This window comes from Anabrus simplex, chromosome 6 (genome assembly GCF_040414725.1).
Source record: "Anabrus simplex isolate iqAnaSimp1 chromosome 6, ASM4041472v1, whole genome shotgun sequence".
Classification (NCBI taxonomy): Eukaryota; Metazoa; Arthropoda; class Insecta; order Orthoptera; family Tettigoniidae; genus Anabrus; species Anabrus simplex.
In genome coordinates, this window is record NC_090270.1 from 139,728,444 (window position 1) to 139,872,622 (window position 144,179).

A 144,179-nucleotide genomic window follows, 5' to 3' on the forward strand; every position below is an offset into this window, starting at 1 on the left:
ACCCCTGCCTGGATACCTCGCAATTGTTGTCGACAGGATAGTTCCTTGTGATGCAGTCTGGGCCGGAGTTGTGCTCTGTGAGATTCCCCTTCAGTGATATTACTTGTTTTTAAGTGCCGGATCATTCCAGAAGTATTTCTGCTGACGTGTTTCACTTCTTTTGAACAAACAACGCAGTGTGCTGTACTCTGTGGCATCTCTTCAAAATAATCACACGGCCACGATTTACGTTGCGTTTCGCACATCGTCTTAAAGTTGCAATTAACCTCTTGGTAACTGACATCAACCTCGCACACTGTTGGAAAGAATCCTTATTGGCTATCTTTTTTGATCTACGTGGAGTTTATGATAACGTTGACCTCCAAGTGCTATTCCAAGAATTGCTCATTATAACTTCCCGCCCCTTTTCGTTAATCTGCTTTCATTGAAAATGATTATAACTTCCCTTACAAGCTTAAGAATTGGTTTAACATCTGCAAGTGCCATCTACTGGTCCACTGTCATCTACTGGTCCAATGCTACCTTGTACAACGTGAGGGTGTCTTTAAGAGTAGATTTTCCACCTTTCCTAAATGCCATTTCAACTGGATTTTGAAGGGTAATTTGAAAGTGATTTTCGTTTACCCATTTTCTAGTTTCATCAATGTTCTTTGTAATTCTAGTTTGTTTGAGGACTCTAATAATTTGTCATCTGCAATGCTTTCATATGAATTACTCTATCAAATGAAAGACCACACACTTTCTCACTTTAAAGGAACAGTACAATGCTGGAATGAACACTATCCGTGAACAATATTCGTCTTTTTTCGGGGGTGGGGGAAGGCGAATAGTGGAGAGTCCCAGGGCAAAAACTATGCCCTTTTACTAATCTGTTTCCTAGGAGTACCCGATGAGTCGGGAAATCTCAATTCACTACACTGGCAACGGAAAAATCTATCTGAATTGGAGGCATTTTTTTCCACCAAGCCCCCTCTTCACTGCTAATTGCTAATTTGGAATTGCTAATTTGGAATGAAATGAATGTAGAGAAGCTTTTCTTAAGAAACGGCTCTTTTCAGGGTTGACTTTTGAGTTATTTAGTGAATGCGGTGCTATAATTTGAAATAGGCTTAAATTGTAATTCTAGGCCAGGTCATACTACTACTACTACTACTAAGCGAGCCTCTGCCGTAGGTGTGCATACAGCTCATTCAAAACAGCGCGTCAGAGTAGGGATCGAATAGCTGGATTACTATGATGAACCAGTGTGTTACGTTACTGCAGTATCAGAAAATGTATGAACCAGAGGAATGGCATGCTAAAATTTTCCAACTCCCCAGTTATTTCCCGCCAATGTTCAGCCAGGCTGTTAAACTCGGTACGCAGTAGTAATCCCATCTATCGGAGTTGAGCGGTACCATAAGAAACGAAGAACATCACAACAAACCTTGGTCAATGTAAAGTCATTGTTGATCAGTGTTATGCGCTTTCGATATTGTAGGCCTTCTGAAATATCACTCTTCTCATAGTCGGTACAGTAAAACTGAATGAAACATAAATGATCGAGAATTGTATTGTCTATGACTTTTGTAATGTAGTACATTTCGATAACACCAATAACATAGGTACCGGTATTTAAAAATTAAATTTTAGGCGCCTTCCCCTAAACTACCATTTCATTTCGAGCGAATAAAATTATTTACAGCCTAGACTGTAGTTTCTTATTTCCCGACTCTATATAGCGGTTTTCATTAAATTCTGCTAACCCATTTTCTGGTGGCTCGGCGTTAATATGGACTTAGCAACAAAAATACAAATTCATTAATATCTGTGTTATCAGAGCCGATACGGTAAAAATGTATAAGATATAATTGATTGGAAATTTAATTCTATATAACTTTAATTATATAGTATTTATCGATAGGACTGCTAATATAAATATTCGATAATTAAATTTAAGGCCTTCCCCTGAACTACCATTTCACTCAGCGTGAATAAAATTATTTATAGCATAGATTGTAGCGGCTCATTCCCCAACTTTACATACCGATTTTCATTAAATTCACTTCAGCCGTTTACTCGTGATGCGTGTACAGACAGACAGACAGACAGACAGACAGACAGACAGACAGACAGACAGACAGACAGACAGACAGACAGACAGACAGACAGACAGACAGACAGACATTACGGAAAAGTAAAAAGTACATTTTCTTGTTGATATGGACATGACCGATACAGAATTACCATTCTTTTCACATTCTGAGCAATGTACAGACAAAACTCTTATTATATATATATATATATAGATTTGTTGATCATGCATTCTGCCGTTCGCGTTCCTTCGCAGTTAACATTTGGCAGGTTCAGATCACCCGCTTCATTACGGATCGTTTCTAAGTCGCTCCCCACATAGCTGATTACCTTATCAAAAGAAATCCCCAAAAGCATCAAGTTGCCTTAGAGATGAGTTTTGCACCTAGAATTCCATGTTCCTCATCCTTCACTTTTTCGTATGTATCCTTCTTTCACCATTAAAAATACTTTATTATAATGTAGGGTCATTTTAAAAATTTATTTCGAGTATTGTATAGCAAATAATTACTATGGCATTAAGCCATTGTATTTATAATTTCACTTTTTAAGCTGAGAGGGTTAGGGTGATTTTCATTTTTTTAATCTTTGCTTACTTCTCTATTTTATCTTGTTTGGTTATGGGGCCGATGACGTAGATGTTAGGCCCCTTTAAACAACAAGTTTTTGGTTATAGAGGTGTATTGTACATCTCGGGTGTAAAGTAAATATAATGGGAAATAATTTTAGTAATACGCTTTATATTAAATTCATTAATTTATTCAGGAGAATTACGTCGATGTGATTAGAGGTTGGAAGTAGATCTAAATTTTGAAATACAAGAGAGAAAATAATCTAAAATAAACGGTAAACATGCAGTTAGATTTTACCACAGTTCGGCTTAAGCCACGAAGGAGAGCGGACGCATTGAGTGGAGGGGCCCGGGAGTGGGAGTAAGGAGTGAGTGCTGAGTGCAGGAAGGTTGTGAGGAGTTTGACGACAATGATTGGAGTGGATCAATACAGGGCGACTATAGGAGGATGGCAGAGGAGAATGAAGAAAGAAGAAGTAAAATCAGGTGGGTGTAAAGTGGATTTGGTGATTAAAGGAGAATTAGTGTTAACAGCGGCGGTGGTATAATGTTGCTATTGATTGGAGAGGTCGAGCCGAACCCAGGCCCGATATCTAGTGGAAATGAGGGATGGGAAGACATGGAAGAATTCAAAAGACTGGTAAAAAAGGTGGTGGAAGAAGTGTGCCCCTTTGAGCAAATTAAGAATATGATCCAAGAACAAACCACGGAGTTTGGAAAAATGAAGGTATTGTTACGAGAAAGGACTGACGATATAACATCACAAGTGAGAAAGAACGACGAAGAAGTGGCAATATTAAGAGAAAGAATAGGACGATTGGAAGAGGAGACGTTGAAATTGAAAGCAGAAGTGAATGCCAATACGTTAAATCGCTGGAAGAAGTGCCTATTTATATATGGGATGCCTGAGGAGTTGAGAGAAGACAAAGTACTTACAACTTATAAAGTAGTGGATTAATACAGGGGAAATTGAAACTTAACTTTAGCGAAGTGGACATAGACGATGTGCAGAGAGTGGGAAGAACTACGGGCAACGGGCCTATCAAAGTAGAACTGTTTTCTACGTTGATGGCTGATGCTGTGATAGGCAATGCGAGTAATGTGCAGAGAGAGAAAACATGGATCAAGAGAGACGTGGGATGGGAGGCGATTAGGAATGAGAAAATGCTCAAAAAACACAAGATACGTGCGATAAATCAAGGGCTGAGAGCAACTATCAAAGGACAAGAACTAGTGGTATCAGGCAGAAATTGGAAGAGAAACTGGTCTGTGAATAGATTGATGGACTTAGAAATGAAGATAAAAAAGACGAAGAAAAAGTGAGTAGTGCAACGAAAGATGGGGAAGTGAGGCGAGATAACAGTAACAGTGCACTGTGTGAAGAGGGTCAGGGAGAGGTGCCAAGCGAAAATGTGATCATAAACAGTGAAGCAGCTCAGGAAGAGGTGACAAGTGAAAAGGTGACCATAAGCAGTGAAGAAGGAAGGCAGGGGAGTGAAAGCAGTGAAGTAAGGGAAGTGCAGGGTAAAAAGGTGTCGTCAGAGGCCAGCGGGGGGTGTCTCAATCTGAGTTGGGAAAGAGGCAAAGGCAGAAGCTTAACGGAGATGATGGAAGCTGAAGTTGGAGGCAAAGGAACACAACAGAGTGAAGATAGTGATGAATTGGCGGCTAAGAGAGGTGGTAGAGAAGCAGGAAGGTATAGAAAACTGACAGACATGTGTGGTACAGGTAGAAATGAGAGGGGTGTAGTCACTAGAAGTTAAAAAAACCAATAGTGTAGTGAGTAGTGAAGATAAAGATAGTTAGATGTAAGAATGTAGTGTTGAGAAGTGGTGGTGGTGTTTGGATTTTGTAAATTTTGATTTGGTGGTGTAATGTGGAAGGTATATGAGGTGGAGCTGAAGTGGAAATTGTGGGTAAGAGGTGGTATATATTTTCGAAGATTGTTTGAGATCAGAATGTAGTGTTTTTTTGTAAATTTTGGTTTGGTGGCGTAATGTGGAAGATGGCTTGGTAGGTAAATCTGATCATTTAATTATGAATACTGGAGATTGTATTTAGAAGGTTTATTTATTGCTGAATTATTTTGGAGTTGAGAGGTGGTATTATAGCATTGGTGCTTGGTATGAGTAAGTTGATGTAATCTGATCTTTGATTACTGAATTCTGGAGATTGAGAGGTGGTATATGAGGTGATGTGTTGGTATTAAATTGTAGTTGTAATAACAGTGGTGTTTGGTATGAGATAGAGAGGTGGTATATGAGGTGATGTGTTGGTATTATATTGTGGATGCAATAGTATTTGTGTGTGGTATGAAGTTTATTTATTGTTATAATATGTGAAAGGTGGTGTTGGAGAGGCGATGGTATATGTGTGTTTGGTATTTGTAGGTGAAGATGAAATGGTATTTTGAAGGATGCGATGGTATATGAGTGTGTGGTAATTGTAGATGAAGCTGGCTTGATTGGTGAAATTTGGTGATAGAGAGGTGATATATGAGATGGGGCGGAAGTGGTATATGGGTGTATTAAGCGTGGATGGTAGATGTTTATTTATTGCTATAATATGTGAATGCTGAGAGGGAGCAGAATTATGAAGGTGGAGGTTGAAATGTGGTGAAGAAGAAGTGATGGTACGAGAGAGTTATTGGTATTTGTAAGTGAAGATGGTTTGGTTGTTAAATGGATTATTTATTGCTGAATTTTTGGAGTCGGAGAGGTGATTTTAATAGGGCTTGGTTCTTGGTGTTGAGAGAGGTCTATTGAAATGTGGTGGTGGGAGGGATTTCTGTAATGGCTGAAGGAGAGGTGGCATTTAAGGTAAGTGTTGAGAGAGATCAGTGTTGAGGTTCAAGTGTATTATTTTTCTTTTCCTTTTCTGTATAGTAGGTGGAGTTTGAAAGAGGAATGCAGGTTGGCAAACGTAGTGTTATGGCGGGTTGGTATGCAATTGTGGAATGTTGTTGCTGTAGTTTGATCGGGAGTAGGTCAGGGAACAATAAAAATGCTGAGTGCATAAGGTTACGTGATGAGTAGCGGACGTAAGAGCGAAAGCAAGGATAAAGTTGCAACACCAGGGAAATAATGTAAACATAGTCACAGAGGAGGCGGTAAGGTATGCTGGGCTCAGCAATACGGAATAGATTAAGAAATATTTATATATTAAATTATGTGCTAGGGCTAACGGTTCCTCGAGGGATTTAACCGTGGGCCAGTTGGTTGTTAGGACGTTTATTAATTTTATTAGTTATTGATGTTTTTTGTTGTTTTATTATTTTGGTTTGTAAATTTCTATTGGAGGAGTAGGGTGGCTTAAGTGTGAATTTAGAATTAGACAGGGGAGTCGCTGGACGTGGCATGAAGAGACGGGGGATGACTACCGTGGTGCCCTAACTTTTTGGGTCACGTTTCCGGAGTATTCGACGGGCTTCATGGCACGGCCAAGGAGTATATTAAGGGCATGTGCTTTTTTCTCACTATTTATGAAGAGTGAGAGCTGGTAAGGAATGATGGGAGGGGATAGTAGGACATACCCGTAAGAAGACATAGTGGGTATGGCCCACTCCAAATAAGCAAAAGAAGGGAGGATGTGAAAGGCGGGACGTGGGATGAGAGCGGCTTCAGTTTTCACGTGGACGACCGCAATGGAATGGTGAGAAAAAAGCGCATTGTCATCTGATGGGGCCGGTCGTGTCGTCATCGGGAGGGTGGCCTTCTTCTCACCAGGGGTGATGACACGGCCGGACAGTAGCAGTAGTTAGTATTTATTATTATTGTGAACATGTATTCGGGGCTGAACGCCTGTTATGTTCATTAATAAATAAACGAGTAAACGAGTTAGATTTTACCATGCATACATATGGGTGTGTGATAGATCCAGAAGCGGCGATTGGGAATTAAAAGTGCGGGGGCAAAAGAAAATACAGACAGCAAACAATACCCGGCTATGTGGGATATAGCGGTCGTGGGGGTGCGGGTATATACTGTACATTGAAACTAAAAAAGAGTACTGCAAAATGGTTTTTTTATGCTCTCTAAGTTTTTTTTGAGATTTTGATTCAATACTATAGAATAAAACTCTCACCAAAGAAACAATATTACGCAAGTATTACGTACAATTAAATAGATGTACGTCATGATTGTACAATTAAAAATGATTTTATATTTGAATACGCACTAAGAAACTAACACACTTAAGAGATTGCCAGACTGACGAATGTGCACGGCAAGCGGGAGAAACATATTTCAGTGTCCATGGCCTTGGCAAAAATATACCCCTGCTACCTTCTTCACAGCATATGCAAAGTCTCCACTACTTGGTATGGCGTTATACAAATCGGTTAGCCGGGACGAACGATATTTTGTGCGTATATCCGTTATAATTTTGTTCATAATTACAGAAAGTAAAGGAAAGAATTAGCTGATAAGACAACGGGGCTTGTACACAAATTGCTTTTTTTAATAATTCATATAATAATAAAACAGTAAACTTTCCTCCAAAAAGTGGGGAAGCCGCTTCCTCCCCCCCCCCCCAATCGCCACTACTGGATAGATCCGTGGGACCTTATGTTCGACGCCAGGTCAAGGCTGTCGAGATTTCTATAAATTTGTGTAAGAGTATCCATCTTTTTTTCGTGGAGATTCAAGATCCACAAATTGGCAGAGTCTTCACCCCAATTCCTATGATTAAATATGTATTTTGTATTGTCGTTTTGATGGTTTTGTCATAATTTTGAGTGGAGGAATAGTTTATGAATCCGCAGGATCTTAATTTCACAGTAAATGATTATTCAGATATTGGATATTTATTATTATTATTATTATTATTATTATTATTATTATTATTATTATTATTATTATTATTATTATTATTATTATTATTATTATTATTATTATTATTATTTGAATGTGTTCAGTAATGTACCTTGGTCCAGTAACGTTCTTGACTTAATATGACCTTTTTTGTTAACTACGGTTACGTTTTTAGTCATCAAGATTTAAATAAATCGAGGTAGATAAACGCGAGTATAATCTACATGAAATATTCAAAGATATGATTGGGAAAATTAGACGTTGTTGGGCGTCATGTGTTTGGTATCAAACGAATTAAGAACGTGGGATTATATGGTTCTGTGTTTAAGGGGAAAATTGTACTTCAATTAGAAGCCAGTGAAATGCACGGGTTTGTGTTTGAGGTAGACTTACCTTGGATAGTTATGATTTGTAGCATATTTTTGAAAGCCTGGGGAAGCCAATGCGTCATTTCTCATTTGGGGGATTGGAATCCCAGATTTATTTAGCTGCATTAGGAGCATGGATCTCCGAATTGTTATTTCGCCAAAGAATTGCCCTGTGATGGTGATATATTTGTACCAAAGTGGCTTTTTTGTTTTTAAGCGACCGATGTTATACTTGAAGCCCAGACAATTTAACGTTAAATCCGTGTGGCGGCGCAAAAAGAGCTTGATTTCAAGATGGACTTTATCTAGATATTGTTCGAAGGCTAAATTATTTTATGTAAATCTTATTGTTCTGGTCCAGTTTCATGGCATGTCTTAGTGCATAAATAATTTCATGAATCCCACGTCGTTTATGTTTGAGGATACATTAGTGTGGTATAATTTTTTCGTCCCAATTCATTGAGGATTCGAGTGTAGTGTATTACTTACGTGTCGTACCATTTATTTCAGGAAACAACTTTGAATTTAAGTCCACAGTATATTTTTGTGTCATGTCATTTCAGGAAACACCGTTGAAAGTTTAGTTGAATTGATGTCAAAACATCTTACACAACTCGAGTCATATGTATTTTATTACAGGGACCAACGTTGACAAGGATTGCAGGTTGTCTTGTCTTGTCTTGATAATTTGATGGGCTTCGCGTAATATGGTGTACCAAGGCACAGATCTGATAATGAAACACAAAGTATGGTGGAGGCGAAAACGCAAGGGCTAAAAATTAAAAAGGAGGATAAGAATTCAACTACTAATCTGCAACACACAGGAGTAACACAAGGACACAAGGCACTAAGCTTCACGACAGATCGATTTATACTTGGCGACTTGCTACCGCACGCACAAGACCGGGTCCACACATAGGGAAGTGACAAAGGGACAGAAATTAAAGGAAAGTGTTGGTGTCAGAAAGGAAATACGATAAAGCTACGACCGTAGTGGGCGTGGGATTGAGTATCCAACATGACAATTGGGTGGTTAACGCGAATTGTTTCCGGAAAAAGCGGCTGTAACCATTTTCGCCTACTAACTTCGAGCAACGGACACTGAAACAAAATATGATTAATTGTACCAACCGAAGTACGACATTTACAGAGGTTAGAATCAACCAACTTCATACGAAATAATTGATCAGGAGTACACATATGATTTAGCCGCAAACGGATAATATTAGTAATGTGACGTCTAGTATAATAATGTTTAGTAAATCACGGAAAGCGCGGGACGTTCGGAAGGATCGTAAACAAACTCCGGCCTGTAACGACACAAGGGGTGACTCCACTCATCCTGCCATAACTGTCTTATCTTCTCTCGACAACCGCTCCAATAATCAGTGACGGGTAGCGCGAAATGGTACCCATCACGCTGATCTTGAGCTGCCGCCTGGCTAAGGCATCCGCCTGTTCATTACCTGCAATATTTGAATGGCCCGGAACCCAAAGTAAGGTAATCCTTTTACCTAGTTGGTGTAGATCGAAACAGATTTTACGAACATTTTGAATATACCAACTGGACCGGAAACTGGGATTATGTAAGGCTTGGAGCACACTCAGGAAATCGGATGCAATGTAGGCACTATCGAGATGCGAATACTTGATGTATCATAAGGCTTGACGGATGGCAAAAGCCTCCACCGTAAAAACAGTTGTCTCCGATGGAAGTGAAAATTGTTTGGAAATGAGTAACTCGGGTGATAAAAAGGCCGCCCCCACACCTGGAGGGGTGTGAGGTTTGGACCCGTCAGTAAAGAATATTGGTGAAAGAGAATGAACATCCTGGGACAAAGCTAGACGGCCATATTTCCTAGCACCGTGTGTCCGGGCCGGGCCAGTGGGTTGAGAACCACCTAAGGCTGCTAAAATTAGAGCATGGACATAATAATTTGCTTGATAGGGAAGAATGTAATTAGTTGTTGACGGGGTATGAATAATAGAAGTGCGAAGGGAATTAAAGTAATAATATGCCCAGACAAGTGCTCGGTAACGGTGTAGAGGTGTACCTTTATCTTGATAGTATCGTACTAGTAATGATAATTTAGGGAGGATTGGGTGGGAGTTGAGAGACAGAGTCCTTAGTAGAAACTTGGAGGCAAGCAATTTTCTCCTCAGATTTAATGGGAATTCCGCAGCCTCGACCAATGTTGCCGTCATACGTGCCTGAATATGAGGAAAATGTTTTAATTGAAGCGTTCTGTGCGTCAACATGTTCAAGAGCAGATTAACGAAAAGGGGCAGGAAGTTATAATGGAGCAATTCTTGGAATAGCACTTGGAGGTCAACGTTATCATAAGCTCCACGTAGATCAAAAAAGATAGCCAATAAGGGTTCTTTCCGAGAGCGTGCGAGGTTGATGTCAGTTACCAAGAGGTTAATTGCATCAGTGGCAGAACGACCCGGGAGAAAGGCAAATTGATTTTTGGGCAGCAAATTATAAAACTCTAGAGACCATTGTAGTCGTTTGAGAAGAATTTTTTGGAAGATCTTTCGAATGCATTGTCCCAGGTATATGCCCCTATAACTGTCGGGAAGTAAAGGGTTTTTCCCTGGATTCAGCAGGGGGACCAAATAAAAGTCGTTCCAGGTGGAAGGGACTTGAGCCGACTCGTGGCACTGATTGAATATCTACAGTACGGTAATTTCTGGCGAGCCAAAAGGGGGAGTTGCTTTAGTACTGAATACGAGATATCATCCCGTCCAGGGGTTGAAGTATGGGGTGTATTAATTGCCAGATTTAATTATGTGATATCAACTGGGCTAATGAGCGAAGAAAATTTATTGGAGCTCGGAGGAAGTGCGAAACTATAATGTGGGGCTACAAAATCCGGGGTAAGTTGGTGAAAGAAGGTTAAAATAGCCTCCCTGTTGAAGTGTACAGTAGCAGGAGTACTAATAAGACGGTTGGATAGGCCGGCAACTGCTCGCCAAATATGTTTGGACGATGACTGTCTATTTAGAGAGGAAATGAAGGCTTTCCAAGCCGCGCGGCGTTTGTCGTTAAATAACGTTTTAGTTTGAGCAACCAGTACTTTATAGTGTAAGTACGCTTGGAACGTTCCAAAAAGGCGAAAGGAGCGAAGTGCTGCCTTCCGTTTTGCTATTAAAGCCGCACGCTCAGTATCCCACCAGCGAGCATAATGAATAGCTTTGGGTCGGAAATGTGGCAGTTTCGGATGGTATAGATCTAAATATTTCGTGAGAGTTGATGTGAAGGTAACATAGGACATCCGTTGACCTTCAAATGCAGATAACTTTTGAGACAAAAACTGTTGAAATTGGAGTGTATTGAAGGGGAACATGCGCCTACTCACTTTAAACGGGGGGGGGGGGGGGGTAGCGGCTGGTTGACTGTCCGGGAACCCAATAAAGATGGGGAAATGATCACTCGAATGAGTGTCCTTGACTACCTCCCATTCGATTCTGGATGCCAGATCGCTAGTACAGATGGTTAAATCGACAGCACTCTTATTTGCAAGAGGAGACGTCACTCGAGTAGGTGAGCCGTCATTCAAAATGTGTAAATTATATAAGGCCGCTATTTTAGCTATTTTGTTCCCGTTTGGACACGAGGCCTCGCATACCCAGGTCTGATGGTGCCCGTTAAGGTCGCCCCCGAGGATGAAGGGGTGCGGAAGTTGCGAGAAAAAATTCGGCCAGTTCGAATATGTGCCTTGGATTTTCGGTGGACAATAAATAGAAATAAAATGTATGTTATCCACCACAATGGCGACCACCTGTGTACCCGGTATTCTATAATGCAAAGGTGTTGAATAGAATTGTAGGTTGTTAGCTACCAAAATACAAGCCCCATCGTAACCGTAGTTGTCATGGCGAATACAAATATAGTTTGGTATGTGAAATTATTTGGCTGGAGCCAACCAAGTTTCACTAATCAAAATTACACGAGGAGGATATGAATCAATCAGTAAAAATAGTTCGTGTCTCTTATGTACGACACTACGTGCGTTCCACTGGAGAATTATCATGAGGGGAGACAGAGAGTGCTAATGAATTGAGCATACCCAGTACTTCCTCCTGCATAGTTAGGAGTAGTTTGGACCATTTAGAATCGTTTTCCGCAGCCCTAGCATAAGCAGATATTTTATCCGAAATAGCTGGAATCGTGGCAGATATTGGGGTCGAGTCCCGGACTCGTTCTTGGGACGAGTGATCAGTAGAATCAACCCGCCTGTATGCTCTTCCCAGAGACAGAAGACATGGGAGGTATTGCACTCGTGGAAGAGGAAGGCATGTATAAGATAGCACGAAGGCCCTGTACATCGTAACCTGGTATACGATCATGTCGAGACGGAGGCGATGTAACAACCGCCGTGAATTTTCTTTTCCGGGACGGCTGTGGTTGAAGAACTGGAGACGATCGCGAGAGAGGAGGAAACTGTTGGAGGAACAAGAGTGGTCCGAATCGATTTTCGACGGGTGTGAAAAAGGACTCAGAGTTTAAAGTAGGAGCTTCCATAGCCTGCTTTCTCTTCAATTCTTGTTGGCGTTTGTGTTCGAGGCAGTGAAGGGACCCTACTGAATGTTCCCCGGAACAGTTTATACATTGTCTACGAGAATCCGTACATTCTTGGGTTTCATGATTGAGGGCGCAATTGGCACATCCAGGAGTTTGGACTCTGCAATTTTTCCTTGTATGGCTATAGCGCTGACATTTTCGAAAAGTAGTAGGTTGCACAAAAGGTTCAACAGGGGTTCGAACCCTATAAATCGAAATGAAGGAAGGTTGCGTCTGGCCACGAAAAGTTAAGTTAATGGTACCTGTTGGAATATATGTGACCTTTCCGTCCTGCGTGGAGCGTCCGTTCATCCGCTTAGCTCCTACTATCGATACGGAAGTTTCAGCGAAATTGCAGATTTCATCTTCGGTCAAATCCCTATCAACCCCTCGGATCACGCCAACCTTAAAGAGAGACGCCGAGGGAATAAAAGCTTTTAGATGCTTTTCCTTTAAAATAAGGTTAGTTAGGAACTGATTGGCCCGGGTTCCGGTCTGAAACTCAATTTGTATTCGGTGTCTACCTCTACGAGAAATTAGGGAAACACCCTCAAATTTCCGGTCATAAAAATTTTTTCCAGGGGATATTGGAAGTATATTACCTAGTTTTCTGCTGTCGTCAACGGCTTCCACGAAAACTATATATGAACCTATATGACGGGCATCGTATGTCGGCACTTCAAGTTTTTGAACAGAGGAACCGGAATTAGTAGGGAGAGCAGAATTAGATTTCGGTAGGGTTTTATCATTAAGCACAATAGTGTCATCCATAGACATTTCTCGACTGTCTACTACCACAGGCTCCTCCTCCATACTATCTCCCCCACTTGACTCCTCCATAAGGCCAAAAGTGAAGCGGGAGCTCAACACATAAAACAATCACAAAACTCTCTCACCACTCCCAATAAGAGAGAGAAAGAATGAAACACCAAACCGAGTCCGATAACGACTTCCACACCACGCACAGTAACACGCTAGCGCCTAGGACCACACGTCTACTCACCACCGGTATCCAGCGCGAACTTGAGGATTGTAAATAGGTTAGTCTATTTCCTTCCTCGGTAATTTGAGATCATTGTTGATGTGAAAGATGCCTGTTCATTTGTGTGGAAAAATTTGACATGCATGTATTTATAAAACGGGGAATTTTCGAAGAACGTATGTTTAATTATACCGCTAGATCTCCCAATTTTAATCCCTCTGGAGGATGACGAAGGGAAGACTGTATATTAACAATTCTCACACAAGAGAAGAACTACATGAGAACATTGCAAAGGTTATTTCGAACATCACACGGGTTGAGATTCTTTCAGTTTGTTATTAGATAATCGCAGGCCATCAATAAATTAAAATTGGAAGTATAAAAACGTCTTCATGAAAGCATATTTAATTATAAAATATATTATGCCAGGTGTTTTCTTCAAACTTATACTGTGTGAAACCGATTAAAATTCGATTAATCGATAAATGGCATTCTGTTAGCCGATCAAAACTTTTAATCGATCTATAGCTCTAATTACACTATTGTCCAAAAGTTAAACATAAGTTACGAGTAAGCAGGGCAACAGGAAATATACCGCAAATCGCACGACATATGCACCTACCAACCTTACGTGTTCGCTCTGTATAGGAAAGGAGTGTTCCCTGCTTTGACTACCAGCGTAACCGCAAGATAAACACAACCAGTGCCTGCGCCCCCTATTCCCTCAGTCGTATTTGCCCTGTTATTGTGTACGGAGTGTAGCCTCATGGTGAACGTGACACCATAATAACACAACGACGCCATTTGGACCCCGTTTTGCAGGGTAGAATACTCGGCAGCCTGGAAGCAGGCCAGACACAGACCGAAGACGCCGTATCTTTGAATGTGCCGCCAAGTGTCATTTCCAGGCTATGGAGACGGTTTCGAGACACAGTAAAAGTTAGTCGTAGGCCAGTACTAGGTCGACCAAGGGTAACCACCCCACAGTAGGACCGATATCTGGCCTTAACCATCCGACGAAATCGGAGTGCACCTGCAAGACAATTGTCGGCGGAGCTTGCAGCCGTCTCAGGGGTTGCCGTTTCCCGGCAAACTGTGTACGGTACCGGAGGCTCAGAACAGCAGGGCTGTTTGCCCGACGTCCAGCGGTGTGCTTCCCGCACACTCCAACACAGATACGGGACCGTTTACTGTGGAGCCGTCAAAATCGAAACTGGACCACGAATGAATGCGGGCATGTGCTCTTCACAGATGAATCCCGCTTCAGTTTGCAGAACGATTCCCGACGCACATTAATCTGGAGAGAACCGGGTAGCCAATACAACAACATGAACAACGTGAAACGGGACCAGTATGGTGGTGGTGGCGACATGTTGTGGGGCTGCATCATGTTGAATGGCCGTACGGACCTGCACATCTTCATGGGTGGTCCGAGAAACACCGTTAACGCTCGAAGTTACAGCGATGAGGTACTGAGACCATATGTTCGACTATTCAGAGGTATGGTTTTTTGTTCAGACTTCCTCTTAATGGACGATAATATCCGACCGCACCGTGCTGCTCTGGTGGATGGATTTCTGGCTGGGGAAGACATTCATCGCATGGACTGGCCAGCGAGGGCTGCGGTTCTGAATCCTATAGAACATGCCTGGGATGCATTGGGGAGGCGAATCGCATCCCGTCAGCCTCCACCACGGACCCTCCAAGACCTCTGCATTGCCCTCTCGGAGGAATGGGATTGACTGCCACAAGAGCTCTTAGACCATCTGAATAGAGAGCATGCACGTCGCTGCGAAGCATGTTGTTAAAGGTGTACCTTAGCTATCAGAACCTTTCTGACACTATTTTTTGGACAAGTTGTGTTACATATGGTGTGTGAGTCAGCTTCCGTTTGTTCAGCAATCCGTCTGACATTCCTATCAGGTGGTATGGCCTCGTTTAGTGATTATGCTTAACTTTTGGACGCCAGCGTATTATCAGCGTACCGGTACAGCATTTTTTTATTAAGTTGAATTTTCCATCATTTCTTGAAGAAAATTTTGACTTTTTAATATTTGAAATAGCCCACTCACTTTTAATTTTATGCTTCAGTTGAAATATGCTTTCAATTATTTCTGGCAGATTACGTGCAAATTTATATCGTTCTAATTCGTCTATACACTGCATTGATTTTACATGTGTTATTATTTTTAACCTGAGAGGAAATGTATAGAATTCTGAGATGATGAAGCACAAGATATGTTCATCCTCGCATTTCCTTGACTTAGAATGCAGGGAGGGAAGATACAGTTACAGGGAAACTCCACCCTTTCAAGCTATTTCTCCAAGTCCATTGTATATAAAGTTCATTGCCACTGAACCCTTATAAATAATCTGATTACTTTCACTCAACGACTTCCCAACTCTGAATATGAGATAATTTTATGTGCAATTCTTCTCTAATATTCTAACAAGTGAGTGGACCTGTAATAGTGCTTAGAGAGCGCCGACAAACATTTTGAAACATCTGACTTTTTAAAATATTCACTGAATATGTAAAAACGTTTTGTATTGAAGGTTATCGTACTGTGCCTTTCTTTAGTTCACATAAATAATAAACACCGTAGCGGTATGTCTCCGTCCTGTTCTTGTCACAACCTCTCAAACGGCACAAGATGACGGACAGCTCCGGTACGGTATCATTAAACCGTTTGCGGGTAGTGAAGCGAAACGCTCTCGCTCGAGACTCTGGAGACTGTCGTCACGGATCTTGGGACCGATTCTCCTCTGCTGAGATCTGTACGTCGTCCCAGAAACTACTAGTATACGTTTGATAGTATACCATAAGCAGCCGCTGCGTGAAACAACGTTCTTATAAGGAAACATGTGAGTCGATAAATTTTGTTAAAATCCTGGAAATGTACTGCATGCTCAACTATGAACCCCGTAATACCAGTAATGAAAGTGAAAACAGAATGTCAGTATCCTAAACTGTTCACGACTTACTTGAGGTGGACATCTTACATGAATAATTCTCTATAAATTGTGAATAACTGTAGATAGGATGTACACCTACCTGTATACCAGACGCGTGCATTATTCTACACTTAAGAAAATGGAAGTTGCAACACCATTAAGGCATTGGTCGTTTGTATTGATTTTCAAGATATGGGACGATGCCATGTAGGTATGTAAACGATCAAAGTTTCAGACCCATTGGATTGTTGCTACAGGTCTCCCCACGTAATTGGTCGCGGAAGAATCAACTCCAGTATACGGACTCTGGTATAGCGTAGTTGACTTCCAGTCTGTGCAGTGAAGTGTTCCCCGTCAAACATGCCTTGACGACAGAGAAGAGCACGCTATCGACAACTGTCGCCGTTTAAGAGGCCTCGGATAATTGGGCGGTGAGGCTGGATTGTCGCTGCACGTGTTGGCCGACAGGCATCTACGGTACAACGTGTATGGCAGCAGTGGTCAAATGAAGGTACCCACACTCGTAGACCTGGCACAGGTCCAGCGCGACAGACAACTGTGAGAGAGGATCGCCGCATCATTCGGATGGCCCGGATGGAACCCCATGCAACAGCAGCGCAAATTCGAGCAGCTGTTGCACCCCACATTACACAACAATCAATTGGTAATCAGCTCCGTGCAGCTGGCTTACGAGCCCGTGTCCCTTCAGGTGTTCCATTGATCCCATAACAGCGACGTGTAAGGCTGGCCTGGTGTCGAGAAAGATTGATGTGGGTCGACGAATGGCATAGGGTCGTCTTTAGCGATGAATCGCGCTTCTGTCTTGCCCGCAGTGATCGCCGGAATCGTGTGCGCCGACGTACCGGGGAGAGGGGCCGCCCAGAACTTATTGTCGAGAGGCACACAGGGCCAACACCAAGCATTATTATCTGGGGAGCTATTGGCTTTAATGTGAAATCACAATTAGTGCTTGTTGAGGGCACTATGACTGCTCGACAGTACGTTGATGGGGTACTCAATCCAGTGGTTGTCCCTATGATGGGGAACATTGGTAATGGGATGTTTCATCAGGACAATGCCCGGGTTCACACTGCAGGCATCTCCAGAGAAGCTCTCCACGACATCACAACCTTAGATTGGCCGCCAGATCCCCGGACCTCAGTCCTATTGAGCATGTGTGGGACGTGATGGGTAGACAACTGGTCAACCGTCCTCAGCCACCCACAACTCTGGAACAACTAACCCTTGCAGTGCAGCAAGCATGGGCCACTATTCCTCAGGAAGCGATCCAGGGCCTTATTGACTCCATGCCTCGACGAATTCATCAATGTATTGCAGCTCGTGGTGGACGCATCCTGTATTGATTGTTGTCCAAACTTGCGGTCAGAGGGACCTGAAAGTGTAATCATCGAATCACAACCGAACACTCGTCCTGCATGTTCAATTGCAGCAATGTAGCACCACTCCTTCTGGGTGTTGCTGTTTCCATTATCTTCAGTGTAACTTGAGACGGGGCGAGATGTGCCTTGCTGCATATGCAACCACCATTACGCACGAGTGGAACGTGTAATATAAAATTCGTTCAAATTCTTTCGACAGAGGTAGGCAATGCTCCCGAAAACGAATCTTCCGTGCTGCGATCTGTGCGACGTCCCAGTATAACTAAGAGTGTAAGTTCCACCGCCTCTAGATCCTCCTATACTGCCTGCTCTATGCGAGTCTTTTTGTGACTACGCTGCGACATTTCTCTTATATGATCCTTGGCTGCGACAAAATTGCTCCACTAGATGCCAGACATGGACGCTCACAATTTATTCTAATGACGACAGCCTACAAAACACTATACAGTATGGTCACATGTTCACTGAAGCTCGTAAATTACATTAGTAATATTAAATATCGGCAATATTACCTGTATGAAGTCGCAGTTGGCCTCATCATGCACAATTTAAAGATTATCCTGGACGAAGGCTTGGGGTGGTACCGTACTTTTTGTGTTCTTGCCAACGCAATATCAAATACCCTAATGGAGGTCTTACGAACTTGGTTCGGATATCACTAGCAGTTTGCTGATGTTCTTTGACTTCACACTGTAACAAAACACATTCGGAAAGGTTTTTTTTACTATTTGTTTTACGTCGCACCGACACAGATAGGTCTTATGGCGTCGATGAGATAGGAAAGGCATAGGAATGGGAAGGAAGCGGCCGTGGCCGTAATTAAGGTACAGCCCCAGCATTTGCCTGGTGTGAAAATGGGAAACCACGGAAAACCATCTTCAGGGCTGCCGACAGTCGGGTTCGAACCCACTATCTCCCGGATGCAAGCTCACAGCTGCGCGCTCCTAACCGCACGACCAACTCGCCCGGCATTCTGAAAGGGAAGACGTCGCAAGTCCTTATATTACGCTCGTACGTTTGAAGGACTTCGACAATAGGGCACAGCAGCTTAAACGAACTCCTGCAGATGCTTCACCAGAGCAACAAAACAAGGTTATGGGTATCAAACTCCTCCTCTGTCCTGATGCATAATCAGTTCCATTTAGCGGTGTCGAAGTTCTAGGCAGCGAGATGTTGCTGACACAAATGTCACACTCCATCCTCTCTTCAACAACACGAACCTAGTACCCGCAAATTAGGATTTGATTTCCTGTTTCTAGTTTGATTGGAATATTATCGTCTGGATATCTGAGGTTGTCCAAAATGTCTAAAGATGAAGACGTTTGTTTTGTGATTGTCCATCACAATTCTTACCACAAGGATTCTACTATCCTCCACAGCTTTAATCACCTTCTGGGAAAAAAAATCGCAGCCTGTTTCCAGTCATTCGACAGGGTCAGGAATGGAATGAATGAAGCCCCCATCTAGCAGCAAGGATAGGAATTGTGCCGGCTGCCGAAGGCTGTCGCACTCCTCCGGGCCAATGATTAATGAATGACAGATGAAATGAAATGATAGTCGAGTTTTGCTGGAATGAAATATGACAGGGAAAACCGGAGTATTCGAAGAAAAACCTGTCCCGCATCCGCTTCGTCCAGCACAAATCTCACATGGAATGACCGCGATTCGAACCACAGAATCGAGCGGTGAGAGGCCGGCGCGCTGCCGCCTGAGCCGCGGAGGCTCCATCACCTTCTGAAATAAGGTGAAAAGGCACAGATGCGGGAGTAGTCTGAGGATATCCAATTACTTCCTTCATTAGGTCTTTGCCTAGATAAAGCCGACAGCCGCTTTTCTCTTAATTCCCATCTAGACGGTATTTCATGGAGTAGTATATTTTCTGGCTGCGAACCACCTAGCCAAGATTGGCAAAATGGTACACAACAGTTGAATATTTCGGGGAAAGCATCTGAAGTTTCAGTTCTACGAAAAATATACCTTGCACGAACGGAAAGAAACAAGTACCAACACCTTAAAATCACTTATGAAATATCTATAACCATAACATGATTAATTCATTTCACAGTTCTATACAAAATATCTGCTGTACGAACGGAAGTGACCAGACATGTTTACTCATTGTATGAAATAACTCAGGTTTTCACACATATTCATGCACCAATAACTCAGTGCTACACCCACACTGACAGCGAAGATTGTGCGTCTACTGCTCCACTCTTACGGCGACTTGGAGAAATATTGGTAGACGCGCCATCCTGTCCTAAACTAGTGGCATAGTGCCAACACCTCCTAGATAATAAGGCCTAACAACAGTGTGGTGACGTCACGCCAAGGAGGCGATGACAATGCAGAGAAACGCGGAGCATGATCAAACACAGACATGATTTTAATATCTTTTGCCAATGGAACAATTTATTTACTAACAAAGAGCGTTTTAATTTTAAAGGATATTGAATTATACCGTCGTTATTACCGTATTTTAGTAACTCTGTCATTAAAGATAAACAGCATACAGCTGTAAAACACGACAGCATTTTACAATGTTAACTTGCTTAGGTCGAATTGCTAACTGCACAACAGGAAGTTACAAACATATTTCAATCTAAATAGGCACTAAATAGGCATTACATGATCTTAAAAGAAAACTAGCACGTATAATACATATTTTTTTGCTAGAGGCTTTACGTCGCACCGACACAGATAGGTCTTATGGCGACGATTTGATAGGAAAGGCCTACTAGTTGGAAGGAAGCAGTCGTGGCCTTAATTAAGGTACAGCCCCAGCATTTGCCTGGTGTGAAAATGGGAAACCACGGAAAACCATCTTCAGGGCTGCCGACAGTCGGGTTCGAACCCACTATCTCCTGGATGCAAGCTCACAGCTGCATGCCCCTAACCGCATGGCTAACTCGCCTGGTACGTATAATATTAGCTTAGGCCTAACATCTAAGGTGATGTAACGTCACTGGCAGTATTTGCACATGAGCCTAAAATATTTCCTCCCTTGAAGTTCATGTATGGTTTAATGAGAATTTCATCTACTATCGATGCTATAAATTTGTCATTCTGTTCGAAACCTTGAACTGTATGTTTTCCAGAAAGTATGTAATATTAGACTACCATTCAGACTGGAGCCTACTCTTTTAAAAGTATTGACATGTGGCAAAATTAAATTGCTACTATGTCTCACAAGTTTGTTAAAACCGCACGGCGCAACAGGCCTGAAGAGTCTTGGCCCGCCAAGCAACCGCTACTGAGCCCGAAGACCTGCAGATTACGAGCTGTCTTGCGTTCGGCACGTCGAATCCTCTCGGCCGTTATTCTTGGCTTTTTAGACCAAAGCCGTTATCTGACCGTCAGACAGCTCGTCAAATGTAATCACGTAGGTGTGGGCCTCAAACCAGCCCTCAGATCTAGGTAAAAATCCCTGACTTGGCCATGAATCGAACCCGGGGCCTCTGGGTAAGAGCCAGGCACGATATCCCTTCACCAGGGGGCCGGCCATAAATGTGTAAGCATGAGGAGATATCAGACAGAAGTTTGAACAAATAACAAGAAAATAATTAACATACTCCTTTATGAAATAAGGAAAGTTTTAACTGTGACTATTAAATTAACTGTGGGGTCATCATCCTCGGTGTTCAATTTACCAACTCGGACTAGAATTATTTCTTGTATCATTATGCACATTGTTACACTCATTCCTTGTAATGCAGCTATGAAGTTTTGTAAGTAAAGAATATACCACATTTGTAGTACCGGTAGTAATTTTGTCCACATACACATTAGAAATATTTTATACTTTAATAAAACCCCTTTAGAATAAAGGTCATGTCCTATTCCAATGGTTGCCTTGATGTATCCACGTACAGAAAAATTACTTACGTTCCCTTCATCGCAGTACAACCACCATCAGGTAACATGTTTATCAATCAATCAATCAATCAATCAATCAATCAATCAATCAATCAATCAATCAATCAATCAATCAATCCTGATCTGCATTTAGGGCAGTCGCCCGGGTGGCAGATTCCCTATCTGTTGTTTTCCTAGCCTTTTCCTAAATGATTTCAAAGAAATTGGAAATTTATTGAACATCTCCCTTGGTAAGTTATTCCAATCCCTAACTCCCCTTCCTATAAATGAATATTCGCCCCAGTTTGTCCTCTTGAATTCCAACTTTATCTTCACATTGTGATCTTTCCTACTTTTATAAACACCACTCAAACTTATTCGTCTACTAATGGCATTCCACGCCATCTCTCCGCTGACAGCTCGGAACATACCACTTATATCTCAAATATTATTTTAATATTTATAGATCCACCTGTTCAATTCAATACATGTACATGTATGTATATATATATATACACATCAACTTCAATACGGAACCAAAATGAGAATAGTTACTTGTAACATACCACTTAGTCGAACAGCTCTTCTTCTTCTTTCTCTCAATTCTTCAAAGCCCAAACTTTGCAACACATTTGTAATGCTAATCTTTTGTCGGAAATCACCCAGAACAAATTGAGCTGCTTTTCTTTGGATTTTTTCCAGTTCTTGAATCAGGTAATCCTGGTGAGGGTCCCATACACTGGAACCATACTCTAGTTGGGGTCTTACCAGAGACTTATATGCCCTCTCCTTTACATCCTTACTACAACCCCTAAACGCCCTCATAACCATGTGCAGAGATCTGTACCCTTTATTTACAACCCCATTTATGTGATTACCCCAATAAAGATCTTTCCTTATATTAACACCTAGATACTTACAATGATCCCCAAAAGGAACTTCACCCCATCAACGCAGTAATTAAAACTGAGAGGACTTTTCCTATTTGTGAAACTCACAACCTGACTTTTAACCCCGTTTATCAACATACCATTGCCTGCTGTCCATCTCACAACATTTTTGAGGTCACGTTGCAGTTGCTCACAATCTTGTAACTTATTTATTACTCTATAGAGAATAACATCATCCGCAAAAAGTCTTACCTCTGATTCCACTCCTTTACTCATATCATTTATATATAAGAAAACATAAAGGTCCGATAATACTGCCTTGAGGAATTCCCCTCTTAATTATTACAGGGTCAGATAAAGCTTCACCTACTCTAATTCTCTGAGATCTATTTTCTAGAAATATACAGTAGCAACCCATTCAATCACTCTTTTGTCTAGTCCATTGCACTCATTTTTGCCAGTAGTCTACCATGATCCACCCTATCAAATACTTTAGACAGGTCAATCGCGATACAGTCCATTTCACCTCCTGAATCATCGTCGTCATAATACATACTGTCCCCTTCTCCGGGGTCGCTCAGTCGGCGTAGCGAGAGTCCCAAAAGGGTGGACCGTTCGCAGGGCCGATTATGCTATTAAGGGACAACTTCATAGAATTTATATTTTCAGGACCCTTGGTGACTGGATAGGTGACACAATATAAATGAAAATCAGGGCAAAATAACAACAATGTTTATTAAAAACATAATGGAAACTCAGTCTGGACAAATGCATGAAAGAAAAAAAAAAAAATTTATTAAATACAATGTGATTTTTGCAATAAAAGGAATATCTCAATCTTTAATGGCTTGTGAATAAATGAATACGACTGTACGTCCTCGCATGCTTCTAGAGTTAGGTTCCATTGCTCCTCCAATGAAACTCCACCTAAGATTTTACTCTGTAACATCGAATGAATCACTAAATTAGCAAAGCTGTCATTTCCCGTTATAACTCATGTTTAGTCATTTACAGGTAAAATAATTTCATACATTTTGAAGAACAATTACTATTAATTCAGCATATACTTGTTCAAGAAAATTCCTTGAACATTCATTTCACTCTATCTGTGAAAAATCCTCTAACTCATTTTGTCATCATAAAATTCCTTTACAATTTCATTTTAGTGTTGGGAAATATTTTTACAAATTCTTCATTTTAGCGTTTGGAAATATTTTTACAATTTCTTCATTTTAGCGTTTGGAAATATTTTTACAATTTCTTTGGCGTAACTCCCTCTCTCTCGTAGACTACGCTTGACTGTATTCTTTCCTTACTCTATTTACCCTTTCTAAATTACCTAGCCTTTCATGGATGGATAGAGCATCATGTGATCCTACACGGAATCAACAACAACAACAATGCATCACAGTCACAAAAAAATATACAAGATAAGTTTTCTTGGAATGATAAACGTAAATGACACCAAATAACCCAATTCTACCAACTGGTTATAAGTACATTTTTATCACACAATGAATCTGTAATATTTATTATTATTACTATTATCCAGTCATTTATCTCGTCTTCCTCTTGGGTTTTATTGAAGACCCTTATAATCATCTGACCAGAATAAAACTCGCTCATGACTATAGTTATGATGATACAGAAGGCCAAATTTCTCTCGAAGAATAACCATCACCATCATCATTGATAAGAGCTCAAGAGCCTCGAAAACATCTAATAACGATTAAGTCGTGTATTATTCATATAAGTGGTTGAGCCAGAAATAGACCTATTATAGTCCCTAAATCCGTACATCCTCACAAATCATTATCGCCATAATCATTCATTACAATCACTGTGACTCATAATACCGTTTAGGCCCGACATGCACCCTAGTAGTCCCATGTCGTCCATTAATGGCGAACTCCATTATCACAATGACCATACAAATTGAATCTCAACAACTCTTACATTATCCGACCTTTACTATTTTGATCATTATTATTATTACTATTATCCTATAATGGCTCCTAGATCGTTCTCTCGAAGAATACTTCTAACATTCGTCGTTTACTTTCCCTTCTACCATCAATCACTACACATGACCAACAAGGTTTTAAAACTACGATTTAATTATAATTTACTCCTACATTGAATCATATCTTCATTTACTATTTTTATGAGTTTAATTTATTCTTATTATTATTATTATTATTATTATGATTATTAGTAGACCTTACTCCCTTAAATCACTTTCGAAGATCATAATCATTCACTTTTGTCAACTCGAGAACAACTGGGATCATTCATCATCACGTCCAAAAATAAAATTTATCGTTATTCCAAGAAAATGCAAAGATAGAACAATATTAAAATTACAAATCAACGAAGTAAGGAATGCTCTCCCATCACCATTACATACAAAATTACTAAGGAAACTACTTTACTCTACGCAAGAATACAATCTAGTCATCTACTAAAAGAGAAGAAATTTTACAAGGGTACTCATATTTCCGGTGAAAATCCTTGGCGTCGGGATGCTGCTGCAGGCGACAACGTCTCTTGCCTTATCTATGGTGGTTTACGGATGTACAAAGTCATCGCGTTGGCGTGCACTCTGGAATTTAGTTCCTCATGACTGTAGCTATATTCAGCGTCTTCTTTTTACTCCAGCAAAGTCCCAGAAAATCTCTCGATTTCCCTCTTGATCGCCGCATGTCGACAACTTGGTTTCCTCGGAGATAGCTGAAACTAAAATATTCTATTAGCACAGGGATCCACACTAGCTATAACTCCCTAAGTTATGTACCACACTTAACTTGGCGCAACGATGTACTTTAGGTCCATTGTTACTATAAGCTTCCTCTTCTGAACACATTCGTTAAGTTACGATACGCCTTAGGCTGACAAATAATAGGGTTGACTATTATGATGATTAAATAAAGGTTAGATTTCCTCTCGTCTATCCACTTGAGATCGTGATTTCCTTTCATAATGTCCAATGGAACATTCCTAAAGCTTCTATGGCAAGAATCGGCTTTAATGAGCACGCTGACTGTCTGCGGTTTAACATTTTCCACCCGGGAGAATGTACAACTGTAATAAGCTCGCTGGATACTGCGTTGAGCTAACAATGAATTACACTGGCATTCAAGTAATGTAATGATCGTGCCCTACAAGGATTACACTAGTATTCACGTCGTCTGAACATATTCTTCTTTCCCGTAGAGAATACACGGTTCGACTTCTCGTAAGAAACAACTGTCCGACGTGCTCTTGAAAAACTGTTCTGGCCGTCGTCTCGTAAAATTTGTCCCTGAACTGTTCTGACGTTCTTACCCAAGAACTTCCCTCGACTTAGTTCCAGAACAATCCTAATATTTCCAGCACTTTCCTCAATTTCTATTGGCTGGTAATCGACCTGCGCCATAGCTCGTCCTTGACCGCTACGAGTGGATTTTATGAGAACATTTCTCCTCCCCTTTGTCGTCTGCCGGTGTCATGACGTAACTGCGCTCTGGTCGCCCTCGATCAGCTGTTGACCTAGTTTCGGCCGGCTCGCTCTCGCACAACTGTGTCACAGCTGGTACACGCGCACTCGTAAGCAATGCTCCGTAATAAATATTCCCAGCTTTCTCAAATTGACTGAGGTACCATTTAGACGGGTACATAATCCCCCTTGATTGATTTAGGATTTAATTAGCAGATTAAATCATAACAGCTCAGTTTACTTTCTAAATGTACACGGAAAATGTGCACCATTACAGCACCTTTTCAAGATTAATTTCTAGGATTTCTCCGGAACTGGTGATAGACGCGTAAATTCCCAGCATTATAAATAGCTCTAAAGTGTCCATCAAAGCTCTCTACCTGGTATGCATTGTTTCCCAAATCTTTAATTACTCTGTAAGGTCCAACATATAAAGGTGCGAACTTCGCGTAGAATTTTTCAACAGGACTTGAAATAGCGGGTTTACGGAGTAATACGTACTCTCCAACATTTTAGGGACGATGAAATCGTTTCTTACGTATTCTCCTCCGTCTTCTGTTGGCGTGATCTACAAGGTTTTCTCTCGCTTGGAGAATTACTTCCGCATGAGTAGGACGTCTTTGATCCAGGTGTGGAATTACATTGTCCCAAGTTCGGACGGGATATTGATTGAAATGAATGACTGAGGGAATTAATTTCGTCGCCTCATGCACTGTGTTATTTACCACGTCCATCATTATTGGTAACACTGCGATCCACCTTTCGTGTCTGTTTTTACAATAAATTCTGCAAAATTTTGAAATCTCTTGCATCACCCTCTCAGCGGGATTACTGGCTGGATTCCGGATCGAACTCATGGTGTGCTTGATCCCCATTTCAGATAAGCCTCGTCTGAACTCTTCAGCCGTGAATTGCGATCCGTGGTCAGTCAGCAAGACCTTGGGTTTCCCCATCATAGGAATTATGCTTTTCTTTAATCTCCATAGGATCGATTTTGTGTTCGCCTTCTGAATTGGAAAAAGAGTTAGAAATTTCGAAAACACATCTATGGTCACAATTACGAATTTATGCTTAAATCTACTGGCTGGAATCGGGCCAAATATGTCCATTGCGAATAAGCTTAGTGGTCTCTCTGGAATAATAGGAATAGGTTTTTGCTTAGCAAAGTGTGAGCTGTGAATCCACCTGAATTATCTCAAAGCAGTCCCCTTGACCATTCGCCAATATTTCGGGTATTTCTTCATTCAAAAATTGACGTTTTTTTTTTTCACCCCTTGACTCCTTCCGGGTTGGCAGACGGTCTCCTCCTCTCCTTTCCGTCTTTTTTTCTCTTCCTGAAATGCGAGGGATTCTGCGCCTGTTACGTCGGGATCTGTATTTTGATTCAAAATAGCTCTTCTCCATATTTCACCTCCGTCTGTTTTCTCCTTGAGTTCCCGGACATGTTCTTTGTTTTCATCAACTGTCCCCCTTGGTTGATAAAACCGATGATAATTTCTTCTTTTCTCGGCGGCATATTTTACTCCTCGAGAAGTTCGGCCAAAATATCGATTTCTTCCTCTTGATCCCATCGAATACGGTCGAAATCCATGGAAACCCCTCTGTAATCTCTGCTCATCCCTTGTTTCACTCCGTTCGGACCTCTCTTTAGTTTGTACCTCTTTATTTTTCTGTGGAACCACCGTCCTTTCTTTCTCAACGTAAGTCGAATTGATTTCCTGACTCAAGGCTCGAGTATTACGGGTATGATCCCTAGACGTCATATCTAGCTGTCTTAATACTCTTTCCAGCTCCATAGCTGTTCGGATGTTCGATGCTATTAATATTCTTTGTACGTCCGGCGGTAACTGTCGAATGATGACTCGGCATAATTCTTCCTCTGGAAGTGGGTCGTCCAATTCTCGAATTTTCCGGATCTGATTTGCGGCGAACTCGGAAAATTTCGTAGGCAGCGTCGAAGCATATCGACGAGCATACCATTCCGTCCTCAAATTGTGCTGAATATCTGTGTTCCAAAATTTGTCGAAAAATGCGGCTTTAAATCCTTCGAAATCATCGAAACTGTACCGGAATGCCATAAACCACGTGTGAGCTGACGAATCTAGGTATTTTTCCGTCACTCGTAATTGTCGTTCAGGAGGAATGTCATTATCTTTAAAATATTCTTGTAGGTCCTTAATAAAGGTTTTAGGTGTAGGTCCGTTTTGATTGTTGAACTTTCGGGGTTGATTGTCCTGTAGACGTATAATATTCACAATCTGCGGCCTGTTCCCTTTATCGTCCATTTGATTTAAAGATGCGGTATTATTCTTAGCTCGACCGGAAGTTTTTATCTCCTGTGCTGCATTAGGAGTCGAACAAATGAATCCTGTTCTAAACTGTTGCTCCATTTGTGATTGCCTTTCAATTACGGACGCAGTCACAACTCGTGTGCTGTCACTATGCAATCGCAACGTTTGTAGTTCCGTTGTCATATTTGATATTTCGTCTGACATCCCCTTTATTTTATCCTCCATTTGTCCTACTAACCCACGGGACGCAAGAAGTTCGTGTTCCACCTTGGATACAACTTCTCCGATAGCTTTCTTATTGTCATTTACAGCTGTTTTCAGACCTTCTACTTCATCAGTAATAAGTTCTTTGCTCATCCGAACTTCCTGTCTGACCCCCTTGTCGACCTGAATTATACTATCACATACTTCCTTAAATCGTTTAGTCCACCTCAATTGCGCATCGGTCGTATTTTCTTTATGCGATTGTATTTGGTTGCTAAGTTCAGAAATTTTCCTTTCCACCTCAGTCTTATGTGTGATCATATTATCCATAATTGATTTCTTGAGCGTGCCTAGCCTCTCAGTAAACTCCTGCGCTACGCTAGCTATCGAGTTTGTAACTGTTCGTTCGATCTCTTGTTTCAACTTCGCCTGACTATCTTTAAAATCCCGCGACATCACTTTAATTTCTTGGGTTAACCTAGTCTGGTTGTCTTTGAACTCACGTGACATCTGTGCTTGACTCTCCTTAAACTCAGTCCTAATAGAATTATCACTAGCCTTAGTTTCCGCTCTCATTTCTGATTGATTACGTTCAAGTCTTTCAATACTAGCTTTAGTTTCGGCTTTCATAGAATCAGCACTAGCCCTACACTCGGCCGACATTTGAGATTGCGCAAGTTCAAGTCTTTCAATACTAGCTTTAGTTTCGGCTTTCATAGAATCAACACTAGCCCTACACTCGGCCGACATTTGAGATTGCGCAAGTTCAAGTCTTTCAATACTAGCCTTATTCTCAGCTCCCAGTTTCTCAGCGCTGGCTTTCATCTCCGCTATCATCCGAGCTAAAGTATCCAAATCCATTACAATTCATAAGCATTGTGCTCGCCAACAACGATGAACCTGTACATCTTTGCCCCATTTGCCTAAATTTCACCGGAAATTGCCAAAGAATTTGTAAAATACAAAGTATGAACTCCACAAGCATGCTCTCCGTACTGTAACAAATAGACCTATACCAAAGCAATGTCCAGCTGTATTATGTCATTACCAACCTTGGTATCTCTACCCATTTAATTGTCACCATTTAACTGAATAAAAATTACCATCTCCTTGCTTTTGCGCCACAATAGTGTTCGCCGAAACAACAAGATCGTAAATATAACAACAACAAAAATATGCCCTGGAAATAACTCACCAAAACGATCAATGCCTAAGCAATGAGGGTTTGGGTTGGCCCTGAAAGTTGGGCGCCACAGAAATATGTCCCCTTCTCCGGGGTCGCTCAGTCGGCGTAGCGAGAGTCCCAAAAGGGTGGACCGTTCGCAGGGCCGATTATGCTATTAAGGGACAACTTCATAGAATTTATATTTTCAGGACCCTTGGTGACTGGATAGGTGACACAATATAAATGAAAATCAGGGCAAAATAACAACAATGTTTATTAAAAACATAATGGAAACTCAGTCTGGACAAATGCATGAAAGAAAAAAAAAAAAAAAAAATTATTAAATACAATGTGATTTTTGCAATAAAAGGAATATCTCAATCTTTAATGGCTTGTGAATAAATGAATACGACTGTACGTCCTCGCATGCTTCTAGAGTTAGGTTCCATTGCTCCTCCAATGAAACTCCACCTAAGATTTTACTCTGTAACATCGAATGAATCACTAAATTAGCAAAGCTGTCATTTCCCGTTATAACTCATGTTTAGTCATTTACAGGTAAAATAATTTCATACATTTTGAAGAACAATTACTATTAATTCAGCATATACTTGTTCAAGAAAATTCCTTGAACATTCATTTCACTCTATCTGTGAAAAATCCTCTAACTCATTTTGTCATCATAAAATTCCTTTACAATTTCATTTTAGTGTTGGGAAATATTTTTACAAATTCTTCATTTTAGCGTTTGGAAATATTTTTACAATTTCTTCATTTTAGCGTTTGGAAATATTTTTACAATTTCTTTGGCGTAACTCCCTCTCTCTCGTAGACTACGCTTGACTGTATTCTTTCCTTACTCTATTTACCCTTTCTAAATTACCTAGCCTTTCATGGATGGATAGAGCATCATGTGATCCTACACGGAATCAACAACAACAACAATGCATCACAGTCACAAAAAAATATACAAGATAAGTTTTCTTGGAATGATAAACGTAAATGACACCAAATAACCCAATTCTACCAACTGGTTATAAGTACATTTTTATCACACAATGAATCTGTAATATTTATTATTATTACTATTATCCAGTCATTTATCTCGTCTTCCTCTTGGGTTTTATTGAAGACCCTTATAATCATCTGACCAGAATAAAACTCGCTCATGACTATAGTTATGATGATACAGAAGGCCAAATTTCTCTCGAAGAATAACCATCACCATCATCATTGATAAGAGCTCAAGAGCCTCGAAAACATCTAATAACGATTAAGTCGTGTATTATTCATATAAGTGGTTGAGCCAGAAATAGACCTATTATAGTCCCTAAATCCGTACATCCTCACAAATCATTATCGCCATAATCATTCATTACAATCACTGTGACTCATAATACCGTTTAGGCCCGACATGCACCCTAGTAGTCCCATGTCGTCCATTAATGGCGAACTCCATTATCACAATGACCATACAAATTGAATCTCAACAACTCTTACATTATCCGACCTTTACTATTTTGATCATTATTATTATTACTATTATCCTATAATGGCTCCTAGATCGTTCTCTCGAAGAATATTTCTAACATTCGTCGTTTACTTTCCCTTCTACCATCAATCACTACACATGACCAACAAGGTTTTAAAACTACGATTTAATTATAATTTACTCCTACATTGAATCATATCTTCATTTACTATTTTTATGAGTTTAATTTATTCTTATTATTATTATTATTATTATGATTATTAGTAGACCTTACTCCCTTAAATCACTTTCGAAGATCATAATCATTCACTTTTGTCAACTCGAGAACAACTGGGATCATTCATCATCACGTCCAAAAATAAAATTTATCGTTATTCCAAGAAAATGCAAAGATAGAACAATATTAAAATTACAAATCAACGAAGTAAGGAATGCTCTCCCATCACCATTACATACAAAATTACTAAGGAAACTACTTTACTCTACGCAAGAATACAATCTAGTCATCTACTAAAAGAGAAGAAATTTTACAAGGGTACTCATATTTCCGGTGAAAATCCTTGGCGTCGGGATGCTGCTGCAGGCGACAACGTCTCTTGCCTTATCTATGGTGGTTTACGGATGTACAAAGTCATCGCGTTGGCGTGCACTCTGGAATTTAGTTCCTCATGACTGTAGCTATATTCAGCGTCTTCTTTTTACTCCAGCAAAGTCCCAGAAAATCTCTCGATTTCCCTCTTGATCGCCGCATGTCGACAACTTGGTTTCCTCGGAGATAGCTGAAACTAAAATATTCTATTAGCACAGGGATCCACACTAGCTATAACTCCCTAAGTTATGTACCACACTTAACTTGGCGCAACGATGTACTTTAGGTCCATTGTTACTATAAGCTTCCTCTTCTGAACACATTCGTTAAGTTACGATACGCCTTAGGCTGACAAATAATAGGGTTGACTATTATGATGATTAAATAAAGGTTAGATTTCCTCTCGTCTATCCACTTGAGATCGTGATTTCCTTTCATAATGTCCAATGGAACATTCCTAAAGCTTCTATGGCAAGAATCGGCTTTAATGAGCACGCTGACTGTCTGCGGTTTAACATTTTCCACCCGGGAGAATGTACAACTGTAATAAGCTCGCTGGATACTGCGTTGAGCTAACAATGAATTACACTGGCATTCAAGTAATGTAATGATCGTGCCCTACAAGGATTACACTAGTATTCACGTCGTCTGAACATATTCTTCTTTCCCGTAGAGAATACACGGTTCGACTTCTCGTAAGAAACAACTGTCCGACGTGCTCTTGAAAAACTGTTCTGGCCGTCGTCTCGTAAAATTTGTCCCTGAACTGTTCTGACGTTCTTACCCAAGAACTTCCCTCGACTTAGTTCCAGAACAATCCTAATATTTCCAGCACTTTCCTCAATTTCTATTGGCTGGTAATCGACCTGCGCCATAGCTCGTCCTTGACCGCTACGAGTGGATTTTATGAGAACATTTCTCCTCCCCTTTGTCGTCTGCCGGTGTCATGACGTAACTGCGCTCTGGTCGCCCTCGATCAGCTGTTGACCTAGTTTCGGCCGGCTCGCTCTCGCACAACTGTGTCACAGCTGGTACACGCGCACTCGTAAGCAATGCTCCGTAATAAATATTCCCAGCTTTCTCAAATTGACTGAGGTACCATTTAGACGGGTACAATACCTGTGTCGGTGCGACGTAGAGCAAAAAAAAAAAACACCTCCTGAATCCAAGATATCTGCTATATCTTGCTGGAATCCTACAAGTTGAGCTTCAGTGGAATAACCTTTCCTAAAATCGAACTGCCTTCTATCGAACCAGTTATTAATTTCACAAACATGTCTAATATAATCAGAAATAATGCCTTCCCAAAGCTTACATACAATGCATGTCAAACTTACTGGCCTGTAATTTTCAGCTTTATGTCTATCACCCTTTCCTTTATACACAGGGGCTACAATAGCAACTCTGCATTCATCTGGTATAGCTCCTCCAACCAAACAATAATCAAATAAGTACTTCATATATGGTACTATATCCCAACCCATTGTCTTTAGTATATCCCCAGAAATCTGATTAATTCCAGCCGCTTTTCTAGTTTTCAACTTTTGTGTCTTACTGTAAATGTCATTGTTATCATATGTAAATTTTATTACTTCTTTGGCCTTAGTCTCCTCCTCTATCTCGACATTATCCTTGTAACCAACAATCTTTACATACTGCTGACTGAATACTTCTGCCTTTTGAAGATCCTCACATACACACTCCCCCTGTTCATTAATTATTCCTGGAATGTCCTTCTTGGAACCTGTTTCTGCCTTAAAATACCTATACATACCCTTCCATTTTTCACTAAAATTTGTATGACCGCCAATTATGATTGCCATCATGTTATCCTTAGCTGCCTTCTTTGCTAGATTCAATTTTCTAGTAAGTTCCTTCAATTTCTCCTTACTTCCACAGCCATTTCTAACTCTATTTCTTTCCAGTCTACACCTCCTTCTTAGTCTCTTTATTTCCATATTATAATAAGGTGGGTCCTTACCACCCTTAAAGGTACAAACCTGCTTTCGCATTCCTCAACAATTTCTTTAAAACCATCCCAGAGTCTGTTTACATTTTTATTTAGAGTTTTCCACCCATCATAGTTACTTTTTAGAAACTGCCAAATGCCTGCTTTATCAGCCATATGGTACTGCCTAATAGTCCTACTTTTAAGACCTTTCTTTCTATCACATTTATTTTTCACTACGACAAAAACAGCTTCATGATCACTAATACCATACCATCTGTTACTTCAGTTTCTCTATAGAGCTCATCTGGTTTTATCAGCACCACATCCAGGATATTTTTCCCTCTGGTTGGTTCCATCACTTTCTGAATCAGCTGTCCTTCCCATATTAACTTATTTGCCATTTGTTGGTCATGCTTCCTGTCGTTCACATTTCCTTCCCAATTGACATCTGGTAAATTCAGATCTCCCGCTACAATCACATTTCTTTCCATGTCGTTTCCTACATAGCTGATTATCTTATCAAATAATTCTGAATCTGTGTCAGTGCTACCCTTTCCCAGTCTGTAAACTCCAAATATATCAAGTTGCCTATTAATTTATAAATGAGCCTTACACCTAGATTTTCATGTGTCTCATCTTTAACTTTTTCGTAGCTGACAAATTCTTCTTTCACCAGAATGAACACTCCCCCTCCCACCATTCCTATCCTATCTCTACGATACACACTCCAGTGCCGTGAGAAAATTTCTGCATCCATTATATCATTTCTCAGCCATGATTCAACTCCTATTACAATATCTGGTAAATATATATCTATTAAATTACTTAATTCTATTCCTTTCTTTACAATACTTCTACAGTTCAACACTAACAATTTTATGTCATCCCTACTTGATTTCCAGTTCCTGTTCCCTTATCACCGTTCCCTAGGCCACCCCGTTTCCCTGAATGTACCTCCCTATTACCCTTCCAAACAAATTTCCTAACTTATACATACCACTGCGGTTTAAGTGAAGGCCACCTGAGTGCAGATCCCTATCTCCTACCCACCCATTACGATCTAGAAATTTCACTCCCAGTTTCCCACATACCCACTCCATAGTCTCATTGAAATCCCCAATCACCCTCCAGTCAGTATCCCTCCTACACAGTATTCCACTAATAACAATCTCCGCTTTCTTGAACTTCACCCGTGCTGCATTTACCAGATCCCACACATCTCCAACTATGTTGGTACTTATATCAGCTTGCCTTACGTTGTTCGTACCAACGTGAAACACTACCACCTTCTCCTTCCCCTCCTCCCTCTCTTCTACTTTCCTCAACATCTGCCTCATCCTAATTCCTGGATAACATTCTACCCTAGTTCCCTTTCCTCCACACACTTTCCCCATGTGTCTAATGATGGAATCCCCCATGACCAGAGCCTCAACCCTACCCACCTCATTGATCCCCTCCCCTCCTGGTCCCTATCTTTCCTGATAGCTGCCGAAGCTACTTCCTCCTCCCTTTTCTCCTTTTATTGTACTTTTCAGCTGTGTATGATTGTTGATTGCAATTCTGTCTGTCTATAAGGTATGATTGCTAATACTATCTTCAATGGCTCTGTTTATTGCTTGTCTCTCTATTCTACTTCTTTGTCTGGATCTTCTCTTCACCTGCCAGAATGTGACGATAAATATGATGGGCAGTTGGGAAAGATACAAGGCACTGCATTCTCTGACAATCATGGTCTTGGAAGAGAAGTAGTTAAAAGTTTTTCCTGAGGATCAGTACCAGTTACTTCCCATAAAATATCACTGACTTCGAAATGTGTGTGGCATACCTGTAAAATAATGTATCACCGTGAGCGATATTCATGCATTTGCAGAGTGAATTGAACTGGCCTATACCAGCAGCTCTTGTAAGCCTATGTGGTGTGTTTTTTGTGAATAATAATAATAATTCTTCTTCTTCTTCTTTTCCTACCGCTTTTCCCACACCTGTGGGGTCGCGGGTGCGATCTGTGTCGCACAAGTGGATTTGGCCCTGTTTTACGGCCGGATGCCCTTCCTGACGCCAACCCTATATGGAGGGATGTAATCACTATTGCGTGTTTCTGTGGTGGTTGGTAGTGTAGTGTGTTGTGTGAATATGAGGAGGAGAGTGTTGGGACGGACACAAACACCCAGTCCCCAAGCCAGAAGAATTAAACAGAAGCGATTAAAATCCCCGACCCGGCCGGGAATCGAACCCGGGACCCTCTGAACCGAAGGTCAGTACGCTGACCATTCAGCCAATGAGTCGGACAATAATAATAATAATAATAATAATAATAATAATAATAATAATAATAATAATAATAATAATAATAATAATAATACCGTTGAAATAATGCATCCCAATGTTGTGAGCTAACATAACCTTATATCTTTGAAGAGTAAATATGCCTACATATCACCAGCTATTGCGTGTAGTTAAATACGTCATAGGCCTATGCTCACTATGATGGCATGAGAATGTAATAATAATAGTTACTCACTATTGAGTAATTAGTAAATCTGTAGTCTTGTCTTGGCATTGCAGATAAACATCTCTGCCGCATAACCTTGTCTTTCGGAACCTTAATGCAAGCACTTCTTTATCGCTATCGCAATTCTCCTTACAGTTGAGCCCACAACACACTAGTACCATTACATACAACGGTATTAGCAATTGGCACCATTAAACGAATTAAAACTCTTCTAATTTCAGCGTTACATGGCCAAACTCATTGCTGTCTCATTACTGAAGAGGTTCAAGCTTGCCTCCCTATGCTGATGTCACAGTATATTCCCAGAATGGTTGTGAGGCCTTATATCTAGGAGGTGTGATGTAGACCGGGCCGGAGGTGTTCTATGAAATTCTCCTTCATTTATGTTACCGGTATGTGTTTTTAAGTGCCGGATCATCCCGGAAGTATTTTACTTCTTTTGAAGAAACAATACAGTGGGTTGTGCTATGTGACATCTCTTCAAAATAACAGAAATCCATGACTTATGTTGCATTTCAGACATCGTCTTAAAGTTATCGCGTACAATTAGACACAATTACACATTGCACCATCATATATACGGTCCCGAAGTACCGGTAGCTAATTATGATGCAAATTCTCTATAACATTGAAGGAATTATCTCCTTCATCACCAAAATATCGGTAAACACAAGCAGTGGTCATATTATATTGAATGAGGGGTCTGATAACGATGTACACTTCCCTGTCGAAAGAATTGGAGCAAACTCAGGCATTTTAGATTGCATGTTCCACTCATTTGTAATGGTGGTTGCACATGCAGCAAGGCGCATCTTGTCCCGTCTCGAGTTCGAGTAACGCATGCCTTTAGTATCCAGGTAGGTGTACCTACAGTAGTCGTCAGTTTGTCTTTATTAGACTGCTCACTCGAGTACTTATCACTGCATACAATGCCAGAATGCGTATCCTTTATGTTATACTGAGTCAAAATAATGTAGGAATGAAAGAATGAACGCCCTAGTCGCTTGTGGACATGTATTTACGGAATGGATAAGACCCATGATTGGCTATTCGCATAGGCTACTCGACACAAACAACATTCATCTCCATCTACCTGTCACCCTACGACGACACACTGCTCGCCACACAATGTGGGGACAACACTCTCAAAATTTCTCGCGAGAAATAGCGCCTGCGCTAGTCTCATACTACCCATCACCATTTGCAGATAGCAGTAACAACACTTTCGGATATAGTACAGCAAATTGTGAGTTGCATTTCAAGATTATCACAGTAGCAGCTGACCAGTACCGAAGAGGCTTTTGGAACAGATTTCCCCCTGTGGGTGGGGACAGCAGAATAACATCCACGGTATCCCCCGCCTGTCGTAACAGGCAACTAAAAGGGGTCCCAAGGGCTCTTGACTTGGGAGCATGGTTTGGTGACCACAGGGACCTTAGCTGAGTCCTGGCATTGCTTCCACTTACTTGTGCCAGGCTCCTCACTTCCACCTATCCTATCCGACCTCCCTGGTCAAATCTTGTTCTTTTCTGACCCGATGGTATTAGGTGTTGAGGTCTAGGGAGACTATTTAATTTTTCATGCCCTTTGTAGCCCATGTCTTTCTTTGGCTGATACCTTCATTTATCAAAGTGTCAGTCCTCTTCCATTTTTCCCCTCTGATGAGTGTTAAGAGAAGATGGTTGCCTAGTTGTACTTCCTCTTAAAACAATAATTACTACCACCCCCTCCTGGGACAGTTCGTCATAGCTCCATTCTGAGAATTTGGCGACACTTACCGGTACACCAGTATCGACACACCTCTAGCATTTACTCTATGGAGCAAGCCAGGTGTAGATCTGTTGACAAATCTAACACGGTGTAGTGAACAAGAGGAAGACATTTTAACATTTTCATGGATTATTTAGATTACACTGATGATCTCAAGGAAGAAAACTTGAAAAGTAGTATTGTGCATAGTGCGTGAAAGGCAAGATTTGTACGCTATTTAAAGGCGAGAGAGTTTAGGGAACCAGTATGTTATGGAGTCTTATGAAAGAAAAGTCCTTTACTTTCCTTCAGAATTTTATGTGCAAACCCTTTACAACAAAATTCAGACAGGAATACAGCTGTATCTCCTAATTCACAATTTACTGTTGCATGCACTACGAGTGCTTCATACTGGAACATTTCAGTTTCTTGCAGCCGATCTTATTAGCATTCACTGTGTGACTGCTTGTTAATCTTTTCGCTAATATCTTAGTCGCACGAATACATCAATAATTTCTGATGTCACAAGGATAGAAGATAACTGGAGTGGTCTTCACTGAGTACAACCTCAGCATTTGCCTGGTATGAAAATGAGAAACCGCAAAAGCACAATAAACCATCTTCAAGCCTTCCGACGGTGGGATTTTAACTCACTATCTCCACAATGCAAGCTCAGAACTACACGACCTAAATGGGTTATATCTTTTATTGTATACTTAAAGTTAGAGCATTATTGATGTTAAGAGAAAGGTGTACAAATATGGACAGTTACCTATTAATTCTTCAATAATTACTGCACAATATGTTTTGTTTTTCATGCTGGCCAAGTTATATCCTGGACCTCCTTACTCTCTTCTTTGGAATTTTCAGAAATCACATCCCTGCACTTACATCTAACTTCCTCGTCCTTGAGATGCTCCACCCTTAGCAATCTGTAAATGGACTATTTTCTCCGTTCTAAGTCACGTGATGCTTACTTACTGCAGTGGTCTGCATTAACAAAAAAAATTCCCTGCGATATCTGTTCATTCCTCATAGATTTTTCCAAGGAAGTTTGCAGTTTTATACATCATAGCCATGGGACCTCTGGTTTATGTCGAATCCAAAACACAGGGATGTGACTTTTCATTTTTAAAACCTCAACATAATCGATTTTCTGAATTCAAAGTCAATTATTATGTAGTCTATTAGGATCTGATACTCCTTCCCTCCCATGTATAGTACTGAATAACCTGGTGCTTGTCTGGCTCCATGGCTAAATGGTTAGCATGCTGGCCTTTGGTGACAGGGGTTCCGGTTTCAATTCCTGGCAGGGTTGGGAATTTTAACCATCACTGGTTAATTTTGCTGGCATGGGGACTGGGTGTATGTGTCTTCTTCATCATAATTTAATTCTCATCACAACGCGCAGGTTGCCTACGGGTGTCAAATCAAAGACCTGCACCTGGCGAGCCGAACATGTCCTCGTACACTCCTGGCACTCAAGCCATACACCATTTCATTTTTTTACCTGATGCTTGAAGAATGAATGAGCAATTGCTACTGTGTAGAGATGAGAAGAATGCAAGAATGAGGAATGTGGCTTGCAAGCACGAACTTCCTGTTCTGCGCAGACGGATCGGCTCTTATCTGCTACACGAAAGCATTGACTCACACTTTGCAGTTTGCTGGATTACAACTGACAAGAGCGAAGAGCTGCCAATAGAAGATAGTATAAAGCCGCCTGGGTAGTAGCGCGGTTGCTATGGAAACCATTGCGTCACTGGCTCTGCTGGTGAAAACCCCTTCACCCCGTGCCTCACCGGGCATGTGCATTCTTCTGATCTCCCAACAATACTAAAACAGCAGTCCAGTAAATGCTTCCCATTTCAATTAGCCTTTCACATCTTCCTCACATTTATCGATCACCTTCTCATATTCTTCAGTTTTAAAAAGCACTTGGTGGGGTAAGTAGTTAGCTCTATGCTTGTCAGTCTTTGCCACCAGGAATTAACATAGTAATCATTTTTGGTGTAGGGTAATTGAACCTCAGGGCCATGTGATTCTTCAGTTCTTTTCCCAGCTTTTTACACTGAATACACCATAAACATTATACCAGTGCTATGCTTGTGGGTGTCTATTTCATCATTCAGTGCTTCATAAATCTTGTCTACCGGTACTTCATCCTCATTTGCACCTTCAGAAAGTGAATGCATTGAGACTATTCTATTGCAAGTGATAAATCTCATTCTATTCCTAATTCTTCAACCATAAAATACATCCATTATTATCATTATAGCCGTGCCTAACAGAATTCTGCGTGCTATGGTTCTCCACAGACCCTTCCTTTCCAGTCCTAGTCCTTTCCTACCCCGTCATCGCCACAAGACCTGGCTGTGTCAGTATGATGTAAAACAAATAGAAAGAAAATTCTGATTTGGTCAGTTCTACTTTCTTTTTCAAACTGACTGATGTTGATAGCACTCTATCAAGTTCCATTTTGTTCACTGAGTTGTTTCCAAGGAATCCCGGGTCTGTCAAATGGAAGCAGGGATCCATCACTTCCATAGGAGATAAAAGTTCAATTCTTCTGTCACTTTTCCCATACTCTGTTGGAATCGTGAAAGTAAATAGTGCCGTATATGTGAACGTGGCCCTGTTTAACGGCTGGGTGTCCTCCTTAGCCCAACTCTATGTGGCGGAATGTATTCAATACTGCATTTCTCTATGGTAGTTGGTAGCTTGATATGTTTTGCTTACACAAAGAAAAATGCATTTGAAAGAACAAAAAACACCCAGTCTCCAAGTCAGAGAATTAACCAAATGCAGTTAATCCTAACCTGCTTGGGAATCAAACCTTCTGACATGAAGGCCTCAATGCCAACCAATGAGCCAAGGAGTCAGTGTTAAAGTTCAAGTATAAAAATGTAATTCATTCACTCCACAGAACATAATCACAACAAGACTGATGACTTAGCAATATGAAAACAGCATAGTTCATATGAAACCCACAACATACTTGTCTAATTACCTAGCAATGCTTATGTTTTGGATCAGTAGTTATTTGGGATGAGCATATATTATACAGAGAAGTCATTAAACCAAAACAATAAGGCAAAAAATGTCTGTTTAATCACAGCAGTTCACATGAAAGATGATCTTTTAGTAAAACGTGGCAACATTTTGAAACATAAAAAGCAACAGAATAGCAGTACTATCAGGCATAAAATAAGAGAAGTATAAAGTAACCTATAACAGATATAGTCATCAATTCAGTATATTAATGGCAAAAACCTTTTCAAAGACATTGAGAAATGCTTGTTTAAGAGGAAGTATAGACAAAAGTAATTAAACAGAAAGAATTCTGAACATCCCAAAAACAACAAAACTCATCTTCATTATAGTATTTTAATGTCAGTGACAGCTGAAATAAAACTTCGGGAGTTATCAAAGTTTCTGTATTTTTCTCACTTTATCTTACTTAGAAATCACAGCCTTTTCTCTGTATAGATATTCTTACATTGTATCTTCAGTGCTTGTAAAGACAAACTATGTTGTTCTGAAATTAATTAGTATGATCTGTACCAGTCACATATGGCAAAAGAAGCTAACACATACCAAAGAGACTTTTTTCATTTAGGAAAAATATTAGTAAATAAGACAGGTCCTGTTGACATTGTTTGTGTCCCTCGATCCACATATACAACTTTCTTAATCCCTTTTGCTTTCTTAAGATTCTTAGCAAGTTGTTCTGATTTTCCAGAGTCCTCTGGAAGTGATAAATTCACATCTTCCTCCTGTAAAGACTCATCCAAACTAATGAAATGATTAGATGAACATTTAACTTTCTTGTATGACTCAATAAGATATTTGTTTGCTTCTTTCAGTAAATGTCCACTTAAACAATCCTTCACACCTAATTCAAGTAGTGTAAACATTTGATCTACTATTTCCAAATGTCCCTTATTATACATATCCTTACCGGAAATACCTAGCAAATTATCTATTAATATCTGTTTCGCACCTTCTGTTAACAAAGGCAAAGAAAACTGTAAAAGCTGCTGCTTCAAAGACTTTACTTGTGTGGAACATGCACCTGGAAATGCCAGTGGGTGTAATTTCATCTCGTTTGAATCTAAAATTTGGTTGTACGGAACTGTACTTGCATCTTGTTTGTCTAACAAGGATAAATAATCTTCATTAGGATTACATGTAAGGCTACCACTTAGAAAATGTTGATTAGGATTTAGATTTGCACTCTTAACTACACTGTGTTGATTAAAGGCTGGTATAAAATTCCATCTGGAATCAATTATCTGCTGATTAAAATCTGCATCTTTATCTTCTGTTTTACTGGGAAGCTGCTGTCGACAATCTTGAATGAGACATTCACGTCCATTCAAATCACATTCTTCTGAGGTAGTCTTTAAACATCCATTCAGTACCTTCTGATCCCAAGAAATTTGCTGATTTCCCAGCCGTTTAGCCTGAAACATAAGATATTGTTTGCCGTATTCAATTAAAACGAGCAGCAACTGCAAAACAGAAGAACTTTAAAGACAATTCAAAGAGCATAAATATCAGACCAGTTTCATCAAATAAGTGATGGTAATCTCAGGTAGTTCTAGATATCCTATAATTACCATTAAACATTAATGGCGTTCTCAGTGGAGTTGACAAGTTTCTAGGTATATCTACTTTCTTACTGTAAGCTACAGGCCCTGCTGTCTTCTCTATCAGTTACAATCTAGTCTACCATGGATCCAATATCTTTCTCAACTGCAAGGGCACAGAATTCATTTGCAATAATTAATCTAGCACAAATACAGGAACCCAACAAGCCATTCCAACTCCTGTAAATTATAAATCTTTATTGTACTTGCCTATTTCCTTCTCATACCTTTAAATCACTCATTGGCATTATGAAACTTTTCCTGTTGACAATACTATATCATTTAACAACTCAAATTACTTCCTATGTTACAAGAGAAGTTATGTGTACAGGGTGAGTCAGAAATACGGCTATATGTTTGATCGATTGCTTACTGTAATTATAACTCTTACAGATAAAAGAATGACTCCATTAGAAAGTCAAGGTCTGATACTATCAACACACAACAATGCAACACAAAACATCAACAATATAGTCAAACATTTTTCTTTTTACAATTTACTTTACATCGCACCAACACAGATAGGTCTTATGGTGACAATGGGATAGGATACGGCTAGGAGTGGGAAGAAAGTAGTTGTGGCCTTAATTAAGGTACAGCCCTAGCATTTGCCTGGTGTGAAAACGGGAAACCATGGAAAACCATCCTCAGGGCTGCCAACAGTGGGGCAAGCCGAATGAATGCTTACAGCTACGCAACCCTAACCGCACTGTCAACTCACTCGGTAGTCGCATAATTGCCTGAAACTGTTCGCCGTTAACATCACAGCATAGCGTTTCGGAAAATCACTCATTGCTTTCTGATACATGAACAAAAGTACAGCATAAATTTCTTCCTCAATTATTGTTTTCAGCATGTTGATGTTTTGTGGTTTTTGAGCATAAACTTTCTGCTTCAAATGCGAGCTGGCCATTCTGTCAGCCTTCTCCTTCCCACCTACCCGTCTGATAATTCGGCATTCATAATTCAAAATTTCCCTCACCACAATAGCGTAGTGAAGGGTGCACCATCCTGCTGGAATACCCAATGTTGGTGCTGAACACTTTGCATCACTGGCACTACAACTTCATCGAAACTTTCACAGTACCAGTCACCGTTAATTGTCTCTACAAAAATTTGCATGTCTAGCAATCCCTCCCATCTAATCATTGCCCAAACTGTCACTGATTTGCATTTCATATGCTTCTCTTCAATAATTTTAGGATTTTCTCTTGCATAATGATGACAGTTGTATTATCATTCCCATTCACCTGGACACAGTTACATCTGAAATACGCAAAAAAAACATTGTCAATTTCACATTCCCGTAACACAAATTCACACAGTTGCAACTGCCTGCCAGGGTCATTTTCACTCAGTTCGTGAACAGGAATCGGCTTGATAGTTCTGTACTTCTCACGTCTCAAAACATGAGACACACTGGACTGACTGATGTCAAGTTCACGTGCACCTTGGGCTATTCTTGAATGCTTGCACAATCCTTTCTGTTCTTGCTGCATCAGTGCTGTTGCAAGGTCTGAATGTTTCCCGATGTCGGCAGTTGTTTCCACTTTCCCACAGTAGCCAATGTTATGTTAAAATTACGTCTCGTGTGACTCACAGCCTCATGATCTTTCTGAAAAGCAATCGTCCACGCAGCTACGGTAACTTGCAGCTGCATATTCAGCACAATTTTGGTTAACAATGTAACAGATTTTATTGTTGCATTATCGTGTCAATAGTAAGGAACCTTAACTCTCCGATGGTGCCATTCTTTCATCTGTAAGAGTTATAATCAAACAACAGCAATCGATCAAACATATAGGCATATTTCTGACTCACCCTGAAGAATTCAGAGCACTGTATTGTTAATTGAGAGTGCATGAGACATTCAATGCTGAGCTTCCCAATAGGACACACAGAAGAACATACTATCAACAACTACTGCAATAGGAGAGGCTCATAATGCAGTAGAATCCTGCTAACTTGACTCCCGATTACTTGACATTCTATATAACCGATAAGTTGACAAGGACTAATTTTTTTTTTTTTTGCTGTTCTATGAAATAATCTGCTATACTGTAATACTGCAATTTCTAACATTGCCTAAACAACGGGATCAGTATAGGTACATTTTAAATGCAGTACTGTATTACTGTATAATATTGTACATATTTATGCATCTGAATATCTGCATGGTTTTGTGTTCTGTTCAGAGATTTATTATGGTATTCAATTTGCATACCTTTCCTCTTTGTGACATTATTTCATGGAACTGTCTAACAAAAGTGGTCACAGGTTCTGTTATTTTCATAGAAATTGCAATCTGCACCATTCCCCCTTTCAAAAGTTGCTGGTGAAAAGTAGGTAGCCACTGTCAATCAACACTCACAACACTTACAAGTGTTTGTTGTGTTGTATTGCCTGCACAATTGAAAAGGTTGAATGAGAAGAAAAAAAGCCAAATTAATGTGACAATGAAAATTAAATTGGATGCTTTACATAAACTGGACAAATGGGAAATTGTAAATAAAATTGCCATGGATTTAGGTGTTGGAAGAACTACTACGAGGCGTGTTTTTTAAGTAAGGACGGTTTTGTTGTAGACACTAGTAGTTTGCGCGCGCGTTGCAACGAGCGTGTGCGTTGTGTGCCGGCATGGCCCGGGAACAATGGTGTTCAGTTGCAGCTCTGTTGCTAACTTGTACGGTTCTGTTCTTTGCTTGTTCAAATGTTCAAGATTATAGATTCGCCCGCTCCGTGTGAGGTTCGGTCAGTGATATGGTTTTTGTCGGCAAGGAACCTGTCTGCTGCAGACATTCACCGACATATTTGCGAAGCATACGGTGCTAATGCTATGAGTGAAGGCAAAGTGCACAAGCGGGTGCGAGACTTCAAAGATGGGCGTGACAACATTCATGTTGAGGCCGCTCCGGTCGCCCATCTGTGACCACAGTTGAAGCGAAGATTCATGAGCACAGATGATTCACAATAACAGCTCTCTCAAACGCCTTTCCTGACATGTCTAGGTCATAATTGTTTCTGAAAACCTAAACTTTAGGAAACTGTGCTCCCATTGGGTCCCTAAACTCCTAACGGAGGATCACAAAAACAACAGATTTGAGTGTTCGATGACGTTTTTGACTCGTTATGCCGAAGAAGGTGATGACATGTTGAGCCAGATCGTAACGGGAGACGAAACATGGGTTTCGCATATCACGCCCGAATCGAAGAAAGAGCATGGAATGGAGACACACACATTCGTCCGTAAAGGTGAAGGCCAAATAGACTCTGTCCCAGTACAAGATCATGGTGTCCGTGTTTTGGGATAGGCACGGTGTTTTGTTGGTCGACTTCATGCAATGAGGAACCACTATCAATGCGGAAGCCTACTGCCAAACCTTGAGAAAGCTACGCAGAGCGATACAAAACAAAAGATGCGGCATGCTGACAAAGGGAATTGTCCTTCTCCATGGCAATGCAAGGCCTCACACTGCAGCTCAGACCGTTTATTGGACACATTTGACTGGGAAGTTTTAGACAACCCACACTATAGCCCTGACCTTGCGCCGAGCGATTACCATCTGTTCCGTCACATCAAACATCACCTCAGCGGCAACCACTACAATGATGTCGATGAAGTGAAAATGGCCATGAACTCTTGGTCATCGGAGCACGCGGCATGTTTCTCTGAAGAGGGTAAGGTATGACAAGTGTTTAAACAAACTTGGTGGCTATGTTGAAAAATAGAGTAAAGTATGTAGAATCTGCAAATAAATTTGCAGTTTATAAATCATCTTTCGTTCTGAAGTTATTTTCAAAAAACATGCCTCGTATAATAGGGTGAAAAATAGAAGAGGTCCAAAATCAAGTCTTGGTGTGTGGAAAGAGCATGTACTGATAGTTTAAATGAAAGAAGTATGAAAGGGAGCAAATACGAGAAAGTGAGTGAGGCTCTTGATTTGTGGTTTAGACAGCAAAGGGAAAAAGGAACACCCATTTCAGAACCTATTTTGCAAGAGAAAGCCCTCAAATTATATGATGACTTTTACAAAGGGGAGCCTGGATTTACAAGCTAGTGTTGGCTGGCTCAACAGGTGGAAGAAGCGTTTTGGCATCAGACAGTTGTTTGCAGCAAAAAACTATATGCTGACTTGGAAAATGTTAATAAATTCAAGGAAAGACTAAATGAATAGGAGAATCTACATGGGGATGAAATCTACAACTGTGATGAGCCTGGTCTGATTTTTTTTTTATGTCTGCCTTCAAAAACGCTTGCATCCAGGGAAGACAAATCGGCCCCAGGCTATAAAAGAAATAAGGAGTGTGTTATAATCTTGGCATACAGCAGTACAACAGGCATCCAAAAATTCAAACTATCAGTGAAAAATCAAAAAATCCTCAGGCATTTAAAAACATTAACAACACTAATGGGACTAACACCCACACCTTCTACGATCTGTCTGTCTGGTACAGAAATAAGTAAAATGCATGGATGGATGGAGCCATTTTTAAAGACTGGTTTTATAAGGAGTTTGTTCCTTTGGTAGAAAAGTTTTTTAACATCTAAAAACTGCCAAGGAAAGCACTTCTCATTCTCGACAATGCCTTGCCCCATCCTGATGCAGAACAGGTATGAGACAATGAAAAAAGACTATGTTTCTCCCTCCTATTGTGACTTGGTGTGTCAACCAATGGACTAGGGCATTTTGGAACCATTGAAGATGAGATACAGACGTAAACTTCTTTCTCTTCCTTTAGCCATGGAGGAAGGGTGTGACATGGTTAATAAACTAAAGAAAATAAACATGTTGGATGTAGTGAGGTGGAGATCTGAATCTTGGAATAAAATTGAAGATATAAGCCTTGTTTGTTCCTGGAGAAAGTTGCTTGACCATTTGAGAAACCACTTTCAAGAAAGCAGGAAAGAGACAGAAAATAGTGAAATAATGGATTTACTGGAGAAAATTTCAGGCTGTGAAGATGTTACTGGTGTTGATGTTAGAGAACAGATGGGGCAGGATAAAAACTGTGAACTTCTAGACAGTGAAATATTTGAACTAGTTGAAGAGAACAAAGATAAAAATAATAATGCATCACGAGGCGAAGAGATGAAAGTCAATGGAAAAGTTTAAAAGATGACTCAAAGTGAAGGACTAAGGGCCAATGAAGGAATGCTCTGCTATATGAAGGAGTAAGGTGCATCTGCTATGGATATTTTGTTGCTCTGTCACCTACGTGATGAAGCTGCATGAAGAAGAAGTGAGTACGAGACAGTCAAGCATCATTAGTTACGCCACTGGCTCTGATTCAAGAATATAAAAATATCTTACGAAATCTGGACCTGCCTATTCCCAAAGTCATCCCTGATCTCAATAGGAACCAGCTGAAATTCAAATACCAACCAATTAGTTATGCTCAGAAACCACAGAAAGCCATTTTGATGCAGATGTTCAGTGGAGAGAAGAATAGAGGTTGAACAACAGCCTTCAACTTTGATCCTGTTTAAAGAAAAACAGCCCTGCACTTACTGGTCTACTGAGGAAAACTTGGACTACTCGAAACCCTTTCTACTCGGGAGTAGGGTTTAGTCCGAGAGCATACATTTCCGATTCTGTTCACTCGTCAGCATAGCTTATGTTTGCATTTACATATCTCTTGCATACAATAGGAATGGCGTTTGTGTAAACACTCTAGTGCACAGTCATCTTATGAGAATACATATCACTGGGCGAGTTGGTCGTGCGGTAAGAGGCACGCGGCTGAGAGCTTGCGTCCGGGAGATAGTGGGTTCGAATCCCACTGTCAAAAGTGTCACCGGTGGTGAGTTGATAGTCGGCGGAATCATTTTTGACTTGACAAAAGAAACTAAGGAACTAACATTTTTTGAAGAATTCGACTAAATTTTTGTTGTAAAAATTATGTAAAAATTTGTGTGTTATATTTTTGATGAAGTTGTATTTTAAAGTATTTTCAGGACTCACTGAAGAGACAATTATTTTCTTAATCATTGACATTGATATTGGAGATCTCCAGTAATATGTTTTTTGTAACCCTTTTTTGGTATCACCCTGTAGTGCCACGTGGAGGCTTCGTCACGAAATCGCTGAGTTTCGCAATCGAAATCTCTAGAATAAATTTCCCACATTACCATATTTGGTGCTATAATTCTATTGGTGAAAATAACACTAATTGGTATTGGTCAAACTTCGGATCGAAACATAGGTAGCTTCCCTGATTGGCTGTTTGAGTATTTCCCAATTTCCGGCTTTTTGGCTCCTTAGCAAGAGCAAGGCTCTGTTCAGCGTCTTTGGTTTTCGTATGTCATAACGATTGGACGCCATCCCGGGGTAAGCATGTTTTCTATTTTCAAGTGTTAACTTAAACTGTAAATTCATTCGTTCGGAGTTTGCCTTAGACCCTGGTTTTCACCGCTTTTGATTTGTAATGCCGTAGTTTGTCAACTAGGCATACCCTTTATTTTGGAGGCAATTCATTTTATTAATCTTTTGTGAATATGTAAACTTTAATTTTTTTTCTTCCGAGTTGCCTCCAGTAATTCCGTATCAATTTAGTGCACACCTGTTGAGCTTTGCGTCCCTCACTGATGTGTATTAGGAGAGGAATGTTTCTCTATAGGCCTCTGCGCTAAATTTAATTTCTGTTGTTCCCTTCTCTTGTAACATTTTTCAACTTGCCTTATATGATGTTTGTAATTAGGTCATTGTTCCCTTTAAATTTTCATTGTAAATTTCAACATCGAAATTATGCTCACTTATTTAAATGTCATTGTAACTTTGTGTAAACATTCACTTTCCTGAGAGAAACATTGATAGGAACCTCGTGGTTCGATTTGATTTTTTTTATTAATAATGTTATCTAACCTTGTGCACTTCATACCTTGATTCAATTCTACATGTTAAATAAATTAGACAAAGGGTTAATGTTCTCACGTTTCTTTCCCTACAACGTCACGTAAGGTCTCGTCCTCTAGGGTTTCCCGGCCTGCTTCCCATACTTCCTTTCTCTAGTTGTCATGTTGGTTATCCTGCGAAGCCACGTGTTTGTAAAAGGTAAAAATGTTTTCCTGTTTGATCATCGGCTGATGTCGCTCTGTAAGGTTTATTATTTTGCATTATCAAATAATTACGTGTTTTAAATGTATCTTGTATTATGTGCTTCCTTCTGTTTAAAAGGGGGGGTTACATCTGGTAGCAGAGCATGGTTGTAGAAGAAAGAGATGCGAGAGCAATAACCCTTGTCTAACCTAAAATAACCGGGTATCATCTCCTAACATAATTTCTTGTTAACATGTCTCGTGTTGTCCCTGTTCCGTCCCATTTGAGGAAGGAAGAATTAGTTTACGAACTTCGTATTCGTAAATTGGATTCGACAGGAAAGGTTAGGGATGACGCGAGCTTGTTAAAGCAATCTCTTAACGAAACTATAGCAGTACCCAACCTATCAACAGACGAAGTGTGTGCATCTTTGACCCTTGTTAAAGGTAAATTTACTGAATTCAAAGCTATTCTTTTGTCCTTTTGTTCCTCTAAACCGTCTGATGCTCAGTTAACACGTGTGAAAGCCCAAGTCCAGCATTACGTGGATAGGATTCGGGACCTGTTAACTCTTAATTTATCCATAAATGAGCGACAGGAATGTAAGTTGTTATTAAAATTTTCCGGCATTTTCGATAAAATTGTAGACTTGATAGAAGGCAATGAGTCGTCTAGCTCCAGTTCTGTAGTTAATGTGTCTGCTCCACCTGAAACTTGTAACAGTGAAAATATCTTGGTATCTACTGCTTCACAATTAGTAATGTGGTAACTTGTAATAATGTTCCCCTGCAATCTTCTGTTATATTTACAAATGCTTCTCTGCCTGTGAATAATGCCTGTGATGGTTCCTTTACACAAGTTGGTACGTCTACCGTTCCTACGAGAAATGTTAATTCTGTGTCCTTACCTCAGCCTTCGGTTGCGACCCAAGTTGTTTCTTTTCCTGTTGTGCAAAGATATCCTCATGTCCAAGTGTCACCTGTAGTAAATACTTTGGTAGTGTCACAAATGTGCGAAAATGTTTCGCAGATGCTAATATCTGTGCCAGTTTCGATGCAATCTAGCTGTAGTCCTAACCTCACTCTTAGTACACCCACCCTTTCCCAGGGACGTTCAAGTCAGGATTTCTATACAACTGTGATGCCTTCTATTAATCAATCCAGTCCTGTTCAGGTACCTACTACGCCTGCTGTTTCTCAAATGGTTGCTAATTTTCCTCATCCGTTAACCGCTCTATTTAAGGGCTTATCTAAGTTCACCGCTAATTCAATCGAAGAGATTCTTACATTTCTGCGTTTCTTGGTTGAATTTAAAGATCAGTGTGTTGTATATGCTTTAAGTACCGTAGTGATAATTTCTTCCAAGTGTTATATCCTCATGTATCTGGAGCTCTTTCTGAACATATCGTAAGAGCTATTTCTGAAAAGTGGACAGTTGACCAATTTCACGCGCATGTGCTTGAGTTTTTTATTCCTTCCCGTGCATTGTCTTCCTTGGTGCAAAAGCACTATTTTTGTGTACAGCATTTGAATGAAACATTGTCTGAATACATTCAGGACATTAAATTCAATGCCAGGATTTTTATGCTCAACTATTCTGAGTCTCAGATGGTTGCTAACATTGTCAAAGGTCTTGCACCAAATTATCGATCGTATCTTGCTCTGTCACCACGACCCGCTACGTTCGCTCAGTTGGAAGCTATCACCGTTTCGGCTGAAGGCATTAGGTATGCCGACCAGTTAGGGTTGCGTTAGCCCCTCCTCCTATGAGCATGTCTTCTCAAGTAACTAGTACCATTTCTACTTCTTCCAAACCACGTCATTCACGTGCTTGCTATAGTTGCGGTTCCACTGATCATTTTCAGCGGAATTGTCCTAAGATTGGGGCCTTAGGTAATTCAAAACCTTCCATGAGTGGTCAGCTTCAAAATTTCCAAAGGAATTGTCCTAAGATTGAGCCCTTAGGCAATGCAAATCCTAATGTGAGTACAGTTTCTTCCTCCTCTAATTCTTGTAGTTACTGTGGGTCAAATAGACACTTTTTCTAGACAATGTCCTTGCAATTCTTCCGGTTCTGGGCGTTCTGGTAATGGCAATGCCAGATGACTAGCCACCAATTCTTGTGCCAAACCTTATAGTGTACCGGTACCTTCTTGTTTCGTCTGTTATCAGATGTAACCCCCCCTTTTAAACAGAAGGAAGCACATAATACAAGATACATTTAAAACACGTAATTATTTGATAATGAAAAATAACAAACCTTACAGAGCGACATCAGCCGATGATCAAACAGGAAAACATTTTACCTTTTACAAACACGTGGCTTCGCAGGATAACCAACATGACAACTAGAGAAAGGAAGTATGGGAAGCAGGCCGGGAAACCCTAGAGGACGAGACCTTACGCGACGTTGTAGGGAAAGAAACGTGAGAACATTAACCCTTTGTCTAATTTATTTAACATGTAGAATTGAATCAAGGTATGAAGTGCACAAGGTTAGATAACATTATTAATAAAAAAAATCAAATCGAACCACGAGGTTCCTATCAATGTTTCTCTCAGGAAAGTGAATGTTTACACAAAGTTACAATGACATTTAAATAAGTGAGCATAATTTTGATGTTGAAATTTACAATGAAAATTTAAAGGGAACAATGACCTAATTACAAACATCATATAAGGCAAGTTGAAAAATGTTACAAGAGAAGGGAACAACAGAAATTAAATTTAGCGCAGAGGCCTATAGAGAAACAGTTCTCTCCTAATACACATCAGTGAGGGACGCAAAGCTCAACAGGTGTACACTAAATTGATACGGAATTACTGGAGGCAACTTGGAAGAAAAAAAATTAAAGTTTACATATTATACAAAAGATTAATAAAATGAATTGCCTCCAAAATAAAGGGTATGCCTAGTTGACGAACTACGGCATTACAAATCAAAAGCGGTGAAAACCAGGGTCTAAGGCAAATTCCGAACGAATGAATTTACAGTTTAAGTTAACACTTGAAAATAGAAAACATGCTTACCCCGGGATGGCTGGAGCCGATGAGCGGACCACCTTACAAGATGCGTCCGATCGTTACGACGTACGAAAACCAAAGATGCTGAACAGAGCCTTGCTCTTGCTAAGGAGCCAAAAAGCCGGAAATTGGGAAATACTCAAACAGCCAATCAGAGAAGCTACCTATGTTTCGATCCGAAGTTTGACCAATACCAATTAGTGTTATTTTCACCAATAGAATTATAGCACCAAATATGGTAATGTGGGAAATTCATTCTAAAGATTTCGATTGCAAAACTCAGCGATTTCGTGATCGAAGCCTCCACGTGGCACTACAGGGTGATACCAAAAAAGGGTTACAAAAAAACATATTACTGGAGATCTCCAATATCAATGTCAATGATTAAGAAAATAATTGTCTCTTCAGTGAGTCCTGAAAATACTTTAAAATACAACTTCATCAAAAATAAAACACACAAATTTTTACATAATTTTTACAACAAAAATTTAGTCTAATTCTTCAAAAAATGTTAGTTCTTTAGTTTCTTTTGTCAAGTCAAAAATGATTCCGCCGACTATCAACTCACCACCGGTGACAAAAAGCCCTGAAGATGGTTTTCTGTGGTTTCACATTTTCACACCAGGCAAATGCTGGGACTGTACCTTAATTAAGGCCATGGCCACTTCCTTCCAACTTCTAGGCCTTTCCTATCCCATCGTCACCATTAGGCCTATCTGTGTCAGTGTGATGTAAAACCACTAGCAAGAAGAAAGAATACTTATCACCAACTTTGATGTGAAAAACTTTGTAGGCTTACATGAATTCCATAACTACTGATATTTACTACCACTGATGAACATCTAATCTAGAGTCTTTATTTCTTTTATAGTAATGAGATGAAAAACACAGAGTTATGCTGTGTGCACTGACAGGAAAGTAAAGGATACTATTGTTAAACATGTTCCTAGACCCAGAACTTCACACAAGAATGTTTTGAAAAGCATCGTACAGAAGGAAAATGATGATGATGTTGATGATGGTGATGATGATGATGATGATGATGACTTGTTTCAAGGGGCCTAATAGCTAGGTTATTGGCCCCTAATGATACAAGGTGCAACGAAATGAACATTAAAACTTCAAAATGTATCAACTGACTAGAATCTAAAATGAATAATGATGAATAAAATTATTGTGAAACCAAAATAATCAGTGGTTTCAATTCAAAATGCCTTTCTTATTATCTAAAGAGGTGAAAATCCAGGTGACCGGCCCCTCATAATGGTACTAATCACTGGTAAAGCAGAACCATGGTCTTCCTCCTATAGTGGTACTAATCACAGGTGATGCAGATTCAAAGGGTTCCTTGTATGGTGGTACTGATCACAGGTAACACAGACCCATGGTGTTCCTTACATAAGGGCACTACTCACAAGCAACATAGACTCATGGTGCTCCTCACATAGTGGGACTATTCATGGGTGCCAGCTATATCCGTGGTGTTTCTCACATAGAGGCACTAAGCACAGGCCACGTATACTCATGGTGTCACTCACATAGTGGTACTAAACATAGACAATGTAGACCCACAGTGTATCACACATTATGGTACCTCCCACAGGAGACACAAACCCATGGTGTTCAGCACATAAGAGTACTACTCTCAGCCAATGCAGACCCATGGTATTCCTCACATAGTGGTTCTAATCACGGGCGAAGCACAAACCCGTGGTGTTCCTCACATAGTGATACTAATCACAGGCAATGTAGACCCATAGGTGTTCCTCACACAGTGGTGCTATTCGTAGGTAATGCAGACCCATTCTGAACACAGTGAAACCAACGCATTCGAGCGCAGCGTTCGGCACTTACTCTCGCTAGATGCTAGTCTATGCAACCGAGCGCCCGCTCCCCCATCATGGTGGAATGCACACGATGGTACTAAACATAGGCAACGCCCAGATCCGTGGTGTTCCGCACACAATGGTACTGCTCCTAGGTAACATAGCCCCATGGTGTTCCTCTCAGGGTGGTACTGATCAGAAGTAACATCGACTCATAGTGTTCCTCACGTAATGGTACTAATCACAAGTAGTCTCATGGTTGGAGCCTCCGTGGCTCAGGTGACAGCGTGCGGGCCTTTCACCGCTGGATTCTGTGGTTCAAATCCTGGTCACTCCATGTGAAATTTGTGATGGACAAAGCGGAGGCTGGACAGGTTTTTCTCCGGGTACTCCTGTTTTCCCTGTCATAATTCAGTCCAGCAACACTCTCCAATATCATTTCATCTGTCATTTATTAACCATTGCACCAGAGGAGTGCAACAGGCTTCGGTAGCCAGCATAATTCCTATCCTCGCTGCTAGTTGGGGGCTTCGTTCAGTCCATTCCTGACCCAGTCGAATGATTGGAAACAGGCTGTGGATTTTCATTCAGTCTCATGGTTCTAATTTCATCATTCCTTGGTAGCCCCTTTTAATCTCTTCTTTAGACAGGCAGGGGATACTGTGGGTGTATTCTTCGTCTGTATCCTCCCAACCACAAGGGGTACAGAAGGAAAACGAATTAATTATAGTGCTTTGATATGGGTGAAATATGTAACATTCACAATTAGCATAATGCTCTTCTTCTTCTGCTGCTCCTACTCCTCTTCGTCCTCCTCATCAATTTTGGCCATCTAGGGACTGCATAAAGTAACTCCATGCATTCAATTTTTTTTTTTTTTCCTCTTCATCCTTTCATTATTCTGCTTCCTTTCTTTTTCCTTTCCTTTTTTTCTTTTTGCCTGAAAACCCTTGAGTTTTGTATCAATCTTCTGTCTGTTAATACATTATGCCTGTTTATATATATATATATATATATTTAAGTGAAATCACACTGACTCACTGACTGATCATACAGGGTGTGCACAAAGTCTGTATACCCCTATATTAAATTAAATTAAATTAAAATTAAATTAAATTAAATTAAATTAAATTAAATTCAAACTGACATCTTAGGACTCTAAAAAACATCCATGTGTGTCCTTTCATCGACTCTGCACTGCTGAAAATGCCGCCATGTTCTGATGCTCATATTAAGCAACATTCTTGGGGTGACTGTCTAGAAAGCTTTGCACACAGCATTTTTCATATCCTCAATTCCAACATACAGCTGCTTCCTCACTTGTTTCTTGATGTAACCCCAGAGTGCGTTATCGGGTGTTGTTAGATCAAAGTTCCTTGGTGGCCCAAGAGGAGCTGGATCATTGTCCGATCCTTGATCGACCCAGCGATTCCCAAAGACTGCATTGAAACGTTGTTGAACAGCCACTGCAAAGTGAACCAGCACCCTATTGTGTTGAAACCAAACAACATCTAAGATTCTTGCATTTTGCAGCTGTGGGATGAGCCAGTCATTAATCATCTGGAAGTGACTGTTCTGATTAACACAACATGACGTGAGGTGGGTTTTGCTCGATTTCTTGGAAAAAATGTGTATTTTCTTTTCCCCAAAAATAAACATTGCAAGTACAATAGAAATAAAAATAAATAAATAATGAGTAGGGGTATACGACTTTGTGCACACACTGTATATCCAAATCCCTCAAATGTAGGGAGTTCAAATTTCATATGTAGTTGCCTGTATGTGTCAGGTGCTCACTAAGAAAGGGTTTGAAAATACATATTCCTACCCTAGGAAGTGAAAAAGAGTTAAAGCCTGAATCCCAAAATATTAATTCCTCGTAAATCCTTCACCATACAAGGTTGAAATCTCAAATAACTTTTTACGTCCTAGATGTTAAATAAGGTAAGATTTTTAAAAAAATCGTCCCTTGAGGTGTTAAGACCTAAAAACAAAAACAAAGTTCCTTATGAACTTGAAATTCACATAATGGCTATTCATCAATGTCCTGAATGTTATTTAAGAAATATTCTTAAAAATTCTACCCTTAAGGAGTTTTAAAGGACTTTAGAACTGGAAAAGAAAAATTAGTTCCTCTGAAATCGTTTGACATACGAGACTGAAATTTCACATGATATATCTATATCTTAGATTATTAAGAAACAGACTTAAAGTATATACCCTTAAACGGGTTTGAATGGAAGTTAGAACCGATTTGAAAAAATTCATTTCTCCAAAATAACTTGACGTACAAAGTTGAAATTTAACGTGCTTCTATATCGTCAATGTAAAATGAGATATGCTTGGAAAAAGAAATCATCTCTAAGGGGATTAAATGAGGGTTAAGATCTCAAAAACCAAAATTGTCAACATCTGATGCAGAAAAACGTAGTTTCACATGATGGTAGCTCTTTTAAGTCCTAGATACTATACCTACGTATAAGTAGTACAGGGTCTTTCAAAATGATTGTCGAAGTTTCAACAAGTCACTGCACATTGTGGTAGGAATATGGAACTTGTTTATTTGTATAATAAAACTCAAAATTTGTTATATTCATTACAAATTCACAGTGTGTGTACACTTTGTCAATCTACAGACATCTAAACATCAGTCCATTTTGTTCCACACCTGCCTCATCATGTCAACTGTAATGTTTTAAAAGGCAGTTCTGGTATGCGCATTCATATCTGGAATGGTTGCAGATAGAGGGGGATAAAAACTTGTTCCTTCACATAACCTCACAGAAAAAAATCATGTGATGTCAAGGTATGGTGAACAAGGCGGCCAGACAAAAGCACCTGACACTGCCAATCCATTTTTATGGTAAGTGCTGTTTTAAAACTTCCCTTACCTTATGATGAAAACATGGTGTATCATCATCATCATTTTGAAGTACAAAGTGATCACTGTCATCACTAAGCTGAAGTAGCAACCATAGCAGATAAGTCAGCCCGGTTACAGTCCCTTCGGCAAAGAAAAATGGGGCATACACCTTCGCTTTTGAAATAGCACAGAACACACTCACCTTAGCAGTCATGCTCATCCACAACATAACAATGGGGATTTCCTGTCCCCCACATGCGAACTTTGCGTTTATTGACTTTCCCACTTAAATGAAAATGTTAAATAAGAACTATTTTCAAACATTCCGCCCCCAAGTGGCTTAAATGGAGATTAGCTCAAAAAACAAAAATATTAATTTCTTCAAACCATTTGAGGTCCAAGGTTAAAAATTCACATAGTGGTCCTACATCATAGTAAGAAAATGTTAAAACATTCTACCCCTAATGGGTTTAACTGGGAGTTACCAGGAGTATTCAATCCTCCAAATCTGTTTGACTTACTATATTGAAACTTCACACGATGGTTACTCTTTTGTTCCTTATGTATAGAGTATTAAATAAGAAATGGTCTTAAAACAAAATTTTTCTCCAAAACTATTTGACAAACAAAGTTAAAATTTCACATGATGCTTACTTCTATGTGCTAGATGTTCGAAAAGACAAGATCTAAAAAAAATTTCACCCCTTAGGAGGTTAAATGGGGGTTAACATAGTCAATGCTGGCAACACTTATCAGCATCGGAGCATTCTGCAAGCCCATGCGACTGACTCTTATAAGCATTCTTGCCTTTAGAACTCCTTAGACAATTATGATTTCAGCTCCTTGGTGATTCAAAGGTCTAAAGGACTAGCAGTGAATGTGTTGAAAATATGAAAACGAAAAATATTAATTCTTCCAAAGCAGTCCAATGTTTGAAGCAAAATCTCACACAATGGTTGTTCCTTTCCTTCCTAATGTAGAATACAAAATTATTTAAAACATTTCACACCTATGGGATTAAATGGGGGTTTGATGTACGAAGGTGAAATTTAACATGATGGCTGTTTCAATGTCTAAAATGTTAAATAAGGTTTGAAAAAATGTCATTGTCATTAAGACCTGAAAACAAAACCATTTGATGTACAAAATCAAAATTTCACATGATAAGAGCTCTTTTCTAGGATCCAAGATATTTTATAAGAAATGTTTTAAAACATTGCTACCTAAAGGTTTTAAATGGGGGTTAGCTTTGAAAACAAAAATATTAATACAAAGTCAAAATTTTTGAACCAAATGTTAAGTATGAAAGGTTTTGAAAAAATTCCAGTTCTACAGGGTTGGATAAGGAAACAAAACCACTTAGTGTACGAACTGAGAGTGTGTTCTGTTGGCTCCACCAATGGTGGAAACTCCAAAATTTAATATTTTGAAATGATTTACAATGCATTTAGAAAAGAGTCTTTGCAGTGAGCTTGGTTGGCGGTGATACTGCAGATGTTGACAATGCTCCAGCTGACCCCCGAGCAGGATGTGATGCTGTTAAAATGAAGGTCAGAGGAGGTGGTCAGCAGCTTGGGAGATAATTACTACAGAGGAGCAAACGTTTTTAGTATAGTGGGTTTTCCAGGAAGGTAACAAATACACGGACGCAGTGAAAAAAAGATTTCACAAACAGTTTCCTGAATCAGTTCTACCGCATCGTAATAGTGTGCATAATTAAATAATAAATTTTGTAGCTGTAGTGCTGTGTTTGATGCTGCAAAGAGCAGATGACCATCAATTTTAATGGAAGAGAAACTTTTTAGACATTTCTGAAAGGCTTCTTAAAAGTCTGTCTAAATCCATGCGACAATTGGTACAGTAGACAGGCATATCTGTCTTCACAGTGCATTAGGCAGCAAGAAAGAAGCTAAATATTTGTCCAAATAAATTTTCTGTTGTTCAGGAGTTGAGGATGGCAGATGCAGGGAAGAGGATTTTTTACTGTGAGTGGTTTCAGAGATCTGTTAATCATCATGGAAAGAAAATGTTAGACTGAACATATTTTACCAATGAAGATTGGTTTCATTTAACTGATTACATAAACAGTGAGCCATGCTAATATGGCATGTGCATAAAGATGATATTTCCCGTATCGCAAAGAGCTTGTATCAGTTTTAGCTCGACTGAGTTACATGTTTCCTTCATTATACTACAGAGGGCAGCTCCCTCGGTCATGAGCACGGAAGATCATTCTTTCGGCGAGAATGCATCCTTTATCTCCTTGGAGCGATTTTTATGCATTGTGATGTGTGTGGAATATAAACATGAACCCTGCGCACATTTGAGTGGCATTTTTATGCCATAAATGGGTTTTTTATAGATTTAACTTGACCCATACTACGATCCTTCTAGTTGCTTTGATTATTGATATTACAGGTATGGTAATTCTTGTTTTTAATATTGGTTCTATGGTGCGTTTTGACATTTTTCGCTATCATTCATAGCTGATTGATACGCAATCCTTTTGCTCTACAGCGAGAATGGGCAGTGTATCTGTCTCTGTCGTGATTGTGATGTGTTCATAGCTGGGTCTCTGAATTGATATTATTTTTGTGCACTACATTGTAAAGTATTTGCCATCGAATGAAAGTATGCCCTGCATGTCGACGCGGAGATCCATTCATGTCATACTAGTGCGTAAACTGGTGGATTTATGCATGACCACTGGGTCCCTATTATTCTACTGTGAATTGTCTGGGGCGTGCACACTATCTCCGACATATGTGAGACCTTTGTTTGTGACCATGAGAGTCATACTACACGAGTTTGTGTTGAAATTATTAACTGGAGCAACTGCTTGTACTTTTGCCGATACCGGCAATGTCTGAATGTTTGGGTGTGTGTTGGTGAGAGAAAGGAGAGGGAAGGATGACATATCGGTTAGCTCTATTTGTATTTTACAGTAATTGGTTTCTGAGCCTCATGTTTGTTGCCGGCATGGTGGTGTTTATTTTGCTTTGGTCTGCATCACGGCCATTTGCTTGCCCCTCGTGGCCACCATGTTTGTTTACTTATATTCAGGTTATGCGCTTGCCTGTGATTCTCTTTGGTTTGAATTTTATTTTCTTTGGTCCAGAGATGTTTCTCTCTGTGTAACGTAATGATTCTTCTCATCTTATTATTATCATTCCTGCTCTGGTTTTTTTTTCTCTTTCCTTTTTCTTCTCCTTGACGCATGGGAGCTTTGATCTGTGGTCATTGTTGTGACGATGTGAAGTTAAATAGATGTGTATGAAAAGTTTTTAATTAATCTCACAGAAAGAATGACCCAGCTGATCTGTGTGGATTATATTCCTAATACCATATTATGTAGCAAATTGTATTTGGGACGGTGGTCCCATCGCACGAATAATTTATGCTTGGTTTCTTGAATAGCTGTGCTCAGGCATGCATATCAGCACGCCAATTGGATAAACAGTGCACAAGTACGTATTCTTGTTCTTTTTTAAAATTTAACTGCTGGCTAAATCTTTTATTTTCTTTTGAATTTAATTATATCAATAAACTCTCATTTAAATTTATTTTGAATTTTATTGCTGGTAGTTTTAGTCTCATTCCTGTTCTTTTTTTTTTAAATGAGGGACGTTTCCAGTTCAGGGCTGTGTCTTTGGCCCTTCCTAGTCACAGTCCACGCCTCAAATCTCCTGATGAGCGTATTATATTATGTCGTATATTATCGGTAAGGGAGGGGTACAGTTCAACAGTCAAAATACCTCACTTTAGACATTTTAAAGTCCACATACATTTCATGAAACAATTGTTATACTTACACAATTCATTCCTTTTCAAGTTGCTTTGGCTTTGTTCACAGTCTATCTTTTTGAAATATGCCATTACAGAACTGTTGTGCTTTTAATCTCTTGATTCACTGTGTTGGACAATTTCTCGAGCTGTGCGCTTGCATCAGACGCTGAACAGAGACTGCTGCCACCCAAACTATGCACTCGGATAATCTGCACTGCTTGCTGTGGAGAGTCATTTCTAACGCACTATAGATTTTAATAGTGCTCAAACCCAAAATGGGCTGAAAATGAGTAGTTCATAGGTAAGAGTTGAACATTATTTGAGGGGAAAGGGATTCGGACCAATCATGGAATCTATTCTGAGTCTCTTAACAAGTGGGGCAAAATTCCACTTCCTCTGTGCAACCAAGTTCCTCCCATACAATCTATTCAGCACATTGTGTCTGAATGCAAGGGCATATCAAGGGTACTTATCCAATTTTCTGTTGGCAATGCCTGCAGCTTTACATTGCATCAGTGTATTAGATCTGAGGGTATAAATGTTTCCTGACATGTGATAATATCTTCTTTTCACTTGTATAACTCATGTCTGAGTATCGAGATCTCTCATTTACTATTCAATAGAATTAACCAACAGTTGCCATTGTCTACAGTCTTCTGCTTTGTGGATTGTCATTCAAAGAGGTGCATGAATTGCATCTTTGATCTGGTGTATCCATCTTCTGGGAGTTCTTCCATGCAGCCTGATCTCATTCACTTTTCCTTGGATAACTAGTTTTTAATGGCCATTTCTTCTCCTTATAACATGTGCAAAGAACTGTAGGTTCTCTGCCTAACAAGAGTTGAAAGTTGATTTGGGATACAAAGCTCTTTGATTATGGAGGTGTTAGATCTTTTCACCATCTAAGGTTATTCATAACCTCTTCTGCCAACACATTTCAAATGCATCAATTCACTTTATGTCCTTGGCCTTCACTGTCAATGATTTTTACTGATTGTTCGGCCACACCAAATCATTCAGACCTTGTCCAAAGCAACTTTTCCAAGAGCAATTCCTCTTCTGATTTCTTTCTCACAGCTGCCATTATTGTTCAAAAAGGAGCCAAGATAAATAAGTTCATTAATGACATCTACATCTACTAGATGTCCACTAAATTGAAGCTTCTTTCCTCTATCAACAGCCACCCCCTTGGTTTTGCTCAGATTCACTTCCAAACCAAACTGAAGACTTCTGCTTTCTATCTGCTGCAATAAGTTAACGAAGTTTATCTTTACTGCTTTCCACTAGAATATCAACAACAATACATAGATTCTGCAACCTCCCTCCACCAACTGACATTCCACCATATATGCTGTTCAGAGGCCTTCAGCTGATGCATTTCCCATATATGCTGAACAACAAGGTGGACAGGCTGGTGCCTCACTCCTTTTCACACTCTGAAGGCCTTTGATAAGGCACAGTCCAGACTTACTTGGGTTGTTTTAATAAAAGCTTTTCATCAAAATGTATGTTGAAGTACAAGTATGAAGGATGAGTTCTCCACCTAATCAATACTTTATTTTACATAGTGTCAATTATTTACATAAAAACAGTACCAGTTTCGGCCTGTAAATAGGTCATCTTAAGCTGCTAGAGAACTTACTTAATAGCGACTGTACAGAATAAACACTACTAAAATTAAAATTAAACAAGAATGCCATTAATTAAACATGATACCACTATTCTAAAATTATTTAATGTTAACATATATACATATGGTACAGTTTTGTGGGTTAAGGGTGTTATTTTCAAATATTACATATATTGAGGCTGGAATCGGATACAGTTCTTAGAGTTGATCAAGAATCACTGGTATTCAGATGTCAGGTTATCTGTGTTAAAGCCACTATTATGTCAAACGGTTTATGAGATCTTTGAAGTGCATTGTTGTGCCGAAAATATTCGGGGGTGTCGTGTTCCTTAGAATAAGAGGTTCAGGGACCAGTTCACGGACACATAGCTTATACCCAGTCTATATCACTGCTGAAAAATATGTTAGTGACTGCCACTATTCTAAAAAATACTTAAAATATATACATATGGTACAGTTATGGGGTTTAAGGGTTTTACACTGGCCCCATAATTACCACATATTACAAAAGTTCCATTTGCTGAGGTTGAAATTGGATACAATTCTTAGGGTTTATGGAGAATCATTGACATACTGGTGTCAGGCTCAGATATCCAATGTTAAATACCAGTACCATGTCCAACGGTTATTCAAGGTGCATTGTTGGGCCGAAAATATGCGGGCGACGTCGTATTCATTAGAACGAGAGGTTTAATAACCTGTTTACAGATACATAGCTTTTACTCAGTCTATATCAATGATAAAAAACAAGCTAGTTTATATTAGACTTCCTTATTGAGGTTTACGTTGCTGTGCGTGACATATTGAAATCAGTGAAAGCTAGTTGTGGGTGCTCCTCTCTTCATATTTGCATTCCCTCATGTAATTTTTAGAAAACGTGTGAGCTGGATATGTCCTTGAGCATGGTTAGGAGTGTGCTGCACATTGTTGCATGTACGTCGTGTGGCTATCATAGCGTTGAGCGTTAACATATATACATCGTCATAAAAGGAAAGAAAAATTCCACCTAATCAATACATTTATTTTCTTGTAAAATATTACAATCTAGTCCAAGAAAATAAATGTATTGATTAGGTAGAATTTTTCTTTCCTTTTATGACGATTGGTAAATATCAATACGGAAAATGAAATTCATAAATCAAGAACATATATACATATTACATATTTTGTTTAATGAATTTAATATTGGCTCGTCAACCATTTACGACATTAAAAAACAAAAAATGAACTAATGAAATTTGCTTCTCAATCGATAACAACTGAAAAATTGGCTTCCAGACAAACATTAAAAAAAACCAAAACTGGAACAATTAGGTAGCTTATTGTACAAATGGTTCAGTGCAGTACGCTCCGAAGGAAAGGCGGTAACGGGACCAATGGTTATTGAAAAGGCAAAAAAATTTGGTCAAGACTTAGGTGTTGCAGAAAGTGAATGCAATTTTTCTGATGGTTGGCTCAGAAACTTTAAGTTTCGGCATGGAATTCGAAGACTTTATGTAAATGGAGAAACACTTTCAGCAAACCAAGATTCAGCAGAAAAATACAAAGACGAGTTTGAAGAAATAATCACAGTCAATCTAACAGCTGATCAGATTTACAATGCTGATGAAACAGGCCCATTATGGCGGTGCTTACCAACATCTAATCTAGCTGCGGGAGGTGAAAAGGCGGCTAAAGGTTTAAAAAAAAAAAAACAAAGATTGACAGTTTTGCTATGTGCTAATGTGTCTGGAAGCCACCAAATAACTCCTTTTGTAATTGGTAAATCTAGAAAACCTCAGGCATTTAAAAATATTACGAGCTTGCCTGTTCATTATGATGCTCAATCGAATGCGTGGATGACCGCCACCCTATTTAAAGACGGGTTCTTTCATCATTTTGTGCCACAAGCAAAGCTTCAAAAACCTTGGTCTACCAGAAGACAGCAAAGCCATCCTTTTGGACAACTGTAAAGCACATCCACCAGTAGCTGAGTTAGTTTCTGGAAATATATTTGCTACACATCTGCCGCCTAATGTTATGTCACTGATTCAGCCAATGGATCAAGGGGTAATCCGGAACTTTAAATGTTTTTATAGGAGTTCTTTCGTTTGCAGCCTGTTAAATCAAGAGTGTGATATAACTGAATTTTTTAAAAAGTTTAATGTACAAGATGCCGTCTATGCTGTCGCACTGTCCTGGGCTAAAGTAAAAAAAGTTACTTTACAACGGTGCTGGGGAAAAAATTTGGTGAACTGCGGATCCTACATTTGATTCAACACCACAGACAGTTGAGGAGGAACAACATCCCGAATCAGTGTCTGAAGTTTTGGATGTTGTAAGAAGTGTAACCAGCAACAATCCTTTGGATAACGTATCTGAAGAGGAACTCGCGGAGTAGATTCAAATGGATAACAATGAACATACCAAGCAGAAGCTAACCGATGAGGACATTATCCAAAGTGTACTAAACCTATACACAATCTTGAAGAGAGTGACTCAGATGAGGAAACCGAAGAAAAGGAGAGAATCAGCTGGGCAGAAGCTGCAGAGTCCCTAAATAAATTCATCACTTTTTCTGAGTGTAATACTAATTATAAAGCCACTGAACTTATTGATTTACATATCATCAGAAATAACTTTTATGCCAAGCGACAACGATCTCGAAAACAAAAAGATATTCAAGATTTTTTTAAGTCACAGTAAAATATTGTACAGTACATGTATGTAAACTGAATGTGTTGAATGAAAATTTGACACTGCCCTTTGAGCTAAAGTTATTAAACTAATGATTCTGCTGATCAACATTTTACTGCAAAATGCCTTGTTACAGCTGTTTTCGCTGTACACTTAACCTAATCGTAGTAAGAGGTACCGCTCGATAGTCCGGCATTTTCGGTAATCCGGCACCAGGCCAGTCCTGAACGTGCCGGGCTATCGGACTTCTACTGTAATAGGAGTTTGATGGCATGTGAGACCAAAGCAATAGTTCGATAGTTACGGCAGTCCAGTGTGGATCTCTTTTTGTGCAAGAGTATGAATATAAATATCTTGAGCCCATAATCTCGTATTCCACAGTTCACTGCAGACTGAATGGAGGAAAGCAATAAATACCCTTTTTACCTATACTTTTAATCATATTGCCAGATATATCATCACTGTAGGACAGAACAAAGCCTTCAGAATCGCAGCCCCTTTCACCAAAAAGGAAACGATAGACAACCTAAACTTTTGGCCCAAAGGAGTGAATTTTCACCCCTACAAGTTCCATTAGGAAACCAATCAACCCCATTAGCAGTACACCGTCTGCAGACCACGCAGACTCCACGGCAGGAACTGACAACACGAACACAAAGACTACACTGAAAGCCATGCTTTGGAATGCGGAAGGCCTGAAATCACTACTGTCCGTAGACACAAGCACCAGATGGGACACATACGACATCGTGACGCTCACAGAGACCTTCACCACTGAAGAAGCGGAAGTGGACAAATTCTATAGGAAAACATTTTAGCAAGACAGGGAAGGAGAGGGCGACCCGAGGGAGGGGTAAGCTGCTTCGTGAAGCCGCACCTACAACCCATGAGGACGATCCTAAAAGCACAGACCACAATGGCGATATCAACTAAACTCATCAATATAACAGTAGCCTACTTCAACCCAAGCACATGTGCCGAAAATATAATCGACAGCCTGGGTGAAGCCATCGAAGCATTCAATGACAACAAACCCTTAATGGTAACTGGCGACTTCAACTGCCGAATCGACAAAAGATGCACAAAGACGGACAGCGTAATTGATTTCGTAACAGACTATGGCCTGAGACTAGTCAACTCGGTATTGGAGTATACACACATAACACAAATATAGTGGTCCGTTATTGGACATTATAAATTTTCCAGCTAACTCATTCCTGGTTGCCAGCGTTTCGCCCTCGTGTGCTAGGCTGGGTTCATCAGTTGGTACCTAGCACACCTACCAAGACGCTGGCTAGTGCATACCATGGAGGCCACTGCGTAGGCTACTTGGAGCCACCGGCAGTGCCAATGTACTATGAGAGACTTTGTCCCTTTACCAAAAATTGATGCCTGCTTGGCTGTCAGATGATATAGATGTTGATTCCCATAGGGAATCTGAAATATTTGTCCCGAATGAGTAAATTTATAATACCAATATATTGGTCCGTTATTGGACATTATAAATTTTCCAGCTAACTCATTCCTGATTGCCAGCGTTTCACCCTCGTGTGCTAGGCTGGGCTCATCAGTTGGTACCTAGCACACCAAGCAGGCATCAATTTTTGGTTAAGAGACAAAGTCTCCCATAGTGCATTGGCACTGGCGGCGGCTCCAAGTAGCCTATGCAGTGGCCTCCATGGTATGCACTAGCCAGCGTCTTGGTAGGTGTGCTAGGTACCAACTGATGAGCCCAGCCTAGCACACGAGGGCGAAATGCTGGCAACCAGGAATGAGTTAGCTGGAAAATTTATAATGTCCAATAACGGACCACTATATTGGTATTATAAATTTACTCATTCGGGACAAATATTTCAGATTCCCTATGGGAATCAACATCTATATCATCGTATACACACATTGCGCATAACGGGAAGAGCACGAATGACCTGGTATTTATCAGCAACGAAGGGATCGAAGAAGTGGAACAAAGGGTTGGCTCCAACCCAAGCAGAAAGCATACGCCAGTTCAAACCCATTTCCAACTGAATACGGAAAAGCATATAGAACACCCAGAAACACAAATAAGACACTCAACGAACATAGATGAGGAGCTCTGGAAGGCGAAAAAGGAAGCAATACCGGAAATAAAGGAAAAAATCGAACAAGGAAATCTAGACGAAGCCATGACTACACTACAAAACATTCTCCTGTCATCAACAACCAAACCACACAACCAAAGAATAACTAAAAGATGGTTCGATAGCGAATGCTACAAGGCAAGGCAAATGACACTGAAATCCCTACATGAAGCCAGATCCAGAAACAACCAATACTACCTCCAGAAATATGCAGAAATAAGAAGGAAATACAAAGAGCTAATACGGAAGAAGAAAAAAGACTATAGTCAAAAGGAAGAGAGAAAACTGATGAAGAGGCAGAGGAAAAACCCTACAGGATACTTAAACAAAACTGCGCCTAAAAATTCAGCAGTCAATCCACTGCAATGGACGAAACATTTCCAGGAACTATTTGGAAATAAAATATCGAATGAATTTGAAATAAAGGACATACCAACACACACATTACAACCTATCACAACGGTTGAAGTGAAGAAATGTGTAATGTACACACATGCACAGAAATGGTGTCCCAATGTAAACAAAGCGTTGCGCTCCCCCCCCACACCTCCTCGCTTAATGCATTGCTGCCGGTACACAGCCCGCTACAAGACTGATGTGACTAAAATGGGCACAGTGGTGGATATATAGCAATACACACAGTGTGCCTTCAGCACTACCACTTCACTCCCTTCCCCCTCGTTTTCTGTGCTAGAGTGACCTTCAACACTACCCCTTCACTCACTCCCCTCCTTTCAGTACTGGAGTGGGGCAGTGTTGATTGTTTATGTCGGGATGCCATTTCTGTGCATGCGTATACTCCAAGTCCAAAAAGTCTGCAGGCCCAGATGGGATTCACAACGAACACCTAAAGACAACACTGACAGACATCATAGATCCACTGACCTTACTATTCAACGAATGCATGAAAAGAAAAACAATACCCAGCATATGGAGAAAGGCAAAAGTAATCACGCTATACAAAGGAAAAGGCTGCAAGAACAGCCCCAGTTCATACAGGGGGATAACACTGGAGTGTAATATCTTCAAGCTCTTCTCAAAGATCATACTACATCGCATACGACCAAGAATAGCAAGAGAGATACCACCAAGCCAGTATGGGTTCGTGGAAGGCAAATCAACCTTACAGGCCATCGAAGAAATCATAGGTGAAATAGACAGCACACTAACACAACCAGCCAGCCCACTGTATGCCATTTTCATCGACTACGCAAAAGCATTTGACAGCATTGACAGAAAAATACTCATACAAAAACTTTACGTCTATTAGTATTATCATTATTTGCGTAGTTATGTACGGGTATTATTGGTGTGTTGTATGATCTGCCTTGTGTAACAAAACATGTGAGGCAATGTCATGATATATCTGCTGTATATTAATAAGAGTTTATTTAATGTAAGAATGCTTAATTAATAGTATATAATTTATTATTACCTGTAAATATGATGTATAAATCCAATGTAATGTTGTGCAACATAGGATATTAGTCCAGAACAACATATTTTTGGTACTAGAGAGTTACAGAACATTCGATCCATTTGTAAATAGGTTACTGGAGAGACTAGAAATTACAAGAAAAAATGTTGTGTCATACTTTTCTAGAAGCCTGGGCAGGCAATGTAAATAAAGAGGCAGTCTTGGGAGTTGGAGTAGAGTTGTTAGCGAGAGTTGCTAGTGAAAGTCGTTAGTCATGTGAACTCACATTGTGATTTTGGTTGACATGCTAATGTAGCAGTCTTCTTATTCTTCTTCGTAGAAGTGTTTTGTACAAAATGGTGGTTTACTGATGTGTGTGTATAATGTGTATATAATTTGTAAATAAAATAGTGTATGCAATTAACAGCATCTCTTGTGTGCGTCTTTGTGATTACGATAATTTCCAGAGAAGTCTATTACATTACATTCTTCAGAGATAAAATGTCCTGCCTTTTCTCCAGTGGATTTCATAGATACCAAGGATTTCCATTCTATGAAGCATCATTCCCTGTTCAACAATTGCTAGTTTAACAATTTCTAACAGACCTCTTACATTCCACGTTTCAAAAGTCTCACTGCACAAACTGACACTGCATCGACCAACATAACCTTTAATATATACATGCTTGGGAAAATAACAAAGTGGGTTCCCATGTCCTTCCCCAATACTACTACTACTACTACTACTACTACTACAAATACAAATACAAAGACAAAGAAATTAGGTCAAATAAATACCAACAATTTTCAGATAACATATATCCGTGTCTTAACCTAACCAGCTGATCTTGGGGACGTTTGTGACAATGTAAACAGTTGTAAATATTTGTACGTAATACTTCCATACTTCAAATAATGAAGTCACATAGTTATATCCCAATATTTTATTTTTAATTACTTACAAGAATAACACAAAGTGGTTTATTCACAGATCTGGAACTGCAGAAAGCAAACATTTCTTGAAACTGCTGAGTGTTATTCTCAAACTCACGGGTTCCATACCAAACTTGTGTCACTAGTGAATTAAAGCCAATAGAATAGTTGAGTTTGTCACCTGTAACCCATAAGATATCATTAAATATAGAATTGTTGAGAGAGTAAGGTACATTACAAAACAATTTTTTAAAAATTAATAACAGTTTGCTGAGGATTACAGCTTGCTTCAGAAAATTATAATGCCAGTATTTACCTCAGAACATTCCAGCTAGCATCAGCTACAGTATATTGGGTGTACCTTAACATTTGTAATAAATGTCAGATAGTGATTACTGGGATCAAAACAATAATTTTAAAAAAAGGTTCCTATGAACATATGTCCTACAATGCATTGTTACTGAGTTATTAAATGCATCAGAGTTACAGGACATACACTGCCATATCACAGGAGATACTTGTGTCGACCATGAGCAACCTCGGCATGGAATAGCAAAGACAACTGAAGACAACTAGGTCCTGTTGAATAGCTGCACAACTGCTATTGATATATTGTTCCAGGTCAGAGATGTCGTTAACTGGAGTAGTGTATAGTACATTCTTCATGTGTCCCCAGCTCAGTGGATTAAGGTCAGGAGACCGAGCGGGCCAATGCACTGGACCTCGATGCCAAATCAACTGTTGTGGGAAGATACTGTCTGAAAACTAGCACACACGCAAACTGAAGTGTGCTGGAAGCCATCATAAGCTGGTCCATTCAGTCGTCGGGGTAGCATGTATGGGCCGATTAGTTGATCATGGATAATACCACACCACACATTGAGTTTAAAGTGCAGTTGATGATTAAAGACAACCATACCATGGGAATTTTCAGCCTGCTCTGGTGTGTGTTTTATGCAAATTTATGATGCCATCTCTTCCAAACATGGCCCGGTTGGTGAACAAAACAGATTTTAAAAACCCATCAGTATGGTAGCGCCCGAGTGCAATGCCTGCATCTCAGTACAAATGCACTGTAGGACACATGTTCATTGGGACATTTTTTCTTGTTTTGATCCCACAAATTCATCCTCCCACCCCCACACCCCCATTTGTTACAAATGTATATTCACAAAAGACAGGAATATAGCATCTGACATTCAAACAATAAAAACAATGTCATGTCAGTGTGGGTAAATGAAGCAATAGAGAGGAGAATTGACAAACATAAAATACTCTACAGAATGACAACTCCCTCCACATCTTTACACAACACAATGTTTATGGATGGACTCTATCCTTGCCAATCTTAATTTTTTCTATTTGTTAATTAATATTATTTGCTTCTGCTTCTTGGCTTCTTTGTGGGATAGAAAGGAGTGCATCCATAATTAGGGAGGAGACTTTTCCTGAAACACCTTCAGTGTTGTGGCTATGCAGGAGGAAATGAAATGGTGTATGGCTTTTAGTGCCGGGAGTGTCCGAGGACAAGTTCGGCAAGCCAGGTACAGGTCTTTTGATCTGACCCTCATAGGCGACCTGCGTGTCGTGATGAGGATGAAATGATGATGAAGACGACACATACACCCAGCCCCCGTGCCAAAGAAATTAACCAATGATGGTTAAAATTCCCAACCCTGCCGGGAATCGAACCTGGGACCCCTGTGGCCAAAGGCCAGCATGCTAACCATTTAGCCATGGAGCCGGACAGGATATCTGGTGAGCCACGCATTCGCATTAAGGGAGTACTGCATCATAGCGGTATAACTAATAATGTTATATTAGATTTAACGCACAGAGGATTAGAAGATAAAATACAAGTTGATAATATAACTGTTGCAGGGAGATCTTGGCCTCAAACGCTTGTTAGTCGAGGTGAACATGTTTTTTGTGCTTACCATGACGTGGATTTAAGTAGGATGTGTTTTTCTGGTGATTTTTTCAAACCTTATAGTATAGACACTGCTTGTCTGAATGCAAAGATCAATGCAAGCAAAAGATCATCAATATGAAATGACCTGGCAGACAGCAGACTTTTAAGACACTTTCTTTAATGAGGTTCAAATGTGTAATGTTGACACCGATACTAACATAACCGGTCCTACAGCTCAGTACAGTGAGATAATTGGTATCGCCAATTTTGATATTGAGGCTCCAAAGTTGGGTTTGGGAACTGAAGGTGTTTTATGTGAAGACTTTAATTCTTGGGATGTCCAAATATCTGAAGGTGTTGACGGTTACCATAAAGCAACCATAATTGCTTTCAAAAATTCAGGACCCTTGTGTTATTTAGAATTTGAATTGGAGGAGTGTGTATCAGCTGACGGGAATGTTTTGCTGCTTGGAAATGCTGATGGAGCTTATCAATTATCCTTTTGGAGTTCACATAACTCAACAGGAAATTTTAATGCTTGGACTAGATCAGGAAAAGTTACAAAAGTTTTTAGTCAATAAGAATTTTGTTTTTCACAGTACTCAAATGTGAAACTGGGGCAGCCAAGTATGGGAAGGTGCATCAGTGGCATCCCTGACATCAAGTTTCAATAGCCTTATGGGAAGTATTGATTTTTCTATTATAAGACAATGGGAGGGACTTTTTCTGATAATGCAGGAGGAGAAAGAGAAAGATAAATGCAAGAATGGGAGACAAAATGAAATAGCAAGAAATAAGGTTTAAAAGGATAGTAGACAAGGAACATTATACAAACACAGAAGTAGACCCTATAGTCTGGTCTACGTGGGTTGAATCTGAATGTGTCTCAAACTGTGTTAAATGTTGAATAAACTGTATTACCGTATTTTTATTAGAGCACTATTTTAAAGTAAATCTTGAACCAAAACATTACAATTACAAGATATTAGAATCATTCCGTATTGACGGTTTTCACTTTACAATGGCGAAAAATGAGGGTATCCTCCTATTCAATACATCATACAATATCTTCTCAATCTAGCGGTCCCTTTCTTCATTATTGTTTCATAATGTTGGCTGGTGTTTTGCCTTATTATAGAGGGGTCGGAAGGGCTGCATATAAAAATATGAGAAGCTGTGTTAGGTAGAAGACAGATGCATAGTAAATTGTAGTAATCTAGTGGAAACCGTCAATCAAGTTCTAATCTGTAATGGAAAAAAATGAGGTTGTATGAGAAACATGGGTTGATAAGTAAAAAGTGTGGAATGGTTGTGAAGAAAGCTTAAACTTACGGTGTGCAGTAGGTGCTTGTCCTCTCTAGTGGCCTGGCTTTCTCAAAGTAACGGTCTCGTTCGCGTGATCGAATCTATCGTTGGTTCGGCTGTGTTTGCTAGGATGGAAGGAGCGGAGGGGGAAGGGGAGGTGCAGGGCTGGTTTGAGGAAGGGAGGGGTGTTGAGTTAGAGAGATGGAGGTGGGTTTGTTTGGCAAAATATAAGGAATGAATGTTTCAAGAGGATGTTAGTTTACTCGCTGACTTCTAAAGCTGGAATGGTGTGGCCTTCACAAAGTGATGGTCTCAGTCGCGTGATCGAGTCTATTGTTGGTTTGGCTGTGTTTGCTAGGTTGGAAGGAGCGGAGGGGGAGGGTTGGTGTGAGGGGGGGGGGGGGGGGAGTGGTGGTGAGTCGGGGAGATGGAGGTGGGGTTTGTTTGTGTTATGGAAATTCTGACAAATGTATGGAATGAATGTTTCAAGTAGAATGTTCTTTTTCTCGCTGACTTCATTTAATGTATTGATGTATTGAATAGGAGGATACCCTCATTTTTCGCCATTGTAAAGTGAAAACATTACAAGTCAGAGATTATGAAAATAACTAAAGTAAATTTGGTAAAATTTACTATAAACTTTTGAGTAACTACAGTAAAATCACAGCTAGGAGTCATCCCTATTCATTACGTCAACCATTATGCATGCCTCCATCTGCCCTGTGTCTGATCTACATGAAGGCCCTGGATTTGATTCTAGGATCATTTGACAATTGGATGAAGTTATGCATCAATAGACTAAGTGCCATTTGATAAAAATTGAGATTTTAGCACTATCTTGTAGAAGAAATCTTGAACTACTTATAATAAATTCTCCACTGTCTTACAAGAGGGCATTAGTTGTCAGTAAACCAAAAACCTAAGTGACATATCAGGAATCAGTTAAACTGTAAATTGCATCAGTAGACTATGCGAGGTTCCATTTTGCATCATTAGACCAAGCGCCTCATTCCTCACATTGCGTCGTGGATGACAGCGAGGGAGCCCGTGTTTTTGATAGTGCTAAGTTATTGACGTGATGATACATTGAGTGGTTTATCAATTGATGAAGTTCAGCAATGTATCAAGTGCTTCCGGAAGGAAGGAGAAGGACAATGCTACTAATGCAGCTTGCTAAAATGGTTACGTCGGAGAATCATTCTCTAGAAGAGCATTCAAAATGAGATTGTTGTACGGTATCTAACACGGTAGTCTGCAATGTAAGTAGGCCCTAATATTTTTGTATCGATATATTTATTTGAAGAAGCTGCAAAGGCTTCACTGTAACAGTGTTTTAACATGTTATGCCAGGTAATACGCACCAAATCAGTGACTACCAGATCAGAATAATGAAAGCAGTTACTTAGCAGATATTTAGCGTGCCCTCAACTTTCATCAGCGTTTATACACTGCAGAAGACTATGGAAATGTGATGAGAAACTGCAGGCAGAAATTTCAAGAAGATTCTGACATCATGGATGGCATACTGTAGATTGATTCAATGGAGAACCTGATTTTGAGATTGAATAAACTGAGAGTAACAATCTTATTACTTGTCCAGTGTTTTATATGAATTTATGGGAGCAAATATTTTAAATCACATTTTTTGTTCTTGTTCTCTTCGACTGAGATAAGTAATTATTCCATACTTTCTTTCAGAATTGCTTTATTTGTCTTGAAATAAGGTAATAACCACATCTACTGACCTTCATATCCTTTACTTAGTTTAAGGGACTGGCATTCTGATGATGATTATGGTGATGATGTTTGTTTAAAGGGGCCTAACATCTAGGTCAACGATGCCTAATGGTATGAGAGTCTGCTATTCTACTCAGCAACTAATGTGTGTTTTTAGCAGAATGAAACTTACCCAAAGGCTTGAAAATATCACGTCAGTACTGTTCTCTCAGAGCATAATAGGCCTATCGTGAAGGAAAATCCATAAAAAATATGCATTGCATAGTATAGACTACAATGGCTCACTTCTTACCATTTGTATTTGACTCAGGTCAGTTGAAATTCGTCAAAGCAATCAGTGGTTATACCAGTGACTTTAGGGAATAGCTCCCCTTCTAAAATTTCTCCATCTACAACTTGAATGATGTGCCGGAGTTCTGGTGCGGTTCGCGATGGTTCAAGCACTTAGCGCAGTGGGAGATTCAGGTTTTAATCACAACTGCGGTCACATATTTTTTGAAGTCTAACTCAGTAGATACTCAAAAGGGTTATTGGTGTAACATTGTGATGCATTATTCTTACGCAAGAAAGACCTCAAATTGCATCAGTAGACTAAGCGCCAATTTTTCAAGAAAGTCTATGAACTGTGAGTATAAAAATGTTGAAATTTGGTGAGAAGGTACAATCTATTATCCTACAACACCAGAAATACCATGTTTAACAAAATTATGTTTGCTCGAATTTACACATAAACCTAAAGTTAAACGCGAATATCTCAAAATCAACTTTTGGCGCCTGGTGTAATGATGCATAACGGCATCTAATTTCAGTACAGCTCTGAGGTTTGGAACAGAATTCACCCAGCCTCATAAGGTGATTTTTGCTTTAAAATGTGCTTTACATCGCATCGACACAGATAGGTCTTATGGCGACAATGGGATAGGAAAGTACTAGGAATGGGAAGGAAGCGTCCATGGTCTTAATTAAGGTACAGCCCCAGCATTTGGTTGGTGTGAAAATTGGAAACCATAGAAATCATAAGGTGAACTAAGGATATGTATGACATGAGGACAAGAGAACCTGATTGTGAAATCCAAATATTAAAGTTGAAGAGTTATTACTCTGACCAACTGGCACTCCCAATATCAACTGGTCATCTGGCTGAATAAAGCTTTTTTTTGCTGGACCAAGGCAATTTATGGACCATATTTTTTATACAGCTTTCCTTTATTTTTATTTTTTACAATTTGCTTTACGTCACACTGACACAGATAGGTCTTTCAGTGACGACAGGATAGGAAAGTGCTAGGAGTAGGAAGGAAGCGTTCACGGCCTTGATTAAGGTACAGCCCCATCATTTGCCTGGTATGAAATTGGAAAAACATGGAAAACAATTTTCAGAGCTGCTGACAGTGGGGTTCGAACCCACTATCTACTGAATGCAAGTCGACAGCTACAAGACACAAACCGCGCAGTAATTCGCTTGGTCATCTTTCCTTTATACAAAAGTTATGTGAGCACAGATTTTGATTAAATAAAAAAGAGCTATTAGCATTGTTGTTTTGTATGACAGCATCAGAATATATTTTACAAGCATGCAATTTAGATACACCTGAATATGGAGAGAAGGAAACATCTTGCTCAATGGTTCACAATTTGAGCATGCAGTGACAACTACAGGATCCTGTCTGAGTCTACTTCAGTTTACTTGTTTCCTAAACAACCACCCTTGGTTAACTCTTGATCTCAAGTGACTCTGATAGTAATCTGGCTGTGAAGTCAAGGGAGTCTCATTTCTCTACACTTAATGGCCTTCCCCTTTTTACAGAAACCTTGTTCTGAAATGTATCAGAACTATTCCTTTTTCATCTGTGACTACTGTAAAAGAGGGACTGATAATTCAAGTTTTACCCTCAAAATAATGATCACCACTTTTCCTATATTAGACATTTATTTTTAGCTTACTTTTCTGAAAATACACTGCTAATTCATTAATCCAAAGTTGAATAATTTGTGCACTTATGTATATTCATGCTTCTGAATAGGCAAAAACACAGTGTGGTTATCAGCCCTGCATTACAGTTATAAAAAATGTGTGTGCCTCTTGCTGCAAATATCAAAATGAATTATCGTTTCCCAGAATTTCAAATCTCATTCTTCTGGACTTCTACTGATGTCCTTTGAATTTCCAGCAAGTTCCTGTAGTGAAACATTAATTTGTTTACTGCAGGATCTAAGCACTTCATACAATAAGCAGATACCTTTGATCATCTTAATACAAGCACTCTTGATTACAACCAAAATGGTTTGGAATTTTATAGCTGTAATATCACTTTAACATTACCACCAATCTCCCATTATATATTTTTGGTCATAAAATGTACTTTCTACCCTTTCAAGGCAATGATATCCAAGGTACTGTATGTAACCAACTTCAAACCAATGCCACACTGTATAACGGAACAACTAGCCTACCCGTTCAATCCTGTACTCTCCAAGACATCACCCTCTTGAATGGCATTGCAACTTCACATCATTCTTTCACCTCATCACTCCTCCAAGCAACACTAAGTGCTGGCGATCATTCGAGTGTCTACCTACATCATCATCACCTGATCTAGAACTTTCAGCAAGTGTAAACACTCTCTCTGCCCTCATTTTAGTCACCCTTTACACACACTTTATCATGTTCCATATATGCTTTGCATGTAACTCCACAAAATTTGTCTTGTGTATTACTACGAGTGAGGGAAGAGTTCAGCCTAACATTCCAACTTCTGTCCCAATCATGTCTGCTGCATACGATCCCACTGGACTTCTTTATTGGTTGCCACAAGGTGAGAGTTGATGATGATGATGATGATGATGCTTGTTGTTTAACGGGGCCTAACATCTAGGTCATTGGCACCTAATGGTACAAAATGAGACAAAATGTAATGAAAAATAAAAAGTCCAAAATCCTCTACTGACCACAATTTAAAACGTGAGGACAAAGAATGAATGGATGGATATGAATTTAAACAATCAATGGATCCGACCCGCAATGCCTCACATTGACAGAAACTGACATAAAATAATAGTATTACTGACCAAGGGACAGCTTCTATAGCACAATACTGAATCAATGATGCCTGCAGTCTAAAGGGGTCCAAAATCCTAGCCTCAGCCTCTCATAATGGTACTTATCGCTAGGAAAGTAAAACCATGGTATATGTCATAGTGCGGTACTAATCAAAAGTAGCATAGACTCGCAGTATTCCACACATTATGGTACTTCTCACAGGTAATGAAATTCACACATGTAATACAGACCTATGGTGTTTCCCACATTGCAGCACCATTTACAGGCAACGCAAACCTATGGTGTTCATCATATAAGTGTACTAACCACAGGGACTCATACTATCCCGTGGTGTTCCTCATATAGTGAGTACTAATCGTAGGCAAGCCAGAACCGTGGGGTCGCTCATATAGTGATACTAATCACAGGTACTGTAAAAGCCGACAGTGCACTCTAAGTGGGGGGCTGACCACATGGTGCTCCTGCATGGTACTAATCACAAACCTATTTCGTACCTAACATAGTGGTACTACGCGCAAGTAAAAGTGATCCATAGTGTTCCCCGCGTGGTGGTACTAATCACAAGTAGTTTCATGGTTCTAATACAATCATCCCTTGGTCGCTCCTTTTAGTCGCCTCTTATGACAGGCAGGGGATACCGTGGGTGCATTCTTCGCCTGTGTCCCCAACCCACAGGGGGTTGTGTGTTTGGTCCACAAGAGGTATTTTATTTCCCTCAAGTCCGCCGGCAAGCCGGTTAGAAACCCCCTATCTACCACCTGGGACGCGCCACGTGGGAGTATCACCTCTCCCCCTGCTACGCCAGCATAGAAGGTTCATGGGTGAGAGTTGAAAGGAGTTTGTTAATACTTATGATTAATGATCTAATTAGTACTGTACATATCAACATGGCTAAAGCTATGCGGGTGCTTACCTTGCTGGTTTCAAAATTCTAAAATTACAGGACTTGGCTATGGTGAACATACACAGAACACAAATTTCAACTTAATATTTTAGGTCCATTGTGTTTTAAATCCTATGCAAAACATGTGGAAGTGTTGTGACCTTAAGTTATGAGCTTGTTTGAAATTAATGCTTGTTCAATGACTCATGCCTATGGCCTTTTTCCTTGTTGCTAGGAATTGACTGTTGTACATAACCTTGTTGGTTTGTTTACTTCATCAGACTGTAAAATGGAACTTGTGGATACAGTCCCACCAAAACTTTCTATTCTCAAGGTTGAACCTCATGTGCTTTTAATTAAATCTAAATTATCTGAGACAATTACTTTAAATATTATATTTTATATTTGGCTACTATTCTAGTTGTATAAAGAAAAGAAAAGAAAAACTAAAGTCAGAGTGTGACAAAATACCTCATCTTTCTTCCTCCTTTACCTCTTTCATGTACTTTGTGATATTGCAGAGTTATAATATTGCTAGAATAAGTTTTATTATTTAGATGTTAGTTCTTTATAATGACTTAACAGGAATCATTTACTCTGAAACATAATTTAAAATATTTAAGCATAAATTGTAAAAATGTATGATGGTAATGATATCCCAATGAATGTGAAATTTCCATACCATGCATGAAATTAGCCACTGGCTAAAATATTTGTACCGGGCGAGTTGGCCGTGCGCGTAGAGGCGTGCGGCTGTGAGCTTGCATCCGGGAGATAGTAGGTTCGAATCCCACTATCGGCAGCCCTGAAGATGGTTTTCCGTGGTTTCCCATTTTCACACCAGGCAAATGCTGGGGCTGTACCTTAATTAAGGCCACGGCCGATTCCTTCCAACTCCTAGGCCTTTCCTATCCCATCGTCGCCATAAGACCTATCTGTGTCGGTGCGACGTAAAGCCCCTAGCAAAAAAAAAAAAAAAAATAAAATAAAATTTGTATCTTCCCCTTGTAGAACAAGAAGTAAAAATAATTGACTTTTTTAAAACGTAGTTTTGAGATATAGGTTGTAAAGTTGTAACTTAAGTTTTCTAACTTTGCCAAAGCCCATAGTACAAAAAACATGCAATTCTTTTTCTAAAATATGATTTCATTCCTCTTTTCTCTCTCCTCTGCTTTGTTATCCCAAAAATCACATCAGCTTAATCCAGCTGCTGTGCACTTTTGACACGACCTCTATTCCTGTCGCAACTCTGTCGTTGGTTTTCTCGTAATTTTATTTGCTTCCTTTGATTGTGAGTCCAATTGGAAATATGCATTTCTACCTCATTATTGAGAATAAAACCTGTTGCTAGGGTTTTGGAATCATGTTATGATAACTGGTATACACAATGAATTAAAATGTATTTTTCCTGAGTGAGTAAGGTAGTTTGCCTCTCAGATTATACCTATAAAATGTAAACGTCACTACACTTATCATATTTTCTGCCCAAAAGGCAGTGTAAAAGAGTGTGACAACTGAACCAACACAAAACCGTATGTCACATCACAAACAGAATGCTTAACACCACATTCCAATAAAACTTCCAGAAAGTAGCACTGTCCTCACGTAACATTGACTTCATCAAAATGAGCAAGTGATAATGATAAATTGATGGTTTTATTAGCATAACAATGAACAATGATGAGGCAGGACTGATTTTCAGAGCAGTTATTGATAAAACTTTTAATAGTACAAAGTGATGAGAGTAAAGGTAGGAAATAAGTGACAAAGGCTAACCTTTATCACTGCACAAATTTGTGAGGACAAGAACAGCAAGCAGTAATGATACATTCAGCTCTTTCACCAAGATGCTGCAATCATACATTACTCTATGAATTTTGACATGCTAATGAAAAGGCATAGAGGACATTCTTCACTCATGGTTAATAAACGTCAACAAGAAATGAGGCAACAAAACAGAAGAATTCTAATGTTCATAGACATCACACCTTGCCAGTACTTCAAAATATAGGAGTGATCTCTTCGACCAATACAACATTTTGTTTTACCCATGGATCAACTTGCAATTCATGCCAAAGTTAGTTACTAGAAGAACCTTTTACATTTATTTGTAGTCAAAATGAATACAGCTGCATCTGTGTATGAACTATGAATTAGTTCAAAATATTACCATAATATAATGTTATTAGTTGAATTAAGAGTGGGACAGTGTGAAGACATAAAAAATAGAAACTGTTACAAAAAATGTAGATATTTCATGAATAGTTTCAGAATCCCAGAAGAGGGAGATGAAATGAGCGATTTTGTATCTGTTCTAAATCAGCTTCCAGACGCTGGCAATTCTGTCATTCATTTCGGTCACAAATTTATGAAAGTATTATAATGACTGTGAGAACTGGCATACCAATGCTGAAATACTGATAATTACACAACCCAGCATTTTCAAACTTTTTTTTTTTTTTTGCAGCAAGAGGTGTGATAGGTGATCTTAACTAATTTTGGGTCGCTGAACACGAATCCATTGTCCATTTCTACGTATCACGTCATGTTTTCTCGCAATAGGTATATCAGAATAAGAGATAGACCTGAATATTGCATATAAAAAGTACTTAAAAATGTTCATAATTTTGGAAATATTTATCATTTTTTGTATTATTATTGTTACCGTGTTTTTGGTGGTAGTTAAGCGTGAAAGAAGGTGCGGGGGTGGTGAACGGGTCTCAAGCTACTGAAGTGAAATTAATTTTAAAATCTAACAAGGTTATATTTTCTTTTCAATATTAATTAATAACAAAGAACAGGTACTTAGTAGCCGAAACACAATTTGAAATGTACAATTGCAGGGGTTACAGAGTTTGGGCTTCGAGCCCTGAGTTCACAATTTTTGAGCAACTAGCCCAACTTTCCGATATACAAATTTTAACAAAGGGGCAGAAGACCCCAATCAAACCCTGGAGCACTTGCTCCAAATTACACAGTAAAGCCTCCTCGAGGCACACAACACTCCGTTTCCAAAAGAGCCACTCGCTCTTTCATTTAAGCCTTTCCCAGGCCACACCAAACTCCACCTTCAAGTTGTCCGTCAACGGACATAAACACAGGGGTAAAATACCCAATCTACTGAGGTCTATTAAATGAAAAGCAGGTTAATTAAATGACCTCTAAAACAATTTGGGAGGAGGCGAACTTGCACTCCTAATACACTTTGATTTTAAGACCTACTTTGGCTCTTAGGCCACTGATGCAAGGGCTAATCCCATACTACGGAGGTGACTTAGAAAAGAACAATTTGTTTTACATTATCGAAGAATAGGTTGAGAAAAATAAGTTCACCTCAAAACAATATGAGTGGGAGCTCGAGAGGGTTAGCACTCTCTATCCCAGAATGTAGCTTTACAAGAGAATCGAAGAAAAGAGTAGTTACATTTTAGGAAAAGGTTACATGGTAGAACGCTTCGCACCCGCCCCGAGAGTTAAACTGCTGAGCAAGAAAAGAAAGAATTTATTAATCGGCCATTACCTTATTGTTGACCGCTGCAGAAGAAAGAGGCGCTACCCGCCTCCTGCGATGTACTTAATACACTGAAAGATGGAACAGAAGTGGCACGGAGACCCAAAAATCAGCAGTTTATAACCTCTCGTGGAAGGTTCTAGGCGTTAGGGGAATGAAAACACCCGCCCACAATTATTTTATTGGCTAGGACCCCGCAATCGATTCAAGTTGGGGGAAGATACATCTGATTGGATAGAAATTAATTTAAGAAATTCGGGATTGGCTACATGCAAAACAAGGGGAAAGAGAGGGGTATACAGCCAACTTAAACAATAACAGAAAGAAATTTAGCAAAGAACAAACATTTGAAATAAAAATTTCTTCAACAAAATAGTTCTTTGACTCCGCACTAGGTTGCACTATTGTTGATCTTCAGTAGTGTCCTCTAGAAGAGAAAGTTCACACTTCTTACTTCAAGCTAAACAAAAACACATCAAAAGTGACACAGTTCAAAAACTCAAAATTTTCCACGTGGTGACATCTTCTGAGAAAGTAGAGAATTAATAGAGTAGATAAAGTTCAACCTTCCTCCAGAAGAGGAGTTTCAACTGGCGCAACTTTTAAATAAACGGTGTAGAGGTGTACCGCCCGGTACAATTATATATATTTTGAAATAGTTGAATATTGTCTTCAATTATTATATAAAATGAATAATTATTGAGTATAAAATTACAATGAAATATTTAGCACTTATTGTAATATAATACTGATTTACATAAAAACACATAAACAAACAACTCTGAGGCAATGAAAGCTATTTATTTTGACAATTAAACATGATTTACAAGCAAACAATGTAACTTTTATTCAGTATCTTTATGAATTCATAAATGTGAACAAAATAAACTTTAACAGTCCTAGATGTCCCCTTGGAATGAACGCTTGGCTGCCCACCGTCTGACTGCATCAAGTTTGCCGGCTCTTTTCAAACACCAACAGTAGTCGGCCCTCATTGGTTCATCCCACCTTCCCTGGTATCTTCTTTCTGCCTCCCTGATGTCCTGGTGGAACCTCTCTCCCATCTCTTCACTAACAGCCCTAAGATTTTCCAGAAAGTGATCGAAGTGAGAATGAAGGAAGTGCAGTTTCAGGCTCATTCTACTCCCCTACTCTTTCATATCATCCAACATCGTTTTCACTATTGTTTCGTATTGTTCATCCTTTACATTTCCTAGGAACTTCGTTATGACGCCTCTTATTGAATTCCATGCAGCAAGTTCCACAGCATTTATCGTCTGTTCAAAGTTTCTGCCTTTCAGAAGCTTTCCAATTTATGGTCCATTAAAAGTGCCTTCCTTGAATTTTGCATCATATAAATGTAGAAATTTGCTTGCAATGTACCAGAAACAGGGGCTACTTTTGTCCAAGGCCTCAACAAACTGCTTCATGATTCCCAGTTTGATGTGTAGAGGTGACAGAATAATTTTTTGTGTGTCAACTAAGGCAGCATTTGTAACATTTTTCACACCAGGTGTCAAAACTTGTCTCTTGGGCCAGAAAGGTGTAGACCAGTGTTTGTCCCTAGCTCTGCTGTCCCATTCACGTAAATAACAAGAGAATTTAGTGTAGCCTGCTTGTTGTCCTAATAGAATACCACACACCTTGAAGTCACCACACACATCCCACCGGTGCTCATGATATTTGACTTTACCTAAAACATTGCATTGTGATATAATTTTCTTTTAGTGAAACAGAATGTGCCACAGGAGTCGAAGCTAGAATGTTTCAGTTATGAAGTAGCCTTTAAGAAAACCACGGCCACTCTAACAACAGCCGATTCGCTGTTATCACAAAGCAGCACTGTGCCGCCATGACACATTTTCAGACAGTAAATGGCAAATAACACAAAAACTAGATGTCATACAATAGAACCAATGACATTTCTGAAATCAGGAGACCTTATTTAGTTAAAATCACGTATCAGATGCTTTGCCGCAAAAATCATGCTGGGTAGTATTAAGGGCATGTGAAATTTAAAGTACTTAAGGTATAAGCAGGGGAAAAAATGAAGAAAAACAAAAAGATGATACAATATATAACACAATCAATGTAGCTTATCAGAAAGGTGAGATATAATCATAGTAAGATTATATTGAGATTAATTCTGCAGTAAGATTAATGTTTAAGGTATAATGAGGTATTAGGCAGATGATTATGATGATGATGCTTGTTGTTTAGAGGGGCCTAACATCGAGGTCATCGGGCGCCGGTATTCCCATGGCGTTCATCACATAGTGGGTACCAATCACAGGCAACACAGACCCACGGTGTCGCTCATATAGTGGTACAACTCATAGGCTACGCCCAGGCCCGTGGTGTTGCTCACATGAGTACGACTCGCGGGTACTGGAAACCCATTCGGTCCAGTCTATCCGGAACAAACAAATATATCATAAATTGTTTTAAATTTTACCAAAGTAGTTATAGATGCTATACACCCAAAGTTCATAATATAGAATTCACCAAGCAGATCACTGTGGAGCAAATCTACATTCAGGGGGCGAGTAGGTTCAAACGTCGGCTGTCCTGAGAATGGTTTTTCGTAGTTTCCCATTCTCACTTCCAGGCCAATGCTAAGACAGTTTCTATGGACAAATCCTTCTTCTTTGTCCTTCACTGGACTGAAAATCACCACACACGTCCTGACCAGAGAGAAGGCATTACCCTTTAAGTGGCCCACCGTACCCCTTCACGGTGTGGAATGAAAGCTTAAAAAAGGAAATAGAATTCATTAAAGTAATAAGGTAAGATATACTGTATAAACTCAAAACTTAAACATTTAATTATCATCAAACGAAAATAATCGTGTGCATCTTGCCTGTAATGGTTATTAAGAGACTCGTAGGAAAATTATGTATGTTGTTCTAACCTAGTGTGAAATAATTTTTCTGCAAAAATGTCCAGCCATCAAAAATATTTTAGATCAGCCAGTAATTGGTGGTATTATTCTGTGTCAACTCATAACAGTCAATATTCACACGGTGTTTGCCCAGAACTAAGCAACAGCAATTCCCTCTTCACAGTGGCTTGAGTAAGGTGTTGAAGTGTGCAACTGACAGGGCAGAATCAATACTTATACATATATGGAATAGTTAGTAGTTCTCTGAAGTCTTGAGAATGTCCCTGATATTCCAATGCTGCTCCTCAAGTGGTTCAACCTTCTCCATGTTGTCCGGTCCACTTGATGTCCAGAAGATGGAGATCTGAGGGCACCATCCACTCGAAGAGATAGGTCTAATGTATTCTTGCTCATCACAGGTCCATACTGTTGTTGGCTGATAACTCACGGTAGTGGTTGTACTGAGGAAACTTTACTTTGACTTCAGTCATTTATGTGGAAGTCTATGGGTGGGGTCCCATCATGGTCTACCTTCGCCCTCTTATACCTCTGTGCAACCTCTCAGCTTGTAGGTGACACCAGACAGTCAGTAAAGTTTTTCAAATATCACAATATGCGTTTCACTTGATTTCAATCTTGAACAGTTGGCTTCATAGCTCAAGCAGCTTTATTTACGGTGAAGGCAATATGTAGATGAGCTGTGGTTGTAAGATACATGAGAGTTCTCATTGCTTTGAGACATGGCACTTTGGGTAAAAGAACTTTGGAAATTCTAAGTTCCCATGGAGGGAATTAGATATTTTTCCACCAATAGAGCATATCAAAAATCAGATAAAAAATTAGATGTATGGCTTTTCAGGCGTTTGCTCTATTAACCAGCGTTTCGTCTTAGGTCTGACACTAGACTCTTCAGAGTGGGATGTGTCGGACCCTACCCACTGACGCTGGGGTGTATGCAGGTGAACTTATCAGAAGCCTATTTAAATAAAATAAAAGAACTTCGTCGAAATCATTTTCTTCATGGTCAACTGGGGTTGTTGACTGCATCTGAATCTTCCATTCCAGATCTTTCCATGATCTTCTTTATAAACTTCTCTTGAGTTACCATAATTGATCCATTTTCTGCCCAAAAAACTGTTCAGAGAACCTGCTGTTATTTTGAATTTCCATTCTAGTGTCTTTAAAGAAACACAAGTTTCCTCTTTATCACTTCCAACAACATGTCCAACATACAGTGGCAACATAAAGGCTCTTACAGAAAAAGAGACACAGATCTGAAACACTGTTCCGGAATCCTCCTTCCTTCACAAATGCTTCAAAACGATTGTTCCAACAACGTGAAGACTGTTTGAACTCGTACAGAATTATTTTCGAAAGACACACCCGACCAGTACAGTCATTGAAGCCTTCTGGTTGTTCGAAGTACACTTTCTCTCCAAGTATACCATTTAAAAATGCTGACTGTACCTGTTCAACGATGCTGCTTTCAATGAGAACTGTGCCCTTGCATCTGATACAGGACATTTTTCATTTTAGCATCATGCCAGGTATTGGTCAGATCTGAAAAATTATTTTTCCTTGTTCATAGGTACACATTCTCACATCTTGTTTTCTAAGTGAGGTTATTTAAGGAACAACAAAATTCTGTATGCAATATTAAGTTCTGTTTATTCGGAGTAATGTGTTTTGATGCACCAATGCTGCAGTGCCATTTATTTGGATCAGAATAACATCCAACAGATGCACCCACAACATGCAATAGAAACACAGAATTCTCAGTTTTCTGTTGATTATTAGATTTCCATCTGTTATTTTCTTTGGACAAACTGCAGTCCAATGACCCAACTGTTTACATTTATTGCACAGAAACTTTTGCTTCACTCATTCCATTTGTGCTTTGTATTTACCAGAACTTCTTGATTTCTTTTTAGAATCGGTACGAATCACAAACACATGTTTCCACTGAACTTTGATCACATAATTCAACTGTACATAGTTTTTCAAAAACCAAATTTAATTTCTGATGTTTCGATGGAATTGTGTTCCAAATATCTTCAAAACTGCCATATTCTTTTTCCAGCATACATAAAATTTGACCATTTAAAACTATTTCAGACAAAGTATTTTCTTATGCTTCTATTATTCTTTGTTCAAGTCCACGAATAACTTCTGGAATTTCGTGACATGCATGCTGATGTCTTCTTTCTCATCTCATTTGATCCAAAAGAATGATTCAATTAACATTTTCAATCATCATCTACTACTTCATACAAAACGCACTGTTAATTTTTTCCAAAATATCTTTTGCGTAGTCGCACATCAACACAAGCTTGGCAACAAACTTACTCAGTGCCCTTTCTATCACACTTGCTGTTTTTGCCTATTCTTCCTGCCACTTAGTGAGCATCTTCATTTCTTCGGGCTTCGGCGAGTCTGATAACATGTCACACAAACACTTACCAGTAACAATGTCTTCAAGACCACACGAACGGAACACCATAGATATATGCCACTTCCACTTAGCCCAATCATCAAGCCCTTCAAGCTCATGAACATTTACTTTATATTCACTACTTCCAGTCCCATGTTTTTCTGGAAAATGTACTGCAAACATGCAACAGAAAGTTGTCATGAGAATACTGTATTTTGTGCACTTTTAATGCTCACAAACTTATTTTCAGGTGTTCTGGATCCATAATCTCTTCTTGTACTTGATATAAAGTCTTCATTGAACAATAAAATGCTTATTTACATTAGAATACTTTTGTTACATTCAAACAATAGATCTCTCAAATGCAAACTGAAATTACCATTGTTTTCAAAGAGCTTGAATACAAGAAGAGGTTAAATGTTTCTTCTTGCCACTGTTAGATGGTGACACTTTCTCAGTTAGCACACATTTTTCTTTTATTCTAACAGAAAGGAAATTGAGAGAAAAGATGGAAAGAAAGTTAGAATAGGAGCAATGTGGCTTTAGAAATGGTAGATCAACGGTGGATTCCATCTTCAGTACAAGACAGGTGATGGAAAGACACTTGGACCATGGCAAAGATCTGGTGGTGACAGTTCTCAATATAGTAGAAGAAAATGATAGCGTACCCAAGTAAAAGGTATAGGAAGCAATGGTAAGAAAGGGAAATGGCAAACAAACAATGGAAATTCTACAGGCAATGTATGGCCACTGTTTTAGCTGTGTATTCACAGACATGAGTTATTTTTTTACTGAATGAGTCTAATACATTGTAAAAATGTCTAAGTGTTTGTTTACTAAGTTAACATGAAAACAAAAGAGAACATAATGTCATTGGTTTTACCTCAAAATGTATATTTAACTGCATATCCACACAAAATAATTTCATGCATATAGCTACAAGGGAGAAACAATAAAATTAAATTTAGAAAAATATCCATGCAAATTTTACTCAAGTTAAATAGAGCCACTATCTATTACTACAAATACACACCATGAACAACCGGGAGCCACATTTAACCAAAAATACTAGTGCAATTACAAGAAAGAAAATGAACAAAAATGGTAAAATCTTCACTGTATAGAAATGTGAAGCTTTTAAATGTTCATTCTGAATACTTTGGTTAATTCTATTTTTCTTTACATCACAATTAGCCGAGGAATAAAATATTCCATTACACTCACCTGGCTTGAAAATTTGGGTGAGGTCCAAACTCTCCAATGACACACCAAAGAGTAAGACACTTGCTGACTCAAAACTTATTCGATTAGAGCCATCAGTTAAAACACCACAGTCTTTGCCGACAGTCAAAAGCTCTCCAACCAGAACTGCATCATTAGTGGAGTCTTCAGTCTTCCAAGCATCGGTAGCAACCCAATCAAATTCTACTGCCTTGTTACAGCTTTGTTGAATTATCACTGTAACACTATCACCACAAGCAATGGAACTGAAATGGCTTTTAAATTTAGCTGGTTTACAGAAGAATTTTTCACTCACTAGAACAGGAACATTCTTTATAGCAGCAATATACCCATCTGAATGCAGTATTTCACACACTGTTCCCGAGTATTCTCCTGCGTTAGACAAATTATCAGAAAATTCCAACATTTTCTTCCGAGATTTTTCAGATGCTTTATAACGCCATATACTTGATATTCTCAGCCTCTGCTTACCCATCAACAACTTAAGTTTGCCATCAAACTGGACTTTTTCTTTGAGAGGGAATATAGTCTGAACTGGTACACCTTTCTTCACTTTATCATCGGAAATAATCATATCTTTGGTGAAAAATGCCTCGAACCTTTCACCATTAATGCAGCACTCAATAATTCCCGTTGAAGATGACAAATAGTTCAATATTTGGCCATTCATCCCTCTTACTTTAAAGTCAGCTTCAGTTTTAAGTGGCAACAACTCACAAGACTTATTTGGTAACCCATTGTCACACATACTGCAAACAGCTTCATCTAATGATGTACGACTGATATGTACAAGAGAAGCCTTAAAAATGCCTCTCGATATGAACAGTTTGAAAGTAACATGCATGCCAATTTCTAAAACAGTCAATAAAGATACCTTGGATAATTTCCGATTGTTACGACGCACAGCATTTTTAAAGAAGATAGCCCTCAGATCCTTGCCATTCATTTTGAATGCAATTATTCCAGAGGTCTTCATTAAGGAATGAATTACTCCAGAGAACTCTTTATCACATACATCAATAGCTGATGCTCCAAGACCAAAAACTGACATATGACTGTCTGGCACATCAATCTCTACACTTTTAGCTACATAACTATAATCTGCAGTACACGTATAATCCATCACTGTGAGAGTTACTGGCATGCCAACTTCAAGAATCATCATTAAAAATGAATTCTTATTTTCTATCTGAACTTTGTTAATGAAAACATTCTGTCTATGAAATAGAGCCCTTTCCATTTTATTATTTAATTGAAAGATAACAACACCTCTTGATATACTGAGATACTCAATAGTTCCGAAAAGTAATTTATCATTAATGTGAGGCACATCAATCTTAGAAGATGCAACTATTTCCTTTCTGTTAACACTTTCAATTGCAATAGTGCCAGAATGTGATCCAAAACTATTAGTGCTCCCACAGATGACTTCATTAGCAGTTTTATTTCCCAGTGTGTTAAACACAGTAGGCCTTGTTTCTTTTTCATTAGATGCAAAGGAAGGGGAGGAATTTGCAGTCGTTGTAATACTCAGTTCTTCAACTTCAGGTGACAAAATTTCAGAAACCAAAGGACTACAATCATAAGTACTTTGTTTGCTTTCGAGTTGCAATAATGGTGTAATGTCTGAACAACCAACACTTCTTTTCTTCCATGCAAAACCTGCAAGAGGAAAACCAGAAAAAGTATTCTTATTGTTTAATTCTATAGTAAGCATGTCCCCCACCCTCAAATAATCTTGAATCCAGTCTTCTTCAGTTAACTGCCGAACACCATCTTTACATATGAGAGAATTTACAAACAACAGCACTGCACCACATAGATCACTATCAATAATAGCGGCTTGTGGGGGGAAAAGTGCAATAACACTTGCCTCAACAGAACAAGGCAGCTGATGACAGTTCTGTATAAGAACCCTGTAGGGTTCCAGTAGAGTTAATAGTTCAGGCTTCTTACCTTGCCATACACATGTTATTGAATACAGGTAGCCATCATCATTTCCAGTTCTTCTCGTAGCATCAAAAAAATATATATCACCGTTTGATATATATGTTGACAATTCTCTGGAGTCGTTACATTTTCTTCCATCTACATAGAAGTCTGAAAGTTTAAACAGTCCCAAGTGCTGACCATCTAACTCAAAATGAAGCTGAGCAGTGGTAGCAGATATAATCTCTACTACTGTTCCAAGGCCACAAGCAATATGCTTTGATGCTGATATTTTGTAAACATTATGAGAACCAGTCATATCTTCATTTACTTCAACACACGTAGCTTTGAAATTAAAATAATTATCCTTATATTGTTGCACTTTTAAAGTAACATGCATTCCAATTCTAAGCACAGAAGGAAGAGACACACTATCTTTGATTTCAGCCTTATTTATGCAGACACTCTTTTTATAAAATATTGCTTTCTGTTGTTTATTGTTTTTCAGGAATGTAATGACTCCAGATGTTGCCTCCAAAGCTACTATGGTACCGTATATATCTGAAGACTTGCCAGGAACTGGACATCCAGTTTCAACAGCTGTGGCAACAAAATTACAACCACTCAACTCTGTACAACCTTTAACTCTCAGTGAAACACACATTCCAACATTAAGAAATGATATTAAAGATACATGCTTAGCCAGTTTAATCTTGTTGTTTAAGACACTGTCAGAGAAAAAAATAGCATTTTCCTTCTTTCCATCAATAGTGAATGAAATAATTCCACACGTTTCTTTCACTCTATGTACAATGCCATGGAAAAGCTGATCATCAAAGCAGTCAGCCATAATATTCCCCACAAAGTATGCAGGTAATCTCTCAACATAAACAAGATTAGCTTTGAAACAAAGGCCATCAAATTCTTTAGACTGCTCTATAATCATTGAAACAGGCATGCCAATCTTCAGCACAGACAAAAGTGAAACTTCTGGTTTCAATTGAATATCACAAATACGAACACTAGTATTAAAAAACAAAGCTTGCTTTTCAGTGTTATTAATCTGAAAGGATACTATTCCAGATGTATCAGTCAGGTGTACAATGGTGCCATGACACAAACCTGAATCTTGATGTGCCATAGCAGTGAATCTAGGTTCCACAATAACATTTACAGCCTCAAAAGTATTTTCACTTAACACATTACACTCACCCATTTGAAATGATACAGGCATACCAACTTTAAGTACAGATGGAAATGGTACTTCTAATTCCACTCTATTTTCATTCATATGAATATTTTCCATTGAAAATCTGGCTTCCCTATTTTCTTCATTAATTTGGAATGAAATTAAACCACCAGTTTCTGTCAAAGTTTTTATAAAACCAGTGAAATTTCTGATTAATGAGAAAGAGTTCTTGAATGATTCCACATTTAAACATGTAACTGTGAGAGTACAGTCCCAGTAAGAACTAGTGAACCCAACTGCTTTAAAAGAAACTGACATTCCAACTTCAAGTAAAGTCAAAAGTGATATATTATTTGGAACTTTTACATCATTAATAACTAGATCATCTCTGTTCATGACAGCCTTCTTCTCCATATTATCGAAGAATGTAATTATACCATCAGATTCAGTCAAACTTATAACAGTGCCATAATATGTGGTATCTTCTTGATGAATATTTACTGGTAGACCTTGTGACAGCAAATTTTCCTGGAAAATCTCCACAGACACAGCTTCAAAACTGAAGTCATATTTTGTACACTGTACCACCTTAATAGAAACTGGCATAGATACCCTGAGTAAAACAGAAAGGGAGACATCGTCAGACACTCTTTCTTTGTTAATAAGAACACTGTGCCTGAAAAAAATGGCTGCTTCCTCCTTGTTACCGATGTGGAATCCTACAACTCCAGTTTCATCAGTTAGCTTCTTTATAATGCCATCCAAGACTACATCCATGTGACTATGAGGTTCAGAAAGAGGTGGACAAAAATCATCTAATTTCTGAACCTTAACCATAGTAGCAATAAAGTCACAACACCTCTCTTTGTACTGAACAGCATTAAGTAAAACAGGTACACCAATTTTCAGAATTGAAAGAAGTGATTGATACTGGGTAATTTTCTCATTATTGATCTTTACAGACTTCCTAAAAAACAGTGCCCTTTTCTCTTCATTGTGTAAATGAAATGTGACTATACCAGAAAGGGCAGTCAAAGTGGTCACTGTGCCATACAAATTTGAGTAAGAACTAGCAATCCGTTCTTCTTGTAACACTTCTACAATTGTAGCCACAAAGGTACACATGCTTTCACTATAACTGTCAACCATGAAGGAAACGGGCATACCAACATCAAGCAATGTTGACAGAAGAGTGTTCCTTGTGAGTTTCAATTTCTTCACAAGCACACTGTTCCTATAAAACAAAGCTCTTCTTTCCTTATTATTCCTCTGAAACACAATAGTTCCAGATATTTCAGTAACATTCTTGATAGTTCCATAAAATATCTGGTGGTGCAATGGCAGGTTCTCTTCACCACTTACAGAATCATTCAGCACTGGTTGACAAATTCTAACAACTACTGCCATGAAATTGCATCCACTGATTCCTGAATAATAAACCACCATCAAATATACTGGCATGCCTACAAAAAGAGCAACATGATTAACCTTAAGTTTCTTACCAGATACATACACACAATCCCTATCAAATACAGCTGTCTCAATCTTGTCAAGTAATTTAAATTTTATAGTTCCTGAAGAACCATCCAAGGTATGGATGTGACCAAAAAATGCTTTGTTGTGAACAGATTTAACTTCTTCCACACAAAGATTTCCATATTTAATGGGACCCTGGACTTCTACAATTACAGCCTTGAAATTGATACTTTCTTTCTGTTTAGAATGCACAACACAAAAGGTAACACGCATACCAACTTTAATAAGAGTTAGAAGAGATATCTGTCTTGTCAGTTTGACATTGTCAACAACAATATTATCTCTGGAGAATTTAGCCTTTTCTAAGCTGGAACCAATAAAAAATGAAATTACGCCTGTTTCATCTGTGATACTCTCAACAAAGCCTCTAAATACTTTATTTGCAACTGTTTTAGCTACGTCTACAGACTTCGGGTCAACAGAAACTGTATCTTTGTCCTTATTACTTGCTCCATCCATTGTCATCATCATCTGCTTCGCTGAAGGAAGGACTCACCCTTGACAGATCTTGCATTCATTCAGGAAGTTATATCTGGAAAGACAAGAATTCAAACTAATTACAAGAAGTACAAACATCACATTCTTCTCAAGAAGCACAGAAAAACCGGTCTCGTTTTTCTGAAAATTGGTCAAATGGTCAGACATCATCTAGATTCTGTAAAAAAATGCTCATAATTTCCAGTATTATCTCTCTGTTCAGAATAATAGACAACTGTGTAAGAAAGCATCTTCAAATATATTTATACTGATAATTAAAACAAGACACTAAAATAATTAACCCGGCAGCATGAAGTGTTGTGCATGACATATCATGGAGCAGTCATTCGTTGGTTTGGTGCTACATTCTAAACAAGTCACACGCTCTACAGTACCTGCATTGAACTTTCATATTTTACATATTATTAATACTATATCAACACAAAAATCTCTTCTTTGTAAGTTATATGAACTCCCGTTCTTTTATTTCCTATGTATTGTTGCATGTTAATGATATTTCACTCTTCCAGGGTTTTAAAACTGTTACCTTTGTTCTGTATGTATATGATGAGAAAAATGGCATCTCAAATAATGACAAGTTACCAAGTGATGCCAGACATCAATAGTTGTGAAGGTCTTATTAGCAGAACATATGCCTGGAGTAGAGAAAAAAAGTTCCAGGAAGACATTCTTTTGACAATACCATGCCATGTGTAACTGAGAGACACTTGATTGAAAGAATCCTCAACAGAGAAGAACACAAGGCCACAAGGCAATGTGTAATATGCTACCAAAACAGGAGAACAGAGTGGAAACATGTACGTACAACCACAGCACTACCACGATCTGGTCAGCCACATATACTGATACCCAGGGAACAATGAATATTAAAGAGGATATTGCGAGAAAATCTGTAGAAAGAATCACCAGGGAATTTCAAAGGGCTACACAAAACACAGCCAATCCCTTGACTGTGTGTAGGAATTTAAAAAATAGTGTTTTATGGTCAAACAGCTCCCATTTCCCCTCATAATAAAAAGAGCACTACCTGGCATGGTGTATAGAGTGACACCACTGGACACTGGAACAGTAAAAATAGGAAATTTGGAGAGATGAATCACATTATAAATTGTTGTAATCTGATGGAAGGATTTGGGAATGGAGAATGCCTGGAGAATGCTATCTACCTGAATGTTTAGTACCAACAGTGAAGTTTGGAGAAGGTGGCATTATGATGTGGGGATGTTTTTTATGAAACTCAGCCATCTTGTATGACTGCATGGCATAGTAAACACAGAAGGATATCAACACATTTCAAATGCTTTCATACTGCCTACCATTGAAAATCAGTTTGATGATGACTGTTGTTTATACCAACATGATAATACTCCACTTCATAAAGCAGGCTCTGTAAGCCAATGGTTAAAGGATAACAATCGACATTCTACAATTGAACTGGTGTAGAATTCCGACCTAAATCTAATAGAATACCTGAGGGGGGAGGGGGTGTAGAACAGCAACTTTGTCTCAAACCTCACCATCTAATATCGACTTGTTCTCCAGCTAAGGCTCCTTGAGAAAAATGGGAAGCCATTTCCATAGAAAGGTTCCAACACCTGGTGGAAAATATTCCTAACAAAGTCAGGGCTGTGACAGAGGCAAAAGATGGACCAACATCATATTAATGTTGACTATTAAAGAGTATGTTACCAGCAAACTCTGCCTTCAGCTTGAGGTAGCTATGCTACTTTTGATCAAATAGTGAATATATGCCTAATGTAAATAGTAATCTTTGAGGAATGTATTATAGGATATTTATATTACTTTTTACCATCATAGCCTACAACAGGGTGCTTAATTAAGTAATCCAATTATTGTGTGTATGTACAATATATTGCAACAAGAAAGAAAAATAATCCAAATTCATCCAAAATTACCAGGGCTGTAACACAATAGTTTAAAGTGCACATTGCATTAGGATTCTCAACATGTAATTACCCGGATAAAATTCCTACCACATCCAGTAAAGGCCAACCACTTAAATCTCCTCTTCTGAAAGGTTAATTCTTATAATGCAGCTACAGAGTTGGCTCTGATACTAAAATTAATTTCAAATAAAAGAGGCAATAATCCCGTGATTACATCTTTTAAAATATGTTACTACAAACATCAAGTCACAGACCTGATAGTTCAATGTATACAAGATGAACCATCGAAACAGACTTTCAACGTATTAGGGAGGTTGTGGGTTCGGATCCCACTGGTGTCCAGCTGGCCATTTTTGTTCTGTACTTAACATCTCTTCAACACGTACTACATGTACGTAACACGACCTAATACGTTGAAAGTCTGTTTCAATTACAATGCGGTCGTGAAAATTCAATATTCATTGACATGCCCCACAACGGGCGACTTAAACGCACTCTACAGTGTGCTAGCAGCAGTGCCAGACCTGTAGCTCAGATCCTTTCAAACAGAACAAAGATGGCCTAGGCCACCATAGCTCAATTGGTAGAGCAACCGACGCGAAATCGGGAGGTTGTGGGTTCAGATCCCACTGGTGTCCGGCTGGCCATTTTTGTTCTGTACTTAACATCTCTTCAACACGTACTACATGTACGTAACACGACCTAATACGTTGAAAGTCTGTTTCGATTACAATGAAGTCGTGAAAATTCAATATTCATTGACATGCCCCACAACGGGCGACTTAAACGCACTCTACAGTGTGCTAGCAGCAGTGCCAGACCTGTAGCTCAGATCCTTTCAAACAGAACAAAGATGGCCTAGGCCACCATAGCTCAATTGGTAGAGCAACCGACGCGAAATCGGGAGGTTGTGGGTTCGGACCCCACTGGTGTCCGGCTGGCCATTTTTGTTCTGTACTTAACATCTCTTCAACACGTACTACATGTACGTAACACGACCTAATACGTTGAAAGTCTGTTTCAATTACAATGCGGTCGTGAAAATTCAATATTCAAAGATGAACCATATTTCCAACTATTCCAATAGACAAAAGTCAGATTTCTGAACAATATATTGCAGCATTTGAAATGTGATATTCAATAAACAATATTTTCCCTCTACCAGAAAAATTTTTCTTAATATCTGACAGCAGGCTGCTTTCGCAAAACTGACTTATACAAAACATCCATCGTAAGTTTTTCCTGTGGTGTGCGGTGAACAAATGTTTTTTAAATATAAGCAATCGTAGCCCCACTATACTCTCTAAAGTCAACATTACCATTTTATAAGGCTGCATTTTTAGTGGAAAGGTATACCTGCGAAACGTCTTTCAAGAATATTTTCAACCACACACTTGCACATATTTCCAAACTGATATTCACGGCAGTGACGACGCCATCATAACTTAATCCAGAGCAGATTTTAAACAATGTACTTACAGTTTCACCCGGTGATGCTTCATCATAGTACAGTCATGGTTTCACAAAAATACACTGCGACTAAATATTTGTTTTTAACATAAAAAGCCTAACCTAAACTGAATCAGCAAAATTTAACTGATATTTTACTGTCGCCGAAGTTCCATAGTTTCACTCGCTTACTGAGTACACGTGCATCAACGATAAACGAGGGAAAATATTCGTCATAACGTATAACACACATTAAATTCATGAAGAATGGCACAGAACTCATGAAAACTTCACCTATAATCCAAAAGGAACATACCATGAATGAACTGCTAAAAAAAAACTTAAAAAAAGAAAAAAAAAAACCACACTTTTATACGGTGCCAAAATCCAAAAATTGATTTCATAAACTGGCTCTATTTTTATTAGCAAGATGATGTGCAAGTGGAAGGTGTGTCATCTGCCAAACGAAGAATGGAAAGGCCCCTGGACCTGATGAAGTTCATGCAGAACTCCTCACACTCCTGGATGACAATGGTTTAAGTATTCTGACAGAGCTATTCAACAAAATCTACTCAATTGGAACAATCCCAGAAGACTGGCTTAGGTCCACTTTTATAACTCTCCCCAAAAAGGTAAATGTCAGACGATGCGAAGAGCACAGAACCAATCTGATGAGCCATATCCTAAAGATATGCTTGAAGATCATTCATTGCAGAATCCGTGCTAAGTGTGAAGAAGTGATAACTGAAACACAGTTTGGATTCAGGAATGGTCTTGGGACTAAAGATGCACTTTTCTGTATTCAAGTACTTGTCCAGCGTTGCTTGGAAATGAACAAGGATGTCTATGCATGTTTCATAGACTACAAAAAGGCATTTGACGAAGTCCAGCACGGGAAGTTGATGGAAATCCTGCAGAACATCGGACTTGATGACTGAGATATTCGGATCATTGCCAACTTGTACTGGGGTCAGAAATAGCAGTTAAGATTGAGGAAAACCTGTCAGAAGAAATAGACATCCGCCGTGGCGTTCGACAAGGCTGCGTATTATCGCCTCTACTCTTCAACATTTACTCAGAGGCTATCCTTGCCGAAGCTCTGGAAGAACCATCTACCATAGGTATCATTATCAACGGGGAACATCTAAACAATCTCCGTTATGCTGACGACACGGTATTGCTAGAAGACAACGTAGAAGACCTTCAAGTATTATTAGACAAAGTGAATACTGCTTGCAACAACAGAGGACTGAAAATAAACATTAAGAAAACCCAGTTCATGGTCATCAGTAAACGGCAAGACATCCACGTGCAGCACACTCTGGACAATGAACCCATCGCTAGGGTTCACCAATACAAGTATCAAGGATGTTACCTCAACCAGAAATGGGACTGCAGCCAAGAAATACGGGTCCGCATTGAACATGCGAGAAGCATCTTCATGCAGATGAAGAAATTGCTCAACAACCGCAACCTACAACTAAACCTAGGGCTCCGTCTGGTCCGTGCCTACATCTTTCCCATGTTACTTTATGGAATGGAAGGCTGGACACTTACTCAAGCCCTCTGTAAAAGACTGGAAGCGTTCAAAATGTGGGTGTACAGACGGATGCTTCGCATTTCGTAGACAGACAGAATCCAGAATTCCGACGTATTGGATCGACTTGGAAAGAAGTCTGAAGTCATGCTGACCATTAAAAGGCAGAAGCTGGAATACTTCGGCCATATAATGCGGAATGATAAGTACAGAATCCTGCAGCTTGTTATGCAAGGAAGAATAGACAGATGTAGGAGTCCTGGTAGACGACGAACTCTATGGCTGAAGAACCTCGTAGACTGGTATGGGTTGGACACGATGGCTCTGTTCCATGTCGCTGCATCCAAATTCAAGATCGTCATGTTGACCGCCAACCTTCGCTAGAAGATGGCACATTAAGAAGATGATGTGCAAGTGGCTATACTGTTAACATGTTGATATATTTCTTGTAGTCTCTAGTGTGTGGCGCTGAACACTTCGAATGACAAGTATTAAAACTAACATCCCTTACCTAAGCTAGCTGGCCTGTCACCATAAATTCCTGTCGAGCGAGGGCCCACAGCCCCACCCCACTCCCAGGACAAGGAAACTTCAAGTACATGCATCAACCAAGCGACTTAAATTTCGCTGGGGTAGCTCTCTTTCGCGCTGGCAAGGAAATCCAGCTTGGAGGAGAAGGTGAACTGTGGTAGTGCGAGCGGATGGTCGAGACAGCTGTACTTGGCTTGGCTTAGATGTTCGCAGTTTTTTAAAACTTTGTAAAAAGCATTCTAAGGAATAATATGTAAATACAAAATTGCACCGCTGGGGTAGATGGGGTTCAGTGCACGCCACTGAGTTTTTCATAGCCTGCAAAGTTGAACCTTGTATGTTCCAGGAAGACTAGTGAGGCTGTTATAATGATGCTGCTGATATACAGATTCTACTGAAACATTTGATGAAACTTCTAGAAAGTAGGTTCTTGCATCCAATATCATAGTGGACACTATTTCTTACCAAGTGTATGAACTGGTATCATACACCAAAGAGGAAAGGACAAACCAAGCTTAGCGAAACAGTAGAAAGAAAAATGGAGGAAACGGTAACAATGAAACTATACTAAATCCCATTAACAAAATATATATATTTAAACACAGTAAAACCCTGGTAAAACACTTTTCAAGGGATCCCACGTTAACTAAGTATTAACCAGGACTCCACATTAAGCAGAAGGCAACCAAATACTTACAGTATAACACAGACAAAACGAGTTCAGTTTTTAACATTTCTTTTCTTTATTAAAGTGCAGCTTTCACAATATTGTAAATGCTACATGAACTGTATGCTCAGATTTTGTTGCAGGTCATCAGGCTCTTTAAGACTGAAAATGACTACACAGAAAGGTAGGGTGTCTTACTATCCACTATCTTTATTGAAGTACTGTTTACAGAGAATTCCAAGTTCACTCATGTTTGAGTTTTCCACTTAACAGTTTTTCTTTACTAACATACATGAGCTCACTCGGGCAATCACACTGCACATTAGTGTGTTGATCTCCTATTTTCCAAATGACTTCTTACAATTCAGTGTCGTTCCAGTACAGTTCGCAACTAACAAGCCTCAAACTCGCGTAGCCATCTGATGAACTCACTTCCAATGAATGACTCACCACGGACTTGTGACCGTCTGTTTACTTTCACTCACAAGAGACCCACTCAACACTTATTCACTCGAGACTGCTCTGCACTCTTAAATAGGCCTGTAGAAGATTCTAGCAGTTCCCACATCCAGATCATACCGAGTTCCATCAAGAAGTTTCCTTATCGTGAGTCTCAACAAATTGCCAGTGCTATTGGTTTGCTCACTGTTGCCCCGTCAATACTGTCACCACTGTGCCACAATTATCATCTTTCGCTGGCATTATTGGTGGTTCCCCTGCACTCAGCCTTCACTGGCATATCATCAGACGCACTGATAAATTGTAGTATCACTTGCTTCCCTTGCAAGGGCATTTTGCCACGTGGGAACCAGTTCCAACTGATTTGTCTTCTCCATCATCAGTTGTGGCTCCAGCATGATTTTCTATGATTTCATCTAATTTAGTGGTGGCTAAAAGCCACAACCCTAGGAAAAATCAAGTATGGACAGCGCTCCAGCTATCCCCCACCACTATACTACTGTGTGGGCAGGCTGTTCACCTGAAGAGACTTGAACACTCATTTTGATAACAGAGACGCTTCAGTACACCAAAGGCAATGTGAAACTGACAATCAAAATTTTTCAGGACTAAGAAATCGTAACAGTGGTCACTGTATTGTTATATAGAAGGGTATAGCTTTAAAGAGCACAAGTAATAGGACCATTATTTTTCAAAATCAGCAACTATAGGGTGGAATAATTTCCAGATTATTGACCCTAGTGAGAACAAGTAATTAAAATTTCACTTTTCTTCCAAGTATTACTGAAAATGAATTGAAAATATTCTAGGAAAAAGTGTAATAGGCAGGATTTAAGTGTGAAATATGGAGTCATTTTTTAAGACTTTAAATGTGTGATGTGGAGGGACCTGGGAAGAAACTAGTATCATGCGGGCAAGCGCATTAAGAGGGTATGTATCGGGTTTTCACAGTATGTGCATTTTTCAAAGCTCTATGGAATAAAATCAAAATGTAGGTACTTGTTTACATATGAAGCCAACCAAAATCCATTGTTTTGTTGCCTTTATTTTCATTTGAATATTCATTTACATAGCAAACCGGACTCCTCCACCAAGGAACAGAAATTAAAGGTATTAAAACTTCTTCAATTTGGTGTCCATTTTTCAGTGATAGTATCAATTACAACTTCACAAACATTTTTTTTTAAATTATAAAATTATGTCTATGGTCGTTTCTGTAAAATTCAGGATCCTTTAGCTCAGACACACAGTTTGTGTGTTCATGTTGTTATGAAGTTAATTCTCTCAGAGCTCTTTCAGCTGTTTTTGAGAATCTGTCATCAGCAACTGACATCTTTGGCATGAATATCTGAGGTATTTCCCTACGTAACAGTTACAAATGACTGTTTATTGAGAACCTAGCACGGTGAGTGCCAGATTTTTTAAAGCCTTCCTGTTGAACCATTCTATTTTTTGTTTTAATCTCTTCTTAAATGTACAAAACTGTGGGTTAAAATATAAACATGCATAAATGAAATGAAAAATATGTTTGCTTCTGCAATAGTCATAGCAACCATAGTTACATTTTTGATAACTATGTTCCCTTGTGGATCCAACCAACTAGTATTAGGAACTGTTGTGTTAAGCCTTATCAGAGCTTGACTGTCTGTTATCATTATATGTTCGTGGAAATATTGCCTTGAATATGACAAACTGAAGGCCTGGGTATCTGATGTGGTGCTCTGTTCTACAGGATGAACAGAATTTTCTTCAGAAGAATAATTTTGAGACAGGTCACAGAACCAGTAGAAGAAAATAGATTTGCTCCTCATCCTCTGATTTGGAAGAATCTAGGAAGAAGTGGAACGTGTTAGAAATTAATACGTTCTTATGTAAAAGTTAGAAGGGTCTTCCACAGAACCAGTAGAAGAAAATAGATATTGCTCCTCATCCTCTGATTCGGAAGAATCTAGGAAGAAGTGGAACGTGTTAGAAATTAATACACTCTTATGTAAAAATTAGTTCATATTTTTACAGTAATTGCCAAAATCTTTACCTGCTAACATTTTCTTTGCCATTATAACTATTTTCCTCTTGAATAATAGTAGGAGACCATGGGGGCCATTTTAAAAATTCAAACTTTTCTAATCCATCAAGAAAATGATTCATTGATGAAATCACAAACACAGTTGGCATAATGGGAAGTGGTGATGGTGATTATTGCTTTAAGAGGAAGTACAACTAACATAATGGGAAGGAGCACTTCTAGAGAGCATTAATTTTCTCTGGGTATTTGGGAACTAAAGTAAGAATTAGCCTAGAACAGGCATGTCGAGGTCACCAGCTGACTGACAACAGCTGTTACGAACGCTAGCCCACGATGTTATCAGGTAGCACAAGCCTGGAGAGCTGTACATTACACGTTCATAATTACAGTACTCTGTGCAATACATGACTACATTCTTTCATATAAGGACATACATAATTAAATGTTTTCAAGACATCGTCTGCATAAAGTGTGCCAAACAACATGCTTTGTAATCATTATGTACCAGGAAAATAAATAATTACTTTAAAGGTGCCATAAGCAATGAAGTAATAAAAGGCATTTATTTTTTTAGGAGCTTCACATGCTTACTCTACAACGTAGATAGATAGATAGATTAGATAAAGCCTTTATTTTCTGTGGCGAAGTTAGGGCTCCTGGCCCTTTCTTACACTTAACCACACACATATTATTATTATTATTTCATACAATGACACTGATTAACTTAAAATAACAAGAACTACAAATAACACTCATTTTTAAGACAAAAATATGAATATATACATGCAAAGAAGAAAGAAAGAAAGAAAGAAAAAGGAACTGCCTACATAATACAGGTTTGAAAAAAAAATTTCAATACACAACGAAAGAAATACGAATGTAAAAATACTAGTAAGCTTAATAAAAATATTAAATGAAATTTAACTAATTGTATCCTTACAATTCTAGATCTAAGTTGATTTGACGACATCATCAGTGCATTTGCAGCTAAGAAGGCTCGAAGAATTCAATTTTGAGGTAAATTTTTGCGTAGTTACGATTGAGTTACACTATAAACAAATTATTTGGATTAGTCATGTATAAGTGTTTTTCAATATAAGTGTAATGTATGTACTGTATTAATATGTATAAGTGAATATAAGTGTTCTTCATAAAGAAAACTTCTTAATAGTATACATATGGTGTGTAATTTCAACTGCCGCATCTAAAAAAATAGCTTATGGAGGTATTATATTTTAGTGGTAGGAGGAGGGTTAGGGAGGGGGATCGGGGGATGGGGGCGGCAAAATCATCTTTGCCCCCCCTGACAAATCTCCTAGTTCTGGGCCCTGCTCTAAAGGAAAACTGTATGTAGTCTTACATAGACTTCACAAAAGCTTTCAAATGGATTGGCAGCAACACTGTGATTAAGAAGCTTACAGAAATGATTGGTATGAAACACCCACTAAATCATTAAACTATCAAAGACATGCTATATAAGAACCAGGTAGAAATAGATGACAACATAACCAGATAGGGACCTATTAATCACACATACGCATTTGCAGCTACGAAGGCTCAAAGAATTCAATTTTGTGGTAAATTTTTACGTAATTACGATTGAGTTACACTATAAACAAATTATTGTATTCAGGGAAATCCTTTAAGCCCTCTTTGATTCTATGGAGGATGGTTGCCTAGTTGTACTTCCTCTTAAAACCTTAATCACCACCACCGCCAATCTTTGAATCTATGTATTCAACGCTTATTAGAGGATGTTTTCCAGAGAATGGAATGATAAGTATGGTACCATATCAATAGTGAATCTATTACAGAACTATGATCGTAAGGCACTGTCAGATCTGAGGTTCATCGAGTGAGTTGGCCATGCGGTTAGGGTCACATATCTGTGAGCTTGCATTCGGGAGATGGTGGGTTTGAATCCCACCGTCGGCATCCCTGAAGATGTTTTTTCTTCCTCATTTTCACATCAGGCAAATGCTGGGACTGTACCTTAAGGTCACAGATGCTACCTTCCATCGCCAAAATAATTTGATTTGTTAGTGCGATGGTAAGCCTCTAGCAAAAAAAACAAAAAACAAAAAAAAAGTTTCATTAATGACACTTTTCTTGGAGAGTTCCCTACAACTTCAAAAGATGATAAAATATCTAAATGACAACAGCAGGCAAATTGGACTAGTTCATGGCCAACAGCTTTAAGGAAGAAATTGATAATGATGATTATGTTTGTTGTTTAAAGGGGCCTAACAGCTAGGTCAACGACCCCAAGAAAGAAATTAAGATCAATGGTAACTGTATACAGTACTGGGTGTAATAATAAGGTACAGCCAAATTTTCAGGACACATTATTCCTCACACATAGAAGGAAACAAATATGTTATATGGATATGGGTCCAGAAATAATTTATTTCCAAGTTAGAACTTATTTTTTTCAACTCTATATAGTACATTAATCATGGAAAACACACAGGAACAGAACGTACCAGCATACCACTCTGAAACCCTTTCTTCGTGAATTCTTCAAAATGCCCTCCAATAGCATTAATAAATGCATCAGTCCGCCACATCAGCTCATCCAGGATTCAACTGGATGACGTGTTGATGAATGTATCAATGCTAATGGAGAGCATTTTGAAAAATTCATGTGTTTCATGTGGTATGGTATGCTGGTACCTTCTGTTCCTGTGTACTTCACATGATTAATCCTCAGTAAGTGTCATGAGGTCCCTGGGACCTCCCACAGTTTTGTTTCTTTGCTCTGTACCATTCCTTTTGCCCAATGAGCTTGGCAGTTGCAGTACCTTAAAGCTACTCAGTTAACTTTAGGCAGCTGTTGTGATAACATAGGAATGTGCTCTGTTGTACTAGCTACATAACTCGAGTGGTCTGCTGGACCTCACAAATCCAGTTACATAAATTTTCTGTTCTGGTGTAACTTTCTTTATTGTTGTACGAAAATTGTTTTGGAGTTATAACTAAGGCTAAACCCAGAACATCAAAGTTGTGTATTGGCAGTGCTTCTTTCAAAGAAGATTTTGGATGAATGCACCAGTGGAACACAGGATTTTGACAATAACTATACTGATTACATATAAAGTGAGTACAGCTCAAGTTCAGACTTATAGATAATCGTCAAATTGAAGGATATTTTAGCTTTCGATTCAGGTGCATGGAGAAAGAACATATTTACACATTTCAACTTGGTGTTATGAGTAGGATATATTTCAATGTTTCAAGTGTTTGCATGAATGATTATATGAAATAAGTTTTTGGAAGTATCTGTAAGATCTACTGGTTTCCACATAACTTTGTTTTTTAATCAATCTTTTCATAATTCAGTTGATGGGACCTTTACTGATATTGCCACTACACAATTGGAAATGTTTTGTATGTCTGTAAACAGTTCAGTGAAGTAAACATTAACTACATTATAATTCAGAGAACAATAACTGCCCTATGCAGTTCTTAGTGAAATTAGGACAAATGATTAAAATTAACAGTAACTAAACACAGCATTGTTGATCTAATGACATTCTTCAGAAATTGAAAAACTTATGAAGCCTTAAACATGTGCGGTCCCCCAGAACTCACAACACCAGCAGGGCCATAGACAGCTTTGACGGGCCCCGGGCAAATGACTTGACAGCCCCCCTCTCCCTCTCTCTGCCCTGGCCAAGAAAATTTCGTTGACCTACCTTACAAAAACGTGAAGTGATTTTTTGTAAATTTCTTATACATTTCTTAAAGTTCAACCTTCATAAAATTAAATCTAAAAATTCTAAAAGCTGAAGTTAATTTTTTAACTTTTCATTACACACTATCATGTTTTTGAATGAATAAATATTGAAAATGTGGTTGTCTTAAAAATTATTACTAGTTTTACTTCAATGTTGAGCACATTAACGAAGTCTTTATATAGGAATATTGGACTAGTTCATCTCTGCATAATTATAATATACATTAAACAAAATTTGACTAAATTCTGCTCTGTTCTATCTAATAGGTTTGTTTTTTTGGCATAATTTAACATTCTTTGTTATTTCACGAGGACATGAAAAGCCTTTCTTTAATGTGGAGCCCACAGGAAAGGTGGGATAGCTTCTTATCTAAATGAAAGTAATATACAGTGAGGATTTGGGATAAAATATATTAGCAACCTAACATGGTCATAGCATACAGTACAGTACAATACAATCCTACAGTGTCGTACCGCATGAATTGGCCATGTGGTTACAGGCGAGCAGCTGTGAGCTTGCATCCGGGAGATAGTGGGTTCGAACCCCACTGTTGGCTGTACCTTAATTAAGGCCACGGCTACTTCCTTCCCACTCCAAGGCCTTTCCTATCCCATCGCCGCCATAAGACTATCTATGTTGGTGTGATGCAAAACAAATTGTAAAAAACAAAAAACAATATAGTACAATACTTAAACTGCCTTAAAGTTAGAATAATCTTGAAGTTATCAAAATTATACGTATGACCTGGTATTAACATTTTTGATTCCTAAATGCTAAATAAGCCAGCCCCGTGGTATAGGGGTAGCGTCCTTGCCTCTTACCCGAAGGCCCCGGGTTCGATTGCCGGCCAGGTCAGGGATTTTTACCTGGACCTGAGGGCTGGTTCGAGGTCCACTCAGCCTACATGATTAGAATTGAGGAGCTATCTGACGGTGAGATAGCGACCCCGGTCTAGAAAGCCAAGAATAACGGCCGAGGGGGATTCGTCGTACTGACCACACGACACCTCGTAATCTGCAGGCCTTCGGGCTGAGTAGCAGTTGCTTGGTAGGCCAAGGCCCTTCAAGGGTTGTAGTGCCATGGGGTTTTAATGCTAAATAAAAAGGCCATCTCAAAAATGTAATTATTAATGGTTTACTGGGTAGGCCTAGTACTATATTTAGAAAGAAGAATACATTATTACTCAACTGGAGATCCCCCTCGTGTGTGCTTCTACAATTGTAGGGTGCTAACCTTGGTTACCCTCTTCAATTGAAGATCCTCTTCGTGGTGAGGGGGACTAGTAGCTCCTTTCTTGCGATGCCGAATGGAGCCCTACTGGGTAACCATTCGGTATACAAGGAGGAGGAAGCTAAAGCACCGCCCAACCCTAAGGTGTAATGCGACCCGTGCCAATGGGGTGCATGGCACATGGGAGATGTGTCTTGAACGGAGCCTTCGAGATACTTGGCGCCCTCTCGAAGTAAGTAGCCTTACCCAGGTATGCAGGGCTCTGCCTGGGCAGACATATATTTCCCTAGCTACTCGTGGAACCTAAACGAGTACCGTAGCTACCCATAAACCAGAGAGCTCTTCTGGGGCCTCCGAGAGAAACACCAGTATGACAACAACCGAAGGGGACTCTTCGGAGATACCCTCGGATAGTTCGACCTCGACAGTTAGAGGGCTCACTCAAGAGGTGGGCAATCTACAGGTCCAGAAGAAGAAGAAGAAACAGCGCTCTGGCGCTGAGAAGAGGAGATATAAGAAGGCTTTAAAGGCCCGGGAGCAGGCCAAAGAGGGCCTAACTCCTGGAGCTGAGGGGCCTTCTATTACCACAACAGCGACAACTGTGGGGGGATCCAATGGGCACAAGAGGCGGGACCCTGAAAAGGGCTCTGCTTCTAGGGCACAGAGGACCCCACCCACCAAGATGCCAGTGGGGAAACGACTTCTGTCGGGGGCAACCCCAGAAGAAGACCGGCAGACCCGCAAAAAAGCCAAGGTGGAGTATGCCAGGATAGCTAAAGCTGGGATCAGGATGGCCATAGTACCTGTAGGATATCCTGACCAGCAGCTAACTGAGAAACAGGTGGAAGCTGTGGAAGAGGCTATCACCAATCTGATAGACGAGCTTCCGGAGCAGGGGCCCATTAAGCCCCAGTTCCTGGACTGCTATCTGTCGAGAGGTGCGGCCATCATCATAGCAGAGAACGACTAGACTGTAGCATGGCTTTCTAGTCTCGTTACAGGTATACAACCGTGGGAAGGAGCCAGGCTCACAATTGTGGGCATGGATAAACTCCTTTCCTACAAGAGAGTTATGGTCTGGATACCAGGACAACCAAAGGACAATAACGTCCTTTTGGGAAGAATGGCACGCCAGAACCATGGCTTAAATCCTACCAGCTGGAGGGTCTACGACCGCAAGGAGGAGTAGAGAGGTGTCCGACTTGTGGTCAGCATGGACTCCAGAGATGTGGAGAAAGTGGTGGGGAAGAAGATCTTCTGCGGGGTGCATGTGGCTACCTTCACCTTGGTGGAGGGCAAGCGTGACAAGCAGAGGACCAACCCCACCACAGACAATATTGAGACCAGCAGGGGCGAAGAGCAGGAGCCCGGACAGGAACCGGGGCCAGCCAAGCCTCAAGATTCATTGCGGGAGACGGAGCTGCACATTCCGGAGACCGCATAAGGTAAAGTATTGCATGAAAGTAAAGAATGATTACTTTCATACAAGCAAATATACAACATTGTATAGCGGGCCTCTAGGGTACTTATTAGAAGTATCCAGAAAGGCAGGTTTTCGGTCGCCCTGATACAAGAACCCTGGCTTAGACAGGGGCATATCATGGGACTAAAATGTGCAGGTTTCACTCTATTCAGTGGAATAGCAGAGGAGAAGCCTAGAGCATGTATACTAGTTAAGGATCATATCGCTTGGGCTATACCAGGCTTCATTACTAGAGACCTTGTAGCAGTCCTAGTGAGATATGAAGAGGGCGGACAACCAAGAGACTTGGTTGTCTGTTCTATATATTTCCCAGGAGACTCTGAATCTCCACCTCCGCTGGAGGAGTTCAAGAGACTGGTGATATACTGTAGGAAACAAGGATTAAACCTCATAGTAGGATGTGACACCAATGCTCATCACAGCATTTGGGGAAGTAAACACACAAACCAAAGGGGAGAACACCTCATAGAATTTCTATGTACAACTGATCTTGAGATCATGAACATAGGTGATACCCCTACCTTCATCAATAATAGGAGTGAGGGGATCATAGATCTTACCCTGGGTTCCACGGGAATCATACAGGAATTTAAAGACTGGAAAGTTTCTTTGGAGCCTTCCTTGTCAGACCATAGACACATTGTGTTTTATATAGAGGGCTCCCTCGAGATCCCATCTTATAGAAACCCCTAGACGAACTGATTGGACGTCTTTTAGGGAGGATATGAGGAGAGGACTGGAGGGAGGACCCTCTAATATAATTAAGAACAAAGAGGAACTGGAGCTCAGTGTGAGTTTTCTCACACGGACACTGGTTACCTCTTATGAATTAAACTGCCCAATTGTTAAGGCAAAAAGAGTAACAGGAAGCTTCAAGTGGAATAGTTATCTTGAACACCTGAGGAGAAACACATGAAGGCTCTGGAATAAATACAGGGAACTTCAGGATCAAGAAAGCCTAGATTCTTACAAAGAATCACAAAGAAGGTACAAGTCAGAAGTCAAAAAGGCTTCTAGGAAATCTTGGAGACAGTTTTGCGACTCCATTGAAAGTCAACATGAAGCGGCAAGGCTTCATAAAATTCTAACCTTGGATGGAAGGGCAAGGCTGGGCTCACTGGAGTCACCTTCGGGTGGATACACATCCACAGAGGGGGAGACACTGAACTTACTGCTTGATGCCCACTTTCCAGGTTCGGTAGTCACGAATAGTGAAGTTGAATCGAGCGGATCTTTCAGACCTGATAGAAGTGGCTGGAAGGAAGCCACAGAGATTGTTACCCCAAGAAGAGTTAAGTGGGCATTAGAATCCTTTGCCACTTACAAAAGCCCAGGAGTGGTTGGGATCTTCCCGGCACTTCTTCAGGAAGCGGGGGGGGGGGGGGGTCCTTATACCATACCTGGTCAGAATTTTTAGAGCCTGTCTCACTATGGGGTACGTGTACTTCTTGTGGCGTCAGGCGAAGGTGGTGTATATACCCAAACCCGGAAAGTCTTCGTATACTAGACCTAAGGATTATAGACCCATTAGTCTAACGTCTTTTCTTCTTAAGACCTTGGAAAGACTGGTGGATAGACATATCAGGGAGAAAGCATTAAGAGACTGTCCCCTGCATCCTCATCAACATGCATATCAACCAGGGAAGTCGGCTGAGATGGCACTACACCAGCTAGTTTCTAGGCTGGAGAGTGCCTTGGATCAGCAACAACTTGCTATGGTGGTATTCCTAGATATAGAAGGGGCCTTTAATTCATCTTTGGGCTCCATAGAACTTAGTCTAGAGAGAAGAGGAGTGAGCAGGATTCTCATAAAATGGATTATGGCCTCACTGCAGGGCCGTCAAGTTCTGTTTACCCTCAACGCAGTAATGTTGAGAGCTAATATAGACAGGGGGTGTCCACAGGGAGGAGTATTATCACCAACATTATGGTGTCTGGTAGTGGATGAACTACTTACCAGGTTAAACGTTGAAGGAATATACGCCCAAGGCTATGCAGATGACATTAGCCTGATGGCGGTGGGAAATTTCCCCAGTACGGTTTCCGAGCTTGTACAGAGCTCCCTACGTAGGGTGGAAAGATGGTGCCACGACACGGACTTGTCGGTTAATCCCGACAAGACGGAGCTCGTGGTATTTACCAGGAGGAGGAGGCTAGACGGACTGTCAGAGCCTTTCCTATTTGGGAAAAAATTAGTTAAGACAACCTCAGTTAAGTACCTAGGGGTAATCCTTGAGGCAAGACTGAGTTGGAAGAAACATATAGACCATAAGGTAGATAAGGCTCGCAAGATTATGTGGGCCTGTCGCAGGGCGGTCGAGAAGACTTGGGGCCTAAGACCTAAGGTGGTCCAGTGGCTCTATATCTCTATTGTACGACCCACGATCACTTATGCATCTTTAGTCTGGTGGCCAGGTTCGGAGAGTAAAACTGTGACCACCAAGCTAAACAGTGTCCAAAGACTTGCGTGTCTAGGAATAACAGGGGCACTGGATACCACACCATTATGTGCAATGGAGGCCATCCTAGGTCTTCCCCCCTTACATTTATATGTTAAGGAAATAGCGGGAATGAGTGCCTATCGCCTCTGGTCACTCGGAGGATGGTCCTTCAAGAATCCGAATAGAGGTCATGCCTCTATTCTTACAAGGCTTCACCAAACTTGCCCTATGACAATGATGATCGGGGATCTGATGAAGCCTAGCTTTAATTTGAATTATAAGTTCACAGTGGTGATACCCACAAGGGAGGAGTGGGCCGCGGATGCTGGGGCCCGTCTTAGGTCTGGGGGCTGTACATGGTACACAGATGGCTCGCAGATGGAGACGGGCACAGGCGCCGGGGTCTGGGGGCCTAAGACAAGGCTCTCCCTTCCTATGGGTAAATACGCTACTGTTTTCCAGGCCAAAGTATACGCAATATTAGCCTGTGCTGTATATATATGGAACATGCCTGGACACAGAAGATGCATCACTATCTGCAGCGATAGCCAGGCAGCGCTAAAAGCACTATGTGCAGTTAAAACAACATCAAAAATGGTATGGGAATGCCAAAGGATGTTAGATCAGCTGTGTGAACTTAGCTCAGTTACCCTATTATGGGTCCCTGGGCACACAGGTATGAGTGGAAATGAAGAAGCTGACAAACTAGCGAAACAAGGCTCAAAAGGTTCTTTCATAGGACCAGAGCCCTTTCTGGGAGTGTCACTCTGAAGCGTGAAACTGGTAATATCCCAGTGGACAAACCAATCTCACTTAGACATTTGGAAGAGGTTAACCATAGCAAGGCAGGCACGTGAACTTATCAAAGGGCCTAGCCAAAGTTATAAAAAGATCCTAATAAATTTGAATAGGACCAGAATACGAATGGTAGTTGGACTGTTGACAGGCCACAATACCTTACAGAGACACCTACACATCATGAAAATCAGTCAGGATCCGACGTGTAGAAGATGCGGTAGGGAGGAGGAGACCTCCGTGCATGTCAGTTATGTCAGTGCGAAGCTCGTGCAAGCACTAGACACCGATACCTGGAAGACATCAGGAATGCCAACATCCGGACACTGGTATCCTTTATAGGAGCACTAGGGCTGGACTAGGCAATCTATCTATCTATCTATCAACTGGAGATAAATACAATTTAACTTCCGACTTACCTTTACCATATGAAAGGAGAGTAAAGGAGCCTGACGTCCAGTGCGTTTCATATAAAGGATCTTTGTGCTTTCCTTGCTGCAAAGTTATCAATGGCGGCATCCATGTTGATTTTTTTTGCAAGTTTAGCCTCCACAGCTAGAACGCCAAGGCTTGAAGCACATTTTAAACTCTCTTTAGCATTGAAAATACTCTTTCAGCACTCGCAAGTTAGAGGAATAGTCATATAAACAAACAAGGCAATACACAAGCTAGGAAATGGATTATCAAGGTGAATTTTGAGGATACGGTTAAGCAACTCCAAGGGCTGTAGTGTTTTGTCACCAAAGTTAGTAGCATATCATCAAGCTTTTAAGCTCATCTACTAATTCATCTTGCAAGTCGTGCTCATATCTTCGAACAAGATCCAAAGCTTTGGACTCAATTTCATCTTCTGAGATGAATTGGAACTCCCAAAGGACTGATAAAAACTTACAATTTTTTTCAATGATTTAAACCTCACAATCAAGTCAGCAATGATTTCATCCAACATCATGTAAAAAAAAAAAAAACTTCTTTTAAATAACATTTCTGTTGGGACTTTCTCAGGTGTATCTTCTGTACTAACATCTTCATCAGCCATGCTCTCTCGCTTTTCCGCTCTATAGGATTGTTCTTTTAAATGACCTGGCCAGCCAATGTTTCCAGCCATAGCAGTTACTTCACTTCATATTTTTTCCCAGTCAATAGTTACCCCATGAGCTTGAACTATTCTGTTCACTAAATCGACCACCTTTAAGGTTTTAAGCCAGATGGATGCAAAACTGAACAGTCAAACTATTTCATGTACGTTTTAAGTCCTTCAACGTCCCTTTGGCACTCTGTTGACAAATTAAGGAGCAAAACCTCATCTAAAGCTTTGACCAGACCAGGGAGATGTGCAGATATTTTCTTTACACTTTCGACTCGTGTAGACCAGCGAGTTTGTGAGGTTGAACGTAGGAACATCCAATTTCCCTCCAAAGAATTTCCCATTTTTGAGGACTAGAACTGAATAAGTTACACAGTTTTTGCACTCCTCCAAAAAATGTAGTCACTTCAAAGCAATTCTCTGCAGCCTTTTCTCCACAGATGTTGAGTGAATGACACACATATGCAGAATATACGGCGAGGTTGTTGTCCTCCAGCATTCTTGCTCGCACACCCTTATACGCACCTTTCATGCTACTCCCATTACTGTATCCTTGCCCCCTACAATCAAACAGAGGTATATTGAAATCAGAAAGTGTTGTCACTATCAGGATCGTAGATGGCTTCTGCATTTTTTCTCGAGCAGTCCACAAAAGCCAACAGATGTTCATGGATTTCATACTGTTCGGCCGGTTCGATCTCCATGTTCTGTTTTGTCACCTTCTTCGCAGGAACTGTGAATGTATCGGAGCAAAAGGGCCATTCGTTCAACGTGAGCTGAATCTGGAGGTGTGTTGACTACCAGTGCAAAATATTTAGCCTTTTCACGTTCTTTTAGGATATGATTTTTAACAATGGATCCACAAATATCAATATATTTGTTTTGAATTTACGGTTCCAAGTAATGTACTTGAAGATTCTTTCCAGTCTCTTGAGAATGCCCCACATTCTGCAGATGTTGCTAATAATTCAATTTATACAATAATTTATACAAAAGACTGCTCAAAGATTTTCCTTATAGGTGCTTTCTTTGTTCTGTTTTCCACTGTAAATAACATGACTTGTGAGATTCACTTTTTTCATGTTCAGGAACCCTAGCATGATGTTTTCTCCAGTTTCGTGCAGCAGATCATCCATCTGGTGAGTCCAAAGCTGAGAGCTTACTACCCAGGCAGACATTGTTTGGCCCTTAGAATCCATTGGAAAAGTCACAGGAAGTTTTTAATGTTTTTTTTATGTCAGTGTCAATATTAAAATTTGGTGATCCAATGTCAAAATGTATGCTAGTAGATAACAATGGAGCAGTCCAAGGAAGAGCCTCAGTCAGAGTTTAAAAGTTGAATCAGGAGTAGGGAATCGGATACTGATGCCTCAGTCATACGTGGACAAATCGGCTGTAGGATTGGTAACAGTTCAGGACCAGTAGTGTCAGTTGTAGAAGTTATTATTGACAGTAAAGACTTTGGCCCTATTGTCTCAATCACAGAAGCAGAAGTTTGATTCATTGGTGTTAGTAATGGCCCCATTGCCACACTATCATCAGACAAACACGATTTTATAAATTTGTTCAAGAACGTTTGCCCTTTTGAAGCCTCCATCTCACTCACTTCTTCTGTTTTTCTCTTTTGATACCTTGATTTGTGTTTATAGACATTGCTCATGGTGACCGATGTTATACTATTACCACTAATCAAATCAAAAATGAAAACCAAACAGTTAAAAATACTTAACAAGTAAACTTACTACGGCAAAATTACTACACAAACACGATCACTCAACTAGAAAATTAAGATAAAATACCGAACAGATAAACGAACTTCACTGTGAATGACAATATTAGCAACTAACACTGTTACAACAAGAAAAGAAGGGCAAGAAACAGAGGAAGGGGAGTTTAAACAGGCAGTCTCAACAACTGCACTTTCTTCCCCTATAGATAACAACAGTGCAGGTTCTTCAAAACAATGTAAAACATACCTTTTTCAATAAAATTACTTACAAACACAAAAATATGAAGATAACCACTAATCAATTCCAGGCTTTCTGCAAGTACAACCAGATATTTTTGGTGGCTTGATTTCATGTACCGTACATTTTGCTCTTTTTTAAATTTAGATTTTCTGGCCTACTACGGCCCGGGCCCTGGAAAAATGAGCAGAGAAAACGGGTCCATCTACAGTCCTGAACACCAGTTATGTTTCACAAGTGTCACAACACTTGCTGAAGGTTAATGTACCATGTAGAGTTGTAGAAAAGGAGTTCTAACATGAAAATAAACTGTTTCTGGACCCATGTCCATATTATAGCATAGGCCTAATTTCTTCTTGTTCGTGTGAGGAATGTGTCCTGGAGGTTTGACCATACCTTATTGTTACACCCTGTAGAACATGTAGAAAACTATGTAGCCTATATGTAGGTCCTTATTAAGCAAGACAAGGAGATCAGAAGCGGAATGAGAAATTCTTGGCGTCAGTATTGGTCACTACATTTTACTACGGCGTAATTACTACACAAACACGATCACTCAACTAGAAAATTAAGATCAAAAACCAAACAGATAAACGAACTTCACTGTGAATGACAATATTAGCAACTAACATTGTTACAACAATAAAGGAAGGGCAAGAAGACAGAGGAAGGGGAGTTTAGACAGGCAGTCTCAACAAAGCGTAGAAAAGCGGCTGGAATTGATAAGATTTCTGGAGATATACTAAAGACAATGGATTGGGATACAGTACCATATCTCAAGTACTTACTTGATTACTGTTTGCATGAAGGAGCTCTACCAAATGAATGCCGAGTTGCTATAGTAGCCTCTGTGTATAAAGGAAAAGGTGATAGACATAAAGCTGAAAATTACAGGCCAATAAGTTTGACACGCGTTGCATGTAAGCTTTGGGAAGGAATTCTTTCTGATTATATTGGACATGTTTGCTAATTAATAACTGGTTCGACAGAAGGCAGTTCGGGTTTAGGAAAGGTTATTCCACTGAAGCTCAACTTGTAGGATCCCAGCAAAATATAGCAGATATCTTGGATTCAGGAGATCAAATGGACTATATCGCGATTGACCTGTCTAAAGCATTTGATAGGGTGGATTATGGGAGACTACTGGCAAAAATGAGTGCAACTGGACTGGATAAAAGAGTGAATGGGTTGCAATATTTCTAAAAAAATAGGTCTCAGAGAATTAGAGTAGGCAAAGCACTGTCTGACCCTGTAATGATTGGGAGGGGAATTCCTCGAGGCAGTATTATTGGACATTTATATTTTCTTATATATATATATAAATGATACGAGTATATTTTTTTTTGGTTTACGTCGCACCGACACAGATATGTCTTATGGCGACGATGGGATAGGAAAGGACTAGGAATGGCAAGGAAGTGGCCGTAGCCTTAATCAAGGTACCGCCCCAGCATTTGCCTGGTGTGAAAATGGGAAACCACAGAAAACCATCACCAGGGCTGCCGACAGTGGGGTTCGAACCCACGATCTCCTGATTACTCCGTACTGGCCGCACTTAAGCGACTGCAGCTATCGAGCTTGGTGATATGAGTAAAGAAGTAGAATCAGAGATAAGGCTTTTTGCAGATGATGTTATTCTGTATAGAGTAATAAATAAGTTGCAGGATGTGAGCAACTGCAAAATGACCTCGATAATGTTGTGAGATGGTTAGCAGGCAATGGTATGATGATAAACGAGGTTAAAAGTCAGGTTGTGAGTTTCACAAATAGGAAAAATCCTCTGTTTTAATTATTGCATCAATGGGGTGAAAGTTCCTTTTGGGGATCATTGTAAGTATCTAGGTGTTAATATAAGGAAAGATCTTCATTGGGGTAATCACATAAATGGGATTGTAAATAAAGGGTACAGATCTCTGCACATGGTTACGAGGGTGTTTAGGGGTTGTAGTGAGGATGTAAAGGAGAGGGCATATAAGTCTCTGGTAAGACCCCAACTGATGCTGCTTGTTGTTTAAAGGAGCCTAACATCTAAGGTCATTGGCCCCAAGACCCCCAACGAGAGTATGGTTCCAGTGTACGGGACCCTCACCAGGTTTACTTGATTCACAAACTGGAAAAAATCCAAAGAAAAGCAGCTCAATTTGTTCTGGGTGATTTCCGACAAAAGAGTGGCGTTACAAAAATGTTGTAAAGATTGGGCTGGGAAGACTTGGGAAAAGAAGAGCTGCTCTACTAAGTGGTATGTTCCGAGCCGTCAGCGGACAGATGACGTGGAATGACATTAGTGGACGAATAAGTTTGAGTGTTGCCTTTGAAAGTAGGAAAGATCATAGTACGAAGATAAAGTTGGAATTCAAGAGGACAAATTGGGGCAAATATTTTTTTATAGGAAGGGGAGTTAGGGATTGGAATAACTTACCAAGTGAGATGTTCCATAAATTTCCAATTCCTTTGAAATCATTTAAGAAAAGGCTAGGAAAACAACAGATCGGGAATCTGCCACCTGAGTGACTGCCCCCTAAATGCAGATCAATATTGACTGACTGATCCTCAAACATGGGTTTTCCAAGAATATCAAAAAATGGCATATTCAACACATATGTACCGCCTGTTCCATCATTTGGTGCTCAAAGTTGGTCTTTAATGTTTTTAAAATTTGACCAATATGTAAAACAATACCACTTTGCAGCAATAGCATAATTTAGTGTACTTGTGAGGAGAAATGTTGATCTACATGAAGTAGAGTTTACTGGGAGTGAGTTCAGCCACAGAATGGATACCAGAGATGTAAGCACCTCGTACACATGTGATGGGTTTGCAAAGTGTGTATGACAGACAAACACATGACAGGACAGAACGGGTTGATGTGTTTAAAAGGAATAAAATAAGTACTTTGCCTTTAAAGGAACATAACAAAAGCTATAATTGTCACTGGTTTTAGTGCACAGTTCATACTACTTTATGAGTTGAGAAATAAACATAACACAAAACACCGGAAGACCTCCTCCTAGAAAAGCAAATGGTCAGAGCTGATCGTGGTGAGATGGCAGCAACACTATTATTTATGTTTTATTTTACAAGCATTAATCTCCGCAGAGCTCCAGTGCGACTGTAGTAGCGTGCATTCGGGAGAGCGTAGGTTCGAGTCCTGCCTCGCCCAACCTAAAGTGATTTTCATGGTGTCCCATATTTAACACCAGGCAAATACCGGATAGGTACCTTTGTGATAGGCCACACCCGACTTCCTTTCCAAATCTTTCCCATTCCCATCCGTGAGAAAAAACGCTAAACTGAGCGCAACTTATTACATGTCAAAATAAAACAATAGGCCCTACAACTTTAATCTCCCTTCCCCGTTGTGTGTTCGCCAGTCATACAATAACGTTGCACACCCAGGGTATGTTACGGTACATCACATTACGTTTACAGTACATGCCTGGTATCCGTTTTGTGGTTGGAATCAAGGCCAGGAAGCAGCTTGCGCCTCAATATGTCCTTGCCCGACTTCACGCCGTCTAATGCGGCAGCAAAACCGCGCAGGCTGTTCTTATTTATATCTCAAAAAGTAATTGTCCGATTTTGAAAATACTTACATATTTGAACTTGTACGTAGTTGATCCCTTAGGCTAGCTGTATGAATTTGTGCCGTTCTATTTAAAAATATGGAGTTAGTATCAGTATCTCGGTTGTTAATCACCCCATGAGACTAAGTAACACGTTATTTTACAAGGCTTACGGTACCATTTACGAATATGAAAACAGAATGCCGATATCTTTAATGGTTTAGAAGTTATTTCTGTGTAACATGTTAGGTGAATAACCCTGTATAATACCGTCCTGGGAGTTTCCTTTTTTTTAACTTAAAAAAATTTTCTCTTCTCTTTCGCGAACTACTTTTTTTTTTTTTTTTTTACGAGATTTACGAACCGTATACAACAGGAAAAGTCAAAGACGAATAGTTAGAAGGAATAGCGAAAATAATACGCTCACATCACCATCTTAAAAATATTAATTTATCCTTTAGTGCACAGGATCGTACAGTATTTACGGCAGAAACAAGAACTTGTGATATGCACGGACCAAAGAGACGGAGAAGGTTCTTTTTTTCTAATTATTATTGTCGTAAAATCGTTACAACGCTAACAATGAGCAGAGGCTTCTTACTAATCAAATATAAAATCAGGTTCAGGTTCGCTGTCATATGATCCTTTACCTTGGCTGATTCTTTGGTCTTGGACTAACACATCGTAATAGGAACTCGCCACGTATTACTGTGCGGGTACTATGAAAGACTCAGAACAAGTTTCCCATCAGGATATAATCACAAAACAAAATTTGGCAACAAACAGTTGCATGTCACAGAATGTATGGTCTATAATCCCCACCCGCCAAATTTTAAATCAACGAAAAGAGGAAAAAAAACAAATACACACACAGACCTCCTTCGTCGTTTCCCGCTCGCATGGCCTAATGAAAGCAAATAGGTAGCAAGGCGTGACGAGGTGTCGCCACCAAGAAGGAATGAAATTACCCTAACATTATCGAAAATGTACCCTAAATTACCCCCAGATCATGACAAATAGAAATGAAAAATGTGACGACTCCCTCTGAATCACATGTTAACAGTGTTTAAGAACCTTGTTAACAGACATGGAGTGTATATATTCTCCGCCGCCTGTAGCGCTGCTGTCGATGTAAAGACCAACGCCAAGTAGTGTTTAAGAACCTTGGTAGGCCGAGTAGGCGCGCTTTTTGTCAGCTTAAAGCGGAAGTGTGTAAACATTTTCTGGGTTTTTTTTTCCAATAATTTTATACACGCAAAATATCTGGTGTTAACTTTTCGTAAGTATTAAGTATGTGAGAAGTAGGATATATACTTCGGCATATGCTTCAATTTACTACCGCATTAAGAATATGCCAACAACTTGCTATGTCCCGGGTTACAAGTCGGGTTGCGATAAACAGTCGATTATTTTATTTTATTTTTTTACCCCAAACGATCGCAGTCTGTTCTCCCAAGTGGTCGAAGGTTACTACACGAAAGGACCAGCCTTTGAGTGATAAAAGTCGTATCTGTGATCTGAATTTTACCGCCGAACTTATCCAGAACTGACAGTTTTATTACAAATGATGAAAATGTGGGAATTCCAAGACAGAGACGGAAACTGGAACCCACAGCAGCCCCACACATGTTTTCAAATCTTCCATTATATTTATCCTGAAACATCCTAGTAAAAAGATGTCCACATCAACGCCAATCTACTAAATCAGATGTTCCTTCCACTCATGATTATTCCATAGTGGACTCCTCTAGCATTAGCTCTGTATGCTCTAGTGCTGGTGATAACACAAAGTTAGTGCTGATAATCAGCAGGAATTCATCTTTTAAAAAATAGAACTAAGAATCTCCAGAGGAATTTACTACTAAGATTCATGATTAAGCTGTTAACATATAATTGAATTACCGTAGTAATGTAATAATGTGTATGACATACGTACTTATGAGAATAATGTGACAAGCTTGCAGTGTTTTATGTTTACTGCGATATATTTCGCAGCATGTACACTAAACAATTGACACCTTTTTTTTTTAAAAGAAAAGGTTATAACTCATAGTTGCTACAGAGTTTGATATGCTGTCATTTTCGTGGTGGATTGCTGAAAGAACACTTCGCGCAACTAAGCACAAACGTTTCAGATATTAAGTTACTGACGAATCAATTTCTAAAGTAATGTCATTATGTCATTATTAACTGTAAAATACTTCCTACGTATATTTCACAGATTACTTTCAAAACATGAAACATGCATCAAACATATATAGCACATAAACACAGTCATCAGTCTGTAAACATAATGCACAGTCTTGACGCACGACATCTGTATACATAAAATAAGAGTTTTGTCTGTACATTGCTCAGAATTTGAAAAGAATGGTATTTCTGTGTCGATCATGTCCACAGTAACAAGAAAATGCAGTTTTTACTTTTCCGTAATTTCTGTCTATATGTATGTACACGCATCGCGAGAAAACGGCTGAAGAGAATTTAATAAAAATCGGTATGTAGAGCCGCTACAATCTAGGCTATAAATTATTTTATTCACGCTGAGTAAAATGGTAGTTTAGGGGAAGGCCTAAAATTCAATTCTCAAATATTTCTATTATTAGTGGTCATATCGATAAATACTGCATAACTAAAGTTATATAGAGTTAAATTTCTGATCATTTACGTCTTATGCATTTTTACCATACCGGCTATGACAACACAGATATTCATGAAATTGGATTTTTGTAGCTAAGTCCATATCAACGCCGAGCCCCGACAAAATGGGTAAACAGAATTTAATGAGAAACTACAGTTTAAGCTATAAACAATGTTATTCGCCCCGGGTGAAATGGTAGTTTAGGGGAAGGCACCTAAAATTTAATTTTTAAATACCTATGTTCTTGGTCCTATGGTGAAGTACTACATTAAAAAAAGTTATAGAGAATATAATTTCCGATAATTTATGTTTTATTCAGTTTTACCGTACCGATTATGATAGAGTGGTATTTCAGAACCGGAAGACAATAATGTGAAGGCCTACAATATCGAAAGCGCGTAACATAGATCAACAATGACATTACACTGACCGTTGTTTGTTGTAATGTTCTTTGTATCTTATGCTGACATTCAACTCCGATGGATTGGATTACTGCTGCGTACCGAGTATAACAGCCTAACTGAATATTGGCGGGAAATAGCTGAGGAGTTAGATAACTTTCTTCTTTAGCATGCCAATCCTCTGGTTCATACATTTTCTGATACTGCTGGTACGTAACACACTGGTTCATCATAATATGCCAGCTATTCGATACCTACTCTGACGCACTGTTTTGAATGAGCAGTGTGCGCACTTAATCAGAGGCTCAGTTAGCAGTAGTAGTAGTAGGAGTAGTAGTATGAACTGGTCTGGAATTACAATTTAGCCCTGTTCCAAATTATAGTACCACAATTCACTAAATAACTCAAAATTCAACCCTGAAAAGAGCCGTTTCTTAGGAAAAGCTTCTTCCTCTTCATTTTCATTAAATCTACATAAATTTTATTCCAAATTAGCAGCGAAGATGTGGTTTCTTCTCCTCTAGCTAGGAGGAAAAATTGCCTCCACGTCAGACGGTTCTTTCCCCCACCAGTGTAGTGAATTGAGATTTTCCTACTCATCGGGTACTCCCAGGAAACAGATAAGTAAACGGGCATAGTTTTTGCCCTGGGACTATCCACTATTTGAAACCCCCCTCACCGCCGCCGAAAAAAGGACGAAGATTGTTCACGGATCACGGATGTCTGCGTCTTGATCATTCCAGCTCTGTAGCTTTGGACTGTTAGTTCGGCAGCATAGTACTGTTCGTTAAAAGTGAGAAAATGTGTGGTTTTTCATTTGATCGAGTATTTCATATGAAGGCATTGCTTTTAATCGCGCCATTCCTACTGACGTCATTGTAATGACCCATGTTCTTTTCAGTTGAGAAAACCACTAAGAGAGTCTTTCTGAGAATCTATAAAGGCAGGCGGAGAGTGAGTGTCTGTCATTATAATGAAAACTCCCCAACCTGATTGTGACTGACGGTAGGCAAGCTGGCCTAACATTACAATGAAAATTCCCTAACCTAGTCTTCATATGAGAAAATACATTGGTAACTTGCCCGTCGTGCTTCTAGGGCAACTTTTAAGAGCTTTGCAATGTAATGCAATCTTGCTCACAACGTTTACACTACCTAACCCAGAATTCTGTATAAAATTTAGAATTCCGTAGGAAAGCACGGGTACATCAGCTAGTTAATGAATACACGGTTTCAAATCATTTATTTAAATTCCGAATTAAATCACATCAGACACAAGTGATCCCCATCTACCCACACCAGCGCCGCGTAGTGATCTAGTGAAGGAACATATCAAACAGCACAAGTTGTCACACTATGCATTTCTATTCAGAAATGCAATCAGTTGATTATCGTTAATATATAAAGCAGAATATCTGTCCGTTCCTTATACAAATCTATACCGTACCGCCCATCGAACCTAATTTTATACCGTACCGTATTGTTAACTTTTAGGACCCTGCGGTTAACCCTGCTACAAGAAATTTTAACAACTCTCTCCATTCCCTATACATTTAGGTACTGTGGCACATTAACATACGTTAAGCTGATGAAGGAGAAACAATCGAATTTGTCATATAAGGACAAGACAAAGCCCATTTTAAGCCTCACGACGCGAAGAACAAAACTTCGTAAGTCCCTACGGAACCGAGAAGCATGTTTTAAGGCCCTTAAAACCAGCCGTTATGGATATATTGGCATCATACTAACCCCGTTCTAGGAATTGGATGAACAAATGATCGGCCGTAACCATGGCAACGGAAGCTGAAGGATTCTTGACTAGAATCCTGGTGTTCGAAGTAGGCACGTGCGTGAGTGTAGACAATGCCAAGGAGAGATTTTGCTGACTTGTGAGGTACTTTTTTTGTTTCTGGAACCACATTTCCATAACCTTATCAGCATAATTATTGTGAATAGCACCAAAGTGCTTTCGCAATTTACAAGGTTGATTTCTAACTAGCCGCAATCTGCCGAGATACGGTACCGGTACTTACGACTACTGGATCCACATTTTCATACTCTTATCAACATAATGATGGTGAATAGCGCCAAAAAAGAAAAATAATGTAAAACTCATAGACAACGTTAATCTGCCGAGATAAGTTACGCTTTATGGTTACTGGATACCTATTTCCATCAGTGGGGTGCGGTGCAGCGGCGGCGATTGGGAATTAAAAGTTGGGGGGGGGGGCGCAAAAACATACAGACAACAAAAAGTACATGGGTTAGCGGGATATGGCGGGCGGCGGGAGGGGGGAAGGGAGGGACGAAGATGGCGTGGTGTATGCATGTAAACTGAAAAAGGAAACCTCCAAAGTGGGAATTATTTATGCTCTCTGAGCTAATTTCCACAGAGAGGTACATATTTTACCAACTTAAGTGTGGCAATAATTTGAGATTCTGATTCAATAATGGACTATACAATAAAAATTTCACCAAAGGAACAATATATACATCTATTACAATTAAATAGAAGTACGGCGTGATTATGCAATTAAAATCATTTAGTATTTGACTAGGCCTAAACACTAAGAAACTAATAGACAGTAAAGAGACTGCTAGACAGATGAATGTGCGCGGCAAATCGATGAATCATACCTCAGTGTCCATGATCTTGGCAAAAAATTATACCCCTGGTACCCTTTCTCACAGCATATGCAAAGTCCCCACTACTTGCTGTGGCGCTATGCAAATCAGTTAGCCGTGACGAGCTACATTTTGTGCGTTTTTCCGCTAATAATTAACGAAAATAAATTAAAGAATTAGGTGATAAAAAACAGGGCTTGTACAAAGTGCTTTTATAAAAATATTACTCCTATATTCCTAGTTTCAGATGGCTAAAATGGAATAATTTTTTCTCCACAAAGTGGGGGGAAACTGCCCCCCCCTCGCCCCCCTTTGCCGCCGCTGCTGTGTGGTGAACATATTCATTATCCCAGCTGCAAAAAAGGTTTTCTTAAATATAAACAATCGTAGCCCCACTGCACTCTCTAAAGTCAACATTACCATTTTTATAAGGCTGCATTTTTCATGGAAAGGTCTACTTGAGAAAGATCTTTCAAGAATATTTTCAACCACACGCTCGCACATACTTCCAAATTGATATCCACAGCAGTGACGACACCATCATAACTTAATCTATAGCAGATTTTAAACAATGTATTTACAGTTTCATCCGGTGACGTTTCGTGATGGTACGGTCATGGTTTTCACAAAAATACACTGGGACCAACTATTTGTTTTTTTAGTTAAAAAGCCTAAAATCTAAACTAATCAGCAAAATTTAACTGGTATTTTACCGTTGCTTAAGTTTTATAGTTTCACTCGCATACTGAGTGTACGTGCATCAATGACAAATGAGGGAAAATATTTGTCACGACGTACAACACACATTATATTCATGAAGAATGCCACAGAACTCGCGAAACCTTCACCTATAATCCAAGAGGAACACTACAAAAATTCACTATATACCACCATCACAGACAACTAAATACAAAATTCTTTTACTTTTAACTCTGTGTTCATGCTGGGCAACCTAAATATTTTTCTGCGGCTATCGGAACACATGCTCAACACGTGCCATCAACGAATTGCTCGAAAAAAATGCATACATGCCAAAACCCAAGACTAAAATATATTCTTCTATATTACAATTGATTTCATATACTAGCTCTATTTTTATTAGCAAAACGATGTGCAAGTGGCTATACTGTTATGATGTTGATATTTTTCTTGCAATCTCTAACGTGAGGCGCCGAAGACTTCGAGTGTCAAGTATTAAAACTAACATTATCTTACTTAAGCTAGCTGGCCTGTCGCCGTAAACTGCTTTCGGGGTGGGCCTACAGCTCCGCCGCCCACCCAGGACAAGGAAGCTTGAAGTGCATGCGTCACCCAAGCGACCTTAAATTTCACTGGGATAGCTCTCTTTTGCGCCGGCAAGGAAACCCAGCTCTCTGGAGAAGCTGAACTGCGGTAGTGTGAGTGAATTTTCGAGACAGCTGTACTTGGCTTGGCTTAGATGTTCGCAATTTTTTAAACATTATAAAAAGTGTTATAAGGAATAATTAGAAAATGTTAATACAAAGTTTTTTACCCCAGCAGCGCTGGGGTAGATGGGGTTCAGTGCACGCCACTGATTTCCATAGTATTATCATGATAATGATTGTGAATAGCACCTAAGTGTTACCGTACTTTCACTACCGGTATTTGCAATAGATTCTGTCTAAATATTTTAAACTCATAAATTAGTACACATATGACTTACTGTCAGGAGAAAAGCACTGTTGGGATAAGCCACCACTAGGAGTGGAAGTGGGGACAGAGTGGTATTAAAAAAATCAAAATAGTGTTGAATCCATAGTTTTCAGGATAGCTGAGATGAATGGTGACAATCTGGATGTCGTATAAGTCCAAGTTCAGACTCTTCAGCATGGGGGGTGAGGAGGAGTAAAAAAGTCCACAACATTGCCGAGATTATGGATGTATGTATGTGTGTTCCAGCATAGCTGTCAACCAAACTTGGTACACAAGACTCACTATCTGGAAAAAAAATACTCTGAAGGTAAGGCATCCATAGCACCCCTCTGGGTGCAGGGTAGAAAGGGGGATGAAATATAAAAATAATAGAAAACTGCTGATATTAATGTAGAATCCAAAGTTTTTGGGTTGCGGAGATGAAGAGTGACACTCCAGATGTCGTTTACATCCAAATTCAGCCCCATCAGCACAGGGGGAAGAAGAAGGGATGAAAAAAGGAACCATCCAAAATGACCAAGGTTATGGATGAATGTGTGTACGTTCCAGCATAGCTCTCAACCAAACTTGGTACACATATGACTTACTATCTGAAAAAATGACAGTGGGGTCAAGACACCCCTAGGGGAGAGAGTGAAATATAATAAATAATCGGAAACGACTGATATTAATGTCAAATTTAAAGTGTTCAGGGTCGCCGAGATGAATTGTGACACTCTGGATGCCATTATGTCATAGTTCATCCCCAGTTGGAATGGAGGTTCAATCAATCAATCAATCAATCAATCAATCAATCAATCAATCAATCAATCAATCAAACATCAGTGATCTGGATTTAGGGCTGTCACCCAGGTGGCAGATTCCCTAATTATTGTTTACTTAGTCTTCTCTTAAATAATGATTTCAAAGAACTACAAAATTTATTGAACATTTCCCTTGATAAATTATTCCAATCCCTAATTCCTCTTCTTATGAATGAATATATGCCTCAATTTGCCCTCTTAAATTCCAACTTTACCTTCATACATCCTACCTTTAAAAGCTCCATTCAAGCTTATTCATCTACTAATGTTCCATGCCATCTTCGTACTGACAGATCGGAACATTCTGCTCAGTAGAGCAACTTGCTCTTCGTGGTACTCGCAAGTCTTCCCAGCCCAATGTTTGCAACATTTTTGTAACACTACCCTTTTCTTGGAAATTACCCAGAACAAATCATGCTGCTTTCCTCTGGATCTTTTTGAGTTCTCGTATCAACTAATCCTGGTGTGGGTCCCATACACTGGAACTAATCCTGGTGTGGGTCCTATACTCTGGAACCATACCGGTACTCAAATTGGGGTCTTACCAAAGACAGTATATGCCCTCTTCTTTACAACCTTACTGCAACTTCTAAATACCCTCATAACCATATGAAGAAATCTGCAACCTTTATTTACATCCTTGTTACTGTGATTACCCCAATGGAGAAGGGGTGAAAAAGAATGTCCAAAAAGACCAAGATTATGAATGTATGTGTGTATGTTTCAGTATACTCTTAACTGAACTTAGTGCACTGTCTACAAAAAGAAATACTGTGGGGATAAGACACCACTAGCATCACTGGGGATGGGGGTAACATGTAAAAAATAATTGAAAACGAGTTGCTGAGGTGAACTCTGATACTATGAAAGCCGTTTTTAAGTCCAAGATCCATTAGCATGGCGATTGAGAAGAGGTGAAAAAGTATGTCCAAAATGGCCGAGATTATGGATGTAGCTACGTTCCAGCATAGCTCTCAACCAAACTTGGTACACATCTGACTTACAAAATGAAATGAAAAAAAAAACTGTGTGGGGAAAGACACCACTGACAGCCCTAGGGGGTGAAATATAAAATTATTAGAAAACGGCCCATATTATTGTAGAATCCATTGTTTGTGTGATTGCCGAGATGAATAGTGACAATCCAGATGTCATTTAATATAGCTGTGGGGGCTGGTAAGGGGTGGAAAAGAAAATGTCCAAAATGACCAAGATTATGGACGTATGTGTGTGTTCCAGCATAGCTCTCAAACAAATTTGGTACACATATGACTTACTATCTGGAAAAAGTACTGTGTGGAAAGACATCCCCAGCACCCTGAGGGGAGGGGATGAAATGTAAAAATAATAAAACAACCTATATTAGTTCAACAATGATAATAGTGCCGAATCCATAGGTTTTGGGATCGCTGAGATGAATTGTGACACTCAAGATGCCATTTAAGTCCAAGTTCAGCATGGAGATTCAGAAATGGTGAAAAAGAAAATGTAAAATGACCAAGAGCAGTGTAGATTCCATAGTTTTTGGGGTCCCTGGGCAGATTCGTGATAGTCCCAGTGACAGTTGGAATCGTATACATAACATTTACAGCGCAAAGTATAAACACCTGCAGTTATAACTTACTTTTATTATTTGTTTGAAAGGATCAGCTACTTTCCAGATGATCTGGGGCGCGACAAGGAAATATTTTACCGCAAAACGAAATAATCTCAAATTAAACTTAAAATTATACACATAACAATATTTATAAATCTACAAAAGAGTTTTTTAAATGATCAGTCAATGTCCCAATAAAGAAATATAGAAAAATTCACTTCAAATAGGCAAAAGTAAGTGTCCTTGCCCTGAGGTGCTTGCAGCTATTTTCAGGAACACTCCCAATGGAGGTGAGCTGCATGTAACATTTCAACCACATACCAAACCTCCTCCTAGTCGTAATTTCTGGCAGTACTGGGAATTGAACCCGGGCCACCGAGGACGGCAGCTAATAGTACTAACCATTACACTTCAAACAGGTTAATACTAACCCTAAAATAAACATATAGTAGAAAAGTACCCAAGTAGGGCCGGGCATTACAGCTAGTATTTAATATACTGAGCTCGATAGCTGCTGTTGCTTAAGTGCAGCCAGTATCCAGTATTCAGGAGATAGTGGGTTCGAATCCCACTCTCGGCAGCCCTGAAGATGGTTTCCTGTGGTTTCCCATTTTCACATCTGGCAAATGCTGTGGCTGTACCTTAATTAAGGCCATGGCTGCTTCCTTCCCACTCCTAGCCCTTCCCTGTTCCATTGTCGCCATAAGACCTATCTGTTTTGGTGCAACATAAAAGCAACTTGTAAACAAAAAAGTATTTAATATATTGTTTAACTTGAAGATTAGAAATATTTTTATCTACCGAATCTTAACCCTACAAAATTATACTTTAATTCATTTTAATCAAATCAATAGAGACAAAAAATGAAATTATGCACAACAAACATTGTGTTCGAATTTGAACTCACAAGAGAACTCTTAAAGCACACCGGAAAAAAGGTTAGTGTAAGGCTCTCTTTCCCTCTATTTTTCTTTTTTTGCTACAGTATTTGGTTTACCGTTGCATCAACACAGAGAGGTCTTATAGTGCCGATTATAGATGAACGGGCTAAAACTGCAAAGGAAGCAACCCCAGCCATAATTAAGGTACAGCCCCAGCATTTTCCTGGTGTGAACGTGGGAAACCACGGAAAACTATTTTCAGGGGTTGAACTTATTTCCCATATTCAAAGCTTCTGATTGTTTCACTAGTATGTACCCTCAAACTACCCTGAAAATAACCTTGCCCTAGAATTACACTATGTAGTAAAAATTTACCCTAGATTAGGTTAACTATCCTAAAAGTTGCAACAATTATGACAAGTAAAAGATATCTTGACCAGGCTGCCACAACACTTTCTATGAATATGTGACTATGTAGAGAAGGCTATGGAGCTGTCAATAGTTAGAATAAAATAAGGCATATAGTGCTCTCTTTTGAAGCATAAAACAAATGTTTTTAATTTAATGCAAATATGTATTTAACTCAATTCATTAAGATCAGTAACCTTCAATCAACCAGTTCAGTTCACACTGGGGCTTTTATGGACCAGAAAAAGAAGACATAATTCTTTTGGTTTAGAGGCCTACTGTTTATTTTGCAAACACTTGCTCCGATTCTTCAGAAGACTGGTTTGTCACCCCAAATGAATATCCTGTCTGCAACTCAATACCTCCTACAGTATTTTTTAAAATGCTATTTGTTTGGGGCGTCGACTCATCTGGATCTTTTGCCCCTACTGGCACCATATTTTATGAACCTGCGTGTGATTGGAATGGCGGTAGTGTGGAATGTTGTGTGTGAGAAAAGGAAGATTATGGACGTCACAAACACCCAGGCCAGGGATATTAATCATTACAATTTAAAAACCCCAACCCGGCCGGGAATCAAACCCGGGGCTGCCAGGTGACAGGTGGATGCGTTGCCCCCTACACCGCGGGGCCGGACATACCTCCTATGGTAATGTGAACCTTAAAGAGAATTAACTGTCTTTTTAGATAACAAATATAATACCACGTTGTTTTATTTTGTTCAGGCTATATCCCTTTGTTGAAGCTAAATAGAAGAAATTAAAATACCGTACTTCAATAATCTTTTACGCATTCTTCATTGGTCAGTTCTGTATTTATAGGTGTTTTCTCACTCAAGCTTTTCAATGCAATATTATCGTTTGAAGACTCTAGGTTTGAATTATGGCAGCGACAGCAGCTTTTCTGACTATCTTTTTCCCTATGCGCTTTCATTTGTAGCAAGCATTCTCCATCTATTCTTTTTTTTCTCTCTCTCTTGTTTTTTAAGTTCAAATTTATGCTACAACCAGTCACTTTGCATTTGGTTTGAAACATAAGTAGGTGGAAGTTTCATATATTAAAAGATATTAAGCTGTGGATAGATAATATCCAAAATGAGGAATAGTGTCCACCATCTCAACTGAAGAGGAAATCGACAACTCGACACAGGGCACCGTCACCAGATATATAGAGTTGAAATTCCCATGTCTTTGTTTAATATTTCTCTCATCCACCTGATACTTGCCACAATTTTTATATTTATAATCCTAAATACTGAACCAAGCTTCACACTAGGCCTACAATAATAAAATAAAACAAAAAGTAGTGAAGATACCAATGAAAACTAGACAAAAACAGCAGTGGTGAAGCGTGAGTTCTAGACAAAGGCATGCATAATTCAATTACACCAATTTCTATGCAAATTACAATATTATAATTCATTTAGTATTTTAAACATAATATGCCAGTAATAATTATAATATTATGATTAAAATTATTACCATTATACAATAACATTTCTTTTTTTTTTTTAATTTTGAGTCATAATCTTCAAAAGTTATCACATTATTTATACACGAAATCCAGCTGCCACTGCTTCTTTCACGAATTCTGCAATGACAGCACCATGAAAGGCTGAAGGTGAGTTTTTCTTCATGGCTTTTAACATATCTTTCTCAATGCCCGACACATTTCATTACAATCACCCTCATCACAATGCTACATCAAACTACCGGTACTAAATTAATTTTCTCATGGGAAAAACTGCACATATGGGTTCTCAAAAGGAGAATAGCAGTATCTTGTGAAACTGCATGCAGTGAGAGTCGTAGCTTTTAAGAAGGAAAACCTGCATGTTTCACTGCCCCATTTCCCTCTCATCCCTTTTGCCATGGATTGTTGCTGAAACTCAAAGCAAGGTGTCCTCAAGCTTTCAGAGGCACTTCCGTGGTCAACTGTATGTAGTCCATATATAGTAACTTGCCTAGCTTATATATACTTGCTCGCAGCCTAACCTGAAATATCAGGATATAATTATAAATTATGCAAAAAAATGATGTAACAAATGTATCAGTTATGAGGGCACCTTATAACATGCATTGTATATTCGCCGCAAGAAACAGTAATTACTGTAAGCCCTAACCGGCCTAGATCTAATATACACTTCCAGTTCCTCAGGCGATAATTTACCCTGAATCCTTCTGATCATTTTTAGGCAAGCTTTTTAATTCACACATGATAATAATAATACCGGGCTGAGTGGCTCAGATAGAAGAGCGCTGGCATTCTGAGCTCAAGTTGGTGGGTTTGATCCCAGCTCAGTCCGGTGGAATTTTAGGGTGCTCAAAGACATCAGCCTTGTGATGGTAGATTTATTGGAATGTAAATGAACTCCTTTGGGACAAACTTCTCGAACCTCAGCATCTCCCAAAACCATAAAAGTATTTAGTAGGTTGTAAAATTATTATTATTATTCTGGTGATACTACTCATAAGAACGTCACTCTTAATATTTTATACAATAGGCACTACTTTATTACAAATTACTAACTGACAAGCCAGAGCATTACATCAGTCGCAGCGATACCTACAATAACACCCACAGTTACTGGAAGATTGTATTACAAAAATTTGAAGTGTCATATGTTTTCATTATATTTAGCATTCATTTTGTTATTAAACATTATTAATGAGTAATACAACTACAAGTGCATTCAAAATTTAATACATTTCATTATAACAGCCGACAGTTGAGTGACTGGCCACGCTGTCTTAGAATTTGAACAAAGACAGGGTGTATCAAAATATACTATATTATGTTATAAGAAAGTATAGAGTTATTCTAAATTGGTTACCTGAAAGTATCAATGAATTATTTCAAAAACTAGTGATCAAAATTTACTCAGGTGTTTGTCAAACCTCATGCCATATCATCAAGTTTTAGGGCTGGCAGACAGACTTTATTCCATGCACTCTCCCCACTTACCTGGTGGGAAACATGATGCAGTCACCATGGAGGTGTACAATGGTATAGAGTTTGCACAGTGTTATCTGTGATTTCATGAAATAAAATCGCAAATTATACAAAGACGTTTCAGAGCAGAGTATTAGAAAATTCTGCCACGGGTGAAAACTATCAAAGTATGGTATAATTGACTAGTGGAAACACGGTTGTGTGGCACACCAAGAGAAAGGATAGGGACGCCCTCGTGTAGCAGACCACATTGTGGAAGCCGCGAGGGGAATGTATGCACGAAGTCCAGTGAAGTCTACACCTGATGCTGGCCATTCCACAACCTGCGGTATGGAGAATTTTACGATGATGACTGCAGTGTGACCGGTACAGCTTGCAGCTGGGGTCAGGTGTTGAGTACTTGTGAAAAGCAGAAACAGTACGAGTTCTTAGTGGACATGGAGAAGAGAATGGAAGATGAAAATAGTTTTCTTAATAAGCTGTGTTCACTGATAAGGTGACTTTCCACCTTATTGGTACAGTAAATTGCCACAATGTGAAGATAAGGGACACACACACACACACAAAAAATGAACTGCCTGGAACACACCCACAACTCACCAAAACCTAACGTTTTTTGTGCATTAAGTCCCATGAAACTGTATGGACCACTCTTTTTTCATGAGAAGACTGTGTCTGGCATCACATATCTAGATATGTTGCAAAGCTACCTGATGCCACAGCTGCAAGAGGATATGGAAGAAATTTCATTTTCCAACAAGATGGGGAGCCCCTCATTACCTCCACGAGGTCACTATGTACCTAACCCAAACCAGTCCTGCTCGGAATAGACATGGTGGAAACATAGCTTGGTCACCACTATCTCCCGATTTAATGTTGCTGGATTTTTCTCTGTGGGGTTATGTTAAAGATAACATGTATATCCCTCCACTTCCAACAACTCTCCACAAGCTTCATCAGTGGATCAATGTTGCGTTTGATCGGGTACACGCGGACATGCTCACGCATACCTGGGATGAACTTTCGTACAGGTGGGATATCTACCGAGTGACAAAATTGTCATTGAACATCTGTAAAATATTGCAAACAATTCTTGATGTTATGTCAATTTATGCACGGGAAATAAAATATGTAAGTTATTTATGTACATGGCGTTATTTAATGTTATTTTCAGGTAACTATTTTAGAATAACCTACATATTGTTCTCATTTTAATAGGGAATTGGTGGGCTGAGCGGCTCAGACGGTAGAGCACTGGCCTTCTAACCTCAACTTGGCAGGTTTGATCCTGGCTCAGTCCGGTGGTATTTGAAGGTGCTCAAATACGTCAGCCTTGTATCGATAGATTTACTGGCATGTAAAAGAACTCCTGCAGGATTAAATTCCGGAACCTCGATGTCTTTGAAAACTGTAAAAGTAGTTAGTGGGACATAAAGCCAATAACATGATTATTATTAATAGGGAATTTGTTTTAAAATATGAAGAAATGGTGTAATGGCTCAGTCCGGTGGTATTTGAAGGTGCTCAAATACGTCAGCCTTGTATCGATAGATTTACTGGCACGTAAAAGAACTCCTGCAGGACTAAATTCCAGCACCTTGATGTCTTTGAAAACTGTAAAAGTAGTTAGCGGGACATAAAGCCAATAACATTATTATTATTAATAGGGAATTTGTCTAAAAATATGAAGAAATGATGTAATATGATATGTAATTAGGACATCAATGTTAAAATTCCCATGTTATTTAGATATTTTTACATTTTCTTCCCTTTTCCCATGATTCCACAACCACGTCCACTTTTCTCTTGTCCAGGGTACAGTTTCTTCTATCTGGTAACAGAGCAATACACACATTCCAGCATGCCACTGGCTCTATTGCCAACTCAAAAATGAGAAAGTTCTAAGACCTTAAAAAAACTCCAGGAAAGTGTCAGTCTAATAAAACACTGACTGTTCACGTTTACAAGTTGTCTTTCTCAAAGTCGTCCTTACCAGTAACAGCCACAGAATCTGCTAAGTCCTTCTCTTTTGAAGTTGAAACTTTTCATGAACTGTAGCTTTGCACAAGGTATTTTTTATTTTTCTCCACTACATTATGGTTGCTAGCTCTATATTGAGGAGACAGGTGGGTTCAAATCCCATCACCCATCCTCAAATTGGTTTTCTGTAGTGTCTAACTTTTTCTCCATGAAAATGCTGGAATGGTTTCCTTTCTCAAGGCCATGTCCCCCTGTGGGTGGGGGATGTGGAACACATCTAGTATTCCTGCATGTTGCAAGAAATGATTGCTAGGTTGATCGGGGTCACTGAACTTTGGAACGTGGATTGACCGTGGTTCCTGTTGCTGAGTGGGGCATTGCTTCTACTTACTCAGGCCAGGCTCCTCGCTTTCATATTTCCTATCCAACCTCCCTTGATAATCTCTTGTTCTTTCCAACCCCAATGTTGTTAGGCCATGCGGTTAGGGGCACGCAGCTGTGAGCTTGTATCCAGGAGATAGTGGGTTCGAACCCCACTGTCAGCAGCCCTGAAGATGGTTTTTTGTGGTTTTCCATTTTCACACCAGCCAAATGCTGGGGCTGTACCTTAATTAAGACCATGGCCGCTTCCTTTCCACTCCTAGGCCTTCCCTCTCCCATTGTCGCCATAAGAACTATCTGTGTCAGTGCGACGTAAAGCAAACTGTAAAAAACAAAAAAATGTTGTTAGGTTTGTGAGGCGTAGGAAGATTTTACTTTCATGCCCTTTGTGACTATTGTCTTTCTTTTACCAATACAGTACCTTCATTTCTTTTAACTGTCGGACCTCATCCAATTTTCCCTCCAATTATGGTTGCCCAGCTGTACGTCTTCCACATCGTTGTATGGCATGATCTCTTGGGAAATGAACAAGCTGCAGCGTTCATAAGTGACAGTAATGATGTCATGCTCATACGCAGTAGCAATGATAATGGACTTACACTCTGGAAGCAACTTGCTTACAGCGACCAGTCCTACTATAACATAAAACAATAATCACCACCACCAACTCTCAAGGCCAAGTCCACTTCCTTCCTGATTAAGCCAGTTTCAGTTATTAGCTAGAATGGGGTGATAGTTCATATTTAGGATGAAGTTTGGAGTCAAGTATGCCTTTACAGACATTGTAGTTCTTCGATAACTTGTGGAACGAGGTTGCCATCAAATACGCGCAATGCCTGGAGTGTCTGAACATGACTGACAATCAATGAGGCGGCATGTTCGGGCATGCATTCAGGTGCATGGTGGATATTTTGAGCACTTCTTATATGAGAATGCAGTGTCCCTGCTGATACACCAACATGGCAACAGCTGCCTGCCCAGTAAGGCTATTACCAATGCCAAAGTGGAAAGTCTGTCACTCATAAACAATTGTCCATGGAGTATATGTTCATAAGGACCTTATATGTTGTTTTGAGGTGTACTATCCACCCCCAATTACTTCCCACATGTTTGGAAACACCCTGAATATAAATGATGTGAGTAAATAACTGGAATCACAGCTAAAGCTTTCTTCTTCTTCTGCTTCTTCGTTATTCCTGTCAAGCTCAGGGGTCCACCTTCCTACATCTTGCCCTCCGCTTCACTCGGTCTGCAGCGTTGGATGGTTAGATTATGTTAACTGTGCTGAGAAATAAATGAATTCAGTACAGGATTGTGAGCAATTGCAAAAACACCTCAGCATTGTGAGATGATGTGGTGGTAAATTGGGTGTAAAGTCAGGTTGTATGTTTCACCAAGAAGAACAGTCCTCTCAGTTTTAATTTCTGTGTTGATAGACTGAAAGTAGCCTTCCTCATGGGGATCACTATTAAGTACCTAGATTTTGATATAGGCCTATAAGGGAAGACCTTCATTGAAGTTATCACATTAACAAGGTAGTAAATAAAGGTTACAGATCTTTTCATATGTTTATGAGGATATTTAGGGGTTTATAGAACAGCTGTAAAGGAAAGAGCATGTAAGTCACTGGTAAGACCCCAATTAGAATATGGTTCCAGTGTAAGATACCCTCACCAGGATTACTTGATCTGAGAACTAGAAGAGATCCAAAGGAAAGCAGCGTGATTTGTTCCGGGCAATTTCAGACAAATAAATACCGGTAGTGTTACAAAAAGTTTTGGAAGTTATGAGACAACTTGTTCAACTAAGCATCATGTCAAATGAAATCTATATTAAATAAGGATACTATATATTTGCTTAAAACAAGCTATCTAGTAGTATGTTTCATTCCTTAGGAACATCCTCAGCTACTTATTTCATTGCTTCAGTGATGAATTTTTACAAAGAATTATAATCTTTGTAAAATAACATTTAAGATATACCTTAATTATACTTGAAAGAGTAGGAAAAGGTGGTAAATGGGAGCAGTGGGATGAGGAAAGGAAGATTAGTTATACTGTACTTATCTTCTAACGTGGTTTAAAACTTTCCTAGTTACTTGATTAGGTCTTAAAGTTGTTACATTTTAACTCTTTTTTCTTTTAAAACTATTTATTTCTATGTCATTTAACTCCTCTTTTTTCTCAAAAACTTTTCATATCAATGTTGTAGGCTTATCTTGGCTTTGGAAATGTTCCTCAACTGGTTTTCTATGTTGGAACAAGATTTGTCATAAACTGATATGGTAAAATTGGACCTTTTAGGTATTTGTTGTTTAGGGTTGTATTCATGAACGAGACTTTGACTTACGTAAGTTCGCTTAGTTGAGTTTCGTGGAAGTCTGTTTCATAGACGCAACTTTTACAAAGTAGACTCTGGCGTAAGTAGACTTTGGTAAGTTACGATGTGAAGAATTAGATATAAAGTTGGCAATGAAAACAATGGAAGAGCAGTGTAGCATCTCTCATCACCCAATGTTTTTTCTTAATAAATAATTAGAAGAAGAAGAAATTCAATGGTCTCCTGTGTTATAGACTGGATTGAACTCTAAACTCAATCCAATACAGTCAATTTTTATTTCTCGACGATGGGTGGAAAGAAAAAATTGCTAGCCTTCAACAACTATGAAAAGGAGGTGTTACTAGAACTAGTGAAAGAGAAGAAAGATACAGCTGAAAACAAAATCAATACACTTCATCTCGTGGTTGACTATGCCCTGACAATTGAAACTAAAAAAATTCCTTTCCTATTATGGAAAACCTCAGCATGGTTGCCATATGGACTTATTATTGATACATGGGTGCAATCAATAGCTGCAACCACTCCAGGGAATCGGGACCTTTCATACACACGTCGCACATTATTTTGACATTCAGATTCATTTGGGAACGAAACAAACTGTGGTCTCTTTCGGGCAGTCAGGATCAATATTCTTCTGATTATTCTACATACTGAAGGCTGGCTTACTGCTCATAAATCAGCAGAATCAATGTGGAATTACCTGAAAACCATGGAAGTGTGAAAGGCTATTGTATTTACCATAAGAATGCATTAATCTGTACTGATCTTCCCTTAACCTAACTAGATAACACAACGAGTAGAAAGTGTAAAACCTTTGCGCTATAGTAACAATAATTTTAGCATAATATCTTAACGACCGGGTGAGTTGTCCGTGCGGTTAGGGGCGCGCGGCTGTGAGCTTGCATCCGAGAGAGAGTGCGTTCGAACCACACTGTTGGCAGCCCTGAAGGTTGTTTTCCGTGGTTTCCCATTTTCACACCAGGCAAATGCTGGGGCTGTACCTTAATTAAGGCCACGGCCGTTTCCTTCCCATTCCTTAGTTTTTCCTATCCCATCGTCGCCATAAGACCTATCTGTGATGATGTGATATAAAGCAAACAGAAAAAAAATAATTAACAAAATTAGCAACTGTATTATTGGAGGTATGGGTGATCCTCGATTATTATATTTCTGTAATTCGTCTTCAAACATCGTTAGTGCATCTAATACTGTATGTTTGTCGAATCTATATCGCTTTCTGAACTCATTTTCTGTATAAAATTCAAGTAAGTTCCATGCATCTCTTATAATATGCCGAGGATTAGGCACAACGTACTGAATAATTTCCTGGATCTCTTCAATTTCGTCTACAAAATTAACTACACCAGCAATATCTGCCATTTTGTTATTTTTCTGATCTCAGATTCTACTTAAGTATGGAACATCGGCGACTTGGAAGTAAAGTAGCCATTTTACTTACCTCCAAGTAGCGATTATGAAATGAAAATGGCGACTTACCGCCTTCTAAGTCTAAGTCTAAGTCAACGTCTCGTTCATGAATACGACTCTTAATGACCTCTCTGAAGCTGAGTACTTTCAATTTAAATGTTGTAAAATAGTGTTCCAAAATTTTGTTATGAATATCATCATCCTACTGTTGTCCTTGCACAGGTCTTGTTGCAGCAAGTGTGGCTTTCTGTTTGGGTGAAGTAATGGTGTGTACATTCTGGATCTTGTTCCTCGGATAAGGGAGGTAAAAGTGGAGAGTAGGGAGGTGGTGTATCACTTGCAGCCACGGTTTCAAGGCCTGTAGGAGGGGATAGGGAAAACTGATTTTAGGAAACTAACCAATCCTATCACACAGTTTTTCAAGTGTACATGTGCAAGCTCTTTTGGCATAATATCAACAATCTGATTTTCACCTTCCATGTGCTGAACATTCAATTGTCCATCTAGAATTTTTTTGTGACAACATAGTAACGTACTTCAATATGCTTTGAATGCTTGTGAAATTCAGGGTTCTTCACTAATTTACAGAACTTGCATTATCAACATACTGAGGTCATTCCATAGGCCATGGCAAATACGGTATATTGTGCATCACCGTAATTGCAGTACATACATTCAAAAGCCGGTGGCAAACAGTACCAAAATCAACCAACAGATTGCGACCGCATGTGAGGATAGCTCTGTACCAGCACCTGAAACGTTCAGTTTGAGCTTGGTCATGCTACAAGACGGATGTAAGCAGAGTGGAATAGCGAGTATATGTGAAAATTGCCTTTCTCACTGGCAGCAATGCTACTCAGTGTGTAAAGTGGAACTATGAGCAGCTGTTGGTGATTGGGCATTGCCCTATTGAGCAGTTGCACATTGCATGGAGGCTTTACAACATGGACGTGCAGCCACGACAGACTCACTGCGAAGTGGGGGGCCCACATCTGCCCGTGCTGACCGGTCTGTGGCTGAAATTGAACAGTGTTTAACAGAAGACCAACTCTGGACTGTACAGGAATTAAAGACATGGGCGGGTATATCGAGGGCAACAGTGTTCCACATTTCACAGCAGGACTTGAAGGTGCGCAAGAAGTGTTAAAAATGGGTACCATATCAGTTAACAGAGGTGGACGCGATATGAGACCAGCTGTATCAACCTAGAGCGATTAGAGTGGGAAGGGAATGACATGCTCAATCGCATTATTGCGATTGATGAAACCAAGGCACAAATGTATGAACCAGAATTGAAGACACAATCAGCAGAATGGTCTTATCCAGGTTCACGACGACAACAAAAGGTGCGACAGAATCCATCACCTATGAAGTTCATGCTCATGACAGCCACGGTATTCTGGAGTGTCACCCTCTTAGGAAGGACCACACCGTCAATGCCCAATACTACCACAACTTTCTACTGTACCATCTGTGACAGACACTTGGGTGCAAACGACCGGCACTGCTGAATAATGAAATCATGTCCCATGATAACGCTACAGCCCACACTGCAGATGTCATCAAGAATTGTGTACAGCGGTGGGGGTGGGAAATCCTACCCCACCCACCCTACTCACCAGACCTCAGTCCATGCGACTTTGACCTCATTTCACAACTGAAGAAACCATTGCGTGGGAGGCACTTTGCAAACAGGGTGGATATCCTCACGGCATATCGGTGAAAGGTGGCGCATATTGACGCAATGTCTATGGCATTGAGCACCTTTCCCCATTGGCAACGCTGTGTGGATGCACCGGGCGACTATTTTGTAGGACAGTAGTTGAGTTTGATTAATTTTTGTTCCATTTGTACTCGTGCACATAGAGTTCCAATGCTTGTATTTCATTTCAACCTTTGCCATGACCTCCTGTATAGGAACCCTATTTTATGTTGGCATTCAGGTACACATTGCCTTACCAGTTCAATGCACATCATGGAATTCCCATGTTGTTGCATTATCACAAGATATACCACGGTTGCCATGACTTATGGAATGACCCTTGTACAACACAAGCACACGCCTCAGCATGAATATCTCATTCAACAGCCTACTCAGCCCAATTGCTTCCTTTGTACTTTCACTTGCAGTGGCGAACTCAGTAGTTGGCTGTTGACAAAACAATGAACCACTGTTTCTGGCTTAGCCAAGTAACTGCACTGCTGCTATATCTGCATACCATCCCAGAAATAGACTACTTTCATTTTACCATGCAGGTATCTAAAAATCTGCTTCACAGAACTCCAGTCATATTGTGTTGGTTTCTCCAATTTCTGAGGCACATTCCAAACAGCTAATGCAGTATCTGGTCTTGTAGCAGTCATTAGGTACACAAGACTTAACCACACTGTTTCTCTATATGGAACATGAACATTTCCTTCCGACATAATGTCTTCTCGATGCATGAAAATTGACCCATCTTCTTGGTGATCAATCTACATGCCTAGAAAACAGTCTGAAGAGTAAGTAATGGTGGTATTAATTTCACATTGAAGTCTGCACAAGAACCTGTCAATTTGCTCTTGGTTAATTCCAGGACTTAGCCCATCATTACATATATATTTACCAGAAATTTGCCTGTACAAACAAACATTGGTCAACACAAGAGGCCCTCAACCCAAATGTTTTTTAGGAAGTTGAAAAAATTAGCATTCTAGCACCTTGGCGCTTTGCTTTAGTCCACAGAGACTGTTTGAATCAACAAGCCCTATTGATTCCATCCTGAATGCCCTTTGGTTGCTACATGAATACCTCCTGTTCCAAGCTGCCAAACAGAAACACTGTTTCTATATCAAACTGTTTTAATAGAAGTCTTTCATCTATAACTGCGAAGCTCTTCAGTCTGTCAAAATTCAGGATAAAATAATTTTAGAAAATCTCTGGAAAAGAAAACATTAAATAACAGATGATACCTGAAAAAGTTACCATTAATTAAAACAGAATGATATGTTTTGCTCTTGAAAGAATTGTCAGATTCTATCAAATCATTATTATTTTTAATTATTTTTATGAACTGATGAATATTATTAAGATATTCATAGTAAAATTCTGTGTACACCATTCTTAAAATAGTTGAAATATTTGAACTCATATTAATGAAGTATGACATGGAGATGTCATTACTTTACTCCTCCTACCCCAACGTTTTCGATGTGGCCTAAACAGCATGGAAATTTGTGACATATTAAAACTCTATCTTCGTAGCATTATTTTCTATTCTGATTCTTACTTCTTCAACTTTTATTTATAACTTGTACTTTGAGCATTGCGCTTTATTGCCTTCATTGAAACTAAGGGAAGTATGGACCTTGTATGTGCTGACATCTACTCAGAAACCTTGTACTACAATGCTCCGCCCACTAACCAATGGGAGCTCCCTTGCTCTGCAAGCTGTTTGTTGCTTAGAGAGAGTGGCCATTATTCTGTGGTGAATTAGAGAAGATGCAACGTGTGTGCGCTTGGTGTCTAGTGCTCGAGCACTTTCCAAGCTACGAGATGGAGAACGGCTGAATATTACATGTGAGAAGGCTCTCCTTTTAGCCCTCAACATTTGTAGGTATTTATTTCATCATGAGAACGTCCACAGACAGTATGTATTATTTATTTTAGTCAACTTGTCTGCATTTGAAATCGGAGTACAAAATGGCGAAGTGGCGTCGTTTCAAGCTTCTGTTCTACTTTCGATATTGGTGAACGATCTAAATTGTTTAATAGGAAAAAGGAATATGATAGTGTACTAATTCTTACGTTGGTGTTAAGCTCACCACAATCAGGTCAGGTTTTGAACTGCTTAGCTCTAACCAAGGGGTGGTAGGTTTATTTAATTTTTTTTTTTTGGTGGGGGGATCTTGTTTTATTCTTCCTTTACCTTCTTGGTCCTTTCGACCTAAATATATGTTTTTCTTTTCTTGTTTTGGGCTTCTGTTACCGTTGCAATCCTTGATTTTGCATTGTTTTTAGGCGTGTGTTGGTTGCTATGCCAACAGATGTTGTGTTGTGATTGTTTTTTAAAAAAAATTATCCGTGGGTGGATGATTTTGGTTCCCAGTTTCCCCTTCTGTGCTTGATATCTTGTGTTACATTTCTATTTTATTCTTGGTTCCCTCCTTACCCTTCTTCCTGAACCTCGGTTTTGAATTATCCTAATTTATTTTCTATTTTTAACTTCTCCCTGCGTGTTGTGTTATGGTGATTTTCCTTACTGGTCTCCCTGTGAGGCCGGCCCTTGGATAGAACTAAGTGGTTTATGTGGTTATTGTGTTTTTTTAAAAGGAGATTAATTATTTTAAGCAACTACTATTTTCATTATCTCATTACTTCTTTTATAATGGGGCCCCCAATAACTTTAATTTAATATATGATTAGTTTATTTTCCTTGGTGATAATTTGATTTAAACTTAATTGCTACTTTTTCTATTTTACAACATGGGCGTTTTCTGATTACCATTTGCAATCTTTACATTTATCTAATAAATACTATTTTCCTTAACATGAAAAACAGTGGTGTTCTTCTTCTAAGTAGTTAAACATTTGATACCAGGTTCTTGATTTTCCACGGTTCGATGCGTCACCCTACTACTTCTTGTGGTAATTTATTTACTGTTTCTTGTTAATGTTCTTGTGGGTGCTTGATTACGCTTCCTGCTCTTCCTTTTTTTTTTCCTGACTCATTTGTGTACTGGCTGTTACTTGTTTGTTTAATTTTTTTGCTGCCCTTATCGTAGTGTTCTGGGTTTGGCTACGTAACGGGTCAAGTACTACTCCCGTGCTTCCACTATAACAAAAGAAATCTTTCATTCGACCCTGCACTGAGAACAGTCCTGACAGTGTCAAACCTAGTGATAGGACTGAAGGTTACATCATTGTTGATGCCAAATTTCTGCTTGTAGCCTTTAGCAATCAGTCTTACTTTGTATTTATCAACACCACCGCACCACCACTGGATTTTGTCTTAACACCAAAAATGCATCGACAATCTATCATTCATTTTCCATTTGCTCGATCAACTAGCTCAACATAAATAATTTTCAAATAAAGATTTAATTTCTCCCTCCACTGCTTACTCTCTGCTGATTCCATGGCCTATTTTAGAGTCTTTGGATTACCGTTTCCTGTTGTTGCCAACATAGCGTAATCCTTCAGATAATCAAGACGAGCAGTTTTATATCGATC

General features: G+C 39.4%; 1 protein-coding gene across 2 annotated transcripts; it reads right to left on the bottom strand.

The window, feature by feature from the left end:
- Positions 1-40,989: 40,989 nt before the first annotated feature.
- LOC136876200 (uncharacterized) lies at positions 40,990-119,762 on the bottom strand. Of its 2 annotated transcripts, XR_011018455.1 has the most exons (5): positions 119,734-119,762; positions 88,809-94,012; positions 69,893-70,044; positions 57,330-57,442; positions 42,233-42,366 (listed from the first exon to the last, which is right to left on the bottom strand). XR_011018455.1 is itself a non-coding variant. In XM_068228346.1 (4 exons), exons 2-4 carry the CDS (start codon positions 93,949-93,951, stop codon positions 41,512-41,514), a joined length of 6,150 nt encoding a protein of 2,049 aa, XP_068084447.1. In that variant the 5' UTR covers positions 93,952-94,012; positions 119,734-119,762; the 3' UTR covers positions 40,990-41,511. The 2 variants fall into 2 exon arrangements, 1 of the variants encoding a protein (XP_068084447.1); XM_068228346.1 differs by lacking the exon at positions 57,330-57,442 and having other exon boundaries at positions 40,990-42,366.
- Positions 119,763-144,179: the final 24,417 nt, after the last annotated feature.

Excerpts from the sequence above, each read along its gene's own strand:
- LOC136876200 (XM_068228346.1), bottom strand. The coding sequence starts at position 93,951 with ATGATGATGACAATGGATGGAGCAAGTAATAAGGACAAAGATACAGTT. Across the intron at positions 70,045-88,808 it reads CACCCAAATTTTCAAGCCAG|GTGACAAACTCAACTATTCT; the intron begins GTGAGTGTAATG and ends TATGGGTTACAG. Across the intron at positions 42,367-69,892 it reads AACCACTTTGTGTTATTCTT|GCTAAACGGCTGGGAAATCA; the intron begins GTAAGTAATTAA and ends CTTATGTTTCAG.